The 114919-nt window shown below is 40.9% G+C and overlaps 1 protein-coding gene across 1 annotated transcript; it reads left to right on the forward strand.

The window, feature by feature from the left end:
* The first annotated feature begins 24198 nt into the window (after positions 1-24198).
* Sp4 (Sp4 transcription factor) lies at positions 24199-94709 on the forward strand. Its single transcript, XM_004652823.3, has 5 exons — positions 24199-24315; positions 24814-26365; positions 66416-66644; positions 71516-71715; positions 87912-94709. Exons 1-5 carry the CDS (start codon positions 24244-24246, stop codon positions 88157-88159), a joined length of 2301 nt encoding a protein of 766 aa, XP_004652880.2. The 5' UTR covers positions 24199-24243; the 3' UTR covers positions 88160-94709.
* The last annotated feature ends 20210 nt before the right edge of the window (positions 94710-114919 follow it).

A 114919-nucleotide genomic window follows, 5' to 3' on the forward strand; every position in this document is an offset into this window, starting at 1 on the left:
ACAGAGAGAGAATGGGCGTGCCAGGGCTTCTAGCCACTGCAAACAAACTCCAGACGTGTGCGTCCCCTTGCGCATCTGGCTAATGTGGGTCCTGGGGAATCGGGCCTCGAACCGGGGTCCTTAGGCTTCACAGGCAAGCGCTTAACTACTAAGCCATCTCTCCAGCCTGAAAATGTGGTTTTTATTCATTGTAAAGACTATTGCTAAGGTGTGGGTGAGGTTTGTCCCTCATGGGTTCAAAAGTTGAAAGATTCTCATGCGATTAAGAGATTATGAACCATCAAGAGATTAGGCCTAATGGAAGATAATGATATCATTGGGGGCATTATTCTTGAAAGAAACTAATGTTAGTCTCATAGATTGAGTTCTTGAGAGAGAGGGAGTGAGTGAGAAAGAAAGATGTTATAAAAACCTGAGTCTGATCTCTGAGTCTCTCTGAAATATTTCTATAGCCATCCACCATTATGAGATACCAGAGACCAGTTAGATGGGGCTGCTTCTAAAACTGTTTAGGCCTCTAAAGCTGTGAGCTAAATAAGCTTCTTTCTTTATAAAGTAACCAGACTAGGTGTCTTTGTTACAGAAACTGAAAATAAAGCAACCCGGATGTTATTAAGCACACAGAAGAACACGCAGGTAAAGAGATAAATGGAGCAAAGACAGGGAGGGGCTTCTGAGCCTTCTTAGAGGACACCATCCTCTCAGCATGGAAAGTTCATCAGCTTCTGTTGATGAAGAATTGTTAGAGAGCTCAGTTTCCATCCTCGTGCCCCAATCTCAAACTTCACCCATCTTCCAGAGGTCAATGGGAAGACAGGAGAGTTTCAATCTTAAAATCACTAGGTCTTTCTGGTGACCTGCCCCATGATGAGGCTACCTGCGGACCTCACATTAAATTTTCTGATTATAATAAAATCAGGAATTATCAAAGAGGTTCATGATGAATTACACACACACACACACACACACACACACACACAAATAGTCCTGTCATCCAGGAAGGGTTTTAGGAGCTCTATGATAGGCGCAGAGGAAAAAGACCAAGTACATTTCATATTATACCACAATGCTACAACATGGATGAACCTTAGAAACACTGTGTTAAGTGAAAGGAGCCAGTTACAAAACACCACATGTTACATGATCCTATTTATAAAGACATCTTATAGAGACAGAAAGTAGATTGTGTATGACTGCTAATGGGTACATAGTTTCTTCCAGCAAGATGAAGATTGTGGTGGTGGCTGTATACCTTTAAAAAAAAAAAAACTTTTAAAACTTTTAATTTACTTATTTGAGAGAAAGAGGGTGGGGGGGGGCATGCCAGGGCCTCCAGCAACTGCAAACAAACTCCAGTTGCATGTGCTCCCTTGCGTATCCGGCTTATGTGGGTCCTCGAGAATAGAACAGAGGTCCTTTGGTTTCGCAGGCAAGGGCCTTAACTGCTAAGCCAACTCTCCAGCCCCTGGCTGTACACCTTTATGAACGTACTAAGAACCATTGAATTTTAAATGTTTAGATATTTAAAAAGTTAAACTTTAAATAAATGGATTATCATATGACTTATATGCATTTGTCAAAAAAAGAGACAGAAGAAAATGAAGAAGGATTAGAGTGTATGGGACATTGGCCATTTAGAGTAACCACGGGCGTTGAGGTGACAGGAGCTGAGCAAAGGCAAGCTGTTTCTGTGGAGTGGGGAGAAAGCAACGCAAATTACATTGCATTGATGTTACGCTGACCGAGCACCGGGCTTGCAGCCTTGGAGCTGTTAGCTTTGTCCCGGGATGGGGAGTACGGGGAGAAGGACTTGCACCCAGGGGTCACCATGAGCCTTTCCGGAGCACTTTCTCTTTTCTTTGACTGTTGCCCCATGACTTCCCTCCTTCTGCCTATCTTCTGCTTCTGAGTGTCTTCCAAACGTCTGTGTATTTATGGCCCTTGTCAGCTCTCTCTCCTTTACCCCTCTATGTTCTCTCTGTATGAGTTTTCATTTGTTAGTGTTGAATATTATTATTAATATGGCTTATTGGACACATGGTCTCTTGCTATGTAGCCCAGGCTGGCTTCATCCTTGCTATGAGCCTGCCTCAGCCTTCCAAGAACTGGGATTACAAATGGGCACTGTCATTCCGGCTGCTGCATGCACTCTGACGACTCTGAAATACACGTTCCCTGGCCAGAGCTCTCCCGGGCATTTGCTGCAGGAGCCACCTGCTCACTTGGCATTTTCATCTTTCTGTGCCACACACTTTTCCAAGGAAAAATGCACAACATTGCTCCTTATCTTCCTCTACTCTCTTAGAAACTGAGATGACTCTTTGAAGGTGAACTCCATGCGGCGCACAGTAGCCTAGGGGCTTCATAGAGTCCAGTGAGGTAGAAGGGCTTATCAGAGGTGCTGCCTTGGTTTATGCTCCCAAAAGTTCATAGCCACCCCCCACCCCATGAGACAGTCTGGGGAGGAGGTGCTTAATAAGAGGACTTGATCATGAGGTTGCTTCTGCCTGAGTGGATTAAAGTCACCATGGAAGGAGTAGATTACTTAGAACAAGAGTGGCTAGCCATGAAAGTGAGTTTGGCCTCTCTTGCCTTCTTTCCTTCTGACATGGGATGATGCAAAAAGAGGCCTTCAGCTGAAACACCTTGAAACTGAGTTCCCGGCTTCCCAAAGTATGAGAACTTATATTCGTAGTTAGGGATAGCTCAGTCATCTATGCTGCCGCAGTAATGTCCACAGCAGCAGGGTGAGAGTTCCTGGAATGAGAAAGATGAGCAAGAGTTCGGCTCCAGCAGTGGGGAAAGGGCACTTCCGGAAAAGGCTTGCGACCCTGTAGTAAGTAATGCTGAGTGCAGAAATGAGGCTCTCAGAGGGAAGCGTGTAAGTGTAGAGGCAGCTTTGGTGAATAAAGTGTGGGCAGAATTGAGCAGGGTTATCCAGGTGTGGAGGCACACGCCTTTAATCCCAGCCCTTGGGAGGCAGAGGTAGGAGGATCACCAAGAGTTGGAGGCCACCCTGAGACGACATTTTTAATTCCAGGTCAGCCTGGGCTAGAGCGAGACCCTACCTCAAAAAAACAAAAAATAAAAATAAAATTTAAGGGGTTGGGGATTTAGCTCAGTGGATGAGCGCTTGCCTAGCAAGCGCAAGGCCCTGGGTTCGGTCCTCAGCACTGAAAAAAAAAAAAAAAAGACAAAAATAAAATTAAAAAATAAAATTGAGCAGGGTTGAAGCAGACCTACAAGGAATAGAACAATTTGGCTGTGGAAGGAAAGATAAAGCCAGTGGTAGAAGGGATGTTGTGTGGGACAGTGTTCACAGTTCTGTGTGTGTGTGTGTGTGTGTGTGTGTGTGTTTCTAAGATAAGACGGGGGTGAGCAAGCCTAAGTGTTGAAGGGAAGAGGCCATAATAAAGGGACAGCCTCAGAGAAGATACCTACCTAATATAAGAGAGGCTAAAAGTTGGGTGAGGAGAGAACCTTAGCCTTACTCTATGGGATGAGAAAGAAGAGAGAAGATTAATGTGGTAGACAGGGTGACAAAATTTGATGGATTTCATTTTCAAAATTGGTAAGGAGACAAGTAGGAGGGTAGATAGTTTGCAACCTGTGAAGAATGTTTGAAATGGCCATCCTGATTCTAGAAGGATTAAGTGGAATGAATTGAGATACTCAAATGAACAACCAATGAACTGGCACTTCCACAGAGTTGGGAAACAGGCAGATTAGCACCAAATACTCAATGAAGCTGTAGAGAGAGGAAACTGGAATTTTAAAATGTAGCACTGTTTTACAATCTCATTTCTAGGTTAAATCTCTCCTCAGGCGATGATGATAAGGCCTTGACTTAATAGTGGGACTATGAGGCAAATTGGGGAAAAGATATGGAGTTAATTGGAAGAGAGAGAGTCAAGGCCTTCCCCAGTAGGGGTCCACCCACTAGAGACTCGAAATTCAAGACTGAGTTTATGGGGCCATGCATTCAAACTACCCCGTTCAGTGAATGACAAGAGGAGACTAATGGTACAAAGGCAATAGCTACCTGGAGTGTTTGCTACAGCTGAATGACATGTCCCAGGAAGATGCCAAATTTATACAAAATCAAGAAGGATGGATCTGAGCCTCTATCTGCCGCTTCTTCTGTCGCCTCTTCTCCACACAGCAGTTGCACTAACTTAAAAAATATATATATTTGGGGCCGGAGAGATGGCTTAGCGGTTAAGCACTTGCCTGTGAAGCCTAAGGACCCTGGTTTGAGGCTCGATTCTCCAGGACCCACGTTAGCCAGATGCACAAGGGGGTGCACATGTCTGGAGTTCGTTTGCAGTGGCTGGAAGCCCTGGCGCGCCCATTCTCTCTCTCTCTATCTGACTCTCTCTCAAATAAATAAATAAATAAATGAACAAAAATAAAAAATATGTATATGTATATTTGTCAAAAAATATGTATTTGTCAGCATGTTATTTCTTGTGGAGATGGGGAGACAGAAACAGTGTTTTCAGGCTGGGGAGGTCCAATTCCTCGGGACCCATGTAAAGCCAGATGCACAAAGCGATCCATGCATCTAGAGTTCATTTTCAGTGAGACGAGACTCTGGTGTGCCCATTATCCTTCTTTCCCTCTGATCTATATATAATTTAAAAAAAAAAAACAGCATTTTCTGTCTACTCTCATGCTTACCACAGAACACTTCAGATGTGTGGGGCTCTCTGCTTGCCAAGCAATGTTCTGGGGGAGGGGGGAAGGCGGTCTGGGTGACCAGTAATTCAATCCAGTTCTGACCCTGTTTACTTGAGATGGTGCCAGATCTCACAGATTGAGGTAAGCCACTCATAAAACTGCTCCACGCCTCAGATGCCAATCACGGACACTCAGTTGTCAGCTAGGTTTCTAACCCACTGGCCCTAATACTTGTTGGGCTTCAACTAATGTTCCAGGATGGCTCACTGTACTCAGGACAGTGGGTTTATCATAATGGATGCTACAAAGGTTACAGAGCAGGAACTGTACGGAGGAGATAGACAAAGCAAGGGATGCTGGGAATGGGGCTGGGAGCAATGCTTTATGAAATGCCACCTGAAAAGTTACCCAGTCTTGTTGTCCAAGATGCTGTGTTTTGTTTTCTTAGTTTTGCTGTGTTTTTTGGTGCAAGGGCAGAGGCCAAATCCGGAGCATTGCACATGGTAGGCAGGCTCTCTACAGGGAAGAACCTAGAGCCTTTCTAGGTTTTAATAGCCAGTACCTACTCCCTTTTCCAGATTGGTAAATGGAGCTGACAGTTCTAACCCTCTAATCCTCTAATTAATTGCTTGGTTTTTCTGGTGGCCAGCCTCATTTTGAAGCAGGATCTTAAGTCACCTCATTAGATACACCCAAGTGTAATCAAAAGGAACTCATAAACAACAAAAGGCATTCCTGTCACTCAGGAAACTCCAAAGGTTTTAGAAGCTCTGTGAGGGAAGTTGAGGTAAAAGGCCTATATATTTCATATTCACCATACCCATCCATGCCAAATCTCCCTGGGCTTCTGACCTCCCTCTGAGTTACACCAGTGCCTGCACTCGGCCCTCATGACCTAACCAGCTCATCTACCTATGCCTTGTCACTTCACTACTTGCCCATCCTGCTCCAGCAATGACACCATGTCTAGTACTAATTTCCTGTAGCAGTTACCTTTTCATTTCTGGGACAAAACAGCCTACCAGAAGCAGCTGGTGGGAGGAAAGGATTGATTTTTGGCTTACAGTCTTGAGGGCACTTTCCATCACACTATGACAGCCCATGGCAAAGCAGAGGCTGGGCACTACATCTTGCCTCAGAAGCTGGAAGGTAGCAGCAAGAATGAGCTAGCTATGAAGCCGGGCATGGTGGTGCACGCCTTTAATCCCAGCACTTGGGAGGCAGAGGTAGGAGGTTTGTCGTGAGTCCGAGGCCACCCTGAGACTGCATAGTGAATTCCAGGTCAGCCTGGGCCAGAGTGAGACCCTACCTTGAAAAACTGAAAAAAAAAAAAAAGAATGAGCTAGCTAGCATTGGTAGTTGACCCATAAACATGCTCCTAGCAACATACCTCTTCCAAGAACCACTCTGCTTTCCAAATTGCCACCAGGTGGGGATTCAGTATGAGGCTTAATAACAGGCTCATGAGGCTGTAGGGTTACATTTCATAGTCAAACGACACAGTGATTAACATGCCTATGTGCCAGGATAAGCAGATGACCTAAAGCAAAAGAGACAGATGCAAAATGAAGGCAAAAATGTCAGGCTTTCATCTTGCTTTAATTATCTTGTGGATCCAAATCACTGAGAAGTCAATGCTTTTTAGCAGAAGCCATTTCTGAGTGCCTGTTATATATCCAGTGGGTGCTTTGGTGGACTGGTGGTTGTGAGCTACTGATAGGAAGCATGTGTTGAAATTGTGATTCTAAGTTTTCAAGAGGCTGAGACAAAAGAATCACTTGAGCCCAAGAATTTGAGCCCAGTCTGAGCAACATAAGGAGACAGCACCCCTCCCCCCCCCACACAGCTCATAATAAAATTTTTAAAAACGGAAGAGAAAGTTTAGCAGTATGGGACCCAGATTCAGGGAAAGTGGAAGATCAGAGGAGAGCAGACTTCCGAATCTCCAAGGATAAAGATAGAGATGGTCAATGTGATAGTTCCTGGCTTTCTATAAATGTCATCCCCAGCAGTCCATGTGGATTGATTTGGACTTCTGAAAGACTCCATTCCGCATGAGAAAGGAAAGTGGACACTAGGGTGTGAGAGGATCACAAGAAGGGTTGTTCAATGGTGGGTACTTACTTACCTAGGGCTCCTTAACTACCATGCTTTGAATATTAATGTCCTCTACAGAGTCACCTAGTGACCACTTAGTCCCCAGATCCCTGGATGGTGGCACTGTATTGGAAGTTTCTGGAAGCTTTAGGAGTAGGGGATAGCTGAAGGAAACAGATCACTGGGAGGTGCCCTTGTTCTTGGTCCAGCTCCCCCGCCCTCAACTTCCTGTCAGCCATGAGATAAGGAATCTCTTCCACTTGCTCCTGCCACCATGATGCTCTGCGTCACCAGGCCCCGAATCAGTGGAACTCAAGGCTCGGGACTGGAACCTCTGAAACCATGTGTGATAGTTAGTTTCTCTTGTAAACTTTAGCAGATCAGGAATTAAGTATTAGCTATGCTTCTTGGGCGGGTCTGTGAGGATATTTCTAGAAAGGATTACCTGAGGGAGGAAAACCTCCCCACAGCCTGTCTATAAGGAGGTTCCAGGGAAAGGCAGTGCTTTTTATTTTTGCCTAGCTGGTCTTGCCACTGGCTGGGGTATGCCTCTACCCTGTTGCTTCCATCCTGCATGGGCACTGGAATCCAGCTTCATCAGCCTAACAATGCAAACTCAAGATCGGTGGCTCTCCAGAAAACCCCCAGTTCTTCAATGCCAGACCGGGACAGCTGAGGCCTTCAGCTTCATTGATCAAGCAGCTACTGGGTTCTTAGACTCTTCAGCCTGCAGACAAGCACTCTTGGACTTCCCTACCTGTGTCATGTAAGCCAATCTAAGAAACCCCTTTATTATAACACATATTCATTCCATCAATTCTTTTCTACAGAATCCTGACTAATATATAACATAGCCCAAATTAATCTTCTCTTTAAGTGCTTATGTCAGATATTTTGTCTCAGCAACGAAACAGTATGCATTGGCCTAAAAGTTGGGAGACAGGACCCAAGTGAATAGAGGGAGAGTGGCCAGCACCAGGGCACTTCAAATACTTCCCTTAGGAGCCATGAGGTTAGTACTGGATTAATGCGGGGCACAGTCAGCCACTGAATATACTGTCCCTTTCCCCTGGTATGTGCATGTCACACAGCTCTGTCTGAAACACCTTTCCCCTTTCTGACAGCTATTCAAATTTTCAGCATCTTTCAAAATCAGATACAAAGTCCATCTCCCTGACAGTTTTTCTTCACAACCCCAGCCTGAAGCTAATCATTTCTTGCCTTGAACTTCTAGTAATTATCAATTATAGATTGCATTTAGTCATTAATCATTTAGTGCCCTCTACATTTCTTCCATTTTTGCACCGACCTCTTCATTTTTCTGAGACGCATAACTTTTCTTGTGGTGTTGTCATGCTGTCTCCCCAACTTTCCTAGAGACTTCTGGAAGGTTCGGTCCATTTTCGGAGGACCCCATATCACCTGATGTAGCCCCTTACACAGAGAACGGGTTCAGACCATGTAAGCAGCTAATCTTCATTTAACTGTTTTTGAGAAAACACGTTTTATAAAAGTTCACTATAAAGTTAAAAACAGAGGCAGATCTTTCTAAATAAGGGATCCTAAAACAAAAAGAGGCCATTCTGTTAAGCACCAAATCATTTAAAAGTGACTTTACTCAGCATTGATGCCCCAGCTCTCACACTACTCCAAGTCTTATTGACCTATAAGTGATCTTTTAACATGACAGTACTGTAGCAATATTTCTTCCCACAACAAGCGCATTATATCCTCTCCCTTTTCTGCCATGGGACTGACATGGGTAGGACTCTTGGATCTGAATTCTCCAGCGGGGCCAGGACACCTTGGTTGTTAAGAGAACAATGGTGGAAGCTGAGCCTGAGCTCTGCCACTTGCCAGAGCGGTGAGTCTGGGAAAGTTATTTGAATTTTCTGTACCCCAGTTTTTCATCTGCAACTGGGAACCACAGAGTATTTCCCATGGATTTATTGGAGGGACCGAAACACATCACATCCTGTGACATTCGTTAGGTCAGCATCTGTAGCCTGGTGAAGCCCTCATTTCTTGCTAGGTGTTATTCAGGTGTGACTAGACATTTTAGCTAGTCTCATGCCTCTTTCCACCTTCCTTCCGTCGCTAAGGTACACAGAGGAGGAGGTGAACCTAGACTGCTTGGATCTCTGCCTCAGGAGACAGACCAAAGCCCAAACTCTGCCACTTAGCTTGTGTGTTATTCTAGGCAAGCCACTCAGGCCTCTTTGGTGTGTTATAAAAGATCAGGGAGTAAACATCTGTGAAAGTGCTCTGTAAACAGCATGCTTGCTTTACCCTGAGCAAGAAACTGTGGTTGAGAACAGGAAGCAAGTTTAATTAGTTCCGGTTTGAAAACTCTCACCCTTTAGATAGAATGCACTTGAGAAAAAGGGTAACTCTTTGTCTATTTTGCTTGGATAAGCTTGCTTATCTCATGAGAGCCATATATATATATATGTGTGTGTGTGTGTGTGTTGTGTGTGTGTATATATATATATATATATATATATATACACATACACACACACATATATATAGATATATATATATAATTTATAATATATTTATAATAATATTTATTATATATATAATTTGTTGATGTTTGGTTGTTTTGTTTTTCAACACTATGTACGCCACGGGAAGTCTTTCTAAGCCAGTGATCTGCTCCCTTCTCCCATCTGTAAATCTGCTTGGTCTGTTAAACAAGTAGTTGCATTCACCAAAGTCATACACAGCTTTCATGACTTCAAATCTGCTGCCCAGCTGACACAAAGGAGCTCTGTGGGGAATGGTAATGCGATTAGGATGGTGAGGCTGGAGGAAGAGGAACACCCAATCCAGGGTGCCTCCCTGGCAGCTTCCTAACCGTTGTCAGAGGCTGGCTAAGGTGGGCTCTGGACTCGAATCCCAGCTGTGCCCCACATTTTCTGGGTGACCTTGCAAATGACCAAACTTCTGAGTGTCTTTGATTACACATGTATAAAATACTTGCTTTACTGGGTTACTGGGGGATGAAATGAGTTAATACATATAAAGGACTTACAGCATAATAAGTAGTAAATGAGTGTTTTGTTGCAGGGGACTGTGGAGGTTCAATGCTGCTTGACTTCCCTGCTTAAGGCCTCTTTGTACACTAAGAGTCCTCAGCAAGGAAATGCCCCTGCCCAGGGGTCGTGCATCAGACTAATAGTGAGAAGTAGACAGGAAGAGAAGAAGTCTGGAGAGAAGAGGAAAGAGAGAAAGGGGAAAGAAGACAGGGACAAAGGGAATGAGGTAAAGAAGAAAAAAGGGAGGGAGAAAACGATATTGGGGGAGGGAGGTAGGGAGATTGAATTGAACCTCTCTCTGGGATAGGGGCCAGCCTCTGGCCCCACCTTTCCTTTTCTATGTCTTTAGATGGAAACATGGTGGTCAGAGGGAGATGGCTGAGAAACCACAGGAGTTTGATCTTAAGGCTGCACATAAGCAGCTGGGAATGCCTGTACTCTCAGTCCTACAGGGGAGCAGAGACCCGAAATCAACGAATTTTGCAATAATAATAATAATAATAACAACAACAATAACAGCAATTACCCTGGCAAGCTCGTGGATTGGTAAGAGACTCCGGATCAAATAACAATGGGCAGAAGAGCACTGGATCAGGACACCTGAAGTTCTGCTCGGTCCACTGCAGGCAAGTGCATGGGCTGTGCACGGGGGCATACACGTGTATATACTACGTGCACATAGACACACACACAGGCCAAAATAAGGAAGGAAAACAAGAAAAAGGAACTGCATCCCAAGAGGCCGTCAGAGGGAACTTCAGAATCGCACAGTGGCAGGGAAAGCCTTGCTTATTGTATTCTAGTTCAGCCTTGGCTATGAAATCTGGCTATGCACGGAATTGCTCAGGGATGTTGCTGACACCCATGGGTGGGCCTGGAATTCTGCCTTTCTAACCGTTGCTTCTGGATGTGGACCTCACCTAGCTGCAAGGCAACTAGCGAATGATGAATGATGACTTCTTAGATGTGTGTGATGTGCAAGGGGTTCCTGCTACCCCGGTTGATAATGTGGCCCCATCTGTGTACGTATGAAACTGGTCACCTGCTTCTTTGAAGGGAAATGACCGCAAAGACCCTAGTTTCTGATCCTGACTCCAAACACTGCACGTGCAAACAAGGAACCCAGAGGAAAGATGCTTCCCTTGGCCAGCCAGGTCTGTGGGCAATTGTTCCAGTCTGTTCACATGTAGCACCGAATGAAGTGAGCCTGATGTGACTATTACAGCCTGGTGACATTCAAATACTGCTTGGCTTATGTCTTAATTGAAGGATGAGGAACAATGTCGTCTATTATCTTCATGATGTCAGGTTATATCTTCGAATGGCACTCTGTAAAGCCCTTTTCTTATGACTACCAAGAACTTATTCAAGTTACCTATAATTAATTGATTATATAACTCCTCCTTATCCGTGCTTTACACACATAGTTTTATTTCCCTTCCCTCCAACATGTGTCAGACAGAGCTTATCAACTCGCTTTACAGCTGAAGGAACTGAGACCCTTTAACTGGAAAATAAGTGGTTTGTCCAGACTTACCCAACTATGCAAAGATTAAGGCAGGACAGGAACCTAGGTGGGTCTACCTTTATTTCCCCTCTCTTTCCACTACTCTCATGCTATCTCCTAGATTATAGGAATCTTATCTTAAAACAAGTACAGATCACATAGTCATGTGGTACTCAGGACTCCCTTGGTGAGAATTTAGTACTAAGATAATGAATATTACATTTTTTATTTTTGTTTTTCCAAAGTAGAATCTTACTTTAGCCCAGGCTGACCTAGAATTTATTATGTTGTCTCTCAGGCTAGCCACGAACTTACAGCAATCCTCCTACCTTAGCTTCCCAAGTGCTAGGATTGAAGGCATGTGCAACCATACCTGTCAAGATTACTTTTTGTTTTAATTTTTTTTTAATTTTTATTTATTTATTTGAGAGCAGCAGACAGAGAGAGAAAGAAGCAGACAGAGAGAGAGAATGGGCATTCCAGGGCTTCCAGCCACTGCAAACAAACTCCAGATGCATATGACACCTTGTGCTTCTGTCTTATGTGGGTCCTAGGGAATCGAGCCTTGAACAGAGGTCCTTAGGCTTCACAGGCAAGTGCTTTAACTGCTCAGCCATCTTTCCAGCCCAAGATTACATTTTGAAAACCACTCATAAGCCCTAGCATCTGATTTTTTTAATTAATAATTTGTGTTTTTCATGTTTTTGTTTTATAAGAGCAGACATCCTCTCTTATGTAATTTTCATTGCTTTAAATCCTGAGTGGTATAGCATCACATGGATTGTGTGTCTAGTGGGCATAGCAGGAAAATTGCTTGAGAATCTGGCAAGAACCATGCTACTGTTCCTATGGTGCTTGGGCTACCTTTCTCCAGATCAGTAGTCCCTATGCTTTTTTGGCTTAGCACACAAAGCACGTTTCTTGCCCAAGTAGAATTTGCTTTAATCTTGGCATAAACTCCTTCAGCTTTAAGAACATTATAAGCTCTCTTTGGCTCCAGAGAAGTTACTCATAGCCGGTAAAACATGGACTTACACCATAGGCTTCCAGAAATAATTGCCTTTAGACAGCTCTATTCCCAGCAGACCAAGACACCTGTTTTCAGGGTGGCAGGAGCCGAGCCCCATTAGCTTCTTAGCCCTAGATCTCTTCCTTCCCATCCTCCCTGCCATGCAGAGAAATCACTGGCAGGCACAGTCTTCTTGTTCTTAACAACTGCTCCCCAACTTTAACAAGTTGAGCCTCCACAAAAATCTCAATCTGCTCCTGGTATTAGACCCATAAAACATTCCCAAGGCACATTTCAGTCTATGTTGAATGCCTCCAGCGAAGGGGAACTCACCACTCCAGACGTTTGTTTCTCAATGTTCTAATTCTCCACAAGTTCTATATTTGTAACTTTATTTGTTTATCCTTTGGCCATCATCTCCCCTACTGAGAAGTTCTTTTTATACAGTACCAAATATATCTTGTGACAATATCCATTTAGTTCTCTGAAACTACATAAAGAAACCTTAATCCCTTCCTGTTGAGTAGGCCTGAAAGTGTTTGAAGCCTTTCCCATATCCTCCATGCTCTAACTCATCCTTCTGGTGTTGCCATCCTGGTCCATCTTTTCTCCCAATTGTTGACATTTTTTAAAGGCATTCCAGGTCTGGCTTGATTGACATGGAGCAAAGCCATCTCACTGCTACACTTGCTCATGAGAGACTTGTCACTTGTCCCCATGGAAATGCATCCTTGCTGTGTTTGATGCACGCTTGCAGCCCAGTCATGTTGAGCCTTCATTTGTTTTTGTCCCCAGTCCTCCTAGTCCTGAGAAATACCTTCAACTTTCATCTGGTGGTGGTGTTCCCGTCCACATGATATTCCAGGATTTGAGTAAGCATTTAGAAGACTTACCAAGAACACTATGTGGCATCTTCTTGACCCAGGCTCTGGGAAGACAGTTCCTTGCAGAAAACATCCATACCTGTTGAGAGACATTACCTCCTCCATGTTCATCCAGACTTTTCTTTCCAGGAAGAACTCTGGGGACAGCGTTCACTGAGGAGGCTAATGATGAGTTTTCTTCAAGGATTTCTCTCAACACTTTAGCCTTTTCCCCCCACCCTTACTTTCATTATTCCCCCTGTCTTATTTAGACCCACATCATCTTCCCTAGAGATACAGGCACTTGATGACACCCAGGCCCAGGCATCCTCCACACTGAGTGAGCCTGACATGCTCAGGGGGCAGGCCACTGAGGAGGAAAGCAAATAGCCCACATCTGCAGGTCTCTCCCTTGCTGCTCTTGCACTGTACCCCAGCACTTGCTGCCCTTCTCCTTTTCTTCCTCATTAACTTAAAGACCTCCTCATAGCTCTCTAGTGCAGCCCCCGCCTTTTTTGAGGTAAGGTCTCACTTCAGCCCAGGCCAACCTAGAATTCACTATGTAGTCTTTGGCTGGCCTTGAATTCATGGCAATCTTCCTACCTCTGCCCTTTCTTTTTGTTGGACTCATTCTTCAGCCTTTTAGGTGGAGAAATTAGCAAACTTCAAATTTCAGATTCTGTTGGTGAGGACAGATGTTTTCCCCATTGTTAAATTCTAATTGTATTGCTTTCTATAAGCATTGCAGTGAAATCTTTAACAAATGAAATTCATATATACCCTGAAACCCAGAAAAGCTACTCTTGACCCCACAAGCCATTATTTGCTCATAGAAGCCTACTTTGGATGCTCACTATATTTTAGAAGTAAGAGAATAGGAAAATTAAGACTTAATTATCATAAAAGATAATCTAATCACTGAGTCAGAAGGAAGAACTCCAAATTAATTACAAGGTGCCTACTATGGAGAGTAACTCATTTAATCTGCCTAATAATTTTATATGTTAGGAATCATTATGAAATTTTTACATACAGAAGAGGAAACTCAGAGAGGTTGAATAACTTGCTGGGTCATTGAGATGGAGCCCTGCTTGTCTTTTCCAAAGCTATTTGAGGCATATCCTGCTCAACCTCACTCACCTTGGAGGCTGAGGCCAAGTGACATGAGCTCTATGACTGAAAATTTTCCACAAATCTGCATTTTCACAGCCCCACAAGAGCTTGGGTAGGCGTGAAGAGTAGTGGGGTTACAAGCCAGCAAAGAGCTTGAGAAGTTTAATATGAGTGCAGCTTACTGTGGTGTTGCAGTCCGGTTTGCATTGCTGGTAGAACTCACCCAACCAAGAGCAGCTTCTGGGAAAAAGAGATTTATTTTGGCTTACAGGCTCGAGGGGAAGCTCCACGATGGCAGGGAAAAACGATGGCATGAGCAGAGGGTGGACATCACCCCCTGGCCAACATAAGGTGGGACACAGCAACAGGAGGGTGTGCAAAACACTGGCATGGGGAAACTGGCTATAAAGCCCATAAGCCTGCCCCCAACAATACACTCCCTCCAGTAGGCATTAATTCCCAAATATCCATCAGCTGGGGAGCTAGCATTCAGAAGACCTAAGTTTATGGGGGACACCTGAATCAAACCACCACATGTGGGCTGGGGATGCAGCTCAGTGGAGGTGTTTGCTTAGCACTCATGACATCAAACAATATACATGTATATTTGTACCTTATGCCTACATTTTGAATTCACTTTTGTATGAACTGTTTGTTCCCTGGATCCATGTCTGGCTTGGATTCTTAGCCAAGGTCTAAGTACCATTACAGAACAGAGCGCCCTCCACAGGTAACTGCTCTTAGTCTTAGCAGGGAGAACTGAAACTCAAATCTTTGGCATTGGCGGAAAGGCTTAGATAATCTAGTTTCAATTTGATTTATGTAGTTATACCAAGGGTATCAGTGTGAAGTTTGCCAATGTCTAAGAGAGTCCTTGACACAGTTTGGAACAATAAATGCACAGAATATTGGGTTTTAACTTAACATGCACTCATTAAGGTCAAAAGTTTTCCCTCAAGTTTTCAAGTTCAGTTTTCATTGTGTGCGTGCGCGCACGTGCGTGTGTGTTTGTGTGTGTGTGTGTGTGTGTGTTTTAAGACAAGGTCTTGCTATGTAGCCCAGGCTGCTTAGAACACTATTAATTCTTCTTCTCCTTTTTTTTGTTTTTTTTTTTTTTTTTAATTTCCCAGGATAGGGTCTCACTCTAGCTCAGGTTGACCCGGAATTCACTATGTAATCTCAGGGTGGCCTTGAACTCATGGTGATCCTCCTCCCTCTGCCTCCCGAGTGCTGGGACTAAAGGCGTGCACCACCACGTCCTGCCAGAACTCTTAATTCTTTTGCTTAGTCACCTGCAATTTTCAAATCTTAATGGTCAATTTTTTAGTTTATACATATTTGAATAGAATAAAATTACGTGATTTTTGACTAATATTAATCCCAAACATAAATGTTTTCTAAAATATCCCAACACATGAAATCAATAAGTTTCATTTAAACACATTTATAAATGTAATATAATTAATTCTTCCAGAAATTTTTAAAGGCCTGAAATGACAAATTCACAGCCACAGCATTGAAATACATTACCTACCAATCTTTGGAGCTAGTAAAAGCTTTGATTTCTCTGAAAAATTGGCATCCCTCCCCACTTTTGATAATGACAATACAAACATTCACATTTCTCTATTTGCTCTGGCTGCTAGGAAGCTTGGAGGCAAAATTAAAGTTCAGATAAAACATATGTCGACACCATTGAAGGTTGTATATTTACTTTATTTTCTTTTACATTGGACCTGATTTTGTATCTCAAATCATATATTACTGACTAATGACTCAGGTCTCTTATTACTCAGGCCCTTGTGAGAAAAATAATGGTATCAAAAATAAAATAAGGAAAGAGTACCAGAAGGTTGTTGCTGCTAGCTGCTCTTCGGATAGCTGAGAGAATCCATAAACATCATTTAAAGACTCAACGCCCGCCCGCAGCTGCACTGGAAAATAACTGGTTATAACACTGGGGTGTTAATATTGCTCCCCCTGGGACGCTCTCCAGCCCTTCCTTTGGGTACATTTCAAAACCTATGTTTTCATTCATGCCATTCCAAATAGCTTCTGAATTTAACTTTTTTTTCTTTTTTATACATTTTATTTGACTTTTCTTTTCAATTTTAGGGTACATGTCTGTAATCCAAGCACTTCAGAAGCTGAGGCAGGTAAATTACCAGTTTGAGGCCAGCCTAAACTGCATTGCCATTCTCTATTTAAAAAAAAAAATCATATTTATTTTCCTAGAGTAAGGTAAATTTATTCGTTAGTATCACATACTGAAACTAGAAATTTTGCTGACTCAATAAATATGTATTGCGTATTTATCATGGGCCAGACCTTCTAATCATTTAGTTATGTTTATTATGTATATGAGGGGTGGAGGAATTATTTATACTCCTGCCACAGGAGAGAAACTAATGCTATCCAAATAGTACAAAATTACCCTGTCCCTATGAGTGTAAACATATGCTAGTGAACACAACTTAATATTATTTAGTATATTTTAATAATATTTGAGTATTCAGTAATAGTATTTGAGTATTTAGGTTTTCATTAGCCTTTGAAGAAAATGATTCACATTATGCAGAATATGTAGCAAAAGAAATAAATGGAGAAAATGATATAATAGTTAAAAAAGAAATGATCCTTCCTTTCTTCCTTTCTTTTTGCTGCTGGTTGCTGATGACATAACCCACCACCTCCCGGGTTCTGAGCTTTGAGTTACACCCCAGGCAGGTATCTAAAAATGAGCATTTAGTAAACACTACTTTAGGAATTCATCTCAGTTAATTCTTTCTACAACTGGATGCAATAGTGATATTATTGCCTTTACAATTAGACATGGAGGAATGAGGCTCAGAGAGGTGAGAGCTACACTCTAGCCTTCACCTCTAGTAACGGTTAGCCAAAAAGTAAATCCAAGTGGTTTGCTCTCAGTGTGCTTAACAAAATCCCTTGATGGAGCCCACTGTCAATAAAATAGGTTAAACTGAGCATATGGAATTGCCATGTTTGGAAAATTACCATTGTAAATGTGCACTGTTGTATTTTGTTCTTTTTAAAAAATATATTTTTTTCTTTATTTGCAAGCAGAGAAAGATAGAGAAGAGAAACACAGAGAATGGGTATGCCAGGGCCTCCAGCCACTGCAAACACACTGCAGACACATGTGCCACTTTGTGTACCTGCCTTTGTGTAGGTACTGGGGAAGTGAACACAGGTTGCCAGCCTTCACAGACAAGTGCCTTAAGTGCTGAGCCATCTCTCCAGCCCTGTGTTTTGTTTTTGAGACAGGACCTCTCTTTGTGGTGCAGGCTAGCCTTGAATTTTTGATCTTCCTGCCTCAGGTTCTCAAGTACTGGGATTGCAGCTGTGTAACAGGAAGCCTAGCTTGGAGTATATGTTTGGATCACCAACTTTACACATAGACTTAAGAAAATGAATTTTCCTACTTTTATCCTTTACACTGATTAATCATCTTTTGCTTTGTTTGGTACAAAACAAATGTGTGTGTGTGTGTGTGTGTGTGTGTGTGTGTGTGTGTGTGTGTGTTGGATTCACGTGTCCATGCAGTGGGGTGCACTTTTCTGAGGTGGTCAGAGTCTTGCTTGAGCTTGAGTCTCTTACTGATCTTGGAGCTTGATGGTTTTTCATTATCCCTGGTGATTCTGTGGTATCGGCTCACCCATAGCACTGGGGTTTACAGACATGGATGGCCATGCCCAGCTGTTTCTGTGGGTCCTGGGAAACAAACTTCAATGGTTTCTCAGACCCCCATGCTTCCACAGGAAGTGTTCTTAACCACTGAGCCATCTCTCCAGCCCTTTGTATTTGTTTTTTGAGACAGGATCTTGCAATGTAGCCCTGGCTTGGAACTCACTATGTAGACCAGACCGGCCTCAAACTTGTGGGTGATATTTCTTCCTTTACCTAAGAAAACCATGAGGGAAAGGGTTTGAAGTTACACATCAGCATGCCAGGAAAGGGCTGAGAGCGCATGAGCAACCTCAGTGTCATCACTTCCGGCTGGAAAAACACAAACTGAGTGTTATCTGCAATTGCTGACGGTGTCAGTCATATATGATAATACCTACAAACATCATTATAACTCTTAAACAGCCCACACAGACACAGCGACCTTTTATCTATTTCTTATGTGTGTTCTAGATTACACTTAAATTTTCTCTGCTTCCTGAAGACAGTCATTGGTTAAGAAATGTCCTTTTAAGCCCTGCCAAGGCTTTATTATGTCACAACGTATGCACTCTTCAGTGTGCTAATGAAGTGGTTAGTGACATTCTCATTCAGGACCCTCCTTTGAGGCAAAGGATGTTAAACTTGGACCTTTCTCTCGTTTGCGACTTCTCCATGCCTTTGTGCCATCCGTTTCCAAAGATAAAATGAAGGTGTTCGCGAGTCATTTTAGGAAGTGCCAAACATTCCAAAAAGGTCCTGTTCTCTCATTCATGTCACATCTGGGCACAAGTTCCTTCTCCCAAAATGTTCAAGACTTCTGGAGCTGCCTCCATCCCAATGGTCCTGCTTATTTGGTAAAATGTTTGTCTTGGAAAGCCATGGGTGTGATCCCCAGCAAAAACCAAGGTGTTGGCTGGACATGGTGGCGCACACCTTTAATCTCAGCACTCAAGAGGCAGAGGTAGGAGGATCACTGGGAATTCAAGGCCACCCTGAGGCTACATAGTGAATTCCAGGTCCACCTGGGCTAGAGTGAAACCCTACCTCAAAAAATCAACCCCCCCCCAAAAAAAAACCACCCAAGGCGTAGGCAGGAAGATCAGAAGTTCAAGATCATCTTTGACTATATAGTGAGTTAGAAACCAGCCTGGACAAAAATGAAACTATGTCTCAGAGAGAGAGAGAGAGAGAGATAAAGAAAAAGAAACATGAGTTTTGTGTTACAAAGAGGGAGGATTGTGGGTAAGGCAAAGCAATAGCACACTGTTTTTCATGGGCTCCTGCTAGAAATTTTAAAAGGCCAAGTGGGGAAGGAGTGAGGGGTACCATGTGCAAGCAGGCAAATTTCTCCCTGATATTCTGGTTTCAGTCAAAGAGAGTTGGTTGCTGTTCATCTGATACACAGTGATTTGACTAAAGGTTGTATTCCAGATAAACAACTGGTCTCTTATTTGCCCCCAATATTGTTTTGTAAGCCTCTGGAGCACTCTGCCCAATGCTTCAGAATAATGCCCAGCAGGGAACCCTGGACAGCCGCGGGAGCATCCTGACAGGGTCTCGTTGAGTGGCCAGTGCTCAGTGTGAGCAAACACGTACAATACAGATGTGATTTCCTGTGTGCACATGTACTAGGTCAGTATATACAATACATTCCTGTGAGTCATAATGAAAAACAGTTTGCCTACTGTTCTATGGGTAGTATGAATGTGGGAAGAAACCTTTTAGACTAACTGTTCCATCAGAGAGGAAAAAAGAGATCATCCTGGTGGGTCTGAGGCTGGGGAGTTTTTTATATTTACACTGTGAAAGAAAACAAAGAATACTCATGACTCTTGTTAAGACCAGAGTCTTTTCACTTAACCAAGTCTTATCACAAGACATAAGGCTTGGCTGGAGAGATGGCTCAGAGGTTAAAGGCGCTGGCTTCCCAAGCCTGACAACCCACTTCAATTCCCCTATACCATGTGAAGCCAAATGCACAAAGTGGCACATGCGTCTGGAGTTCATTTGCAGCAGCAAGAGGACCTGGTGTGTCCATACCCACACATACATTCTCTCTCTCAAATAAATACATAAAAGTATATTTTTTTTTAGGGCTAAAGAGTTGGCTTAGCAGTTCATTCACTTGCCTGTGAACCCCAAGGGCCAAGGTTTGGTTCCCCAGGACCCATGTAAGCCAGATGCACAAGGTACACAAGGATCTGGAGTTTATTTGCAATGGCTGGAAGCCCTGGTGCACCCATTCTCTCTCTCTCTCATAAATAAATAAATATATTTAAAATATTTTTTAAAAGACATAAGATTTTATTCAAGAAGAGACTGTGGAGAGGTATGTAGACCCTTGCACGGGTCTTGTGCAGTAAGAGATGCAGTTCAACAGTGACTAGAATAAGGTCAAGTAGTGTCTGTAGTCAAGGAGCAGTGAGGTCAGTGGATAGAAAATCCCTGAGAGGAAACATCCAGGGGAGCTGGGGATGCTGGCTAATCAGGCTCGGCAGGATAAGTTATCTGAAAGGCGCAGTAGGGAACTTGGTCCAATATCAAGGGTTGTCAGATATCAAGGGTAGGGGATAGTTGCTAAACTGACCCAGCAGGTTTCTTACTAAGACTGGACTAAGAAAGCAAAGTTACCAGATTCAACATAGAGCCCCAAGGTCAGTGCAAGGGCAGAAAGAAGACTTACGGAGACAAGACTCAAATTGGCCGAAGATTTTTTTTTTTTCCTATGGTAGGGCTGGTTTTACATCAACAGGAGTGGCAAAAATTTCTTGTTAAGGGTTTCATGTTTTTGTTGTTGTTTGTTTTGGTTGTGGTTGTCTTGGGTCTCACTCAGGCCCAGGCTGGCCTTGAACTCACAGTAGTCCTCCTACCTCAGCCTCCTGAGTGCTGGGATTAAAGGTGTGCAGCACTGTATGTTTCAAAGAGGTATTAAGTAAACCAAAGTATAGCTGGGGCTCATCAGAAGGCAGTGTGGGAGTGTGCTCTTGGAAATCTCTTTTCCCGCTCAACCTGTATGGATAACATGATGGTGTTCCTAAGAAGTCATGCATTTGTCAGTCTCTGTCTCAGGCACAGTTAGCGTTTCAATGCGTTCAGGCTGCTGCAACAAAATCCCACAGCTTAGGAACAGCACAATTGCATTTCTTTAGTCCAGTCAGGTCCTGGTGAGGGTTTTGGGGTTTCATACCCTAAATACACCCAGGTGATGGGTGTATTTCACATGAGGAAAACAGCAAAAGGGAGCAAGCTCTTTCCTGACTCTTGTCAGACCACTCACCTTATGCATACGAGCATCACACTCATGACCTTATCTGATCCTGGGTGATCTCCCAAAGACCTTGCCTCCTGGTGTCATTACTCTGGGAGATACAGCTATAATATTTGAACTGAGGTGGGAGAAGGGAGGAGAGATTCCCAGAACAGCCGCTGAAAACTAGCTTTTGGCCCACCACAAAACAAGGCTTGCAACTACATTTCGTGGATGTTAGCATTCCGCTTATCTATCCTGTACAGAATGTTGAGGACATCTTGTAAATCCATTCTGAATGATCTTCAGTTCACTCAGTGATATCTCTTCTCTGAAGCAGGTTCCTTAAAAATCACAACTCATGGCTGAAAGCGTCTTCATTATGGTAAAGTGGGGGGGGGGTCTCGAGGCTAGGACAGTGTACCTGCAAATACAAGGACGTCTGAGCTTTCTGAACTGTGCACAGGTCTGGTGAGAGAAGCAGGTTATTTAAAGATCTTAAGCTCATTTTATAAAATAGACAATACTGTAATTCTTGATTTGCCTTGCCTTGCCACAAGGCCTTGTCACTCGCCCATGCTATCATCACTCAACAAGCAAGTGCAGCATCTGGAACCTCCTCCCCTTGCAACATGTTTGACCCCAGGCCGGAGACAAAAATACTCAAAGCTGTGGAGCTCAGGTCAAAGAAAGTGAACAGCTTTAATCCCGAGTGTGCAAGGTCACCTCCCCTCCCCATCCCCGGCCAGTCTTTGCATTAGGGGTTCACTTCCACCTTGGGTACACTTAAGCAGGCGCTGGTAGAGTACGTAGCATCATGTGTCTTTGGACAGAAGCTGGGGGCAGACTGTTCAAGTGCATTAGATAACATGCTTTGTGCATTTAGGGCTGATCCACGTGAAGCCGGCCTTTCCTTCTCCCGGATCATCTGGAGAGACCTTACGGGAACCAAAGTCCGCCAACTGCGCGGGCTCCCGTAGGCACACTGCGGGGCCCCAGACAGCGGGGTCATTGCTGGGCATCAGCAACCGAGCAAGGACGACCCGTGAAAAATGGAAGATCCAGCTCGGTGGCAACACAGGCCTCACCCTGCAAGCCGGGGCCTGAGCAAAGAAGGTGAGCAAAAAAAAAAAGAAAGAAAGAAAGAAAGAAAAAAAAAAAGAAAGAAATAAGGACAGGCCAAGGGGCTGCTTCCAGAAGCCAAGCTCATTCAAACCCCGAGGACAAGCAAACCCCGCCTCCCCACGCCGCCGCCCGCTCAATCGCCGAGCGCTCCGGGTGTGAGCTCGGCCCGCGGGGAGCGGCTTGCAAGGCGAGGAGGCGGCCGCAGAGGTGGTTTGGGCAGCCCCGCGCGGCCGATAGGCCCGAGCAAACAACACCCATTCCCCCTCCTCCTAACTCAGTTCAACTCCCACTCGGCCGCGGCCACGCCCTGCCACCGCCCCCTCGGGCAGCTAGCTTTCTGCTCCGCAGCTCGGGCCTGGCCGGGCTGGGGGCGGGGGAAAGGGTGGGGGGAGGGAGGGAGGGGGAAGGAGGAGGGCTGGAGGAAGGCGGTGCCTAGCTGGGCCCTACGAGGTCGCCGGAAACTACAACACCCGACAGCCTCTGCGGCGCGCACCCGCCCTCTTTCTCCCACCACTCAGCGCGCGCGTCGGCGAGGGCATAGCCAATAGGAGCCGAGCCAAGGAAAAAGGGCGCCCGGGTCCGGATGCGCCTCAGGAAAAGCCATGCTCGTGGCGCCGGCGGGGCAGCGGGGCCGTCCGGCCGGCGAGCAGTGCGGGCTTGTCCCCACACCCTCTCCGCCCGGCTTGCTTTAAAGAGTAGCCCCAGTTTTTATTTTTATTTTTTCCGTGCGTGGCCACTGGGAGGGAGGCACGCTGGAGCGTGGTTTTGGGTGGAGGGCGCTGGGCGATGAGTAGGGGGCGGGATATCCTGAGACAACAAGTTTGGCTGTATGGAAGGCCTAGCGGCGGCAGCGCGCCGGAGCTAGAGCGCGGCGACGAAGAGCGCCGCGGGAGCCCGGGGACGAGAAGCTAAGCGGCGCCGAGGATCACCCCGGGAAAAGGGGGTGGAGAGGGGGCGGCCCCAGCGCCCCGGCCCCCCGGCAGGTCGGCGGCCAATCCGCTGGGGGAAGGGGTGGAGAGTCGGCGGCTCCGGCGGAGACAGGCCGAGGGGGGTGGGGAGTCGGCCGGGCTCGCGCCGCCCTGGCCCCGCCCCTCCCCCGGGCCCCGCGCCCCGCGCCGCGCGCCGCCGCTGTCAATCAAGGGCGAGTCAGCCGGGCTCGGGCGGAGAGAGGAGCTGCTACGCCACAGCCCAGCGGCGGCCATTCGCGGAAAAAGAGGCAGAGCCTGTGCCAGCTACAGCCTCCTCCGAGCCACCGCGGGCGGGCGGCGGGCGGGCTGGCGGGCGGGCGGGACCGGCCTCTCCTCCCGCCTCGCCCCCACCCCCACCCCCACCCACCTCTATCCCTGTGTCTGTGTCTGAGGGTTTGTCCTGTTAATGCGGGATGAGCGGTACGTATTCTCCACCCCCCTCGGTCTCCTTCGCCGCCTCCCTCCCTCCCTCCTTCCCTCCCTCCCTCCTTCCCCAGACCCTGCTCGGTTCCCCCTCCCCCGGGGCCGCCGAGATGCTTTAAGGGGAGGAGGAGAGGGAGGGAGGGAATCAGGGGGAGGGAAAGGAGGCTTGTGTTTTGTCTTAATGTCTGAGCGAGAACAGCCTCCTTCTGGGTGTTGCTCTTGGAGCCGATGGGTCGGGTTTCAAACCACGTTTTGTGAGATTTCGCCCTCCTCCCTTCCCTCCTCCTCCCCCACCCCCCTGCCGGTGTGCATGGATCCCGGGTTTATGGAGATTAATGTTCAGGGGGTGAGGGTGGGGGACAAGAAGGCAGAAACGAATAATAATAATCCTAATAACCTGTTGTCGTGTGTGTTGGGGGGGTTGTTGCAGACCAGAAGAAGGAGGAGGAGGAGGAGGCGGCGGCGGTGGCGGCGGCGGCGGCGATGGCTACAGAAGGAGGGAAAACCTCTGAGCCAGAGAATAACAATAAAAAAACCAAAACCTCAGGCTCCCAGGTAAAAGCAAATATTAAAAAAAAAAAAAATTCAACACGAAACCTTAGGGGAGAGAGACTTATGCCCTTTAAATGCCCACAAGTAAAGAACAGAATCAAAATATTTATCCACTCAAAGCATCTAAGAGTGAGGAACTTAAATTGTAAATTCCTGAAAATTTCACATATTTAAGGGTGTAACGTTTTTTAAAATTACATCAGGAACTCAAAGTGCAAGAAAATGGTGTATAGTTTCCCAAGGGTGTGTTGAGTTTAGGAGAATAACACTTTAAGCAAGTTTTGTTAGAAATTCTCCTTTTTAAAAACTTTGTATTACAGGACCTGCCTGCTTCCTTACTCATATAGCTTCTACCTGCTTTTGTTCAATTTTTATTTCTGCTGCTTATTAAGTTCTGATACGTAAAGCTGTCAAAATAAATAACCCCCTCCCAGCTACTATCTTCCACTAAATCCACCCACTTTTTTCCCCCCCTCTCCTTTACCCTCCCATTTTGGGTAGGACTCTCAGCCCTCTCCTCTGGCTTTACTGGCAGCTACTTGCAGCAAGATAGGGACTCCTGGTGAAAATCAAGCAACTGGACAGCAGCAGATTATCATAGATCCAAGCCAAGGACTGGTGCAGCTTCAGAATCAACCACAGCAGCTAGAACTGGTAACGACGCAGCTTGCTGGAAATGCTTGGCAGCTTGTTGCCTCCACTCCTCCTGCTTCGAAGGAAAATAACGTTTCTCAACCAGCTTCTAGTTCATCCAGTTCTTCCAGCAGTAATAACGGGAGTTCATCTCCTACAAAAACGAAATCAGGTAATTCTGCCACCCCTGGTCAATTTCAAGTCATCCAAGTCCAGAATCCTGGTGGTAGTGTACAGTACCAAGTGATTCCACAGCTCCAGACAGTGGAAGGTCAGCAAATTCAAATCAACCCGAGTAGCTCATCTCTCCAGGATTTGCAGGGTCAAATTCAGCTCATTTCTGCAGGTAATAATCAAGCTATACTCACAGCTGCTAATAGGACAGCTTCTGGGAACATTCTTGCTCAAAACCTGGCAAATCAGACAGTTCCAGTCCAAATTAGACCCGGTGTTTCCATACCACTGCAATTACAGACCCTCCCTGGTACTCAGGCTCAAGTTGTAACAACTCTACCAATTAACATTGGAGGAGTAACTTTAGCTTTGCCAGTGATAAACAATGTGACTGCTGGAGGAGGGACTGGACAAGTTGCCCAGCCTACCACTACTACCGATAGTGGGACTTCCAATGGGAATCAGTTGGTTTCCACACCCACCACCACCACTGCTTCTGCCAGTACTATGCCGGAATCTCCCTCCTCCTCCACTACCTGCACAACCACGGCTTCAACGTCTCTGACAAGCAGTGACACCTTAGTGAGCTCAGCAGACACGGGCCAGTATGCAAGCACATCAGCCAGTAGTTCCGAGCGCACCGTTGAAGAGTCACAAACACCTGCTGCTACTGAGTCTGAAGCCCAGAGCTCCAGTCAGCTTCAGCCTAATGGGATACAGAACGCACAGGATCAATCCAATTCTCTTCAGCAAGTGCAAATTGTAGGCCAGCCCATTTTACAGCAGATCCAGATCCAACAGCCTCAGCAGCAGATTATTCAGGCTATCCCACCCCAGTCGTTCCAGCTGCAGTCAGGGCAGACGATTCAGACTATCCAGCAGCAGCCTCTGCAGAATGTTCAGCTTCAAGCCGTCAATCCGACTCAGGTGCTTATCAGGGCTCCAACTTTAACACCTTCAGGGCAAATCAGTTGGCAAACTGTCCAGGTTCAGAATATTCAGAGTCTTTCAAATTTGCAAGTTCAGAATGCTGGGTTATCCCAACAATTAACCATCACCCCAGTGTCTTCAAGTGGTGGCACAACCCTTGCTCAGATTGCTCCTGTGGCTGTTGCTGGTGCCCCGATAACTCTGAATACTGCCCAGCTTGCTTCAGTGCCTAACCTTCAGACAGTGAGTGTTGCCAACCTGGGTGCTGCAGGAGTTCAAGTGCAGGGAGTTCCAGTAACAATCACTAGTGTTGCAGGTAAGTCACGACATTCATTCTCTCTTAAAACAGCTGCTGACGTTGACTGGTTCTTACACATTTCATGTGCGTCTCTGAAATAGATAAGTAATCACAAGGTGTCAAGACTGAACTGGAATATTATACCAACAACCATAACTGTAGTAATCAGTGTGACCAGATCACAGCTGTTGTTTTTATTGTCCGATGTGGTAAATTTTTAAATAACACAAAAAATTCTTTCTTAGACTCAAATTTTCCAATTAGAGCCATAATTCTGTGTCATTTAGAGATCATATGTGAGTACAGTAGAACTCTTATGAAAGAACACTAATCACAGTGATGGTGTTTCTTCTTGAGGGAAAGTAGGTTTAAATTGACTTAGTTTATAGTTGTGAGTCTTTTAATTCTGTGTAATAAGGCTTCTATTAGGTTGGAAGTTACTTCTTTCTTTCTTTTTTTTTTTTTTTTTTGGTTTTCTGAGGTAGGGTCTCTAGCTCAGGCTGACCTGGAATTCACTATGTTGTCTCAGGGTGGCCTCGAACTCACTGTAATTCTCCTACCTCTGCCTCCTCAGGGCTGGGATTAAAGGTATGTGCCACCATGCCTGGCCTTTTATTTTTATTCATTTTATTTATTTTTTGATTCTCTTGGTGGGGTCTCACTGTAGCCCAGGCTGACCTGGAACTCACTATGTAGTCTCAGGGTGGCCTCAAACTCACAGGGATCCTTCCTCTGCCTCCCGAGTGCTGGGATTAAAGTCATGTGCCACCATGCCCAGCAGAAGTTATTTCTTATGCTTTATCATCTTGTCTCCCTCCCCCCCCTTTTTTTTTTTTGCTATCACGTTTATTTCAAACTAGCTACCGCATAATAGAAATTTAATATGCAAATTGTTTCATTACCTATTATGTCTACTTTTTGCTATATTCAGGATCCTTTACTTGCAGAATTTTAAGTAAATCTTGTTATTTATACATGGTTAGTGTGAGGTTGGTGGAAAGCAATTAAAAATGTAGACAGTTAAATGTCACTAATTTGAACTAATTGTGCTCAGGTTATTTTTAAACCAATTATAACAGCAGTCGTTATTTCTTAGGTATATAATTAGGACATCTAAAATACTTGAAAATCTAGTCCTATTAAGTAGTTTACTTTTGGGGGGGGGACTAGTCTTATTGTACCAATACCTTTTGTTTTTGAGTAATTAATACTTGTCATTGATCCTGATTTATTGAAAACCTAGTTGTGATTTTTGTGCCTTTGATATTTTCAAACCTTTTTAAATAAAAGTTTCGAGTTTGATAGTCTACTTTTGAATGACTTCTTTTAAACAAAGTCCAGAAAAATGATGCTAGGGTTCTTTTACAGTTACTACCTAAAGTAAATGTATGCATGTAAAACTGGAATTCACCAGATAAAGCTTACTAATAGGAAGAACCTAGATTACATTTATCTAGATACCTATCACCTCTAGATCAGAACTGTTCAATAGAATTTTGTGTGATGTTTGAAATGCTGACTTCTGGTTTATCTACTTAGCTAGGTACCAGTTACATATGGCTAGCAGTAGTTAAAATATGGCTGGCATGCCAGGCATGGTGGCATACTCCTTTAATCCCAGCACTTGGGAGGCAGAGGTAGGAGGATTGCTGTGAGTTCAAGGACACCCTGAGACTGCATAGTGAAGTCCAGGTCAGCCTGAGCTAGAGTAAGACTCTACCTCGGAAAACCAAAAAAAAAAAAAAAAAGGCTGTCAAAACTGAATTATAAATTTTAAGTAGCCACATGTGGTTAGTGGCTCCCATCTCAGCAGCACAGTAATCTAGTCATGTTTAGAGTGGGATTCTTTTCACCTAAAACTATTACAGGACACTTACGTAAGTGAATCTCTGGCTTACAGTCCCCATCTTGCTTTGCTCCCACTCTCTTTCTGAGCATTAATGTCAATTTGAGTATTTCAGGAAAATGTTTTTGGTAGTTTGAGTCATAGTTGTTGCATTGTCAACTTACATTTCATCTTGCCTGTTAAGTATTAGTGAATTGTGGTTAATTAAGAACATTGAGTAACTCATAATTTAAGTTAGAAATTATTCTCTTTAATATCTTAGAGTCCTGAGGTTTCCCTTTAGCGATTGTTTGGGTAGACCTATGTGCTGAGCACTTGATTCAGATTCACTTGAATGGTGTTTTATACATACACGTGACCCAGTTTTTAGGGTATACATTGAGGGTGAAAATTAATGGTCAAGGAATTTGCCTTTCAAATTTTCTAGGTGACTCTAAGACAGTATAAAGTTTGGGAATCAAGGGACTAGTGAGCAGTGGACAGGAATGTGGAAGGTGTATGCTGAGCCAGTTGATAAATATGCCCCATAGACTACTTTGCTGAAAAAATACACCTTTTTAGTTTTTATTTCATGAACATATATTGAGATGGCTACTGTGTGATCAGCACTCATAGTAGATGTAGTTATTCCTTTATTTTCATGGGTGAATTAAAAATATTTTTATTTACTAGAGAGATTGAGAGATAAAATATTGACACATCAGGGCCTCCTGCTACTGAAGATAAACTCAAAATTCATACTTTGTGTATCTGGCTTTACATGGGTACTGGGAAATTGAACCCAGGCCATCAGGCTTTGCAGCAAATGCCTTGAATTGCTGAGCCATCTCTATAGCCCTCATGGGTGACGTTTTTTGTTGTTGGTTTTTGAGGCAGGGCCTCACTCCAGTCCAGGGTGCCCTAGAACTCACTCTGTAGCCCAGGCTGGCCATGAACTCACAGTGATCCTCCTACCTCTCTTACTGAGTACTGGTATTAAAAGTGTGAACCACCAGGATCCGCTCTTCATAGGTACATTTTTTACTTATATTTTAAGTGGTTTAGGAGCTGCGCAAGGAAAGTTGTGTAAGGAAAGTTCAACTTTATACACTTAGGGTTTTTTTTCTTATATACTCAGATTTTAAATGTCATTGATGTAGAGCTAATGTTTTAATAAACCAACTCAACCATTTTAAAAAAGATAACCATGTTATAGGGACTAAAAATGTTCCCTGATTTCTACAAATTAAGTGCCATTAATTTAGGACCAGCTGTTTGCAGATTTTATCCTACTGCCTTAATGTTTCAGATGCTAGTGCTTTGTGAAGCCACAAAACATGGTGGAGAAAAGAGCAGTTTGTAATTGTGATTAGTGCCCCAGAATGGTTACAACAAAACTAATGAAATTGTGCTGCTACCATTAATTTCTCTTGGTTTTCTATTGTAAAGACAGTAAGAGTAGATACTAAATAGTTTGTTTACATAATACTTACATTTTTGTTTTAATTTTTACTTAATTGTGTGTGTATATATGGACCTGTCAAGGTCTCTTATTACTACAAATCAATTCTCATCTAGCTTTACATGGGTGGCAGGGGAATTAAATTTGGTTTAAAGTTGTAAGCAGGCACTACTAACTGCTGAGCCATTTCCCCAGTCCCTAACATATCCCTTTTATAAATAAGCCCTAAAAGTTTAGATTCATTATTTTGTATCTCCATTCATTTTTAAGTACTCCACGTGTCTTTCTTCCAGGACAATAGTGTTGTTTAACGTATGGAAAAATATTTACTGTTAATATTCACAAGTTGTTAAAATACTTTTTTTTGACTGATGCATAGTTATTGTCCATATTTTACGGGCTACAGTGTAACATTTCAGTACATGCTTACAACATTTAATGATCATATCAGGGTAGTAGGGTGGTCTATCACCTCAGGCTCTTATTATTTCTTGGGTGTTGGGAACATTGAAAATTTCTACTAGTAGGCCAGGCGTGGTGGCCTATACCTTCAATTTCAGCACTTGGGGGGCTGAGATAGGAATATTGCTGTGAGTTTGAGGGTAGCCTGAGGTAGATAAATAGAATGAGATCCTACCTGAAAAAAAGATTCTACTAGCTATTGAAATAGTTCATTATTGTTCACCATAGTTACCCTGCTTTGCTATAGAACGTTAGATGTTCCTCCTATGCAGTAAATGTACCGATGAACCAACCATTTTTCTCTATTCCTCCTTTCCCCCATTCTTCTCTGATTCTTGTAACCTTAGTTCTCTACTTTTGTGAGATAACTTTTTAGTGTACATATATATATATAAATGAGAAGTTCATGGCAAACATTCTCAAAAGTTTGGGAAAAAACTCTCAAATACTTCTGACAGAATCTTGGTTAGCTCAAGGACAAGCCTTAGAAGTCTCCACCATCTACCTTGCTTTTACCTTTTTAGGAGGTAAGGGAAGTCTGAATGATATGGACAGAAAAATTCACAAAAAAATCAAACCAACGTTTATGCAAGGCCAATAGAGTGAAACCATTTCTTGGAGCTGGGTAGCTTCTCACTTAATTATGGATTGATATCCTGTGTCCTTGGTAATGTCTTCAACAACATGTGATTCTTTGCTCTGGCTTCATCCACAATTCTGGTCTCCAGGCTCAGCATGTAATTAACTGGCGATGAATGTATATGCCCGCTGCATGCTTTTTATTTGTTTTCTTGTTGAGAAGAGTTCTACTTCAGCTGAGAGAGAAGGAACTTGAGTAAAAAATGACCATTTAAAGATCCTCCTTTATTTTAACTAAGTGAAAAGAGTCTTGTTTTTCTAGTGTCCTCTAGTCTCCAGAGATCCTGAAGTGAATTTCATGAATTACATCTCTTAAAAATGTTGAGCTTGTAGTCCCCAATAGTATCCAAATTTGTAATTATCTTGGAGTGAACAGCACTTTGGCTTATCATGCTATAGTCCTTTTGCTTGATTAGTGGAAATTTCTGTCAGTTCCATTAGAAATTATGCTGGTCTTCCTACAAAGGAAATTCAGATTTAATATAAGGTACTACTGACCCTTGATGAACTTGAGTCTCTTACCCAATTTCTTAATTTTTGTAGGAAATTGAAGTGTGAAACTTGGTGATACAGGAATGAAAGGCCAGTTCTTAATTACTGGTAAAAATGGGGGCCAGAGAACATAATTGAAGTTTGTACTTAATTTAAAATCCTAATTTAATCTAGTAGAATCAACCTCTTAACATCTAGTTGTTTAAGTTACTAAGAATGAAAATTGGTTTGAGGTTTAATACAAGTATGATTTTTATTTGCAATATGTATTGTGTTGATTTGGATTTCCCTAGTATATATCTTAAATTCACATGTTGTAGTTACCTTTGTGTTGCTGGGACAAAACACCTGACCAAAAGCTGCTAATGGGAGGAAAGGGTTTATTTTTTGCTTAAGTCTCCATGGGAAGCCTCATAGTGGCAAGAAAATTATGGTAAAGCAGAGGCTGGACGTCACTTCTTGCCATAGCAGCTGACAGAAAATAGCAAGACTGACTTGAGCTCTGGCATGAGAGAGTCAGGGAGACAACACCCAAAAGCCCATTCCCAGCCACATAGAAGGCTCCTCCTCTCAAACTGCCACTAGCTGGGGAGCAGGCATTCAAAACATGTAAGTCTGTGGGAGACATCTGATTGAAACCACCAAACATCTGTCTGTCTGTCTATACGCACACTCTCTCTTATATTCATGTTTGGTTATTTTCAGATAATAACTGGAGTTACTAAAGTAACTCACTTCGTTTCTTAGCCCTTTCTAGAAAAAAAGAAGCAGAAGCAAGAAAGGTTGAATAACCTGTATTTTTGTGGCAGAGTTTTGACTTCCATTCCATTATATTTTTGCCTAGCAAGTGAGAATCAAAGTAGGAGAGTACCTCACTTGTCTCCTCACAGAGACCTCACAGAGAGTACCTCATTTGTCTCCTATCTCACTGGGTCGTTAGTCCTGGAATATTAAATACAGTACTGATGGAAAACACAAATCCTAGGTCTGTTGCCAATGGTAGAACCTAATTAGTATTTTTCTCTGCTTGAAAGACCCAAGTGCAGCTGGGTGTGGCAGCTCATGCCTGTAATCCTGGTACTGTGCTCTGAGGCAGGAGTGACATGAGTTCCAGACCAGCCTGATGAGCTCGAGAGAGGCTGTATCTCAAATAAGATAAAATTACTAGAAATTACTAATAATATTAGCAAGTACTGTATATAGATAAATCCTTAGGCCCTAGTGGCGTATACTTTCTGAAACAGTAGCAAGATAGCTAGAAATGTTTTGTTTTGTTTTCTTCTGTTTTGAAATAGGGCTGTGTAGCCCTGTCTGGCCTGTAACTCACCAGGTAGCCTGACTGATGACCTTTCCCTGCCACTGCCTCCTGAGGGCTGGGAGACAGGTATGTAAATCACACCAAGATTTTTTTTTTTTCTAATTTTTTATTTATTTGCAAGGAGACTGGGTGGGGGGAGGAGACTATGAGACTGAGAATAGGTATGCCAGGGTCTCATACCATTGCAAAGAACTCCAGACACAGTGCCACTTTGTGTATCTGGCTTTGGTGGGTACTGGGGAATAGAACCCAGTTCCTCTAAGCTTTCTGAGCAGGCACCTTTAGTGGCTAAGCCATCTCCAGCCAATTTAAGTGAAGCTTGTGGAGAAAGCAAATAAGCACTTACTGTTTACCTAATGTGTGTGAGATGCTAGGCATGTGCTCACAATATCCCATTAAACTACATAGTATCATTATGAGGCTGTAGTGTATCTATTTTAGTGATAGCCTTATTGAACTTGAATTTCTGTAGGAATATTTGCCTGCTAGTAAGTGGGAGAGCCATGATTTAATGTCATCTCTGATTCTGTACTATCATTCATGCTATGTAAGATACTGCAAGGCCACAGGCACACTATTTTTATCCCTATCTTCCTTTCTCCTGCTTTCTTATTTTTGTAGACAAGGTCTCACTGTGAAGCTCTGGCTGTCCTAGAACGTTCTGTATAGCTGAGGCTGGCCTCAGACTCAATCATCAAACTTCACTCCACCTCCCAAGTGTTAGGATTACAGTTAACTTTTTGTCTAATATACATTCTTAAATCCTTATACGAATAGGTACTTTATTTATTTATTTGAGAGAGAGAGGGAGAAAGTGGCAGAGAGAGAGAGAGAATGGGCGCACAAGGCCTTCCAGCCACTGCAGACGAACTCCAGGTTTGTGTGCCCCTTGTGCATCTGGCTAACGGGTCCTGGGGAATCGAGCCTCGAATCAGGGTTCTTAGGCTTCACAGGCAAGTCCTTAACTGCTAAGCCATCTTTCCAGCCCAAGAATAGGTGAGTTTTGAAAATTAAAATATTAACTGTTCTGTTAAGGTCTCTTCTATCTCTAGTAAGTTGTGGCCCTCAGACAACAAAGTTTTAAAAAAAAAAATTAAAGAAAGGAAAAAATGGTGCATTAACACCTCCATGTTAAATTCAGATTTTAAAATACTATGTGTGGAAGATAAGAGGGTGATAGAGTTAAAATGAAAACAAGGGCTGGGGAAATGGATTATAAGGGTTAAAGGTGCTTGCTTATAAAGCCTTCCAGCCCAGGTTTGAGTACCCAGGTAAAACCAGATGCCCAAAGGGGCACATGTGTCTGGAGTTAGCTTGCAGCAGCATGAGACCTTGGCAAACCCATAATTCTGTCTCTTGTAAACAAATAAAAATATTTTTGGAAAAAAGTAACAATGAAAACAAAATGCCACTTGACACCTTAAGAATATGTCTGGAGAGATGGCTTAGTGGTTAAGCACTTGCCTGTGAAGCCTAAGGACCCCAGTTCGAGGCTCAACTCCCCAGGACCCACATTAGCCAGATGCACAAGGGGGTGCAAGCATCTGGAGTTTGTTTGCAGTGGCTGGAAGCCCTGGCGCACCCATTCTCTCTGTCTACCTGCCTGTTTCTGTATCTCTCTCTCTCTCTCAAATAAATAAAAATAAAATATTAAAAAAAAGAATATGTCTGGAAAGTAGTAACTCATAATTAAGTTGAATATTTATTTATTTGAGAGCAAGGCAGAGAGAGAATGGCTGTGCCAGGGACTCTAGCCATTGCAAATAAACTCCAGATGCATGTGCTAACACATACATCTGGCTTATAGGTACTGGGGAATCAAACCTAGATCCTTTGGCTTTGCTGGCAAGTGCCTTAACCACTAAACCATTTCTCCAGCCCTGAGTTGGATTTTTAAAAATACTTTAAACAACTTGTAGGGCTTTAAATCAAAGCAAGGGAGACATTCATTGACCAAAATCATGGAATATGAAGAAGGGACAGAGAAAAGGAGAACTTCTCTATTCTGCTTCTGTTAACCAACAGATCAAGTATGATTCTAGTTGAAAGCACTATGCTGTAACTCACTCTGAGATACTGGCTCCAAGTAAATAGGAAGGTAAAGCACATTCAGGCATGTGTTTGGAAATCAGGATAATAGATAATTGAAATCCTAAGGTCATACTTTGTTTCAGGCCAGTATCAGTAACTTTTGTTATGTAGTATGCAGACTGAGATAGCTTGGTGGTAAAGTGCTTGCCATGCAAACATGAAGACCTTAGTTTGGGTCCCCAGCACTCATTTAAAAACCAGATATGACATCACATACCTGTAATCCAGGTACATATGGGATAGTAGGGCCCGTGGGGTTTTCTGACTCGCTGGCAAAGTTAAGTCTTGAACTGAAGATCCAATGAGAGACCCTACCTCAAAAAATAAGGTAGAGAGCAATAGAGGAAGATACTGGACGTTGCCCTCTGACACGTGTGACACACACAAATGCCTACAGTTAAACACATATGTCTCCACACACATAAGAGCATGCATATACACAGATACACAAAACAATATGCAGTATGGGAAACTAGAGAACATTGGTTATGTGCATGAGTGGGGTGTTACCTGCTGGAGTGTGGGCATCTTATCAGTGGATACACCCCTGGAGAAAATGAATCTCACCAAAAAAAAAAATCAGAAAGTGAATCTCTCTCCCAAGGCAACCTGTAACTGCCAATGCTAAGCTTGTCAGGGAGGGATGGGGCTCATGGGTCCCACCTCCACCCATGATGGTATGTTGACTAGACCAATCTTGTGTAGATCTTAGGTAACTGCAGTTTCAGTGAGTACAATGGTGAAGTCATGTTCAAAACAGCATCCTGTAGCACTCTTCTTCATTTTCTGGCTGTTACATTCTTTCTGTCTTTTCCCCCCACAGTGTTCCCTGAGCCTTGGAGGGTGGGGGGACTGACATAGATGTTACATTTAGGGATGAGCACTCAATAGTTACTTAGTCTCAGCATTTTGATCAGGTATAGTTCTCTGTTAATTGCCACCAGCTACAGGAAAAAAAAAAAAAACTTTCTCTGACGAACATTGGATACAGACTAATTTGTTGGGCACAAGCAAATATTTACAAAGCAATTTGATGAGTTCATTTAGTAAAACAATCTAGTAGGATCCATGACTACCACCTCTATGGGCTTTTGACCAAGTATACAGAATTCCTTCCTAACAACCATACCACTATTGCCGCAGTGAATACAGCTTTCTTGGCAAGCTAGTTGTATAGCAAATGGAGTCCACAAAAATTTAGGGTAATACTGTAAGTTTTCGAAACATTCTAAACTTAAGTGAAATGAGCTTGATAACTACCTTTAACAAAGTCCTTGAATAAATTATCAAGTGGTTGGTCCCTGGGCTTTTAAAGAAGAATTCAGGGATATAGCTAAACACTAAGTGCTTGCTTATGTACAAGGACTTAAGTTTGACCCAAGCACCACAGGAAACTAGTTAAAAATCTCAGTAATCAGGAGGCAGAGGTAGGGGGAGCATTGTGAGTTCAAGACCAGCCTGAGACTACATAGTGCATTCCAGGTGAGCCTGGGCCAGAGAGGGAGAGAGAGAGCTCCTACCTAAAAAAAAAAAAAATCAATAACAAGAAAGACTAAATATGTTCTGTGATCTTTGAGAGCCACTCTGGGCTTACTGGGAAACTAGGCTCATGTCTTCCTTCTTTAAGGTTCCCTGATGAGTATACCAAAGACATTATGTCACTACAGTGTATCTTTTTGCTTTATTTATTTGCATGCTTGTTTTGAGACTGGGTCTCCTGTAGCACAGGCTTGGAACTTGTTATGTAGTAGAGGCTGGCTTGGAACTTTCTGATCCTCCTGTTCACATCTTGTAAGTGCTGGCATTGTAGGTGTCTACCACTACATCCAGACATGTTCCATATTTCTAGTCATAACTTCTGAAAGGCTCATAGCTGGGCCCAGAATTGAATGAATTGATTTGTCTACCTCAGTAGCAGTCTCGGTGTTTTTGCATGGGATTCTATCCCATGCCCTGGGTATAACCTTTACTTTTTTAAAAGTATTTTATCTATTTGTTTATTTGAGGGAGTGGCAGGCAGTAAAATGGACGTGCCAGGGTCTCTAGCCTGCAAACGAACTCCAGTTGCATGTGCATCTGGCTTATGTGGGTAATAGGGAATCGAACCTGGGTCCTTAGGTTTCTCAGGCAAGTGCTTTCTGCTAAGCCATCCCTCCAGTCCACGTTTATTTTTTTTAATTTTTTGTTTATTTTTGACTGACAGAGGAGGAGGAAGAGGAGGAGAGAGAGAGAGAATGGGTACGCCAGGGCTTCCAGCCACTGCAAACGAACTCCAGATGCATGCACCTCCTTGTGCATCTGGCTAACGTGGGTCCTGGGGAATCGAGCCTTGAACCGGGGTCCTTAGGCTTCACAGGCAAGCACTTAACCCCTAAGCCATCTCTCCAGCCCCCACCTTTATTTTTAACATAGAAACACCAGGTTGAAGTGATGGCTTTATTTACTAAATTTACAAATGAGTAAATGAGTAAAGGCTGAGAGATGGTACCAAATAGGAAATGGAATTGTAATTCAGAATGCTCTTAATAGGCTAGAATGCTAGGAGGATAAATATAATATATAACTTAAAGTAGGAGAAGTGATGTACCTACTGACTTGGTAGCAGGACTTGTGAAATAAAAGCTCACTCTGGGGCTGGAGAGATGGCTTAGCGGTTAAGCGCTTGCCTGTGAAGCTTAAGGACCCCTGTTCGAGGCTCGGTTCCCCAGGTCCCACATTAGCCAGATGCACAAGGGGGCACACACGTCTGGAGTTTGTTTGCAGTGGCTGGAAGCCCTGGCGCGCCCATTCTCTCTCTCTCCCTCTATCTGTCCTTCTCTCTGTGTCTGTCGCTCTCAATAAATAAATAAATAAATAAATAAAAAGCTCACTCTGCTCTGTCAGGCTGCTTCTTCAGTCCTGTGCTTAGTTCTGGGTGGCACACTTTAATAGTGTTGCAAACTGGGAAATATAGTAAGGAGTCCTGTGATGAAGACTGGAAAATATTTTATACTAGCCGTAATCAGTGAAGATTTTTTCTTGTCAAGTGAACACATGAAAAAGTGTGATGATTGCTGTGTTCAGTGTTTTAAAAATGGAAATAATTCTATTATGTCTGACCCCAGGAAGCCACATACATTTTTACAGATGTGGTGGGAGGGAGGGAGATAAGAACTGTAGAGTAACAGAATGATTTAGAAGTGATCCCCTATCAGTTAAGGCTGGAGGTCCATCTGTGAGAGATACTAAAAATTGTGGAAGAATTGCTTTATACTTTTTATAGAAAGTTTGATTAGACGGTCATTAATTTTAAGGCATAGGGAATAAATATTTGAAAATCTGGTAATATACACTTTGGTTTAGCAAGTCAGAGTGCTATATAAATCTTAATTAAACATTTTATGATAGAGGCAATATAACTAAGGTAAATTTTATGATGCAATGAATACTTTAATTCATAAGGTAATATATTTCTGGTTTCCATTATTTTTAGATTTTGGTTTTATTTTTCTATTATTCCTTATTTTGATGAATAATAACACTATTGTTGTTAAGGTACTTCATGTCATAGCTCCTTAATTACAGTTATGTTTCTGATACTATCACTTTCGTATGAATAATGTGATTATGTTTCCTTGAGTGAATTAGAGAATGGTTGGAAGATTTAGGATACTAAAATAAGTCTGTAAAGCACTCACAGCTTTAAATTTGTTCATTTGCCCTGTGTGGGACAATGTGTGGGGATTTTCATTTTTCTTTTTAAATTTATTTATTTGAGAGAGAGAGAGAGAGAATATGAATGAGCATGCCAGGGCCTCCAGCCACTGCAACTGAACTCCAGAGCATAAGATCCCTTGTGCATCTGCCTTATGTGGGTCCCGGAGAACTGAACCAGGATCCTTTGACTTTGCAGACAACTGCCTTAACCGCTAGGCCATCTCTCCAGCCTGATTTTCATTTTTTTTTATTGTTTGGAGCTCAAAGTACCTAGAACAGAGCAATGAAAACAAAACAAACAAAAAAAGTGAGCACTTGGAGAGTGCTTGGTGGGCGAGCATGAGGACCTGCGTTTGATCCCCAGCTCCCATCTAAGAAGCTGGGCATGGCCTGTAACCCAGGCCATGAGGGAAACATCACATACGGGAGGGTCACTGGGCTCCATGGTCAGCCAGTCCAACTTCAAAACAGAATTCAAAGTTCCGCAAGAGACTTTGTTTCAGGGAAATAAGGTGGACACTTTATGTCTTCCTCTGAGTTGTGCATGGGAACACACACATCTATACACGTACATGCATAGACTATACATACTATGTACTACATAAACACACTGACAAAAGAATGTCTGGAACCTAAGAGAACCTTTTAAATAAGGGTTGGGATGGGTCAGAGAAAGCTTCTTTCTTGCAGCTGGTGGCAGTTAATAGAGACTCATACCTGATCAAATGCTGAGAATCAGTGACTATTGAGTGCTTATCCCAAAATGCAAATATATGAAGGTTACTCCCTCCCCCCCCCCCATGGTAGTAAACTTAGTGAAGTCAGAAATACCTGTGATTGATGGGCAGAGATGTAGTTCAAGTAGTAGGTTTATTACTGAAGACACAGGTACTGGGAAACTTCATAGAGCACAGGACTGAGAATTAAAACTTGTATTTTACTTGGACACTAACCTTCATTAACTCTTCCATTAGCTGTTAATGGGCAGCTTTATAATGGAACTTGTCACATAGTGACATCATTCCTCTTTACCTCATGGGGTTATTAAATCAGATAATATGTATAGAGAGGCTTTGAATATTTAGGAAAACTATATATGGAAAGTGGTCACTTGGTAAAATTTCTATATAACAACTGGCTAGTAGGATGTGGAAGAGTTAAGTGGGAGAGTGTTATTTTAGGTGTGAATATTATCAAGAATTATATATCAGAAATAATGTGTAAAAGAGAAATATCTGAACGCTTCAGGGAAGAGCTGCTAAGATTCGGGAGCCAATCTATAAGAGGAATAGAAGCAGTGTATTTTCCTGTAGTAAGAACAAATGTCTGTGCTCAGCCTTGGTTAGGTTCTGAAGATCCTTACCGAAGAATGCTTATGTTAGGGCAGTGAGGCTTAGTACATGAAAGATTTAGATGGCATCTGCAGTTACTTAGGAGTTTCTATTTAAGTACTCGGTTTTAAGGCATAAAAAGCAATGGAAGCAGTGAGATGATGTATTGTCATATACAGGTAAGGCATTCTGTGGTAGAGATGGGATTTGAAACAGGTCTCAAAGATTGGCAAAGTGGGTATTTGTGCCTTTGAGTGTGGAAGTGAAGAGAGATGATGTCATAAGTCAAGCTACTGAACTTGGAATGAGCTTATGGGGACCAAAGATCTGTGAAGCCACATGGGAAGTTTGTAGCTAGCATAAGAGAAACGGTCTCTTGTGTGTGCTCCATAGAGGCCTGGTTATGGCAGAGTAGCTTAGGGGATTCTCAGTGATCAGCCTCTCTCTCTCCCATACCGTGCTTCACAAGGAGTTGTATGGAAATTTGTGATTTAAATGTTATTTATCAGTTTTTCTCCAGAAAAAATGTGGAGCTGACATGGTAGTGCACTCCTGGGGTAGGATTGCAGTTAGTCCAGCCTGGACTGTATCTCAAATCAAAAAGAAAATGTGGAAGAGCAATCAGGAGTTCAGTTGAAAAGCTACTGTTGGGAGTAGCCTAGTCATGAAGTTACAGTGGCTGCAGCAGTGAAGTAGCAGAGGTCACTAGCTGTGAAGCTGTGACGTGAAAGAAGTGGCAAGGAAGTATGTAAAACAGCCGCTGTTCTTTTCCACCACCATGTGTCTAGCATGGTGATAGGCTCCGAGAAACTAAAGATGAGTGAGATGTATTTTTGATGCTCACAGAGTATATGATCTGTTGCAGGAGACACTGTTTCCTGCCTTATAAGGCATGTTTTTACATCTTAGCATCTTGGAAATTGAAATACCTTAATAGTCCAAGGCATTGCATAGTTTAGTTAGCAGATTTTTTTCTTAGGAGCACTTCATCTTAAACTGAATGGAATATGATATAGTTAATGAGAATACCAGTATTTGGCTTATGAAAGCCATAAGTGAGGGTTATAGAACCTGTAGAAAGAGGAACTCATCCTGCTTGTACGATTACAGGTATGTTTTCATGGAGGGAGTCGTCATAACTACTGAGCTGGAACTTATAGGATGACTAAAAGTTTGCCAGGTCAGAAGGAGGAAGAATATCATTTCAAGTTGTGTTGGACTATGCATGTACTTTGGTAATTCAATTAGTAGATCTTTAAGCATTATAAAGTTTGGACTTGGATCAAGGAGTAATAATATATTTAGAGTGGAATTGTAAACCTCATGTAGGTTGGTACTGTTTCTTTTTTATTTTATTTTTATTTATCTATTTGAGAGTGATAGACAGACACAGAGAGAAAGAGGCAGATAGAGCATGGGCATTCCAGGGCCTCCAGCCACTGCACATGAACTCCAGATGCATGTGCCACCTTGTGCATCTAGGTTGCATAGGTTCTGGCAAATCAGGCCTCGAACTGGGGTCCTTGTGCTTCACAGGCAAGCACTTAACTGCTAATCCATCTCTCCAGCCCGGTTGGTGCTCTTTCTTACACATAGTAAAAGAAATATATAACACAATTTTCATGTATTTTGATAGATGATTGGAGGTGAGAAAAGTGAGGGAGTTTTAGGAGAAATGACAAGTATTGATTTTGCCCCTCTGAAGTTATATAGGTGCCTCATAATGTGCCTAAAGAGGTTTAGTACAGATCTGTACTAATGAGTCCAGTCACCACAGCTTTTTGTTCACAGAAGCGGAGCTGATTTTGCACAGGAGTATAGGAGCCAGATAATGATCTGTGCTGTGGTAAGTGGCTTACCTGTGCCTGGTGTGGGGCTGGGGAAGGGTGGGGAACCTTTGTTCTACACCAAGGAATCGAAGCAGAGGGAAGAAGAAAAGTGTAGATGAGTAGAATGCCATGTAGTAACTGGATTTATTTAGGAGAATACTTAAAAGTGGCCTTTAAATTTTTTAGGGTTTCCAGGATTTTTTTTTTCTTTCCTTTTTTTGCAAGAGAGAGAGAGAGGAGAGAAAGTATATGAATGGGTGCACCAGAGCCTGTAGCTAGTACAGAGAAACTCCAGATGCATGTGCCACTATGTCCATCTGGCTTTATGTGGGTACTGGGTAATCACACCTGGGTTGGTAGACTTTGCAAGCAAGTACCTTAACTGCTGAGCCATCTTTCCAACCCTGGTTTCTAAGAGTTTTAAATCTACATTTGAGCCAATTTATGTTTATGGAAGCTAAATTTAATTATTTGTGAGTTTGGTTTAATGAAGTTAAAGCATTCTATGTTTTTATTTCCAGAATTTTCCTCCTCTGTCCTCACTGTTAGAATGTTGTTACCTATCTTGACTTTAATGATAGGGAGGTAAGTAGTAACCCTTGAGAGGTTTTTATAAACCATTTGGTGCACTTCCCATTCATGGGCTACATCCCTGAATTCCATCAGCAGATATGCAGCATCTATATTGTCCAGCTTGTTATGTTCCTTATTGAGTGGGATATCCTGGAACTGAGCTATGTCCCACTGCAGAAAGAAAGCATTCAGTTTTCTTTCATGATAAAGCAAGTAGTAACAAGATACTTCTTTAACCCTTAAGTTTAATATTTTGGCTGACATTTATTCCGTGCTTATAGCGAGGCAGATAATGAATGTATGCAGCACTTCATATAGTATATTTGATCGTTATTACACAGTGTAAGGTAAACATGTTTGCTAAAAGTGCAAAAGAGATAAATGACTTCCTCAAAGCTACACAGTAAATGATAGAGCCAGAATCTAAACCTTTCCACCGTTACAACCTACTGTCTTTTACTGTGTACTTCTAGGTGCTACAGTGCCTGTTTCCTGTGATCATTTATGGAATTAATTCATGTTTGTCTCTTCATGTGTCAGACACTTTGTTTAACTGCACATATGTGAACTTATTTTCACAGTTTCCTTAAAGAATGTGGTGGTGGTGGCTTTAATTTATAGAAGAGAAACCAAAGCTATCAGAGGATAATTTACTTGGCCAGTAAGTTAAGTAGCTAAAGGAAGTAATGTTCCTTGTAAGTCTGGTCTAGTGAACAGGCCTATTGTCTGCCTTGTAACAACTAAGCAGCATTATTTTAAATGCATTATTGTAATTACAGTCCTTCCATACATTCAGTAAGGCATGGATTTCTGTCTTTACCTGAAGGCTCTATTCTTTGATGCCCTTTGAGGATATGGAGTGCATATGCCACAGAGGAAATTGAATACACAACAGTTGGCATCATTTTTGCATCCTGTTTTGAGTGGGAGTTTAAAACTAGTAAGAATATTTCCATGATTTTATTTATGTAGGTATATTTTTTATTTGTTTGGTTTTGTTTTTTGAAGTAGGGTCTCACTCTATCCCAGGCTGACTTGAAGTTCATATGTAGTCTCAGGGTGGCCTCGAACTCACAGTGATCCTCCTACCTCTGCCTGGGATTAAAGGTGTGCGCCACCATGCCTGGTGTGTGCGTATATTTTGAGTGGAATTTTTAATATATTTTTTCTATTTATTTATTTTCTTTATTTGACAGAGAGAGATGGAGATAGAGAGAATGGGTACACCAGGGCCTTTAGGCACTGTAAACAAACTCCAGAAGCTTGCTCCACCTTGTGCATCTCACTTACGTGGGTCCTGGGGAATCAAACCTAGGTTCTTTGGCTTTGTAGGCAAGTGCCTTAACCACCAAGCCATCCCCTCAGCCCCTTTCAATATATTTTAGATTTACTTATTTGCATACAGAAAGGGAGGGAGGGAGAGAAAGAATTGGGTGTATCAGGGCCTCTAGCTGCTACAAACAAACTCCAGATGCATGCCCCACTTTGTGCATCTCGCTTTACATGGGTACTGGGGAATCAAACTCAGGTGGTTAGGCTTTGCAGGCCCTTTGAGTGGATTTTTAAAGACAAAGACTAAAAGTAGAAGTTTTATATTTCATTTTTAAAAAATTTATTTTATTTTTATTTGAAAGAGAGGGAGAGAGAAAGAGGCAGATAGAAGGGGCTGCGAAATGGGCACGCCAGGGCCTTCAGCCACTGCAAACAAATTCCAGACACATGCACCACTTTGTCCACTTGGCTTGTATGGGTCCTAGGGAATGGAACTTGGGTTCTTTGGCTTCATAGGCAAATGCCTTAGCCACTAAGCCATCTCTCCAGCCCATATTTTGTTTATATTATGTTTTATGACTTTTATATTTCATGACTCACTTCTTGTTAAATGACATTCAATTTTTTTTAAAGACAGGAATTTATGTTCATTTTTTGAAGGAAATAACATTAAGATTTTGCTCCTATGAATGGTCATCAAAAAAATACATAAAAGTAAAAGAAAGCTAAATGGGAAGAGGAAGGGGATCAAAAGAAGTAGAACAGGAGAGAGTAATGGGGGTGTGCATATGATTTAATGACATTGTAAATATAATTGTATTTATTAAAAGATACAAATATAATTAAGCCCAGTATGTATAATTATTACATGCTAAATCATGAAGAAAGAAAAAGCAACTTAAGGAAATTCAGTGGCTCCAGAATTGTAGTTTCAAGGTCACCTCGAACTCACAGTGATCTTCCTACCTCTGCCTCCCGAGTGCTGGGATTAAAGGCGTGCACCACCACGCCTGACTCTTTTTCAGGTTGTCTTATATGTAATTTTTTCGTTTTTAGGTAGAGTTTTACTATACCCCACACTGACCTGGAATTCACTGTGTAGTCTCAGGGTGGCCTCAAACTCATAGTGATCCTACCTCTGACTCACTAGTGCTGGGATTAAAGGCGTGCGCCACCATGCCTAGCTTGTGTGTCATTTTTTTTTAATATGTCATCTCAAAATGGATGGTACTGGGACTTCATCATAACACCTGATATATTTTAAAAAACAAAATATATTTAGTATTGGCACAGTATATTAGACAATATTTTTGATGTTCGAGAAATAAAATGTGCCTGCTCTGTACACACGGGATTATACTTGTTTCTATGTAAGTTTAGCCTATTGGTATGATGTTTGTTTTGTTTTGTTTGCAGTGTTGGGAATCAAACCCAAGGCCTCATGCACGTAGGCAAGCAATCTACCACAGAGTTATATCCCCAGTCTGGTTGTTAGCTATTTTATACACTTGCACACGTGCAGTGATGGGAATCAAACTTAGGGTCTTGCCTGGCATGTGCTCTATCATTAAGCTAATAATACCTAGCCTCACCCCCACGGTTTCTGATAGATGAGAAAATTAGGGCTAAGAAATACAAATAATTTGCCCAGTATTACAGAATTAATGGGGAATGGGAAAAGAACATAAGTCCGGTCTGGCTTTAAACTTTTCTTGCTGCTTATTCCTAAATCCTTGAGATAGCAGAATCATAGTTTCCATGAAAGGTTCCAAAATAATTTTCTCATTCCCTTTGTAATAAACTACCAGTGATAATTGAAAACTAATTTATATTTTATAGAAACTGATATATTAGAGTACATTTATAATATAAAAAGAATAAATTTAGTTTAATGTGAATGAGGTTTTGTGTTAATGTGTGTATATGTATGGAAATATGTACACATTTATGCATGTACATTGGCTCATTAAAACATTGAGGAGAGACTTAAGGAACTTATATGATTGATCATACCCTCTTCCTTCTCCCAGCCTTAGTTTTATAATTTGGGGTATTTATTAAAATAGGTATACCTCTTCACATTCCCACCTTCACCCTAAGTCACAAAGAAAATTTGATTTGTTGAAACCCATGTCTTGCAGATAGCATATAGCTTGACTGCTTCCCTCCCTCATTCTTTTTTTGGAGGGGGCAGGGTCTCACTTTAGCCCAGGCTGACCTAGAACTAACTCCAGATTGGCCTTGAACTCCAATGTTGGTGATCCTTCTACCTCAGGCTCCTCAATGCTGGTATAAAAGGCATGTGCCCCAACTCCCAGCCTTCAGATAGCTTTCTGATTGTGCTTTTTATAGGGTGGTTTGGAAGCTGCTGTACAGTGACAACCATTTTCAAACTGAAAGATAAACGTGTTTATGCCGTAAGTAGCTTGTGATAAGCAGAAATACCTATGTTGTTTGTAAGAAGAGAGCTGCCTGCTGAGTATTAGCTTGTCTCTGCCATTAAACAATTATGTACCTTTGGTCTTGGTTTTTTGTTTTGATTTGTTTTTCCCTGTTTTTAAATTTTTATTTTTGAGACAGGGTCTCACAGCCCAGGCTGGCCTTGAATTCCTGATGCTTCTGTCTCCACTTTCCAAGTGCTGAAATTACAGTTCTGTGTGTGCCAGTACTCCTGGCCTTTTTATCTTTCACACAACAAAATACTACACATGTGTATTGCAAAATTAAATAGTGGAAGGTACATTTATTTAGTATTAAAATACTATACTTTTAAGTACAAATACATAGCAATCAAATTTAGCTTATTTATTCATTCATTTATTTATTTGTTGAGCTTAGCTTTATTTGAGCAAGCCAAGAGGAAAATTTAACAAAAATATGACTAATATTGCTAGTTTTAAAATTTATTACTTTCTGGACTTAAACTGTGAATGAAGTATGCCATTCTTTAAAAATACAAGATTTTGGTTTTGGTAAATCCTTGAAGCCACATCTAATAATGAATCTATGCTGTCCTTTAGTGGTCAGTGTTTATGTTTGAATCATTATTAAGTACTCACAGAATGTTTTAGAAGACTATTCATTTGCTAGTATCCTTACAACTACTCACGTACCCACATTTTCATGCTCAGCCTTGAGGAACAGTAAAGGTGGGGAACCAGGACCCTAACCTTCAGAGAAGCATGTAAATTACCATGTAGATATCATCTGATTCATTCCAAATGCCCTTCCCGCATTATAGACATCAGAAATGCCTGTCCCAAGACGAGTTGCCCTTTTATTTTGATTTACTTTATTTTGGATAAGGTCTTACCACATAACCCAGGCTATTTTTTTTAATTTACCATATATATATATGGCCCAGAACAGCCTCAAATTTGCAGTCCTCCTCCCTCAGCCTCCCCAGTGCAGGGATTACAGGTGTATTTGAGCATACTTGGCACTAGTGTGTGCATTCAAACCATGGGCTATGATTTAACGTTGCAGCATAGCCCTGACAGTAACTTTGCAGAGAACTCGTGTGTACAGTGATGCCTTGTAACTCTTCCAGAAGCCAGCCCCTGGTCTTCAGACCCAAAATTTCACAGTGGTCTTTGTGACCTCTTGCTCTCTGTTTTCAGTAACTGTCTTACTCTCCCTGTTTTATTGCCTCAGCACCTCATGATGTAGACTTCTAGGCAGCCCACCAAGTGGACGGTAGTTGTAAATTTGAAATGTTAGGTGGGTCTTTGTACCTCACTTTTAAAAGGAGAAACTTTTTTTTTTAATTCTAGAAAGTGACAAATATCATAGCTGATGTTCTCATTCAAGATTCTTACAAGAGTAGTGGTATTTTCAGTTGCTAGACCTTTGGGAGAGTACCATGGTAGCCTTATTACTGCTGACACACATGGGGCTTAACACTGGATTTTAGCTACTATCTTGGGAAGAAAGTACACCTTTAAATTCTGGATTCCACCAAGGTCGAAGCATATATTTAAAGAATAGCCCTCTGTGAAAACTATTTAAAAATTAAAGGGGGGTCTGGAGAGATGGCTTAGCGGTTAAGCGCTTGCCTTTGAAGCCTAAGGACCTTGGTTCGAGGCTCGGTTCCCCAGGTCCCACGTTAGCCAGATGCACAAGGGGGCGCACACGTCTGGAGTTCGTTTGCAGTGGCTGGAGGCCCTGGCGCGCCCATTCTCTCTCTCTCCCTCTATCTTTCTCTCTATGTCTGTCGCTCTCAAATAAATAAATAAAAAATGAACAAAAAAAGATTAAAAAAATAAAAATAAAAAATAAAAGGGGGCTGTGGAGATGGCTTAGTGGTTAAGGCACTTGCCTGTGAAGCCTGAGGACCCAGGTTTGATTCCCTAGTACCCATGTTAGCCAGATACACATGGTGGCTCATGCATCTGGAGTTCATTTGCAGTAGCTAGAAGTCCTGTCATGCCCATCATCCTCCCTCCCTCCCTCCCTCCCTCCCTCCCTTCCCCCCCTCTCTCCCCCCTCCTTCCCCCCTTCACTCATTCTCACTCAAAAAATAATAAATTTAAAAATTAAAGTGTTAAAAATACAAAAATTTAAAAGGCAACTTGTTTAAAGCATTTTAGTTATAATTTTAACTAACAGACAATCATATATAACATGTTTTAAAGTATTTGCACATTATGGTATGATTAAATCCTGTTAACAAATGTATTACCTCACATAATTGTTTTGTGATAAGAATACTTACACTCAGTGTGAAAAAGCAATTTTGAATCTTAAATTTGCTTGGATTTCACTTTGTAGATTAATACAGATTGTAGAAATCACTTTTGAAATATTTAATTGCCTATTGTTGCTGAGCTATAAAGTTATTTTAGAAATAATGTCTTATAAAATTTATGTGAGGTTTTAACACACTACTGTTATAAAAAATATTATTTTAAAAAACCTCTGCCTTAATATACCACTTAAAATTATTCCTAGTAAAGAATTTGTGCTTAGTTATTAAGAATTTCTTGTGTTTTTCATGGTGTTAGCCCATACTTGCCACAACTATAGTCGGGTGATTGAACAATTTTTAGTAGATGGGAATACCTAACAGCTTGTTTCTGCATAATAATGTACAGTCTTAAATTGAGAGATATTTTGGTACTAGTAAAAGTATCAGTGGAAAAGAACTAATACCTTTGGCCAATGCCCTGTTTTGTAGTAACTGTCATTTGGAATGTCTGCTGTATTTCTTGAGTCTCCATCATAAACACCTATAAAATGAGGTTTACAGCTGCCTAGGTGTGAAAATGCCACAGTACTAAAGACATATAAAGTATTACTATGTTTGCCCTTACTATTCCAAATTAATGTGTGTATAGTTGGCATTTTGCTGTCATATCCTATCACATGGTGACTTTTACATCCATAACAGTGCAGTGCCAGTGTAGAATGAGTGTTGAATAAATACATATCCATTAAAGTATTATTGTTACTTAGCTTAGTGTATGAAGCGTGTTCTTTACTTTATACATGCTGATACTTGGGCTATCTGGGGCCCAGCTGACCCTGATGGTACTCCCCCTCCTACAGTTAGCCAATTCCTAGGGACAATAAGACAGTTACCCTGGCAGTGTGGCTTCCAATTACAGATCAGTTCAGGCCCTTGCCACCTCCTTTATGAGGCTTTCATAATTTAGGCCACCTTCCCCAGTCACCCCAGGTCCAGGTAGCAGCCAGCTAGGGATAGCCCCTCTGTCCCTTTAAAACCGTTCAGGGAGCCTGCTTACCTTGCCCTCCTGTTCCTTCCTGCAGACACCACATTGAAGGTGCTTTCCCACAGCTCTTTGCCTTCTACCTCTTGACACACCTCCCCTTAGAAGCTGTAATAAACTGTTTTGTTTCTTCAAGAACAATCATTATTATTTTTATTATTATTTTTATTTATTTATTTGAGAGTGACAGAGAGAGAAAGAGAGAGAGAGAACAGGGCGCGCCAGGGCCTCCAGCCACTGCAGACAAACTCCAGATGTGTGCACCCCTTTGTGCATCTGGCTAACATGGGTCCTGGGGAATTGAGCCTTGAACCGGGGTCCTTAGGCTTCACAGGCAAGCGCTTAACCACTAAGCCATCTCTCCAGCCCACAATCATTATTTTGAACCATTGGACTATTGAATTTTTTTAAATCATTCTTAGCCAAGAAGGTTTGGTATCATAAAGAAGTAGTAGACAGCGGAGTTGGTAACATGCTCATCTTACAAGCATGAGGCTGAGTTCAGTGTCTAGGACACTTGGAAGTGCCAGGTATAGTGACACACACCTGAAATTCCAGCTCTGGGGAAGGAGAAGCAGGGGAATCCCTGGGACTTGCTGACCAGAGAGTCCAAACTAATTGGTGAGGTCCCGGCAATGAGAGACCCTTCTTGAAGGAGGCAGATGGCCTTCTTGAGGATGATGCCCGAGGATTTCCTCTGCCCTCCACGTGTATGTGCACATATACACACAAAAGAAACACTGTAGAATAGAATTGAAGTTTTATTTGAAGTAATCTGAAATGAGATTTGAGATGGTATATTTTTATATGTACATACATGTATATATGTAGTTATATATAAAAACGTTTTTAACTGGAAGATAAGAGAAATTTTGGTGGCTAAGCTACCTTACAGATTTTGTTAACTACTCTGTATCATCACTGTGACCAAACAATCTGAGCAAAACAGCTAAGGGAAGATTGGTTTTGGCTCATAGATTCAGAGGGTTCCATCTGTGGTTGCTTGGCTAATACACTTAAGTTGACATCACAGATTCAGAGGGTTGAGACTTTAGTTGTTTGGTTCATACACTTAGGTTGATATCATAGATTCAGAGGGTTAAGACTGTCATTGATAAGCCCACATGCTTAGGTTGACATCATAGTTTTAGAGAGTTTAGTCTGTGGTTGCTTGGCCCATGTACTTAGTTTGATCTCATGGGTTCAGAGTGTTCAGACAGTAGTGGTTTCACCCACACCCTTAACTTGAACAGCTTGGTGGCAGAAGTATGAGAAGGAAAGGCTGTTACCTCTTGGAGACCAAACCAGGTGTGGTTTTGAAGTGCATGCCCCTAGTTAGCTTGCTTCCTTCAGCTAGACCCAACCTCCTAAGGAACCCTGAGCCTCCCACAGTGGTGCGGCCAGCTGAGGGAGCTTGTGTTGAATAAGAGAGTTCATCAGAGACATTTCCTATCTTAACTGTAATAGAGATCATCTTTGTTTTCGCTGCCTTTCATATACAAGTGAAAGCCCATGTTGGACATGGGGTTTACCCAAATCAAACCTTCTTAGTTACTGACATACTCAGGATAACTCAGAACTAATTCCTTTAGACGTAAATATATACTTATATATTGCAAGATTTTCGTTAGGAAAAAACTTATTACAGGCAAATTTTGCTTGCTTCTCCCTTCTCAAGGGAGTATGATCTCAGAGCTCATTGTATGTGTTCCTCTCACATGGTAGTGATTTGCTAAGTCATTGTCCAATTGATACAGTAGTAGTTTCTCTGTCTTGTAAAATTAAAAGTTAATATTGCTATATAAGTTTTATTTCCATACTGTTCTTTTGTTTTATTTTTTGCCAAATTTTTTAAACTAATAACATTCTGTGTGGATATATCATGTGTTAGTACCATTTTTTTCCCTCCTTCCTGACTCTATTCCACAAGGTCCCTCCTCAGTGGAGTTGCTGGTATTCCCTATTGGGTTGTGGGTCACGTGGTGTGGAAGCAGCAGTCAGTTACTGGGTAGAGCCTCTGGGCATGATGTCCCAACCTGTGGCTCTTTACAATCTTTCTGCCCCATATTCTGCAAAATTCCTTAAGCTTTGGTGATTGTGTTTTACATCTACTTCTGTGATGAGCTCACTGGAGCCTCTGGATTTCTACTTTGGTACATGTCCTCAACATGTGTCCTTTACCCTGGTGGTGTTTGTCAGGCTCCCCATGGAAACAGCACTCTTGCTGGTCTCCCCACTTCTGTGAGGTATTTGCCTGGGCCTTGAGTTGCCAGGTGTAATTTATTTACTCGGTCTCGGTCTCGCTACCTTCTGAGAAAGAAAAACAGATTCTCCAATGGAGAGTGAAGTTAGCATAGGTAAAGTTGGATAAATACTATTAATTTAGGGAGAATTTGATGGATTAACCCCTCTTTAGCCAAAGACTAGTGGGAGCTTGACGTTGAGGAGCATAATCTTTGTCTCTATAGGATTCAGACCTGGTTTCCACCTCCAGATACGGGTTCCTTACCACCGAGCGGATCTCTAAGCCAATCAGAAAGCTAGTGGCTACTCACCAAGGCTTTGTGCTACCATTGCACTGGTGTGAACTTCTTGTCAGGCTGGTTGCTTCTGAGTAGCTTAGACCCCTGCTTGCTCACATCATTATTTGAACTTTACCCCAGTAACTCATGTAGCACTTTCCAGCACTAGACAGGTTAATTGGGGACTGGCTCTCTTCTGCATTCTAGCCAGGTTGTTCTGTGTCGGCAGCATATGGTGTCTTTAGCAGTGGGGTCTTAACCTTTTACCTCAGGTGGGTAATCAAGTGCTTTGACAGAAGCCTGTCTTGTTTCGGGGACCTCGTAGGTCTCTCCGATCAACAACTCAATGTGGGTAACACCCATTTCTGGTACTGCGAGTTACAAGTCAGAGCCAAAGTTTTTTAAGGTTAGGCTTCATCCTACACTCTCCAGGGCTCTTCTTTTCAGATGCTCTCCCTATACTCCTGTTAAGGGTTATATCTTTTATTAGTTTACCTTCAAGGAGAAAGGTTTCTGTGGTACCAGCTCATTTTGGGTTTCGTTTTATGTTTATTTTCCCCCACTTTCTATTTCCCCTTACACCCTTCCATATTTTGAGATAGGCTCTCACTGTAGCCCAGGGTGGCCTCAAACTCACCACAATCTTCCTACCTCTGCCTCTCAACTGCTGGGATTAAAGGCATGTACCACCATGCCTAGCTCAATACCGTTTTTATTTTATTTTTATGTATTTATTTCAGAGAGAGGGAGAAAAAGAGGCAGATAGATAGATAGCAAGAGGGAGGGAGAGAGAGGGAGAGAAAGAATGGGTGTGCCAGAGCCTTTAGCCTCTGCAAATTAACTCCAGATACATCCACCACATTGTGCATCTTGCTTATGTGGGTCCTGAGGAATTGAACCTGGGTCATTTGGCTTTGTAGGTAAGCACCTTAACTGCTAAGACATCTTTCTAGTCCTCAATACTGTTTTTAATAGTAGAATACAGATTTTTCTTGTCCTCAAACCAACTGTAATATATCTTGCTTTTTTATTTTTATTTTTACTTATTTTTTTGGTTTTTTGAGATAGGGTCTCACTCTAGCTCAGGCTGACCTGGAATTCACTCTGTATTCTCAGGGTGGCCTTGAACTCACTGTGATCCTCCTACTTCTGCCTCCCAAGTGCTGGGATTAAAGGCGTGCGCATCCACACATGGCATATCTTGCTTTTTTAAATAGTTTTCCTTACTTAAGCGTTGCTTTCAACATTAGGTTCACAAACTTTTACAAACACATAGCAGCCTTTAAGCTAGTTACTTGACTATAAATATCTTGTATTATTCTATAATAAATTTGTGCTATATAATTATATTGTGAATAGATAAAGGATAAATTGTAGATCGGCAAATTACTTTAAAAAATGGTTAGGAAGTTTGGTAGATTTTTATAAAAGGGTTTTGTTTATTTTTTTGCTCTTGGGGGAATGTTATAATGATTTTGTCTGCTTCTTGCTGTGGGGAAGCATTATGTTAATAAGTAAATATAAAAGATCTGGGCAGAAAAAGCTTTCTGTTCTATATTGTTGGACCTTTATATAAATAGTGCAAATAGTGGATCATGTTTGGTTTTCCACATTTTAAGGGATAAGTGAAGCGAATAGAGCCTAAAGATGTGGTTTCTGCTTACTTCTTTTAAAAAATATTTATTTCTTTATTTAAGAGAGAGTGGACATGCTGTGGTTTCTAGCCATTGCAAACAAACTCTAGATACATGTGCCACCTTGTGCATCTGGCTTATGTGGTTCCTGGGAAATCAAACCTGGATCTTTTGGCTTTGTCAGCAAGCACCTTAAATACTAAGCCATCTCTCCAACCCTAATAAGGGGACAAGGACAGAATAATATAGGGTGGGTTTTTGTTGTTGTTGTTGTTCTGTTTTAAGGAGAAGCTCAGGATACTTTTTAAGTTGATTCTGTGTCATATTTCTTGCCACTCTTCCCCTTTTGTTTCTCAGCTCTTAGACCTGGTCTCCATAAAGCACTGTGCTCCTCTTGCTGCCATTCCTGTCAGCTTTGTAGGGGAAACCATACCACTATAAATGGGAGCTAATTAAGTAATATTCTATCATAGAATTGCTAATAAATCTTTCATGCCCTGACCAGCTTGGCTTCCTCCAGCATGCATAGAATATACCTTCCATATGTTGGTACTTGGTAAATACTTCACTGAGTAACTTTATTTTAAAAAATACCACATAAGTAACTTTTCTAAAATATCAGATATTTCAAGGACTTATCTTTCTTTTGCTTTGGTAAGCATATAAAAACTTAGAAGTTCCTCTTTTAGAATGTTTTTTGAATAAAAAGAGGTTATTTTATTTATTTATTTAATTTATTTATTTATTGGTTTTTTGAGGTAGGGTCTCACTCTAGCCCAGACTGGCCTGGGATTCACTGTGGAGTCTCAGGGTGGCCTTGAGCTCACAGCGATCCTCCGACCTCTGCCTCCCAAGTGCTGGGATTAAAAGCATGCACCACCATGCCCGGCTAAAAAGCGGTTATTTTATTATTCACCTGGCAACATGAAAATCTCAGTATTCTGCATTACTATAAATTTCCTGATTTTAGTTAATGATGCATATCTACTTTAGTTTGACTGGGTTTTGTTCCTGCTAATAAAAATTACATTAAAACCTGGGGAGTTGGTTTACTGATTAAAGGCACTTGCTTCACAGGCCTGCCTACCAGAACTCCAATTCCCCACACCCATGGAAAGCCTGACAAAGTGGTGTACACATCTGGACTGCATGTACAGCAATGAGAGGCAAAGTCAGGAGAATTCCAAAACTTGTAGGCCAGCTAGTCTGGTCTTCCCAGCAAGCAAAACTGGGAAGAAGTGGCCCTGTCTCCAACAAGTTGGAAGGAGCAGACCAGCACCCCAAGATTGTCCTCTGGCCATACACACACTGTTGCACTATGCCCCCAACCTCAATATACCCAAAATGCATACACACAAAAGAATTATATTGAACAACTACATTTTTTCTTGTATTTTAGTATTACTATTTCTTTTCATATTGAAACATTAAATATTCATATGGGCCTCCAGATTTGAGATGATTTAAAAAATCTAAACAATTTTTGATTTGCTAACTAAAATAATAATAACTATTATTATTATTAATTGGTTTCTCAAGGTAGGGCCTTGCTCTAGCCCAGGCTGGCCTGGAATTCACTAGGTAGTCTCAGGATGACCTCAAATTCATGGTGATCTTCCTACCACTGCCTCCTCAGTGCTGGTATTAAAGGTACATGCCACCACACAAATCTGGTAACATCTTTTAAAAGAACTTAGTGACTCTGCAGGCTTCTTAAATAAATTAATAATAATAATTAATTAATTAAATTTTAAAATGCATTTTTAAAGCTACTTCCTGAATTTATATTGCAGGTTGAACATCCCTAATCCAAAACCTTAAATGTTCCAAAATCAGAAACTTTATTTTTATTTATTTGGAGTGGAGAGGTAGGCGGAAGATAGCTCTGAGGACTGAACCCAGAGAAATTAGAAACAAAAAAAATGTGGACATTCCATGTGAAAAATTCCATTCCTTACCTTATGACAGGTTGCTGAAAATGTTATATAGAATTGACTTCCTCAGGCTATGTGTTAAGGTACATGCAAAGCAAATGAACTTCATCTTTGGGCCTACACGGTCCCATCCCCAAAATACTTCACTGTATATTTGTACAAAATATGGAATGAAAATCACTTCAGGGCCGTAGAGATGGCTTAGCAGTTAAGGTGCTCACTTGCAAAGCCTCTTCGCCCAGGTTCAGTTCTCCAGTACTCACATTAAGCCAGACCACAAAAAATGGTGCATATGCGCACAGAAATAAACATTAAAAAGACACTTTAGATGATATATCCTCCATTTGAACTAGTTTCATATAGAAACAACACTTGCAGTGTCTCTTTTCAAATTTGATAACAAACATGCTATCTCAGTCAGCTTCATCGTGCTGGGATGCACCTCCAGAGCAGACACAGTTTATGGGAGGAACCAAGTTTATTTGAGGTTTACACATCCGGGGAAAGTTCCATAATGGCAGAAGAAGCTGGTCCACTTTCACACAGGGAGAATTACCAGCACCAGCACCTCGAGAAAGCCCACTCCAGGAACCTCATGCAGAGCTCAAGCACTCTGCATATCTTCAAGCTAGAATCCCAGATCCCTATACTTTAGGGCCGAACCCTAGGATCCACCCACAGTGACACCAAGTTACAAACTTGAATAACACTCCCAAATCTCCTGGGGGACATGCATTCAAACTATCAAAGAATGTCACAACATTTTTTTGATCCTAAACAGATCATGATCTGCTCAAACTGATAAAAGTACATTGGTTTTCCAAGAGAAAGCAGAGAAGCTTAGAACACTAATTAACCTCTCCAGTGTGATATGCAGAGAAGAGATGGGACTGATCCACGGTTGGCTGTTTTTTTATTATCATTACTGTTTTGATTTATTCATCCTCACCCATTTTCATGAATCATGGTTAAGTGTACATGTTGGGTATGTTCTTAAATTTTCTTACCCCTGAGCAGTTTTAAAGTAGCCATTTTGAAATTGTAAATCATGGTTTTTCTGAATTTTATTATGATGAAGAAATTAATAGAAAATATTTTTTAAGTTGAAATTCTTCTGTTTCAAGGAAGAAATGTAGAGGTCTTTTGTTTGGAAAGAGTAAGCTTTTATCACAGTTTCTAGTGAAGTTGATCCTTTCCCTTGACTGGATATCTCTCTAAGTTATTTAAATTAGTCTCATCTATCATGTGTACAAATGGTTCTCCTGTCCAGGTTTACTTCTGAAAATGAGATTTTTCTGAAATAGTACTTTGGATTTATCAGATAAATAAGGAAAACCTTTTCTTGGCCTGTGTTCTGACCCACTTCTATGCCAAATGTTATTTGTACTTGAGGAAAAAAATGACAGTAAAGGGGCTAGAGAAATGGCTTAGCGGTTAAGATGCTTGTCTGCATAGCCTAAGGATCCAGGTTCAGTTCCCAAATACCAACTTAAGCCAGATGCACATGGTGGAGCATGCGTATGGAGTTCCTTTGCAGTGGCTAGAGGCCCTGGTGCACCCCTTCTTTCTCTACCTGTCCCCTCTAAACAAATAAATGAATAAAATAGAATAAATATATATATAAAGTGATATTTAAATAAAGCTACTCCTAGTGGGGAGATGGTTCAGTGCCTAAGGGTGCTTAATTGTAAATATAGCTACTTTTTTCATCTCAAATATATGCTCATGGTCTTATCCTAATTGGAAGTAAAAGGAGATGATTAGAGCTGAATTGTCCACAATTGAAGATAGGTCTGATCTGTATTACATAATAGAATATGCAGGATGGTGCTTATGGCAAGAATATTCCTCCCTAAGTATTTTCAGGAAATTTTTGGACACTTCGTATGCTTATACTAGAAAGTAGAAAGCTAGTTTCCTGGTTGCTCACTTGGCTGTTTAGACATGTAGCTTACAATAGCCATCTAGGGTGTTACCACTTCATGTTAGAATAGCCTCCCTCGGCCCTAAACTGTGCAACTATTTTAAGCTGTGACCCCTAAGAATGGACAGGGCATACTATAACCTCTAACTTCTGCCAGTTCTGTATTTCCAGAGCAAGGCAGATAAGCTGTAAAATTGATAGAATTTAGGTTCTTATTGTAATGTTTTAGGAATTCTTTTACCATCCATACAAGCTGCCAGCTTTTCTTGATATATCAGATTCCATCAAAATAAATACCATTCTAAGAAGACAATAAACCCTATTATGTTTTACTCATGTATTTTTGAGCATTGTTTGTTTGGGTGAACTACCTATAGAACACAACATCTCAAGAGTCATTTGCTGATCACTGTAATAAGATTATGCTATTTTTAGATAGTAGGGTAATAATGCCTGATTCTTGGATTGCCTTGCCGATATTCTCTGCTGCTGTGTCTTCTCAGCTTTTCTTTAGTGTTCATTTTACTCTTTTATTTCTTAGTGTTTTGGTTGCTGTCTTTCTTGTTGACATCTCAAAATGCATTTCTTTTTGTAGTTATCTCATATAGTGCTGTTAATAAAATCCATACTTAAGGCTAAGTTATTTTGTTGTTGAGACAAGTTCTTGCTATGTAGCCCATTCTTGCCTCAAAAACTATTCTCCTGCATCAGCCACCTGAGGTACCGGTATTACAGGCATGCACCACCATGCCCTGACTCAAGTTGTTGAGAACATAAAAGTAGTAGTCTTTGTGTTATTTAAAAAAAAAAAAAAATGGCGGATATGATGGTGTTCACCTTTAATCCCAGCACTCTGGAGGCAGAGGTAGGAGAGATCTCTATGAGCTCAAGGCCACCCTGAGACTACATAGTGAATTCCAGGGCAGCCTGGGCTAGAGCAAGACCCTATCTTGAAAAACAAACAAACAAAACTGTTCTAATTGAGACAGAATAGTTATTAAGATGAAATAGGATGTAGGAAGTGTCTGTGTTGTCAGGTACTGAAGGTGAAACCGTGGAGAGACAGGGTAGAAATTAAAGGTTTTGTGAAGGCAAAGAGGCTGGAACTGATTCTTCAAAGAAACAGGGACTGTGATAGACATGAATAAAAAAGGAAGCCATTATGGGCTGAGGGGACAACAGATATAAAGAAGAGGAAATGGACTGGCTATGCATTTTGAAGGAAATTTTAGAAGTCTGGTTTTAGAATGACAGAGCAGGGGTAGGTGACAAATCACTGAAGAGATACATGAATGTGTATACATTTTGAGCAGGAAGGATAGAAAAGTTCATGTTTAAAGAAGTATTTTTCTTCATCATACATGGGAGAAACCAGTTTTGAGACCATAAAGTTTGCACAGACATTAGCAAAGGCAAATTTGAACTAAGTCAAAGAGTATCATTTTCTTTAATACCCTCCCCCCGCACTTTCCCCTTTGATATTCCATTCTCCATCATATTACCTCCCCATCTCAATCATTCTACTGACATACATACAATAGAAAACTTACAATTTTAAGAACAATGATTAAAGGCTTGGGCATTGACCATGAATGATGGTATCACTAAAAGAAATAACTTTGAGAAAAAGAGAAAGAGGGTGAGCCTGAACTCAGACATTTATTAAGCCTGAATTCCATTGGAAATTTTTAGTTTATATTTGGAGATAGTCTCTGAGGAGAGAACAGAATGGGGATTTTAGATTTGGAACTCCTCTTCTAGAGAGAGTGATTGAAATTATGGTTGAATGTGAAGTTGATGAAGTACACAGTTTTGAGCTGGAAGTGCTAAAAGATGAGAACTGAACTTAGGGCTGTGCCCAGTTGTTGAGGATCAGAAGAAGAAATTTGAGCCAAGAAAAGTAAGAGCTGCCAGCAAGAGAACAGGATGATGTGCCCACAGCTAAGACGATTCTTAGTGTTGCATGTTATAAAGATGAACTGGAGAGTGAGTGCTGAATAAAATACACTCAGATTATGTTTATTAGTAAATATTTTTTTGAAGATCTATTGGGTGCTAAGTGCTGTACTAGGTATAGCAATGTAAAGAAAGCATTACAGATTACATAAATTATCAATTGGTCATTGAGAGGGTAGAATTCTTATTATTATGATCTAGTGTGATAATGTACAAAATAGAAAGACCCATTTCCTATGAGAACACAAAAGTCTGGTGGATAATCGAATGAGAGAATTTGTGAAGAACCTTCCCTGGAGAAATGATACAGGATAGCTCAGATAGGATGACTAGAAATTAACCAGATTGACAGAGAAAGGGCATTCAAGGCCAAAGGACAGATTCACATAATAGCACGATGTGATCAGGGGATTAAAGATAGACTGTGTGCTAACCAAGAGAAAGTGTGCGCGGTGGACTGGCAACAAGGACGGGGAAGATCCTTCTTGTGACAACTGAAGGAGTTTAAACTGTCCTGAAAATGAGCCTTCAGTAGGCCTGAGGTAGAATAATCATGATAAAATTTATGTTGTAGATTGATTAATGTGGATAAGAAAAGGCTATACTTGTTTCAAGAAGACTGATAGAAGTAAAAATAGCTAGTAGTAAAAAGGAGCTTATGTCTTTATTTTCACTGAGCTTTGCTTCTTGCCTTACTCATATAATAGTACCTCATGTATACTTTCTAGCTTGGGAAGCATGTGATAAATGCCGAGATAAAGAGAACAGTTTTTACAAAACACTTAAAATTTATAGATAAGGATACTTACTATGGGGGGAAAAGGATTTCCAAGTTTTCTGTCATTGTTATACTGAATATCAGGTTGCATTCTTGTGTGGGTGAGATAGAGCCACAAAACTGAAAGAAAAAGCGATTCAACTCAACTAGCCATCTACCTACTCAGCAATAAATGAACCCAACCACCAGTTTACTGAAAATGACCTTTTTAATGTAATCAGAACTACTGCTCATATTTATGGTAATTACTTATTTATATCATAATGAACAACCATGACCAAAAATAAATGCATTTGTCTAGTCATGTAATTCTTATATCAGCTATAAGCTGCTAGATTCAAGTCTTTGCAAAGTGAGTAATACACATTTTTGAATAGGCTCTGACAAGCATATGACTGGAGAGATTCTATGGTTCAGTGAGAGTAAAATAATAACAACATCCTATGTGTGTTAGTCTCTTTTTGCCACTGTGATAAAATATTAGAAAACAGTTTAAGGAAGAAAGATTTGTTTTGGGCCCATGGTTTCAGATGTTACAATCCGTGTTTAGTTGGCCCCATGTTTCTGGGCCTGTGGAGAAACAGAACATCATGATATCTTTTTGTTTCCTTACAGCCAGAGAGAAGTGACAAGAAGGGACCAGGGATTAGATGTGTCCTTCAAGACATGCCCAAGTGACCTACTTGCTCCAGTCAGGCCCCACCTCCTTTCAGTATGGCTCCTCCACAGTTAAATCATTGAGGATAGCACTCTCATTATCCAATCATCCTGAGTAGTGTCACCAGATGAGGACCAAGCTTTCCTATAAGCTTTTGTGGTGAACACTTCATACTCAAATCATAGCACTAGGTTGGAAATTATGTTTATGAATTACAACTACCTATTTTCCTACAGATAAACTATCATCTGAAAGTACTAAGGAGTAACCAACAGTCTGTGTACCACTTCAGTGAATGTGAACCACATCAGTGAGTGAATTCCTGGACTATTTACAAACAGTGGGTCAAGTGCAATTTAAGAACCAATACTCAGTTACTGAATAGTCAAACACTATGCAGTGTCCACAGTCTAAACAACTTTTGGGTAAAGCAGTCCTCTCTGTGGGGTACCCTTTTGCTTCTTTTAAGAACCTTGGAACTCAGGACTCAACTGAGAATGTATTCATTTAGCATACTTAGCACATTGAAAAATTTATAAAGTACAAATCATTAATAACCATTCATATTTCCCTAAGTCCTTTCTCTAAATGAGTACGGCTATACTTTGGATCTGGAATGCCCCCGAAGGCACATGTGTTTAAGACTTGGCTTCAAGGATGACACTACTTAGAGATGGTGGAAGCTTTAAGAAGTGGGGCTTACTAGTAGGATGTTTTAACTGGGGGTAAGCCCTTGAAGAAGATGGTTGGATCCTGGTTTTTCTACCTCTTCTTGGTTTTCTTCTCTATGTCTTGCCATAAGATAAGTGGCTTTGCTCTGCCACATGTTCTTGCCAAGATGCACTGCATTCCCCCAGCCCATCAGATCCTGAAAGCAGTGGGTCTGCCCAACCAGGGACTGGACTGCACTAATGTACAAAAACTGATAGGACTGGAGAACATGGACAAATTCTAGGTATTTTGAAGTACTCTTAATGAGGACTACTGATATAATAACAATCTGTATGTTGGAATAAAAATAGTCTTTGGAGTTAGATTGACCTGGGCTCAAATCCCAGCTCATTCACATCTGTTTTGTGACACCAGGTGGTTTCCATAACTCTTACAACCTTGTTGGGTCAGTAGTAGCCCGTAGGAGTGTGAGAAGTAATGGAATGATACATGTAAAACATCCTGTAAAGTGCCTCACCATACGTGGGTGTTGTGTGGGGTAGAAGAGATGAAGGGAGTTAGGGAAGGCCATCAAGCTATCTATTTGGACAGTAAGAAAGAGCTAGATTAGGATGACCTGATTCTTAGATTGTTAGAGGAATCGAAGTGGAAAATGTTCTCTGGCAGACAGCTGTAAGAATGTGTCACATACCTCCTCAGAGAGATGTGAGTGGAAGATACCAGTTCAGGAGAGACGCTCAAGACAGTAGCTTAGGCACAACAGCAAGTGGGAAGGTGGATGAGATCGCCCCAGAGGGGAGAAGCCTGGCAAGCACGTGGGAGTGGGGCGGTCACAGGAGGAGGAGGAACTCCTGTCTCCATGAGACCTGTGAAGCACAAGAAGAGCTTTGGAAGAGTGCGATTAGCAGCCCCAGGTGCCCCGGCAGTTGGACAAGTATCTTTCTTTACCAGCAAATAAATGCTTAGTTACTTCTCTCATCATTGTTAGCATACCTAATTTGAGTTGTCTGGGTAGTAAAGAAAACCAGAATACAAAAATCTATAAGATTGTTTTATAAATTTAGATTTAAATGCCAGTTAAAAGATTTCAAAAACATGTGACAGAGAAGGAGGAGTTTTCTGGGAAGGTAGAAAGCCCCGATTGAAGGAAGGATGGAGTGACAGCAGAAATGCAACAGTGCTGTCTTCTGATGTTCATTGAGGAAATGCACTTTGGATTTGGCCATCGGGAGAAAGTCTTTAAACCAGAATTACAAATCCTGTGGTGGCATAAATTGAATGATGAGCTTTGGTCAGTTGGGAAAACACTGACAGTTAAGGGAAGTGCTGTGATCAGAACAGTACTTACGTAGTTTTCTAGTAGCATCTTGTTTTCCTGGAAAGGTGTACTTAAACTGGTAGAGGCATAGAGTAACAGGAAACTGTGTTGGAGTGATGATCTGGTAACAGAAAAGATAAATGGAAGAGCTATTATGCAGTAAAACCTAACTCCAGTCACTGGATGCAGTGAGTAAAGAAAGTAGCCTGAGCTGAGCCTGATGACATACTCTGTAATCCTAGCACACAGTAGGATCACAACCTGGTGAGACCACCTCAAAAACAAGCAAACAGGAACACAGAAGGGATGGAGGAAAGATCCTAAAAGATATTATAGTATGGCTTTGAGTGTGGGTAAATCACATTGACCAAAACAGGAACATTTAGAAGTAAGGCTTGTTTGGAAGATGAATTCACTTTTTATTTTCAAACTTTAACTCACTAAGCCTGAGTGGCTTCTATGTGTTAGGTGTACTGTTCCTGGTGCTAGAAATATAAAGGCTAGTTCCTGCTGTCATGGCACTTAGCATTCAGAAGTGGGGTAAAATAGAAAAAAACAAAACCTAGTACAAGGGCAGTGATGTAAAACACACAAGACAAAACAAGGTAATGATGTAGAGGTGTACTGAAGAGAGCCATTTCAAGTCCAGCGATCAGGAATCATATTTCCAACAAAAAGAGCTTTGAATTAAGACCAAGCAAAGGTCTAGGAACAAATGCAGCTCTGCCTAAGCTAGAAAGATGCACAGAGGCCCTAAGGCAAGGGCTTGATTTGTTTAGGGCCAGAAGACTACCTGTGGCAGAGTAAGTAAGGGGAGACCAACAAAACATGAGGGCTGAGATGGTGGCAGAACTGACCCTAGGTAGGCCATACTTGTCTTGGTGAAAACTTTGGTGGCTTATTGGGAGTGGAAATGAAAAAAAAGATCATATGTTGAATTGTAATTTGAGTTATCCATGACAGTATTTGATACTTCCTCAAGGTAGTATCCATGATACATGAACAAATAAAGAAGTCAATATTGTCAAGCTTCAGTATGTAATCTCAAGTATAATGTGTCTTGTATTATTCATTGAAATAATTTCCCAAGTTGTTCAGACCTTGAACAAATAAATGCTTATTGATGGGAGTTTGTTAAAGAAATGGCCCTGAGATCTAAAGGACCTGGGATCCTTAGCAGTCCTTTAACATAACAGAGGTCATCCCAGCCTGAAAGGAATGATAACTGTTGTGTGAAAGATACCTAAAACCGTTATCATCAGAAGTATTTCATGATTTCAGGGGATGTAAAGGATACTTGCTAACTTAAAATGACTTGGGCAGTGCTTATGTATGCAGAACTGTTCCAGAACTGCAGTTTTTGTAGTAAACAGAGACTGCGTGTGTCATAAACTAAGACTGCGTACCATGGTCATATTTAAAGAGCCCTCTATGAAATACTGTAACTTATATGGGCTTGGTGATACATTGAGGAATAATAATTATACATTACATCTGCATAAAGCCTTTATGTACAGGAAAACCAACTTGATCTCCAGAAATGTCTCTTAGGGACAGAGTTTTTAGGGAGAACAGGGTTACTGTTTCAAAGAAACAGGTTCTCCAGGTGCAGTCATAGATTCACAATTTCTAACTTTACTTGCATTGCTTTCCTTATGACAACTCAAAGATGAACAGAATTGTAAACTTTAGTAGAGGAGCTATAATACGTATCCATACTAAAGTTGTAAAAAAAAAAAAAGTACGTACTTGCATTCAGCTCATTGTATCTTCAGGTTCCACATTCTAGGGTTTAGCTAACCAGTGATGAAAATGTTCATGAAAAAAATGCATCTGCATGGAACAAATGAAAACTTAAAAATAATGTAAAGATGCAACTACTTACGTAGGAGGTGTTAGGTATTGAATGTAGCCTAGAGATGATTTCAAGTAATGGAAGGATGTTGTGTGTAGGTTATATGCAGACAGAATGCTGTTTTCGGTTAGGGATTTGAGCATCTGTAGATGTTTCAGTTTACTGTAAAGGACTTAAGTTTTGCAGCTTTTGAACTTTGGTATGGACATGGGGCTAATAAGGCCTGAAACCAGTTCCTTGTGAATACTGAAGATAGCTGGTTTGTATTTTAGTTGTGGGTACTCTAAAAAAGGTCAGGGTGCCATGTGTCCAGTAGGGGTTGAGATTATTTTGGGTGTAGGAATCAGGGTTAATTTTGTTTAGGAAGCATGTGGTATTTTGGGGGGCATTTTTTACTGCCTTCATGGTTGGATCATATTTCTAAAGCTGCACTTGTGAAACAAGGCTTTTGTTTCACACCCAGGACCCGCACTTCTTTCGGCTAGCATGTTTTTTTTCCTTGTAGCACCACCCAACTTAGTAGTAGCTGACAGTAGCTAACATGTAATGAACAGTTCTGTGCCTGGGACTGTGGTGAGCGATCTTTAAGGACAGACATCCTTACAGCAAAGCACTGAATGGAAGCACTGCCATAGATTGATTTCTGTTCCCTTGCCTGATGGGAAAATCAGTTGTAGGAAAAGAAGCATACCTATTTGTACTAAAGGATAAAATGAAGCTATGCAAACAGTTTTGGTTTTGATTATATTATATATAGTTTTTCATATTTTCCCTAGTAAAGAAGCCAACTGTGGTGTGTGCGTGTGTGTAGACACACCTTGAAAGATAAAATCCAAGGTCTAAAACAGTGAAAGCATAAAAAAGGAGTAAACAAGGTGAAAGTGTCTCAACTGTCTATTGTGATCGTGGCTATTTAATAGTCATTGGTGTTTTGCATTTAAACCACTTAGGCTGGGCATGGTGGTACCTACCTGTAATTCTGCCTCTCAGGACACTGAGGTAGACTGACTGTGAGTTTAAAGTCAGATCCGGCTACATAATGAATTCCATGCTACCTTGTGCTGCATTGTAATACCCTACTTCAAAAGAAGCAAACAGGGCTGAGGAAATGACTCAGTGGTTAAAGGTGCTAGCTTGCCAAGTTCACCAGCCCAGGTTCAATCCTTCCCAGCACCCAAGTAAAGCTGAATACAAAGTGGCATGTGCATCCAAATCCACAGATGCAAATGTTCCTGTGAAAATGAAAGGCCAAGCCAGGATAATCCCAAACTTCAAGGGCCATCTATGCTGGTGGTCATTTGCAGCAGCAAGAAACGCTGTCTCAAAGATGGTAGAAAAACCATCTTACCTTGGCACATGCATATACATACACACACACACACATATAAATACTTTTAAGGAATGAAATAAAATATTTTGTCTGTATACTTAAAAAAACAAACAAAACAAAAACCTCACTGTTAAAGGGATTTGTTTATACTACTTACAAGTGAGAAATGTAAAAACCCATTATTCTCCACTCTGGTATTTTCCTGTTATAAATGAGATGTGCTATTTACTGTGGAGATGGTAACAGTGGTTCATATTTATATTTATGCAGCAGTTTTCATCTGGGGATGAGGGTTTTCCAGTGTCTCGGGAATCCTCACAGTCTTTCAGTCAGGTGGATAAATAGCAAGTATTGTTCCCTCCATTCTCCAGGGGGAGAAACTAATACACAAAGAAAGTAAACTGATTTACATAATCCCACCTCCTAGAGAAAGGTAACCTCAGTGACTGGAAATACTATAGTTTAGGGAGGTTGGCCTACCTTTGCTTTTGTACATTGTCAGAAAAACTAATATTTTAAAGCTTTAAAATGTCCATGTTGAGGAGCAGGGGCTGGAGAGATAGCTCAGTGGTTAAATGTGTTTGCTTGTAAAATTGGACAGCCTGGGTTCAATTCCCTAGCCACTCATAGATCCAAACAAGCATTCCTTTGCAGCAGCCAAAGACCCTGCTGTACACACACACACATCATTAAAGTTCACATGGAATTATTTAATCCTTCTATTAAGATTAGAAAACATAATGCTCTTTGGTTTTCTTTCTTTCTTAGGTCAGCAGCAAGGACAAGATGGAGTGAAGGTCCAGCAAGCTACTATTGCTCCTGTAACGGTGGCTGTTGGAGGAATTGCTAACGCAACGATAGGTGCTGTTAGTCCTGACCAACTCACACAAGTGCATTTGCAGCAAGGCCAGCAGACTTCTGATCAAGAGGCGCAGCCTGGCAAGAGGCTTCGAAGAGTTGCCTGTTCATGTCCTAATTGTAGGGAAGGAGAAGGAAGGTAATCACCGTTGTCTGCTCTAGCTTGAAGGCGTAAAACGGGAATGGCATTGGCCAAGGTCTTCCGCCACCGCAGCCTCGCTGTCTTGCTCATGCACAAATTGGAGTATCATACTATCAAGGGAGTTAAGTTGATATTGTTATTCAAGGCATAGGATATGAGTGGTTTTCTATCTGGTACCTTTTGTATTTTTAAAAATTTTTAACTCCTCTTTCACTTATTAGGTAAAAACTTTGAACATCTTCATTGATCTAAAACTTATACACCTACCATTTATCCCATCAGTGTTTTTTAATATAGTCACAGTTGTACCCCTGTCAGTAAAATCACCTTAGACCAGTTGTGTCATTCTCAAAGGACATCCTGTATCGTTTACCTGTCACTTCCCCCAAACCCTCATATATAGGCAACCAGTAAGCTAATTTCTGTGTATGACTTGCCTATTCTGCACATCTAATATAAATGAAATAATGCAATAGGTGGGCTTTTGTGGTAGGCATTTTTCGTTTCGCATTCTATTTTCAAGGCTTAACCATATTGTAGCATAATCACTACTTTATTCCTTTTATGGACAATAATAGTACACTGTGTGGATATATAATATTTTGTTTTTCTCGTCATTTGTTAGCATGTGGAGATGATTTTCCTGTGGACCATTATGAGTAACACTGTTATAAATACTTTTATATGTCTCTTGTATATATGCCTAGGAATGAGATTGCTAAGCCATGTAGTAACTATGTGTTTAACTACTTAAAGAACTAGTTTCCAGAAGGGTTGTGCCAAGTTTTACTCCAGTGGTGCTTATGAGGGTTCTAGTTTATCCCTGTCATTGCCAGACCATGTCATTATCTGATGTTTTGATTACAGCCATAATATTTGGTCTTTAAGTGATATCAGTGTGATTATTATTGTTTTTCTTTTTTGAGGCACAGTCTCATTGTAGTATAGTCAGTACTCTGACATCTAGATCTCTAGTCAGTTTTCAGTTAGTTTTTATATATGATGTGAGGTGAAGTCCACCCCAAACCCATTTATTGAAGAGTGTCTTTTTTCCCAATGAATGGTTTTGGCAGCTTCATATAAAAATCAGTTGACCGGGCTGGAGAGATGGCTTAGCAGTTAAACGCTTACCTGTGAAGCCTAAGGACCCCGATTTAAGGCTCAATTCTCCAGGACCCATGTTAGCCAGATGCACAAGGGGGCACACGCATCTGGAGTTCCTTTGCAGTGGCTGGAGGCCCTGGCGCGCCCATTCTCTCTCTGTCACTCTCAAATTAACAAATAAACATGAACAAAAAAAAATTTTTTAAAAATCAGTTGACCTAGCTGGGCATGATGGCATATGCCTTTAATCCCAGCACTCAGGAGGCAGAGGTAGAAGGATTGTCATGAGTTCAAGGCCAGCCTGAGAATACGTTGTGATTTCCAGGTCAGCCTGAGCTAGAGTAAGCCTCTACCTTGAAAAACAAAATTAAAAACAAACAAAAAAATCAGTTGACCATTGAAGACTATTCTTAAAATTGTTTTGGCTATCTCACAATACTAGGAATTCTATGTGAATTTTAGCATCAGATTGTCAGTTTTTACAAATATATGAGATGGGATTCTGAGGGGATTTGCAATGAATCTGTGGGTCACTTTGAAAAATATTGCTAGCTTAATGATATTACATCTTCAGATCCAGTCAAAAGCAGTATTTTTGTATTTTAAAGTAGATTTCTGCTAATTTGTTTCATCAGTGTTTTGTGATTCTTTGAATATAAAGTTTACATGTTTTGTTAAATTTGTTCTTCTAATCTTGGTGTCATCATAAACAAAACCATTTCTTCATTTTTCATTCTGAGTGTACAGGAATCCATTGGTAGGGCTTAAATCCGTTGGTGGAGTACATACACAAAGCCCCGGGTTACGTCCTCAGCACAGCATCCACTGCGTGTGATAGCACAGACCTCATGATCCTAGCAGTTAGGTGGAGGCAGGAGAATGAGAAGTGCAAAGTCTTCCCCAGCAACATACTGAGTTCAGGGCCAGCTGTCTAGAACACAAAAGTTAGATGAAAAGTAAAAACAAAATGCATTGGCTTTTGCTTATGGATCCTATATTCTTTAATGTTGTTAAATTTTCCAGTAGTGGTTTCTGTTTCATAGCATGTTTGAATAAAAGTAGTTTTAATTGACTTCTTTTCCACTTTGGAGGAGTTCTGTTTATTTTTTTTCTTTTGTCCATTTGCCTTGTCTAGACCATCTATAGTTAGGAAACTCCCTTCTCTTCTTGTTTTGTTGATTATTTTTCTTTTGTGATCATAAAGGGTTGTTAGTTGTGACAAATGCTTACTGTATTTATTATGATATTTTTATTTCATCAATGTAGTGTGTTCCATTTAGTGGTTGTCACAAGTCAAAACGTTTTTACATACCTAGGATAAAACTGTTATGTTATATAGCTCTTTGCACATGTGCATGGATTTAGTTTGCCCTATGTTGTTTCATTACAAGTCTCCTGCCTCTGGCTTTCCACCCTAGTGCTAGGATTCTAGGAAAGTGTCATGACACCTGCTTAGTTTACTAACACTAAGGGCTTTTTTGTCTATAGTCATAAAATGGTTTGTGATTCCTCTTTCTTGTATGTCTTTGTCTGACTTTAGTGATGGTAATAGAATGAGTTTTAAGAATTGTTCCCCACAGCTTTACTTTGAACATGTTTTTGAAAAGTCTGTATTAATTCTTTTGGGTTTTTCGAGCTAGGGTTTGACTCTAGTCCAGGCTGACCTGGAATTCACTATGTAGTCTCAGGGTGGTCTTGAACTCATGGTGATCCTCCTACCTCTGCCTCCTGAGTGCTGGGATTAAAGGTATGTGCCACCATGACCGGCTTTTGTACTAATTCTTCAACATTTAAAAAAATGGAATTAATCAGTAAAGCTGTTTAATCCTGGGCTTTGCTTATAGGTAGTTTTGGCAACTCATTAATCTCTTTTTACTTAGTTAGTTCTGGGTTTTTTTTTTGTTTTGTTTTGTTTTGTTTTTTTGAGGTAGGGTCTCAGTCTAGTTCCAGGCTGTCCTAGAACTCTATCTGTAGTTCCAGGCTGGCCTCCCTCTAACTCACAGTGACCCTCCTACCTCTGCCTCCCAGTTGCTGGGATTAAAGGCGTGTGCTGCCACACCTGGCTCACTTTGTTTATTACAGACTTATTTTGATTGTTCTTTAAAGTTTTACATCTTGCATATAGAGAAATATTCTTAGTATTGATTATTAATGATTCTTTTGTAAGATTATTAATGTTGTTTGCTTTTTCCTTCATAATCCAGCTAATTTGAATCTTCTCTCATTTGTTCTTGGTTGGTTTAACTAAAGTTTTCATTTTGTTGATTTCTAGGAACCTGTGTTTGACATAACACATTCCTCCTGTTATGTTTATTTTATTTTATTTTTTTTGTTTGCTGCTTTCTGGCCAACCTGTAGGTTAGCTTGTAACTCCAGTGGATCTGTAAGTCTCCTAAGATGCCTTTTGCATCAATAAATAGTGCTTTTATTTTTTAAATTTAGGCATGAACTTTTTCAACTTTGTTGCATTTTGTGAGTTTTCTTGGAGGAGAACTGATGCTCTCCTGAGGCCTTCTTATTCTGGCAAGAATTTCTGAGTTTTGGCTCTTAAACTGGAGGATGGACAAAGGAGGGGATTTGAGTGGTCCTGCCATAGAAGCCTAGGGCTTGGTGGTGGGGTGGGGCTGGGACAACAACTGCTTGAGTTTTCTCAACTTGCCTCTGCCAACCTGGTAGCTTTAGTTTTTGAACTCTTGAATGAAGCCATCAAGGACCATGAGGACCATTGCAGTTTTCTTTGTGTCACCATCAAAGTAGGGTTCATGTCCCTGGGCTGGGCACTGGGTAGAAGGGAGTTCCCTATCTTTAACCTCACTCACCTAGAATTTAGTATCAGCAAAAGGTACCTGGAGTAGGAGAAATGATGCTTCCTGCCCTGTTGGAGAGAGAGAGAGCCCTTTGGTTGGTAAGCAGGAAGAATATGACCCTGCACCATTGTGTAATGTTCCTTTGTTATGGAGGGACAAGGAAGAAAGAAGATTAGCTTAAATCCACAGACTCACTAGATTTCCTAGATATGGTGCTTTGTTTAGTTCATTAGTCAGTAGCTCTGCTGTGAAGGGGCCATGTGCCTCTCACAACACTGCTGGAAGTGAATCTAGGCACCCTCCACTTCTAACTGGAGTAGCTATCGTTTTAGTATTTAGAGGAGAATTTTTAAGTGTCTCAAAAAGCTCCCAATAGATTTATTTATCTAAGCCAGATGTTGTATCACACACCTATAATCTATATGGTAGGGATGCTGAGCCATGAGGGTTGTAAGTTCAACAACACTTTCAGCTACATCACAGATGTAAGATAACAGAGGACTAGATAGCAAACGTAAATTCAAAATTTAACAACTTTTATTAGCATTTTTTATGTAGTACACCAACCTATTTTATTTTTTCCTGAGTTGAAATTTTTCTGAGGTTAGAGAAATGGCTTAGTGGTTAAGGCAAGCCTGCAAAGCTAACAACTTGGGTTCAGTTCTCTAGTACCTACGTACAAAGTGGTGCATGTATCTGGAGTTCTGTTGCAGTGGTAAGAGGCCCTTGTATGCCCATTCTCATATTCTCTCTTTCTGTCTTTCTTTGTCTCTCTGTTTCTTTATCCTTTCAAATAATAAATAGAATAGTAAAAAAAAATTTCTGACTTAAATTGTGGCATTGTGAATCAAACAAACTTAAGAAAGCATCTTGTAATTATATAGATTGCCTATGGTTTTTCCATAGATAGAGGTTTAGTCTGGGGAGTGTAATTAATGTTGGTTTTGTTTTCGTTAGGGGCAGTAATGAACCAGGAAAAAAGAAACAGCATATCTGTCATATTGAAGGATGTGGAAAAGTTTATGGTAAAACGTCTCACCTACGAGCACATCTTCGCTGGCATACTGGAGAAAGACCTTTTATATGCAACTGGATGTTTTGTGGCAAAAGATTCACAAGGAGTGATGAGCTTCAGAGGCATAGAAGGACCCACACAGGTTCGTTTATTTTAGGACACAACTGTGATTTTTACTTGGTTAGTGCTTAGGTGAAAGTTTTAGTGGTAGTATACATTGGAAATGTGCCAACTAAGGAGAAAGAATTCTCTTTGAAGATCAGAAGTGATCACTTTATTCTGAGACACACAGGATTCTATTTGTAATCTTGATCAGCATATTTATCTGACTTAAAGCTTGTTCCTTTTGCTTATCTTGTAGTCTTAGAATATTAAGTTCACACAGTAGTTTTCCTGTATTTAAATAGATAAAAATGAATTATAATCATATTGGTGACTTTTATGGTTTTCTTTTTTGTCTTTACACATGCAAGAAATCCACAAAAATATCAGAAATAATATAACAAATATCCACCCAGCTCTCACTCAGAATTGGTGGATGCTAGTATCTTTTCTGGGATTTTTTTTTTTAATTTTGTTTGTTTTTGTTGTAAATCAACTCATTTGTAAAGTCAGTATCAAAGACAGCAGTTACCATGAATCCATGATTGTTTCTGTATTTTAGTGCATTTTAATAACCTTATCCATGTTATTTATGAGTCTACATATAACATTGTTTTGTGTAAACTATGAAATATTGCATAAATGATATACAGTCATTTCATTACTATGATTTGAGACTTGTTCAAGTCTGTGTATGCTTGATTGCATGTATTGATCACATCTTTTAAGACATGTGCATTATCATTATTACCATTACTGGGGTATTAATCCATTTCCCAGACGATGAAGTCGTTGCTGGGTTCTTTTGCTCTCACGAACTTCTCTGCTAGGAAAGTAATGAGTGTGTATAAGCCGTTACTACATCATAGAGAATAGTGTGTGTGTTTATGCTGTTTGTCTATAATTTCTCCATCAGCCACTGATAAGTAGTCTCTATTTCATGTGTGCTTACTACTTAATAGTGTCTCAAAAGATTTTGTCCAAAATGCTTTTTATTTTTGAGATTTGCATTTTTCATGATTATCAGTGACTGTAAGCATATTGGTTATTTGAAAAGTATTGAACACTTCCATAATAATAATAATAAACCATGATAATTCCCTTCCCCCTAACTTTCCTGGTCGCAACTCTATTCTTCATCTTATCCCGTTCTCCTCTCACATTAGTCTCTCTTATTTTTTTTTAATTATTTATTTATTTGTTTGTTTGTTTGAGAGCGATAGACACAGAGAGAAAGATAGATAGAGGGAGAGAGAGAATGGGCGCGCCAGGGCTTCCAGCCTCTGCAAACGAACTCCAGACGCGTGCGCCCCCTTGTGCATCTGGCTAATGTGGGACCTGGGGAACCGAGCCTCGAACCGGGGTCCTTAGGCTTCACAGGCAAGCGCTTAACCGCTAAGCCATCTCTCCAGCCCCTCTCTTATTTTTTATTTTATTGTATCTTTTAAAGATATTTATTTGAAATAGATAGGTATGTGGGTGGGTAGGTAGTTTGGTTGGTTGGTTGGTTGGTTGGTTGGTTGGTTGGTTGGTTGGTTTGGGTGCACCAGGGCCACCATCCACTGCAAATGAAGTCCAGGTATATGTGCTTTGTTACTCTCACTTTTTTTCCTTTTTCTCTTATTTGTTTGATTTATATGTTTTTATATTGCTAGACTTTTATTAATTTTTCTATCTTTTGTAAAAATCTATCTACCCATATTGTGAGAGAGAGGCAAATTGAGAAAATGAGTGTGCCAGAGCATCCAGACACATGTGTCACCATGTGCATCTGGCTTACGTGGGTACTGAGGAGTCGAACCTGGATCCTTAGGCTTCCGCAGGCAAGCATCTGAACCATTAAGCCATCTCTACAGCCTTTACTCTATCTTTTGTCACACTTAAGTTTTATACTTGTATTTAGTTAGAATCTCTTTTTTTTATTTTTATTTTTTTATTTTTATTTTTTGGTTTTTCGAGGTAGGGTCTCACTCTAGCCCAGGCTGACCTGGAATTCATTATGGAGTCTCAGGGTGGCCTCAAACTCATGGCGATCCTCCTACCTCTGCCTCCCGAGTGCTGGGATTAAAGGTGTGTGCCACCACGCCCGGCTAGTTAGAATCTCTTTTAAAAAATACTTTCTATTTACTTGAGAGAGACAATTGGCACTCCAGGGCCACTGGCCACTGAAGGTATACTCCAGACACATGTACCACCATATGCATCTGGCTTATATGGGTTCTGGGGAATTGAACCTGAGTCCTTAGGCTTTGCAGACAAGCACCTTAACTGCTAAGTCATTTCTCCAGCCCCGGAATGTCTTTAAAAAAATTTTTTTTTCCCATACCAAGATGTTTTGAAACTTTTTGTTTTCTAATAGCTTTAAAGTTTTATTTTTGTTCGATCTTTTAAGCAACCTGGTAAGGTTGCTGTTTGATTGTGTAACATCTGGTAAAGCAGTTTTTTACTTTTTTTCTGTTCATGCTTGGGTCTTATTTATTATTTAATGTGAATAAATGAATTTGAATTAACTATGAATAGGACTTGAAGGTATATGTGGAACATAAGAGGAGTAGAGCTGGTTTTTTCCTCAGCTATATATATATCAGTTATATATATATATGTATTATTTCGTTTGGTTCTAAAGTGACACTCTGGGATAGAAACTAGCTCCATCCTATAGATGAAAATTAATGAAAATAAGTTGTATTTGGAAATGCTGGAATGAATGCTACCTAAATCTCTGTATGCCAACAGGAAGAAAGGAAGGGAGGGAGAGAGGAAGGAAAGTTGAGGGAATGAGGGACAGAGGGAGAAGATGGACCATCTGAGGACTGAAATGGATCTCAGTGGTGTGTGCTTTTCCTAGCAAGCACAAGACCCTTCACTTTACTTTGTTGCTACTTTTTCATTTGTTTGTTTGTTTATTTTGGGTTTTTCGAGGTAGGGTCTTAACTTATAGAATTAGTCTCAGATTGGCCTGGAACTCACAGTGATCTCCCACCTCAGCCTCCCAAGTGATAGGATTAAAGATGAGTGCCACCACACTTGGCTATTTATTTATTTTAATAGCATTTTTAAACACAATTTGTTTTTACTGATGCCTACTCTCTTACCATTCCCCATCTCCCCAGCTTCTTGCCCCCTGTAGTTTCCCTCCTCCTGTTTACATGTCACATGTATCCTTTTCCTGATCCCTGCCCACTCCTCAGCTCAGCTTTATATGTTCACTTTTAGTTACAGTTCTGTTCATAGGTTTTTATCCATATTTCCCCTCCTATAGATGATAGATACACAGACAGATATAGATAGTACAAGCCGAGACCTGCCCAACAGAGGGAACATGCAGTTTTGGTCTGAGTCACTTAATAAGATTCATTCCAGATCCATACATTTTATATCAATTTCATAATTTAATTTAATTTTTCTGTGCTGCTTATGTATGTGTGTCATATTTCCATTATCCATTTATCTGTTGATGGGCATCTAGGCTGATTCTAATGCTTAGAATTAGAGTAGAACATGGGTCCTTAGGCTTAGCAAGCAGGCACCTTAACTGCTAAGCCATATCTCTAGCCCAAGTTTTTCTTTTTTAAAAAAAAATAAATATTTTTATTTGTAAGCGTAGACTGGATGAATAGAAGGATGGATGGATGGGAGGGAAGGAAGAAGAGAGAAAGAGCACATGCCCACGTTTTACTGGTTTTTAGATTGAGGTTCTCAGTCCATTTGACTTGCTATTTGTACAGAGAGGCATGGATCTAGTTTTATTCATTTGTGGTGGATAATCAGGATGCCAGCACCATTTGTTGAATAAGCTGTCTTTTTCCTTTGAATTTTTTTATCTGCTTATCAAAGATTAGGTGGCAAAAGCACTGTTGATTAATTTCTAGATCCTTTGTCTATTTCACTGCCTATTTCATTATGCCTGCTATAGTCAGTACCATGCTATTTTTTATTTATTTATTTTATTTACTTTATTTTATTTTTATTTTGGGGGGGTTGAATCTGCATTTTTATTGACACTGTACATAGTCATTTTTCTTTGTTTTAAATTTTTATTAGCATTTTCCATGATTATAAAAAATCCCCTGTTAATTCCCTCCCCCCCCACACACTTTCTCCTTTGAAATTCCATTCTCTATCATATTACCTCCCCATAACAATCATTGTACTTACATATATACAATATCAACCTATTAAGTACCCTCCTCCCTTCCTTTCTCTTCCCTTTACCATGCTATTTTTATCACCATTGCCCTATAGTATAATTTGAGATACCTCCTGCTGTGTTCTTTCTCCATCGGATTGCTTTGGCTACTCATGGTCTTTTGTAGGTTCTTACGAATTCCTGTATTAATTTTTTTGAGCTCTGTGAGGAATATTATTGGAATTTTAATGGGAATTGCATTGAATCTGTAGATTATTTTTAGTAAAATTGCCATTTTTACAATGTTGACTCTGCCAATCCAGAAACATGGGTGGTCTTTTCATTGTGTGGTATCTTCTTGGATTTTACTAGGTTTATTCCTAAGTGAGTGATTGTTTTGGTAACTGTTGTGAATGGGATGCTTTCCTTGATGTCTTTCTCTTAAGTTTATTATTAGTATATATAAAAGCAACTGGCTTTTGCATATTGATTTTATTTACCTCAGGTAATTATTAACTCTAGGAGTTTGTTTGTTTGTTTTTTGTAGACTCTGTTGGGTCTTTTAAGTATAGAATCATGTCATCTGCCAACAGGGAAGCCTTCTTGCTTTCTTATTTTTATTCCTTTTATGCCTTCTTATTTTCTCTAGCTAGAACTTTCTCTATCTTCTCCTTCTTTCTCTGGCTAGAAGTTACCGTAAAAGTGGTACGAGTAGACATCTGGACATCCTTATTGCATTCCTCACTTTAGAGAAAATGGTCTGTCTTTCTCCATTTAATACAATGTTGGCTGTGGCTGTGACATATCATATAATGACCTTTATTATTTTGAGGTATGTTCTGTCTGCATATTTTTTTCCATGTTGGACTTGGTCAAATGCCTATCCTGCATCAATTGAGATGATCATGTGATTTCGGTCCTTAAGTTTGTATGGTGTGTTACATTTATTAATTTATGTATAAGAACCAGCCTTAGCTGGGCGTGGTGGCGCACGCCTTTAATCCCAGCACTCGGGAGGCAGAGGTAGGAGGATCGCCATGAGTTCGAGGCCACCCTGAGACTACAGAGTTAATTCCAGGTCAGCCTGGACCAGAGACCCTACCTTGAAAAACCAAAAAAAAAAAAAAAAAAGAAAAGAAAAGAAAAGAACTGGCCTTGCATCCATAGAATTAACCCCCACATGGTTATGATGGATTATGTTACTGTGTTCTTGGATGACTTTGCAACAGTCTTATTGAAAAATTTTGCACCTATGCCCCTCTGTTTAGAGATCTGGGTAATGCTGGCTTCAGAGAATGACTTTGGTCATGTTCCTTCTCTTTCTATATTGTTGAACACCTTGAGAAGAGTTGGAATTAAGATATATTTAATTTGATAAGATTCTATAGTGATTCTTGGTCCAGGGTTTTTCATTTGGGAGAAAAATGAATTACATCTTCAATCTCATTGCTTGTAATGGGCTTATTTAAGTTCTGATGTCATCCACTTTAGTTTGGGAGGTTATAGGTATTTATAAATTGGTCCATTTCTTCAAAACTCTCTAGCTTTTTGGACTATAAATTATCAAAGTATTCTCTAATGGTGTGTGGGATTTCATTGGCATCAGTTATAACAACCCATTTTTTGTCTCTAGTTTTGTAAACTTGGGTTTTCTCCCAACTCATTTTTAAAAAGATTTTGTTAATTTTTATTTATTTATTTATTTGAGAGCGACAGACACCCACACAGAGAGAAAGAATGCCCCCCCCAAAAAAAAGAATGGGCTCACCAGCTCCTTCAGCCACTGCAAACCAACTCCAGATGCATGCATCACCATGTGCATCTGGCTTACATGGGTAATGGGGAATCGAGCCTGGAACCGGAGTCCTTAGGCTTCACAAGCAAGCGCTTAACCAACAAGCCATCCCTCCAGCCCCATTTTTCCCATTCTTTTTGTTAGTAAGGCTAAGGGTTTACCAGTAATTTTCTCAAAAAACAAACTTATCTTATAGTTTCCGTTTCATTAATTTCTGCCCTAACTTTTATTATTTCTTGCCATCTACGGGGCTTGGGGTTGCTTTGTTGTTTCGGTTTGTTTTTTTGTTTTTGAGGTAGGATTTCACTCTAGCCCAGGCTGACCTGGAATTCACTGTGTATGCTGAGGGTGAAACCGTTAGGTGGTTTATTTGAGATCACTCTAATATCTTGCTATGGGCACTTACAGCTGTGAAGTTTCCTCTTGGGACTACTATGACCCTATCCCAGAGTATCTGGTAGGTGGTATTATCATTTTCATTTATTCATGGGAATTTTTAAATTTCTTAGATAACATTGTTCACTCAAGTGTGTTTTTCCATCTCCAAGAATTTGTGTTGCTTGTGTATCCTCGCTTTTCGTTAATTTCTACTTTCATTCCTCTTTGGGTCAGTAGAGTTTTTGTTAAGGTTTGTTTTGTTATCCATTATGTGATCAGTGTTGGAGAAAGTTCTGTGACCCACTGAGAAGAGCATGTGTTTCCTATCTGATGGATAGACTACTCTAGATTAATTATTTAGGCCCAGTTGATATAAGTTTGTTTACTAATATTTTAGTCTGGATGACCTGTCTAAATGAAAAAAGTGGGGTATTGAAGTCTCCCACTGTGATCGTGTCTAAACTTAGGTACTCTTCTATCTCCTAGAGTTTGTTTTATAGAGTTAGGATCCCTAGTATTTGGTGCATAAATATTTGCAACTGTGATATCTGCTTGATGGATTGTTCCCTTTATTAAGATGGAATGTTTCTTTTTGCGTTTTCTAATGAGTTTTGGGTTGAATTCTACTTTGTAGGCATGGCCACGCCTGCTTGTTTCTGGCTTCCATGAACTTCTCTGCTGGATAGATAGGTTTCTTGGAGTCTTGCTTTTTATTCCAGTCATTCAGTCTGTGTTCATTGGAGAGTTGAGGCCATGTACATTTAGGGCTATCATAGAAAAAGAGTATTTGTTGGGTGATGTCCTGGTTACCTGGATTGTTGACTTTCCATTTCCTTTTCTGCTGAGAGTTTGCTATTTTGTTGTGTGAGACAGAATTGAATCTTTTGTTTCATCCTTGTTTATGTGCTTCTTTCATGAAGTGGATCCTTTCTTGTGCTCTTGAAGATGGGACTATCTTTTTCCCTGTGAAAATTTGCCATTCAGCTTTTCTATACAACTGGCTTAGTTGTCATAATTAATTGTTTTTTATTTTGTCTTGAAATATCTTATTTCTCCCATAACTTTTGAAAGGTAATTTGCAGGAAATAGTTTTGGTTGGAAGTTATTTGCCTTCAGCACTTAGAATATATTGTTCCCATCTTTTCTTGCTCTTAGGGTTGCTGATGACAGGATTGAGGTTATTCTGGCATTCCTGCTGTTGTGAGCTGGTTTTTCCCTTTACTGCTTGTAGTATTGTTAACTTGCTTTGGAGTTTTGATGTTTCTGTAATGGGCCATACAAAGGGCCTTCTCTGATAAGTCTTGTTGGAGTTCCATATTCCTCTTGTGTTTTAATATCATTCATATTTAATAAGAGTTACAAAAGTACAAAGAATTATCATGTGCTTTTCTCTCCATGTTTTTCTTGGTGCCAAGTTCTTACATAACCATAGTAACTCATGAAAACTAAGAAATTAATGATGTTATAATGCTGTTAATTAAAACTGCAGATTTTGTCACCATTGTGCCTTTTCTGTTCTAGGATTAAATCTAAACACATTTATTTTGTCAGGGCTTCCTGGACTCTGTGACATTTCCTAATTCTTTCTTTTGTCTTGGATTGCCTTGACATTTTTGACAAGTACTAATCACAGATTTGGTGGTGTGTCCCTTGGTTTAGGCTTGTCTGTGTTTCTCATGTTTGTACTCAAGAGTCCTTGGGAAGAACATCACGGCTAGTACTCTTCTCCTTGTTAACCTGGGTGAATTGCTAATATTGTGAAGGGGAAGGGAATTAAGTTCTACCACCTGGACAAAGGATCATTCAAGAATTTTTGAACATATGTTAAAACAAGTACAATAATGGAAAAGGGGGAATCTTTAGGTATATTTTGACATCTATGCAAATGTAATGTCTCCTTGAAGAAAACCATGTGCCAGTCGCTTTTGCATTCCTTAGTGGATCTTGCTTTCTGGAGTTATTGCTGTGGAGTTGTAAAGGTCACATTTCACTTATCTGTCTCCATCTTTATACAGTTTATAATTGGAATTCTCATGGAAGGAAGAGAGAGAGAACTGCTTTTCCAATTGTTCCAACTGTAAAAATGACTCGTCAGTCATGTATTTACAGTAGTTTGGACTCAACATGAGCATATTTTTTCTTTGGGTTATAAAACAGTACTGTCATCATTTATTTTCTTGTCTAAATAATTCTGTCTTTGACCACTGGAACCTCTTTTCAGATCAGTTCCTATGTACTTACATGCACCTATCCTTTCAATTCCTTTCTTCTTTCCTTTCTCCCTTCTTCTTTTTCTCTGCCCTTTTCTTTCATCCTTCTTTCTTTTCTTTCTTCCTTCCTTCATTCCTCCCTTTTTTGTTTTTTGTTTGTTTGTCTGTCTGTCTGTCTGTCTGTCTGTTTGTTTGTTTGTTTGTTTTTCATGGTTGGGTTTCGCTGTAGTCCATGCTGACCTGGACTTCACTATGTAGTCTTAGGATGGCCTCACACTGACTGTGATCTCCTACCTCTGCCTCCCAAGTACTGAGATTAAAGGCGTGCTCCACCACACCCAACATTCCTTCCTTTTTGACAATGAATTTCACTTTGTAGCTCAGTCTGGCCTGGAACTCACTATGTATCCCAGGCTGACCTCAAACTCAAGATCCTCCTACCTCTACCTCGGCTTCTACCTTCCTTGTGCCATAATACTTGCCTCACCATTCAGACTCCTAACTTTAGTTAATCTGTGTTTTTTGTATTCTTTCTGGACTCTACTATGTTGGATTTCTAGATTTTTTTTAATGTATTACAGTTTTTTTGATAGCTCCTTTATCTTTTGAAAATTTCTTAAAATATTTATGTTAAATTTGTTTTCATTTCCAAGAGTGCTAGGTAGTGTTTATTATTGCATGATGGTCTCATGGTGTCAGTGTAGTCACTCACTGAAAATACATTTTTTTTTTACTGTTTCTTTATTGCATGCTGTTTTTACTTGTTGAAAATACCTATTTTTCATCTATAACTTTTTCTCATACTCACTTTTTGTCTTTATATTGACTTTTTCAATGTTGCAGACATTTCTTAAACTTCCCAGTGGCCCTTAACTTTTCATTTCAGTTGATGATAATTGATTAATATGTTTTATTGATGAATATGTTTAAGTAAAAGAGTATGAAAGTGTCAGTATGAGCTGATTGCTTTTACTTCAAGATGATTGGTTGGGACTGTGTTACCCAGAAGCTGTCTTACTACCCAAGTATAGCTGTGCACTGTGGACATTTCTTTTAATGCACATCCTGAAATATTTTGTCCTATTCATGATAGTAGAGTTAATGTATCCTGAATAGACTGTGATTTTCTGTTTTATATTCCATATTTGTGTCGTCACTTTGAGTCCCAGATATTATGTGGTTCTTTTGATATAGTGCAGAGCACATTCTCTTTGTTTGAGAATCTATTCCAGCTTGTATATATGATGTAACCATTAATTTGGTACTCCTTTCCTTATCTTTTAGGTTGAACCCTCTCCCCATTTTTGACTGTACTGTTAGGTACAGTCAACTAGGTATAAATTTATAAATTAGGTATATATATATATATATATATTAGGTATAAATGAAATATTTAGGAAGTTTCCTAAATCTCAGACAAGAGCTAAAAGAAAACCAAACCCAGATGTGTCTCTTGGTCAGTCTGCTGCAAATCAAAGCTAAAGTTAAAAATCTTGTAGAGAGCCAAAAGAAAGTATCCCATTGTGTCTATAGGTTAACAAAAAGTTAAATAGTAGGGAGGAAATTAGATGTAATTGTGCTGTCATTCTAAACCTAAAAGATTTATATATAACATTTCCTGATATTTGGCAAATAATACACTAATATAGCCAAATGATTATTGGGTATGGTAAGAATGGTATGTGAATGCACATACTTCATGTATTATCAATATAGCTTACCTTTAGGAACATTTTATTTTGTTGTGGAGATGTTTCTTGCTTATTAGACTGCTTTATTTGCTGGTCATACTCTACCAAAAAATAGGCTATCTAGGTTTGATTTCCAATAGTGTTATAAGGAGGTTACATCCTCAACCTCTTGTTCTTTGTTGCCTGCTTAAAAAAAAAAAAAAAAAAAAAAGGCAGCCCAGTGATGTTCTTTACAGCTTATATGGGCTTTTCATAATATATGGCCAAAATATACTTTTATATAAAGTAACATATATTTATAATTCTATTAGTAATTATACTGAAGAAAATGAAAAAATAGGAATGTACTCTTTTTCAAAAATATTTAAAAATTTTTTAATTTATTTATTTATTTGACAAAGAAAAAGGGGGGGGGAGAGAGGGAGGGAGGAAGGGAGGGAGGGAGAGAAAATGTGTGCACCAGGGCTTCCAGCCACTGCAAATGAACTCCAGACGCGTGCACCACCTTGTGCATCTGGCTAACGTGGGTCCTAGAAAATCAAACCTGTGTCCTTTGGCTTTGCAGGCAAATGCCTTAACCGCTAAGCCATCCCTCCAGCCCGGAATGTACTCTTACAGAATAAGGAAAACTAGATCAAATAGATAAGACCAGAAATTTTGTGGGCTGCATTAAGTTTTATCCCAGAATTTTTTACACATAGACTTCAACTATTGTTTATAATGGTCAGAACTGTTTTCTTGTGAGCTCATTATCAGCTAAAATGTACCAGGCTATCTACAGTCCATTGGTCCCATTAACTACTTTAAAACTTTGTGTTCTTGGCCATCTAAATGATGATAGTCAAAAGTAAACAGTAACTGGGCGTGGTGTCACATGCCTTTAATCCTGGCACTGGGGAGAGGATCACTGTCAGTTCGAGGTCACCCTAAGACTACATAGAGAATTCCAGGTCAAAAAGTGAGACCCTCCCTCAGAAAAAAATAAACAAACAGTAGCAGGCAATCCATAAAATCAAACTTGAATAAGTAGCACAGATAAGTTTCACATGTCTCTCCCTGCTTGTCTCCCAAGGTACTTTGTGGGTACTGCATAACAGATCCAAGCAGCAAACAGTGGAAGAACCCTCCTACATACAGCTAGAGAAGCAAGAAAGGGGTCCCTGTGCTCCCACAGCAGGATCATTTTGAAGACTTACTGTAGTAGTGATAGCAGAGGCACCATTTCTGGGCAGAGGGTTCAGGATAAAGAACCTTTGTTTTCCATGGACTAGGGGACTTGCCATTATTTTTTCTGTCATGTTCTTTAAAGTGTAGTCACAGACAAATAGTACAAGAGGCCTCACAAAAAAGATAAAAGGATATTTGTGGGCTACAAAATGTGGAGGATGAAAGGTTGCTTACTAATTCTGTGTGTCATCAAAAGAAATTCTGGGCAATCTTGAGCTAAGCATGTATAAGACAGACATAGAGTAGGCCTCAACAAGTGAACTCTCACAAACACTTAATTGTCAGTATGTGCTAGGACCCCAAAACAGCTAACAAAACTTTTGAAATGAGTTAATCTTGAAACTCACAGAAAGTGGAATAACCATTTAGTCTGAACATAAGTTGATTGGTTACTAATACAACGTATTCTAGAAGATTCCTGCTAGACTCAGAGTCTCTATAACATACCTAAAATGGCCAGCATGCAGTCCAAAATTGTTCTACATATGAACAAAGTAAAAGTACCTTCTCAAGGGAGAAAACATACTAACACATGGCAAGGTAATCCAAGTTTTGGAACTGATCAAAGATGTTCAGGCATGTATTGTAACTATAGTCCAAGAACTAGAGGCAAACATGATTTAAATGAATAGAAATGTAGAAGTTTTGAGCAGAGAAAGTGGAAAATAACTGAAAAGGTACGATATTCAAAGTAAACAATTTACCCAGTGCTCAGTAACTAAATGGAGGTGACAGGAAAGAATTGGTTCAGTGGATGATAATACTAGAAATTATGAAATCTGAAAGACAAGAAAAAGATCAGAAAATGAACTGGATCTCACAGGCCTGTGGGTTGATAATAAAAGACTTTAAATGTGTCATTGGGCTTTGAGGAAGAAAGGAGAAAGATTGATAGAGAAAAAATTAGAAGAGATATGGCTGAGATTCCCCATATTAGGTATACATTAAAGATTTAGGAAGTTTCCTAAATCTCAGACAAGAGCCGAAAGAAAAACAGACCCAGATGTGTCTCTTGGTCAGCCTGCTGCAAATCAAAGCTGAAGGTAAAAATCTTGAAGAGAAGCCAGGCGTGGTGGCTCATGCCTTTAATCCCAGCACTCGGGAGGCAGAGGTAGGAGGATCGCCATGAGTTCAAGGCCACCCTGAGACTCTATAGTGAATTCCAGGTCGGTCTGGGCCAGAGTGAGACCCTACCTCGAAAAACCAAAAAAAAAAAAATCTTGAGGAGAGCCAAAAGAAAGTGTCCCATTGTGTATATGAGTTAACAAAAAGTTGAATGATGGCAGATGTCCCCTTAGAAACTGTAGAGGTTGGGGGTAAGGTGGCATCTATCCACTCATTTGATATCCAACAAAAGTATCTCAGTATGAAAAGCAAAATGAGGCTCTTTTTATCCAGCATGGTCACACACCGTGTGATCCTAGCATTCCGGAAGTAAAGGCAGGGCACGTCTGAGTTTGAGGGCGGCCTGTGCTGCATAGTGAATTCCAGGCCAGCCTGGACTGAATACACAGTAAAACCCAATTTCAAGATAAGACTAATATTCTCACCATTGAATTTGCCCCAAAAGAAGTTTAGCAGCTGAAGATAGCACATTCATTACTTCATAATTTCTGCTTCGACCTCACAGAGCCGAGAACTGGGCTACCCTGCTTCCTGGGGCTTTGGGAGAGAATCTGCTCCCAGGCCCATTCACACTGTCAGTTATTCATTTCTTTCTTGTTGTTGAACTTAGGTCCCCATTTCTTTGCTGCCTGTCCACTGGGAAACCAGTGTTTGCTCTTGGATAGTGCCCTTATTTCTTTTCACACATGCCATGTGACCCACTCCAGTTTAGCCCCCCACACACACACACATCTAATCTGTCTCTAGCTATAGAAAGCTTTTCTTTGAATTGCTCTTGTGATTAGATTGACCCCCACCTAGATAATTCAGAATAATTTCCCTATTTAAGTTCTGTAGCCTTACTTAGTTACAGCTGCAAAGACCCTTTTACCATGTAACATCATATAACTTCCAGGGAGCGAGATCTTTGTAGGGCTTTTCTATTTATAACAGTAGCCATTATCAACAGATTTGATAATTAGGTGTTTTAATTATAAAATATCATGAATTATGAAAATACATGTATTATTAAAGTATTATATTTATAAAATATATCATATTTAATTAATGGAAACACTTTTCACCTTCTTGAAGTAAAGAACATTCATAATGTTTTAATGTTTGCTAAGGGTGGGAAGTATAGAAATGTTTTAATGTAAATGCACCTCAGTGGACTAGGGTAAGCACTGAAACGAATCATTCCCTAAATTCGAGTGTGATTGCACAATATTATTTGAATATTTGAGATTCTAGTCAGTTCTTTTATTGCTTGAAATTAGTTGAGTATCCACACCACTGGACAGGCTAGAAAGTTCATGTATTAAACATGTCACCTTTATTTCCCACTTATCTTGCCATTTTTATCACTGTGTAGCTGGGCACTAGAACTTCACTATTTGTTAATTGGGATGGATAGCTGTACGTGTTAGCAAATAACTCAAAAGAATGGATGTTCCTTAAAGCCAGAGAGTTCCAGTAGCTTTCCTATCATCAGTAACTGGCACAGATATTCTATGAATGTTTATTGAGAAATGACTGTGTTTATGAGCATTGAACATGACAGTTACTAAATATTTACTGTATGGTCACTGTGTACAGTTTAGTCTCCATCTGTGTACTTCGAGAAGGATCCCATGACCATCTGATTTCTTTGCTAAATCTTAGCTTTAGTTGCTACAAAATAACTGCAATTTCTAGTTACTGTGGGGATAGCATAAAAAGCCCAGACTATAAGTCAGGTATCTTGAGTTCTACTCTTAACATGAATAAGTTGTATGACTCACAGGTAAACTGATTTATTCATCTGTAAGGTAAAAGTATAAATAAATAAGATCTTCAGAACTTCTCCAGCCTGAAAATAAATAAATTGATATTTTTTCTTTCAAATAAAATGCAACAGTTTAAAAGACAGAGTTCACGATTGATTCTCAACCCAATTTAATTTTTCATCCTTGCCTAAATGTCAGCATTCATAATATTCAAGTCCCTTTACTTCAGAGATTTCTGCCATTATTTTGAATGCCTCTGAGAATTTTTTCTAATGCATTTTTAATCAATATTTTAAGACTGAAAGAAAAAGTCTGTAAGTTACTATAAATGTAAGCACAATAAAAGGGGAAAATACCTTATGTGAACAAACTTGAAATTATAGGCTTTCTCTTTGTAAGTCAAATGTAGTATCAGAAAATCATCAGCCAAACTGAATGTTTCTTATTATCTAGTTTGGTTATCACACTAGGAAAACATAATTTCACAAAGATAACAGTTTTAGAGATTAAAGAAAAAGCTAATAGTTATCCCTTGTAAACATCAGGATCTAACATTTAACCAAGTTTTCATGTGTTCTACCCATTATACACAAAAATAAGATGATGGGCTGGAGAAATAGCTGAGCAGTTAAAATGCTTGCTGGCACAGACAAAGGACCTAGGTTCAATTCCCCAGTGCCCACATAAAGACAGATGTACAAGGTGGCGCATATGTCTGGAGTTCGTTTGCAGTGCCTAAAGGCCCTGGCATGCACATTCTTTATCTGCCCCCTTCCAAATAAATAAATAAAACATTTTTTTAAATGAGATGAATTTTTTCTTTTCTTTTCTTTTCTTTTCTTTTCTTTTTTTTTTTTTTTTTGCTAACATTCAGTTCATTTTTATTCCAAAGCATAGGAGTACTTCGTTTAGAACTTGTGCATTTTGAAGAAAATGTACTTAAGGATCACTTTGTGTGAATGAAAATAACAGTATTCTGTGGAACTAAAAACTGTATTTAATCTGATATATATATATTCCTGCCTCTCATTTTTGCTTTGTAAAAAACTTAAGTACATTAGTAAAGTCTTACTTTAAAGTACCTCCAAAGTTTGAAACTAAACCCAAGTATCAATTTTAAAGAAGTGCAGACGTGAGGCTTGAACACTTATTTGTTAGACCTGATTGAGATTTTCAAGCTTCATTGTTTGAAATACTCTTCTTGTTTTGTGGGGGGTGGGGGTACTGGGGCCCAGAGTAGTATTTTGACTTGTTCCAGCTTATATTTTCAGTTTATATTCCCAGCTTATAACAGAGCCAAGACTCTTAAACTCAGATCTTTTATTCTCAGCCACATGGTTTTTCTTTTACAATACTGCTTGCTTATGTGTGTGTGTGTGTGTCTGCACGCGCATGTGTGTGTTTTCATGCATGTGGCAGCCAGGGGACAACTTCAAGTGTCGTTTGCAGGCTACCTACTTTTTTGAAAAGAGAGAGTGTGTCACTGACCTGGAACTCACCTAATCAGCGAGATTGGCTGTCCAGTGAACCCCAAGGATCCATCTGTCTCTGCCTCCCCAATGCTGAGGTTACAAGCATGTGCCACTATCCTTTTTTTTTCTTTTTTTTACGTAGATGCTAAGGATTGAACTCAGGCCCTTGTGCTTGCAAGGCACTTTACCCACTGAGCTCTCTCTTCAGTCTTTGATACCATTTTTTAAACCAGAAAGAGCTAGGAGATAGCTCAGTGGTAGAGGGCTTGTCTTGCATGAGCAAGGCCCTGAGTTTGATCCTTAGTGCCATAAAAACAGAAAGGAAATACTGTGTGTCTAGTCTAGTTAAACTATACCCAAAAAGCATACCATACAAAAAGTATAAGACCACAACATAAATTGTTAAAAATTCTAATTTTATTTGAATAAAATGTATACAAGTGTACCATTTTTGTCTACAGGTGAAAAGAGATTTGAATGTCCAGAATGTTCTAAAAGGTTTATGCGGAGTGATCATCTCTCCAAGCATGTCAAAACACATCAGAATAAAAAAGGAGGTGGGACAGCTCTTGCCATTGTCACCTCAGGAGAACTGGACTCATCTGTTACAGAGGTGCTCGGCTCCCCGCGAATTGTCACAGTTGCAGCCATTTCTCAAGATTCGAATCCAGCAACTCCCAATGTTTCAACAAACATGGAAGAATTCTGAAAAGTTATTTATAGCAGAGACCTTGAGTGCTGCACTTACGTTTACACACCTTTGACATCTGGAAACGGGCTGGTCAAGTGGATTACAGAGTAGGAAATCATGTTCTCATTGTTGGCTTTTTAAGTGTTCCAGGGTTTGGGTTCAACACATGAAGTGTTGAATTTTAAAGACTAGGAAAAGCAAACTGATATACTGGAAATAGAAAAGTATTTCCTCCATGCTATAAGTTGTACTTATTTGGAAATATGTCACATAAACTTTAAACCCAATCCTCCCCTCCTTTAACATCATGTTGTTAACATGCTTAAAACACAGACCTCAGTAGTTTGAAGGCTGGACCTTAATTTGACCCTTTTTTTTTTTTTCCTTTTGGAAATACTTTGTTATAAATTCATTCAGTAACAACTTACATTTCTTTTTCTGTATAGCACAGAAAACAGATAGCTAACTGATAATAGTATATTTCCTTAGCTTGATTTTTGGAATATCAATTCAAAATAGTTTTGGCCGTCTTTTCTAAATATTCAAAATTCTTCAAAAGTTAAATTAGGTTAAGTTCCAAAACAGTAATCTGGGGTACATCTCAGATCTTTATTACCACTACATTATAGTAGTGTGTATGCAGACAATCAGTGAAATCCAGTTTCTTTCTCCATTTTGGAGACATGGGAGAAACTTAGAGCTAAAGCTTAAATTTTTTGACTGAAATCTAGGAAAATGCTGGGAAAAAAAAATGTTAGAAATCATGATAGCTTCAGAAAAATAAAATGAAGCAACTTATCACACAATGTTTTGAAGTTAGGATGGATTATATTCCTAACCTATGTTGAACCATAAAATTTCATTTTAAATGTTTATATTGGAAAAAAACGTAGATTACAGATCTATGTAATTTCATATTCTGTAAATACGAGTTTTGTTGACAGTGTGCAGAATTCTTTATGCGTTGACTTGGTAGCCAAAGAAAGAATTACTATGCTTTTGCAAGGCCAGCATAAAATTATTTGAACTACATTATAATTTTTGTTTTCCTTTACTGAAAACTGGCCAATCCCATCTTATTTCTAATACAGTTAGAAAGTTAATTAGTGATGTCTTTATGTTGTTATCAGTATTTTTCCTTAAAATCTAGACGGCCTAACAAATATATAATAGATAGGATATTATGAAACAAAAAATTATTTTTGAGAAACCAGAATACTTTTCAGTCAAATAGTAACTAAAGAAAAGATATATTTCATTGTTTATGCAAAGTCTTATAGAAAAGTGTCTTATTAGGAAAGATGGCCAAAAGTTTCTTACGAAAATTTGGATTATTCTATTAGGTTAAACATTAGTAAGACACTTGATGTTTTAAAAAAAATTTACACAGAATTATAACTAATGAAGTTGACCATTTGGAAACTAAAGATTTTTACCTGCTTGGTTTATTAACATCATTTGGTTTGGGGACTATTTGAATATAGGTACATGTTTTCTTGTGCATTCTTTATTATTTCTGTAAAGTACTACTCCTGCAAATTCTCTTCCAAAATTGTGATGTTTCTTGTCATTTTGATGAAGGAGAGATACTGTAATGATCACTGTTTACACTATAAACACTTTAGGCCAGCCCTTTGTAGCGTTATATAAAACTGAAGGCCTTTTGTGCTTTCAGTTTGTATAAAAAAGCTTTGAGATTAAAAGGAAAAAATTTTTACACTGTGGTTATAAATTTCAAGTTTCTTAAAGCTTTTGTAGACTTGTAACAAAGTCTTTAAATTTTAGTTGGATTTTGTAAATTGTTTTGTATATTTTATTTAATGTATTCTTAACAACTGATGTATCTGGCTTTAAAACATCAGAATCAGTTTATTGTTTTGTTTGGTACAGAGGAGCATTTTGGTAGTGTTAATTTTAATTTTATTATATAGGAGCTGAAACATCAAATCTATATTTTATCTATCATGCTACACAATCAGTGCTATAAATTTTTTTATGCAAAGAAACTTTCCTAATGTTTTAATCATGTTTTCCTCTGAGTGATACTTTTTGTTGTTAATACCAAGTATGAACACTCTGCATCATTATCCCATGACCCAGCTTTAAAGCAAACCCATATATGTTCATCAGCAGTGGAAGTTAGTTTTTAATCAACAGTGAGGCCTATTATAAATATATCAAACTGAATCTGGATAGCTTTATAGCATATAAAATAATTTGTGTTAGCAATTACACATCTCACCACTGAAATGAGAAATATTTTGACAGTCTGTTCTGCATACCGTTCTGAGTCCACTTTCTGTCTTGGAACACCCGTAAGTTTCAGTGTCCTTTATTTGACTCAGTGGGATAGAGCTGTTAGAGTAATAGGGCACAGATGTGCAGTAGAGTCTTGTTTAATGGCATTTCACTGCTCAGTCCCTTTGCCGCCATTATGAAACTTTTCTTTCTTGTAATTATCAGTGCAAAGCTATGTATTTATCATGGTAGAACTCCAGTGTTAGACTAGTTTTTTCTTATGGTATACTTTCTTTGGTTAGGTTTGTGTATGTGTTGCTGATTACATTAGAACTTGATGTTAAATCATTATTTATCACACTCATGAGAGCAGTAATAAAAGTGTGTAATCTAGGAGAAAAAGTTAATTTGTCAAACTTAGATAAGCATGATGTTTAGGTCCTATTTTTCAATTTTATAACTGTTTTATTGCAACAATATTTGTATTTAAGTCTCCATTTTAATGCCTTGTGGTGTTTTTTATGCATGTCACTAAGTTGTCACCCCACATAAATTGATGTGCAGCATAGGGTATTAAATCTACATAATGATTTTAAAACAGAAATAGTTGATGGTAAAATGTAAATGTTTTGCAAAACTTCCTTATAAAAAGTTTCGTAGTAACATTTCACTTGTAAATTTTTTTGTAAAAAAGAAAATGGAAAAAAAAAAAAAGAATCCAGAACCAACCCTGTTTCCCATATCCTAGAATTTAGACAATTATTCTGCCAGCAAAGCCTCTGGGGCTGTAATTGACATTTTTACAGTGCTTATTTGTATAAAATTTGTTTTTTGTGGATTTGGAAATAAAATCATGTACAAGCTGTTGCCTGCAATAACAATTGCAAGTAACCTATTAAAAATTCCCTGGAGTTTAACATGTTTCATTTAATTATGTATACTAAACAGCAGCAATAAATTGTTTGAACTATCCACCTTCTTACCACAGTGAACACTGGAAGTTAAATGCCTCACGCTAGAAAACATTGGCAACCCGTCTTAATTCCTGGTAGGAAGATCTGGTCACCATTTCTGAGCTCACCACCAAAGAATACCAATTTAAACTATATGTTAATTTGTGGCCATTACTGTAAACACTTACAGAAATTAAATTATCATTTATAGATACCTTTTACTTAAATATCTTAAGCAATAAATATTAGCTAATTGTAGGAAGATCTAAAAATGAAAAACACAGTTAAAAGAATATTTAAGCTCCCAGAAACATGTAGAAACAAGGTAGGCCTCATAGATTCCAAAAAGTCTGTAAACAAAACCAGTCTTTTCTTCCTGGGAGAAAGCTCATGAAGAACCTGACTGATACGTGAGTGTATTACTGTAATGACTTTGGCAAGCACGTTTCCAAGCCCACTGGAACTGTACAGGGTAGGCGAGAACTGCAGGATGTTAGGCAAAGAGGAAAAGTAAGCTGCGTACAAGACTCTAAAAGTCTTTATTTAAATCTGTAGTAAGCAAGATCTGTGTAGTGTACCAGGACATAGCCAGTGCTGCAAAGCCCTAAGGGCCAGCATGGTCTATGCTACATCATATATACGTGCAGAATGTATGTTCATGGTAGTGACCAGACCAAGGAATACTTAAATTTATACTGTGCTGTCCAGTTCGTCAGCAGATTTTTCTACCACAAGTAAAGGTGTACATCTTGATCAGGACTGCTTCCTGGCCCCACTACTTCCTCTGTTTCAAGTTAAAGCTGTATCAGTATCCTAAAGATCAATTTAGGGTGACTGGCTCCCTTTATTCCTCTTCCCAGTGGACATTAATAAAATGTGCTTTTCAGCAAAAAAAAAAAAAAAAAAAGAAAACTACTTGAAAAAGTTACATTTGTATGCATCAGGATAATATTGCATGAAAGGGAATGATGCAATTCTAAAACAAAATACAATTTTTTTAAAAATACAATAAAAGTCTGGTTTTTGAACTAGGAATTTCAACCACAGGAATAAGATCCAATCAGAAAATTGAGTGAATCACTATCATAATTTGTTGACATAAATCCAGGGGTGTAATAAATTCAAGAGAAGCGGAAGTGGTGGTGAGAGCAACACTGTTGTAGTATTGTGTGGCTAAAGTGCTGCTTTTTCTGTTGCTTACAGTGCTAGTTTTAAAGATGACTGAAGTCACAGAAAAAATAGTGTTTGTCTTTTTATTTAAAAGTTTAATTACAGGGGTGTAGAGACTTGGTGTCGACCAGAAATGTAAAGATCCTTATGTCTCAATGATTCTGCTATGGTATTTACTGCCTGAGCAGTAATGTCCACATAATAAATCAACTTTAATTGTGTAGCAGGAGCTCAGTCACAGTCACGTATTTCCAGTTGCTGGTTAGGATAGCCCAGGGCTGCTCCTCTTTAGTTGCAGGTAGCAATGAACTGATTTATTTTTGGATACCTGAGAGTAATCGCAAGTGGAAATAGTGGAAGGAAGAGAAAGAAGAAGGAGGGAAAAAGCAATAAAGGCCTGATTGAGCAGGCGTGGTTATGCATGGAAAAAGTAGTAGCTCGTGGTCCGAGCCCTCAGACATTGCGCCTCTGGGTCACCACTTACCAGCCACAGAACACGGACTGTGATGAGTAATACTCGGGGCTGCTAAGCACATAAGCACCTGATAGATAGTAGCTTAGGGAAGTTGAAAGGGTAAATGATAAGGTAATCCAAAACAGCTTACCTAGTTCATTCAGACTGCTGCACCAAGGTAACATAAACTAAGGCTGATCAGCAATAGAAATACATTTCTCATAGTTTGGATGCTGTAAAGTCCAAGGTCAATGTTCTGGAAAATCCTATGTAAGTTCCCTGGTTCACATGCTCCCTGAACAGCACTCACAGAAGGAAAAAAAGTGATCCAGGTGTGGTAGCACACCTCGAATCGCGGTACTCAGGAGGCAAAGGTAGGAATTGCTGTGTGTCCTAGGCCAGCCTGGACTAGAGTGAAATCCAGATCAGCCTAGGCGAGAGTGAAACCACTTCGAAAACACCCCCCTCCAAAAAAAATAAATAAAGGAGTAAAGTGGTTTCTTGGGGCCATTTTTTAAACTTTTTTATTTTTATGTTTTGAAGGGCATGCGTTCCATCTTGAAAGCTACATTTGCTTGATGCAGTCACTTCTTACAGGGCCACCTCCTCATACTTCGTATTAACTGGGTATCAACATAAGAATTTTGGGAGACACTGAATATTTCCCAACAAGGCAAATGCTGACATGCTTTGAAAAGGAGCAATACATCGAAAAGTTAATACTCAAAGTCACAGAAAAGGAAAGCAATTTCAGTGGGAATTCATCATTTCAACTGTGTATTTTTCCCAAACTATCTGTGAGCTAGTGTGGAGGTATTCTCTTTTTAAAATATTTTGATTTGTGACTAGAGAGAATGGACACACAAGAAGGGCCTCTTGCCACTGCAAACGACTTTCAGCCACATGCACTTCATGCATCAGTTTGTTGGGGAGTTCTGTGGAATCAAACCTGGGCCAGCAGGCTTTGCAAGCAAACGCCTTTAACCACCTAGCCATTGCCCCAGCTCTCTGGAGGTATTGTATGTCAAAAGTATATGATGGTGGTCTTTCTGGAACACCTGGATGCACATGCCCTGCTGGAAGGCGAATGTTCATATTCTGATACATGGAGACCACATCTCCAGGCAGAAGCAAGCCTCGGGCAATATTGGGCCTGACAGCTAGAATCAGGAGGCTAAGATCAGGCAGGAGGCAGGAGGAAATAAAACTTGCACAGTTGTCCCAAACACCAGCTTATCCTAAATCATGAATCATGCCTTTCTAGGTGGTTGGCTTGTTTTAAATTGTATTTATTACCCCGATGAGATGAAGTCTAATCCTTTATTTATAGTATTATTTTTGTGACATGGAAGCTTTAGTAAAGTTATATATCTGCTAGTAAAATCGCTCCTGGCTTGTATAATTTTTATGCTGGAATTAAGTACACGAGTAATTCATTCGTGGTGCTGTGTGAATGAAGAGCAGCATAGCTTCTAAGTATTTGGTTGCCTACAAATTTGAAGACCACTTTCATGAAAAACACTTAAGGCAAACAAGCTAACAACAGCAGCAACGAAGATTCCGGTTCAATTTGCTGATACTGTAAATGGTTCCACCTTGAATATAACATTTATGTCTTTGCAGCTTTCTTTACATTAGCTTATTCTCTGTTAGGCCCACATGTGTATATATGGAATGTTTGTATATCTGTTTGATGAAGTATCATATTTCTAATTAATTTATAAGAATTAAACGTGTGAGTTATGGTTTCGTATTACAGTTGCTTCCTTGCATTCTTTAATTACATGGAATGACACTGCTCAGAAGTTATGCCCTAATTTGATGACCATGTATTAACTTATTTTAAGTTTTTATTTTAATGGCGCATATTAGGGTTTTAGTCCTGTCTCTCCCTCTCCCTCCCCCCAAAAAAATCTGAGTTGTTTGTTTGGCTTTGTTCTTCAGAATAGTGAGGATACCAGCTTGCACTAAAAGTGTATGGAAGTACGTCCACGAATTCCATGAGTAGTTGGAAGTGGTTTTCCCTTGTATCCAATTGCAAATGTAGACTTCAACTTAAATGGAAAAAAAGCACACCTACCAAATTTCTTTGGATTATTTTGCAAATGTAAGTTTTTCCATGTTTTTAGGAAAAGTGTTTCCTTGCTTATAAAAATGACATGAATATTAATTTTATTTAGACATTATGCTTATTTGACTCCAAGATCTTGGCAGTTCTCTAAAGCATTAGTAGTACTATGAAAAAATAGGCAAATAGCACCAAAGAACATATTTCAAATAAAATACTTCCCTTCTGCCTATATATTTCTTTCTAATAGCGTATTGATCAGATTTATGAATTGAACATCTATCTTACCAGGAAAATTATAAAATGCCGTCTAAATTGTATTATTCAAAATACTCCCCAAATAATTGCCATATTTTTTAAAAATCAAGTAATTATTACTATCATTGCTTTTATTGGTTCCCTGAGCTGTCGCTGGTCCTAAAATGTATACAGTGTGTGGATCCAGAGGACGCTGCTCTGCTTATCACTTCACCTTAGCCAGACTAAGAAGGATTGACTGCATTGTTCTTAAGACTCAACAGCAGTCAAAATGTAGGCAGTCACCATGTTCCCAGTTCAGTTCAGTTCCCTTGACATAAATTTAAAAAAAAAAAAAACCCACAGAAACAAAATTTCTATGGTCAAATGTTTGTCATTCCAAACTTTATGCGCAAAAATCTAATTCTTGGACTGGAGAGGTGGCTTAACGGTGAAGGTGTTCGCCTGCAAAGCCAAAGGACCTCAGTTCAATTCCCCAGAACCAACATAAACCAGATGCACAAGGGGGCGCATGCATCTGAAGTTCGTTTGCAGTGGCTGGAGGCCCTGGCATGCCCATTCTCTCTCTCTCTTTCTTTCCCTTTCTCACTCTCTCAAATAAACTTAAAAAAAAAAAAATCTAATTCGCAAGGTGGCTATTGAGGGCAGGGCTTTGAGAGGTGATTGTCCTGAGGCCCCCTTGTGAAAAGCTGTGGAGGGCTGACTCACCCAGTTCACCAGTGAGGGTCCACAGAGTGTTCATGAACCAGACATGGAGACAATGCCACAGCTAAGGACGTCCCAGAGCTATGATAAACAGGTTTTCCTTTCTGATAGGGTACAGTGAGTGAGGGAGAGACCCAACCCTACAAAATTGCAGTGACTTCTTCCCTCTTCGTTCTCTTAGATTTGTCACTCCAGGAAGCCATAGTCTGGACAGCAGCCACCCAAGTGTGCCGGCACAGTCCACCATCTAGATGATTCAGCCTCAGCTAGCAGAACTCCCAGCCAGCCCTCCCTGTCTGTGGGCAGCACCATTCCCCGGCCAGGCTCCTGCGCTGTGTAAAAAGAGAGAGAGCTGCCTGAGCAGCAGCATTCCTCGCTCTGTGCTCTCTCACTGTGGACTGAGTGCTGCCGGCTGCTTCCTGATCCTGCTGCCTTATGCCGTCCCCTGCCACGACGGACTGTAACTTCCTGACTGTAAACTGAAATAAACCCTCCCTTCAGTTGCTTGAAGGTCAGATATTTTGTCCCAGCAACCAGAAAGTAAATAACAGTGTTTGAAGCTATTGCATGTGGGAGCTTATTTGTTATGTCACAATGGATAACTAATATAACATTGATGGGAATTAGGAGGAAGAAAGTCTTCATGTTGTAGGTGGTCAGGGTTACAGTCCAAAAAAGAATATCACTAATGATAGCCAGGTGGGGTGGTGCACGCCTTTAATCCCAGCACTGGGGGAGATGGCAGTGAGTTTGAGGCCAGCCTGAGGCTACACAGTGAGTTCCAGGCCAGCTTGGACTAGAGCAAGACCCTATCTCGAAAAACCAAAAAAAAGTGTGTGTGTGTGTGTATATATGTATGTGTATATGTGTGTATATATATGTATGTATATATGTGTGTGTGTGTGTGTATGTGTGTGTGTGTGTGTGTGTGTGTGTGTGTGTATCACTAATGAAAAGTCTGGAGAACAGAATCCAGAGACTGAGTTCCAAAAAGCCCTGAATCACCATGACTCACCAAGGTGTCCCCTGACAACCACCAGTCTTTGGGCCCTTATTTTTTTTTAAGTCAAGAGCCCCCATATGCACAGGAACCAGTCAAATCCACCAAGACCCGGTGCTTAATTTTCACCCTGACAGTTTAAGAACCCATAGTCCCAGTCCCCAGGCGATGACTTGATGAGGCCCCTCCCAGCTGGGGAGCTCTCTGCTTTGCTTTCTAAAGACAAAGCTTTGCTTAGCCTGCCCTTCTGCACTGTCGACATCTGTCAGTGTGGTAAGAATACAGACTCAAAAGAGAGAGCCTTTGGCTAGGGGAGTTCTAGTGACCATTGAGTGTTCTGCACTCCCAACTCTTCAGCTAAACCCAACCAGAGCTGGGGGAAGTTCCATTGCTCTCAAAACTTGCCAGTTCTTGGGAGACCGAGGTAGGAGGATTGCTGTGAATTTAAAGCCACCCTGAGACTATTGAGTGAATTCCAGGTCAGCTTGGGCTAGAGCGAGACCCTACTTCAAAAAAAAAAGGCAACAAATTATGCAACATCATGAGTCATTAGTATTCAACCAATATCTTGTATGTCCTTAGGAACATTGACATATGGCATTTCACACTATCTCCAAGAATTTCCTCAACTGACCATATCCACTCTGCAAGTCCCACAGACGTCTGGGTGACAATAACCACCATAACCTTGGTTCCTGGTTGACCATAGATGTAAGAGAGAAATCAACTTCAAAGACACTAAGAGGCGGGAGGAGCACCAGGGAGCTGGATCCGTAGATAAAGTTCGTGCTGCACAAGTGTGCGGAGTGGGGTTTGGCTTCTCAGCACCCACAAAAATGCCAGATGGGAATGGAGGGCCACTTGTAATCCCAGCCCTAGGGGACCCGAGATGGCAAGCCAGCTAGCGAGAGACAACCGGCAAAGACAAGCTCTGGGCTCACGTGAGAGCTCATAACACAGTGAATGAACGTGCAAAGCAATTGAGGAAAATAACCCACCATCAACCTGTGGCCTCCATACGTAGGCCCTCACACACGTGCATCCACAAGCATATGAACACATGTGTGCACACCACACACAAATACATGGGCAAATAGTGCTTTTCGGTTGGATGTGAAATGCCACCTACAGACGCATGGGCATGACTACTTACTCCTCAGTTGGTGATGCTGTTTGGCAAGGTTGTGGAACCTTCGGAGGTGGGGCCTTGTTAGAGGAAGTGAGTCACTGAGGGGAGCCTTTAGATGTCATAGTCCCCACTCCACGTCCAATTCTTGCTCACTCCCTGCCTGACATGTGACGGTGGCTTCTGCTTCTTTCTACCACCCCCTTCCCACATGAGACCTTCCCTTGAAACCGTAAACCAAATTAGACATTTTTTGTTTCCACAAACTGCTTCTGGTCAGGTATTTGTTCATAGTAACAGGAAAGTAAGTGATAAGGGGAAGGAGCGCACCATAGAATTGAGGAGCTATATCTCATGTTGATTTCCTTTATAGTTGCATCACCCCTCTTCTGTAAAAGCTTCATCTTGTCCATTTCAGAACAAGACATGTGTTTATAGGGGGTGATGGTGTTGCATTCCCCCACTTCACAAGGGGAGTTAAATCTTAGGCGATGGGGGTGAGGACAGACAGACCTGTTGGTAAGAACTGAAAGACTACTTCAAGTCTTACATTTCCCTCCTGGCAGCCCTACCATTAAGGGTTATAGAAGGGAAATGCAGTCTTCTTGAAGGCAGGAAATTGCTGCCCGTACGCGTGAGAGAGTCCATCCTGGCACATGAGGACCTGTTCCTTCCTGTAGAGTTGAGAATATTCCAGTACCATGTGACATTCTATTTCCTGGACTGGTTTGTCACCAGCACATTGGAAATAGAAATATGGGGCTGGAGAGATGGCTAAATGGTTAAGGTGCTTTCCTGTGAAGCCTAGGGACCCAGGTTCAATTCCCTATACCCATGTAAGCCAGATGCTCAAGATGGTGCATATATCTGGAGTTCTTTGCAGTGGCTAGAGGCCCCGGTGTGCCCAAATTCATTCATTCTCTCCCTCTCTCTCTCTCTCTCTCTCTCTCTCTCTCTCTCTCTATCTCTCTCTCTTTCTCTTTCTCCTTGCCTCTTTAACTCCCAGATAAAATATTTTATTTTTAATTTTTATTTATTTATTTATTTGAGAGAGACAGACACAGAGAGAAAGACAGATAGAGGGAGAGAGAGAGAATGGGCGCGCCAGGGCTTCCAGCCTCTGCAAACGAACTCCAGACGCGTGCGCCCCCTTGTGCATCTGGCTAACGTGGGACCTGGGGAACCAAGCCTCGAACCAGGGTCCTTAGGCTTCACAGGCAAGCGCTTAACTGCTAAGCCATCTCTCCAGCCCTAAAATATTTTTTAAAAGAAATATAAATATGTATTTAATAAGAAAAGCAAGAATGTAAACATTGTTTACTGATTCCTAAAGAAACCTTGTCCATGCACATAGTCAGAGAACATATAAAAGAAAACAATGGGTGCATAGCCAAAGAAAATAGAAAAGAATAAAGATTTATTGAGCCAATGTACCTGCCCTCCTTTATTCCTGTTAAATAAGACATCTCTTAGGAGTGTAAGGTCTAATGACACCAGTCCCCTGCCTCCACAGTAAGAGGGATGGCAAATCCCTCTTTAATTCCCCCTGAACCTGACTTTGAGTTCTTTTTCTGGGTGTTCTCCTCATATCTGATATCTGGGAAAGGCATAGCAGACAGAAATAGAAACAATGGGGCTGGAGAGATGGCTTAGCAGTTAAAGTGCTTGCCTGCGAAGTCTAAGGACTCTTGTTCAACTCTCCAGATCCCACATACGCCAGATGCACAACGTGCTGCAAGAGCAGAAGATTGCACATGCGCACAAAGGGGCACCCGTGTCTGGAGTTTTATTGCGAGGCCCTGGCACACTAATCCAATTCTCTCACTCACTCTCTCACATAAAAAAAGGCAAATAAATAGAAATAGTGATATTTAGATGCTGAGGAGATTATTCAAAAATAATTGTGATTAAACTCCCTGTAATTGTATTTGCATTCATATTGTTTGAATCAATTATTTAACCTTCTTCCTTCCGTGGAACTGGTTTTCCTGAAGTAAAGCTGTTTTTCTGCTCTGATTGATCCCTTTTGTTCATTTAATCTCCTTTTTCAGAATTATTCTTGCCTGCTCCCTTTGGAGGCGCTCTGTCCCCTGACTAGCGTTTCACAGGTCACAGAAATTCTTCCCTGGTAAGACTGCTTTCAGGTCAGCTAACCAGGATCTGTGCTAGATGCTGCAGGCAATAAGAAGACAAAAAGAAAGCAAAGAAGAGATGGCACAGCCTCGATAGTGAACTCCTGTGAGGCAAGAGTGCAGGGTCCCGAAGGCCTTGTGCAAAGTCTCGCAAAATTAACATATGAAAAAAGCCACTTGGCAAAGAGAAAGGTTGGAACCCTTCCTGTCTGAGGCAAACTAAATCCAATCGCTGGCGCTCTACTGTGTCCCAATGTGACCCACGGCTCATTATACTGCGTTATAATACAATACCTATGGGGGGGGGACTTAAGATACTAATGAAACACATCATGCATGATGTTGCATGGAAAACTTCATGCAACACATAGACATGTGTGCAAGCAAGAAAATGCCCCCTATGCAAATGAGCCCCAAAGCCCATGATACATGACATCAAGACCCTGTCCTTTGTGCAGTGAGCCCTTTGAGCTTCAAACTGTGCTGCTCCACTTCCTCCCTTGGAAGTGTTTCCTTTCTTGATGAACTGCCTTTGCTTCTCCTCCAGTGTGTGCTTCTGCTCAATTCCTTTTTTTTCTTTTCTTTTCTCTCTCTTTTTTTTTTTTTTTTTTTTTTTTGAGGTAGGGTCTCACTCTAGCCCAGGCTGACCTGGAATTCACTATGTAGTCTCAGGGTGGCCTCGAACTCACAGCGATCCTCCTACCTCTGCCTCCCGAGTGCTGGGATTAAAGGCGTGCGCCACCACACCTGGCTTTGCTCCATTTCCTGTTCAGTGACACGAGAACCTGGAACTCCCAGTGGGCGCCAGCGATACCATCTACTTGCAAAGGGTGCTACTAAGAAAATGTAAAGCTAAACAAATAAGGATAATGGAAGGCAAACTGTGCCTCCGTGGGGCAAGAAAATGTCATTGCGAAGCTTGGGTGAGTCTTTAATTTCCTTACCTGATTGCCTTTGTCAGCCTCCGTACCCCACATTTGTCTCAACATTAAAATGTTGTCCTTTTCTACATATCTGCCAGTTTTCTATTATATTTTCCTTCTTAAAGTATTTATTTATTTATGAGAGTGAGAGAGATTGGGCGCCACAGGGCCTCTAGCCACTGCAAATGAACTCCAGACTCATGTGCTACCTTGTGCTTCTGGCTTACTGGGGATTGAACCTGGGTCCTTAGGCTTTGCAGGCAAGTGCCTTAACCACTAAGCCATCTCTCCAGCTCTGTATTTTCCATTTTTTAGCTGTGATGTTCATGTTTGTACTCTACAAAGTTGTCTGAGATTTTTTAAAAATATTTTCACTATTCTGGCAAAACCAACAATGGGAGAGAAAGAGAACTTGTTCTACTTCCATTTGGAATGATCTTGTGATGGAATTGGCCTTCCGCCTGTAACCCGCATGCACCTCACTTCACCCACAGCCCTCCTTTCCCTGTGCCCCCAGCCACACCTCCCCAGGCTGACCTCAGAGCAGCGCCCCATTACATTCACCTGCTGTTGTGTCTTGAAATCTGAAGATACTGAAGTTTCTCAATTCACATGATTTTTCTAGTTCATCCGTTTTCATCTCCTTCCAAAATCTTATGCACAGTGAAGGGGGTCATCAAGATAAATTTATTTGATGCTTGGTCACACACACAGTTTTATATTTACTTATTTGAGAGAGAGAGAGACAGAATGCATGCACCACATTGTGCATCTGGCTTATGTGGGTACTGGGGAATCGCATCTAGGTTTTTAGACTTTGCAGGCAAGTGTCTTGACCACTAAGCCATGCCTCCAGCCCCACCCAGTTTAAAATAATGTTTAAAAATCACTCACAGGAAACATGTTAGTGTGAAATGTTATTAGAGGCATCTGAGACAACATACCTCATACTTCTGGTTGACACCCACAGACACTCTTCCCTCTTCCTCACTAACAGAACCTGCTTTTGCTCGGACCATATCTTTAAGAAGATGATAGGGATGATGAGTAAGGGAGCCCACATTTTGTAGGCAGCCTGTCAGGGTTACAGACCCAAAAAGAATAATCAGACATCTATATGGCCTGACATTCCCCAAACAGAGGCTTTCTAAATCCAAAATGCAGACTCTGGGCACTAAAACAGCCCTCACTCATCCTGCCCCCCAGAATGTTGCTTGATCCATACAAAGTAACAAATCCTCCATCTATCTCATCAGCCTCAGGAGACTCACACACACTCAAAGTCATGTCCAGTCTACTCCACTTAATGCCTCATTTACATCCCCAGGGCATCAAATCACCAGCCTATCAGAAGCCCCCACTTACATTCCCCATAGCCAATCCAATCTTCTTTGCCTTGATACCTGATTTATACCCCCAAGGATATAAAAACACCTGATCCAAGTCACTAGCCAGCCGTCTCACTTCCGCTTTCTTCCTTACAGTCTGTTGCAGTCAGGTTCGCATTGCTGGTAGAAATCACCCAACCAAGAGTAGCTTGTGGGGAAAAAAAGTTTTATTTTGGCTTACAGGCTTGAGAGGGAAGCTCCATGATGGCAAGGGAAAATGATGGCATGAGCAGAGGGTGGACATCACCCCCTGGCCAACATAAGGTGGCCAAAAGGAGCAGGAGGGCGTGCCAAACACTGGCAAGGGGGAACCGTCTATAAAACCCGTAAGTCCAGCCTGGAGAGATGGCTTAGTGGTTGAGGTACTTGCCTGCAAAGCCAGAGGACCTTGCCTTGATTGCCCAGTTCCTACGTAAGCCAGATGGCACAAGGTGGCACATGCATCTAGAGTTCGTTTGCAGTGGCTGGAAGCCCTGGCGCACCTAATCTCTCCCTAAAAAAAAAAAAAAAAAAGCCTGTCCTCAACAACATTTTGCCTCCAGGAGGCTTTAATTTTCAATCACCATCAGCTGGGGAGACTAGCATTCAGCATACCTAAGCTTATGGGGGACACCTCAGTCAAAGCACACACAGTCTAACCTTTGTTCAGTCTACCCTTGGTGCTGCGTCTGCACTGTGTCATTCTTGCTGCGAGTTGCAGGACAAGAGCTGGAGAGCCACTGGCTTGAGACTTTCAGTGACTGCGGAGTGTTTGGTACCCTAAGCCAAGCCCCGTCCAAAGGTCCTGTGCTCTCAACACCAGACACAAGGAAGCCTCATTCTCCGAGAAATGCAAAAAGTTAGACTTCAGAATTGAAACTGGCCCTTAGAAGCTGCTTTTGTTAAGAAGTATTGGTCCTTCCTTGGGTCTACAAGGTTACCAAAAGGAACATGCAAGATGCTTTCCTTGTGTCTTGGCACTTTGGTTGAAGGTAAAGGATTTCCCTTAACCTTTCCACTCGAGTCGCCTTAAATTCTAGGAGGAACAAACTCTCCCAGGACAGACCTGCGCTCGCAGATGAAGACAATTATTCACAATTATTCAAGCACCGGATGAACAATTGCCAAGATGAGTCTTGATCCTGCCCATGTAAAGCAGTGTTTTGTTTTGTTTTAGTCTGGCTTGGCCTCAGAGGCTCCATTTTACAGGGAGGATTTAAAAAATCATTTTTATTTATTTGTAAGAAGTAAGAGAGAGAGAGAGAGAGAGAGAGAGAGAGAGGGTGGGGATGCCAGATTATTTTGCCGCTGCAAAAGAACTCCAGATGCATGAGATACTTTGTGTATCTGGCCTTATGTGGCTACTGAGGCTAGGCACCTGAACCAACAGACTTTGCAAGGAAGCAACTTTAGCCAATGAGCCATCTGCCTGCTGACAAGGCACACTCGACTCCATTCTGAGTGCCCATGCAGGCGGAAGACCACACTGCACCTTGGTGGGCATGTGAACACCATCTGTCCAGGTGCACCTATGCGGCACAAGCTGATAAATGATTATGAATGGTAAAAAGGGTGCCACCCTATACATTTATCAAATTGGGACATGGGTGTATTCAGTTTCTATCAGGAAAATAAGCCCAAAAACTGAGCTCACACACCAGACCAAAGAAAGGGTGCATCAAGAGAAAACCACCCAACTAGTCATCTGACCAATTCCAGCTATCGCAGTGATATGAGGCCCTCCCTTACCATATGGTGATCAGAGCCACTGATGTCAGGCACAGCTTTGTTGAGCCCTTTGTGACAGTGGGGCTCCACCATCCAACAATTGCTGTGGCAACATGGGACATGGGATTGCCATCTTTTATTTTTTAATTTTTTGTTTATTTTTATTTATTTGAGAGTGACAGACAGAGAGAGAAAGAGGCAGAGAGAGAAAGAGAGAGGATGGGCGCACCAGGGTTTCAAGCCACTGCAAATGAACTCCAGATGCGTGTGCCCCCTTGTGCATCTGATTAATGTGGGTCCTGGGGAATGGAGCCTCAAACCCGGGTCCCTGGCTTCACAGGCAAGCGCTTAACCGCTAACCCATCTCTAACTCTCCCTTCCTGGTTCGACAGGCTCTCTCCTGATTGGTCCTCACTCCTTTCACCTCATTTGCATGCACCCAGCCAATCATAGCCTGCCTGGACCTATATAAATCCGGGCACACACCCACTCTGTTCTGGGCTCACTAGATGCACTCTTACCAGGATGACATGCTCTATGTTAGGGGCCAGACTAGCCGCTTATGCTCCAACCCCCAGACCTGCTCCTATCCCTAAGACCCACCTAAGAGCCCTTAAGAATTTCTCCCGGTGGTCCTGTCTCCAACTCCTGCGGGAGCCCTCCCCACAAAAGGTGGAGAGCTGAACATCTAACCCTCAGTTGGCATCAGGCTTGGAGAATCCACAGCTGTCACCTCCACCTTTGTGCTCTTCATTGGCATCTAGTCTTGTTGCCACCAAGAGCTCACTAGTACTTATAAGTTGTCACTTCTGTGCAAATAAAGTCCTCATTTGTTAACGCTTTTCTGTGGGTCCCCTTCATACTTTATGATGGCAAGACAAGAACCCAACATAAGAGCTGGCTGTATCACCAGGGGGAGCAGCTCAGCTTGGTGCCTGTATCCTACTTGTTTGTTTGTTTTTTGGCTTTTTGAGGTAGGGTCTCGCTCTAGCCTAGGCTGACCTGGAATGCACTACAACGTCTCAGGGTGGCCTCAAACTCCTGGCGATCCTCCTACCTCTGCCTTCCGAAGTGCTGAGATTAAGTGTGTGCCACCATGCCCAGCTTCTTGCATCCTACTTGAATTGCTATCCATCCATCCATCCATCCTCTCACCCATTGGTCTGTCTGAACCTGCTGTCCATCCATCCAGACCTGGTCCTGCCTTTCACTTCCCCAGCCTCCATGGTTCAGCCTCTCACTTCTCCAACTCATAGGAGGCTCAACTCCACGGTGACTCCCACCTTCCCCACACATCTCTCCCCTGGGCATTCCTACCAGCCTTCTGCTTTCTGCCAGTTAGGCCTCTTGGGGATGCCTTGAACTCTGGTGCAGCCCCTTGAGAACTTCCACACGCTGGTGCAGTGGTTGAACCCTTCTGCTCATTTGGTCATCTACATATACGGAGTGTGTTCATTACTTTCTCCAGGCTATGAACAGGTACCTGACCAGACACAATTTGAAGAAAGAAAGGGTTTATTTCAGCTTTCATTTCCAGTGTGTGTATGGGGGGGTGGGGGTGGACAGCTTGGAAAGTAGCAGACGCAGCACATTTTAGCCAGTCTAACAGCTGAGAGTGAACAGGAGGTGGGGCTAGACCATCAAACATCAGGGCCCGCCCCCAGTGACACACTTCCTCCAGCAAGGGCCCACCTCCTACAGGATCTACAGCCTTCCCAAACAGTACCAGCAGCTGGGGATCAAGTGTTCAAACACATGACCCTATGGGAGACACTTTACAATCAAACCAGAACTTCTAGATAGATTTGTGATGTGTAATGTAATGACGTGAGATATATGGTTTCAAAAACCAAATACAGTGCTGGACATGGTGGCACATGCCTTTAATCCCAGCACTCAGGAGGCAGAAGTAGGAGGATCGCCGTGAGTTCAAGGCCACTCTGAGTCTACGTAGGGAATTCCAGGTTAGTCTGGCCTAGAGGGAGACTCTACCTCAAAAACAAAACAAAACAAAACAGAAAAGAGATACAGGGCTGGAAAGATTGCTTAGTGGTTAAGGTGCTTGCCTGTGAAGCCTAAGGACCCAAGTGTGATTCCCCAGGCCCATGTAAGCCAGATGGACAAGGTAGCACGTGCATCTGAACTTCATTTGCAGTGGCTGGAGGCCCTGTTACACCCATTCTCTCTGTGTCTTTTTCTTTCTCAATTAAATAAATAAATGTGTGTGTGTGTATGTGTGTATAAACATATAGGAATAAAGAAATGGCTTAGCAGTTAAGGCGCTTGCCTGTGAAGCCTAAAGATCCAATTCAACTCCCTAGAACTCATCTAAAGTAAGTCAGAGGGACAAGGTCACACATATGCACAAGGTGGCACATGCATCTGGAGTTCAATTGCAGTGGCTATAGGCCCTGGTGCACCAATCCTCTCTCTCATTCTCTCTCTCTCTTGCTTTCCTCTCTCTCTCATAAAACAAACAAACAAACAAAAAACAAATATTCATGCAAATAACGATACCTGCTACTCAGTAAGCTAAAATGTCATAAAGAAACCTGTTACTCTGTAAGCTTAAAAAACAACAACAAAAACAAAACAAAACAAAAAAAACAGGCTGGACAGGTGGCTTAGTGATTAAGGTACTTGCCTGTGAAACCTAAGGACCCAGGTTCAATTCCCTCAGGCCCATGTAAGCATGATGCACAAGGTGGCACATGCATCTGGAGTTTGTTTGCAGTGGCTGGAGGCCCTGGTATACCCATTCTCCCTCCCTTTCTTCTTCTCTCTCTCTTTCTCTCTATCTCTCTGCCTCTTTTTCTCAAATAAATAAAATATTTTTTTAAACTTCAAAAATTACAGTTAAATTAGAATAAAGGAACTTATGTTTGCCAGCTATCAATAGAAATTAGGTCTAGTTGGCAAATTGATGTCAAAGAAACAAATGTGGCTTGTGAGTTTATATTTATTCAAAAAATTCTGACATTGTTGAAAGCAATCAAGTGTCCATGTTTATTTTTCTTTATTTTTATTTATTTATTTGAGAGCAACAGAGAGAGAGAAAGAGGCAGAGAGAGAGAGAGAATGGGCACGCCAGGGCCTCCAGCCATTGCAAACGAACTGCAGACACGTGCGCCCCCTTGTGCATCTGGCTAACGTGGGTCCTGGAGAATCAAGCCTCGAACCAGGGTCCTTAGGCATCACAGGCAAACACTTATCTGCGAAGCCATCTCTCCAGACCTAAACCATGATAATTTCTTCCCCCACTTTCCCCTTCACATATCCTCTCTACCTCTCAATCAGTCTCTCTTATTTTGACATCATCTTCTTTTCCTCCTATTATGATGGTGTTGTGTAGGTAGTGTCAGGCACCATGAGGTCATGGATATCCAGGCCATTTTGTGTCTGGAAGAGTGCATTGTAAGCAGTCTTACCCTTCCTTTGGCTCTTAATATTCTTTCTGCCACCTCTTCCGCAATGGACCCTGAGCCTTGGAAGGTGTCATAAATATGTTTCAGTATTGAGCACTCCTCTGTCACTTTATCTCAGCATTATGGCTCCTTTTGAGTCATCCCAGAGGTCTCCGCCATCTGAAAAGAGAAGATTCTCTAACCAAAATGAGAGTAGCATTAATATATGGGTATGAACATTAAGATAAGTGCTTACCGGGTAGTTTGGTGAGCATAACATATGCATTTAGCCAGACACATTACAGCCCCAGGGCTCAAGACTTCCTCTATCATATGCTTTTCAGCATGAGGCATGTCTTCCCTCCCGTGGAGTGGGCCTCCAGTCCAATTACAGAGCAGTTGGTTTCCCCCATAACAGACGTGCCATCGTTGTACCTATTGGCTCATTTGGCCTGGCTGGCCAAACTTAAGGCTTGCAGTATCCACTGTTGTTTATCTCCACTGATGAGTTCTCTCTCTTCCATAGTTCTGCATGCAGTATAGCTTTTTCCAGCTTTTTGTTAGCCGGTCTACATGGAGGAGGTTTTTCAGCTCAGCTCCAGCAGGATTTCTCAGTGACGTTATAGCCCAAGTCTGTGGAGTCTTCAGCAATAGGGTCTTACCATCTATTCCTGGTGGGAAACCAAGAGCCTCAGCAATGGTCTGTAATGTTCTGGGGGCATCAGGGACCTCCCCGGCCAACCACTCACTAGAAGGCATCTCATCCCTGACACTGAAAATTTTGTATTAACGATCTTTGGCTTCTGGATGTGTCATTATCCAGAAAAGTAGGCTTCAATATGACTTATTTATATCCTCTTGGATTTTTTTGTTTTGTTTTGTTTTTGTTTTTCAAGGTAGGGATCTCACTCTGGTCCAGGCTGACCTGGAATTAACTCTGTAGTCTCAGGGTGGCCTTGAGCTCATGGCAATCCTCCTACCTCTGCCTCCCGAGTGCTGGGATTAAAGGCGTGCACCACCACGCCCGGCATCCTCTTGGATTTTGATTATCCTCCCTGACCCATTCTTTACTGAGCCTCTTCCCCTGACCTCACTTAGGCCTTTGCACCCCATTACTCTGTTCTTCTGTTTACATATATACAATACCATTCCCTTAAGCTCTCCCCTCCCCTCCCTCCATTATAGCTCCTTGCTGGCTTACTGGACTTCTACAATAAACTTTCTAACAATCTACACTGCCACTCCAGTATCCAAATAACAAAATTGAGGGTCACTGCCTCGGGAGGCTCTGTCACTCTCAAAACCAGTAACAAGAGCAAGAAACTCATCCTGGCCAGCTATGTGTAAGAGGAATTCTTCTGGAAGGGTTAGGAATGTTCTATTACCTTTGTTTCCTTCACTAAAAAAAATGAGCATTTGCCTTTTTTTATTTAAATATTTTCTTCAAAACATGTTAGAACTTCATTATTGTTGAAACAGTATTTAGAAGTAGGTCCTTTATGAGGTGACCAGACCATCGGGCTGTGTCCTCACATAATGGACTATTCCTGTTCTGGGCATTCCAGAGAATAGGTTCCTGATGGAAACGATGCAGCCAGCCCACGTCCCTCTTCTGGGCACGCCTGAGTGCTCTTGTGTACTTCCCCCATGTTATGATTCAGCAGGGGCCTTTGCCAGGTGCTGGCATCAAGCTCTTGGGCTTCAGTCTCTAGAACCTTGAGCCAAAAAAAAAAAAAAAAAAACTCCTCCTATTCTTTAAAAACTAACAATTTTGTAGTACTCTGTGGTAGCAGCACAAGTGGACTAACCCGTTCCCTTCTCTAGCAGTACCTTGGAACACTAAAAAGCCATGGTAGACCTGCTGAGCCACTGCGGACCACCGGGCAGGCCAAAGAACAGCAGCGTCACTCCTAAGTTACAGGGCGGTCCTGCCCATACATCCAGCCACGCTCGTGTGTGAGGCTATAAATATTCTTACTGTATGTCACTAATAGTTGGTTTTTCTGAGCTGGGTTTTCTGTTAACAGCAGTAAAAAGCAAAGAATCTTGTCTGACAGGAAGTAGACACAATGTTATTAGTTTCTGTTTCTGCTTTCTGGCCATTTGCTTTTCTTTGGGCCCACTATTCTTTTCCAGCTCTCTAGAATCATCTGTTCTTTTAAAATAGTCTATCCATCAACTTTGAACAGAGAAGTCTGACATCTGATCACTTACCCTCACAGAACAATTGTGTGGCTGGAACAAATGCATTGGAGAAAATGACAAGAATTAGCAAACAGTGGGAGATGCTTTTTTATTTTATTTTTATTACTTTATTTTATTTTTAATATTGTAAGTTATTTATTTGTAAGCAATGAGAGATACAGAGAAGAAAGACAGGGAGAGAGAGAGGAAAAAAAAAGTGGGCACACCAGGGCCTCCAGTCACTGCAAACAAACTCCAGATGCATGTGTCACTTTGTGTATCTGGCTTTACGTGGTTTCTGGGGAATTGAACCTGGGTTGTTAGACTTTGTAGGCAAGCGCCTTAACTACTGAGCCATTTCCCCAGCCCTATTATTTTTTTTTTTTGAGACTTGAAATAATGTGTACTACTTCTTCTGAGTTGGGTCCTAAAGGCTTAACTCTGCATTTTTCCTTGTGGTGTTTACCTGACTTAGAAGTGTCAGCTTCCTCAGACGGTAAGGTGTCGGGATGATAATTGTGGCATGTCTAAGAGTCACTGTGAGGATGGTGTGAAATAACTTGTAGTCATTGTCACATTTCTACTGATTTCTCCTCAGATCTCTTGGCTCACAGTCACTCTCCCACCATTGTTCTGTAAGAATTTCGAGTACTTTCAACAGCCACAGAGAGAATTCTTTCATTGCCTTAGTTTTGTGACCTTTTCTCTAACACTCATCCTGAAGTCCCCCCACCTCAGCTGCTGACCCCTGCCTGGACTTCGCCTTGACCTCTCCATTTCAAGTTACTGTGAATGTCTGCTCCATTACCTCACATCCCACCCTGGCCCTCCCTTATGACCCTCGGCTCTCTTCCCGGCAACTGCCCTCAACTTCTCAGACTTCACGTGTTTATTTATTTATTTATTATTAGAGATGGGGGGGGGGAGAAGGGACAGAGAGAGAGAGAGGGAATAAACGAGCATGTCAGGGCCTCTAGCCACTGCGAATGAGCTCCAGATACATGCATGACGATGTGCATCTGGCTTTCGTGGGACCTGGAGAATTGAACCTGGGTTCTTAGGCTTCTCAGGCAAGTGCCTTACCTGCTAAGCCATCTGTCCAGCCCTTCATGTGTTTTTGATTCCATTTGTCAAGTAACACATTGATTCCTTTGCCTTTGTACTGTTTCTTAGTCTCTCCAGATCTTTCTTTCCCTCCCTACCCAGCTTAAACTCCGTAGTGAAATATCAATACTGGCAACTCCCCTGCCTCTATCTCCCTCCATCAGCCAGTTTATTTTTTAAATTATTTTTATTTATTTAAGAGTGACAGAGAGAAAGAGGCAGATAGAGAGAGAGAGAATGGGCGCTCCAGGGCCTCCAGACACTGCAGATGAACTCCAGATGCGTGCGCCCCCTTGTGCATCTCGTTAACGTGGTCCTGGGGAATCAAGCCCAGAACCGGGATCCTTAGGGTTCACAGGCAAGCGCTTAACCACTAAGCCTTCTCTCCAGCCCCTATCAGCCAGTTTTGATAAAAGGCAGCCAGTGATGAAAATCCAGCCAACTCAGCAACAACATCTGTGCAGCTGTCAGAAGGAAAGAAAGCATCCACACTGAGGAGCATCCACTCAAGCGCAGTTTAGTGCTCCTCGGTGCACTGTGGTCCCACAGTCACGGGGAGGCTTCAGTGATGCTCTGAAAGCAGCCATATGCTTACAGCTCACGCACCTCTCCCCGCTGAACCACTCTTTCCCACCTTTTCTTTTCTTTTTGTTTTTTCGAGGTGGGGTCTCACTCTAGCTCAGGCTGACCTGGAATTCACTAGGTCACTAGGTAATCTCAGGGTGGCCTCGAACTCATGGCGATCCTCTTACCTCTGCCTCCCGAGTGCTGGGACACTTTCAGCTTCCCACTTTTTCTGACACTGAGCTCTCAGCGCTTATTTTCTCTTTGGTGTTCTTAGTTGACCATTTGGCTTCTATTTCATCAGAAAACAGTTGGAAGAGAACCTTCACGGACACCACCCTCATGTTAATCAAACTGCGAGAATCATCTCTGCCTTTCTTCCTGCTCCTATGGATGGAATCTGCATTTACAAAGGCAAATCCCCCACTTTAGGCCAGGCTGCAAGTCCTCTTCTCACCTGTGGAGGGCGCGATTTTCTTGCCTTTCTCTTTGGTACCAGCTGTAATTCCTTCCATGTTGACTCAAATTTACTTTCAAAAACCAGGAAAACATCTGTTAAAAAAAAAAACAAAAAACACCCACAAAAACCTCTTATCCACTTTCTACTTTTTTTCTTTCCTTCTTCAAGAAAGTTTCCCATTCTATCTCCAAATTTTCTTCCTTCATTCTCTTAAATTCATTTTTACCAGACTTTCATCTTTACCATTCCATTGATGAACTTCGTTTCCACGGTCATAGTGACCTTGCCCTGAGCCCAACAGTTGATTCTCAGTCTTCACCAGTTTGACTTCAGAAATATTTGGCACAGTTGGTCAATCCCTTTGTCCAGAAATCCCCCCTTTTTTTCCCCTTTCCATTTTTTTCCTACATCATTTGCTTCACCTTTTTTGACTAGCTGCTCTTGTAATGTAGGGTTTGCCCTTCATAGCGTGTCTCCGGTCTTACAACTCTCTGTGCTGATTAAACCTAATTCTTCCTTTTTTCCCAGCACAAACTGCTCTCCTGAATACATACTGGTTATCTAATAGGTATTCCAATATCTCCACTTGAACATTTGATGGACACATCACATTTCACATTTCAAAGTCAGTGTTCTGTAAATCTGTTTTTTTAAATTAATTAATTTATTAATTTATTTATTTGAGAGCGACAGACACAGAGAGAAAGACAGATAGAGGGAGAGAGAGAGAATGGGCGCGCCAGGGTTTCCAGCCTCTGCAAACAAACTCCAGACGCGTGCACCCCCTTGTGCATCTGGCTAATGTGGGACCTGGGGAACCGAGCCTCAAACCGGGGTCCTTAGGCTTCACAGGCAAGTGCTTAACCGCTAAGCCATCTCTCCAGCCCTGTAAATCTGTTTTTTATTCCCAGAACAGATTCCCTTGTCTCAGCATATTTTAAATCCAAACCCTATTCTTTAAAAAAAAAGATCACTTATTTATTTGAGAGAGAGAAAGAGGCAGCCAGAAAGAGTGAGTATGGGGTGCACCAGGGCTTTCTGCCACTGCAAATGAACTCCAGATGCATGTGACACAGTGCATCTCTCTTTACTTGGGTACTGGGGAATCGAACCAAGGCTGTCAGGTTTTGCAAGAAAGTGCCTTTAACCACTGAGTCATTTCTCCAGCTTCAAACCCCTATTCTTAGCCAAAAAAAAAAATCCACTAATCATAATTATTATAACCTGGCCTTAAGTGGAGATACATATTTTATATATCTAAACTTTCACAAGGTTGACCAGTGAGACCCAGTAATTCTCCTGTGTCCGCCCTGTGAGTACTGGGGTCCTAGGCACATGTACTTGTGCCCAGCTTTTTTTTTTTTTTTTTTTTAACGTGGGTTCTGGGGATTGCACAAAAATCCTCATGCTTTCACAGCAAATGTTCTTATCTTCTCTGCCATCTCCCCGGCTCTTTCTCTACCTTATTCTGCCTCCTATAACACAGGGCTGCTGGTGAGAAGTCTGTTGTGTTTCGTTTCCAGGAAGTTTTTGTTTATTTGTTTGTTTGTTGCTTGATAATTTCACGAAGATGTTTCAGCGGTTATTTAAAAAATTTCTCTTCGGAGTCATTCTCTCTGCTCTGCCCAGGATGCCGGCTCTGACCCTGAGTGTGTCTGCTGTTGTTCCCCAGCTTGCGGCCGTTCTCCCCTCCGTGTTTCTTCACGTTGCATCTTCTGCTCATCTTGTCTTCAGCTGCGCTTTTCTGTGAGTTTCTTGGCGTATTTTTCCATTTCCATGACATTCTTTTTTATGGTTCTAGCATACTGATAAAATTGTTTTCTGATCTTTTCTACTAAAGATTTTAACATCTCTCTATGGTTATTTAAACTTCCCATCGGAGAACCACATCTGCATCCTCAGAGTCTGGCTTTCTCGGTTGTTTTGTCTCTTGCCTCAGCCTATTCCTTCATCTCCTAGTTCTTTTCTTCCTTGTGTTTCTGTTTTACTTGTACGCTTCATGTGTTTGTTTATTTACAAACTTCTTACCCAGGACAGTACTGGGGTAAATAGGGTTTCCACCTGGAAATGGAAGAGCCTTTCTTTCCGCTAAGCCTCAAATGGGGGTGAGCTGGATGCAAAGTGGCACACACCCCTGTAATCCCAACCTGTCTGTGGCAATGGGAAGTGGGGCCAGAGAATCTGGAAGCTCCCACTGAACTCCTTTCCAACTGTCCCTCTGCTGCTTTGGCCTTTTTCTCCCCATCACCCATGATGGAATGTTGATGGGCAGTTCATGACAGTCACTACGAGATCATGAATGCAACAGGTACGGCACGTCTGACAAGCAGCGTCTTCTCAAAGGACTCCTACCACTCCATGGCTTTTCCTTTTTTCTGCTCACTCTTCTGCAATGTTCCCCAAGTCTTAGAAGTAATGATATAGGTGTCTCATTGAGTGGTGAGAACTCAACAGTCACTTACTCATTCATGGTACTTTCTTGAGTTTTAAATCTCGGTTTGATCGCTGCCAATCGCAAAAAGAAGCTTCTCTGGCTAGAGCAATATTAACCTATTGGCATAAGCATAAATATTTAGAGGGCAATTTGATGCATATGACACATCTATTTGGCCAAACAGTAGCAGCTTTCCCATTAGGGCCTCTGACCTTTCCAGCCACAGACTTTTTTGACTAGCTTTTCAGTACCAGGCATAAAGTCCTTCCTATGGAATAGACCTCAAATCCTATCCGTTATTATCCCTGTAAGTCATGTCACTCTTGAACCACTGGGGACATCTTACCTAGCCGGTCAGTTGTACAGAACGCAGGATCCACTGCTGAGTAAAACTGTTGAGGACTTTCCTCACCAGAAGACTGCATCATCTGTTCCAGCACTATGACAGCTAGCCAGCAGGAGGCGGCTTCCAATTTCCTTCCCATCTGATTTCTCAGTGTCTTTCC

Source organism: Jaculus jaculus, chromosome 16 (assembly GCF_020740685.1).
Source record: "Jaculus jaculus isolate mJacJac1 chromosome 16, mJacJac1.mat.Y.cur, whole genome shotgun sequence".
NCBI lineage: Eukaryota > Metazoa > Chordata > Mammalia > Rodentia > Dipodidae > Jaculus > Jaculus jaculus.

What these genes read in the sequence shown, in the direction of transcription:
- Sp4 (XM_004652823.3), top strand. Translation starts at nt 24,244, where the DNA reads ATGGCTACAGAAGGAGGGAAAACCTCTGAGCCAGAGAATAACAATAAA. An exon ending in AACAATCACTAGTGTTGCAG is followed by an intron (nt 26,366 to 66,415) that starts GTAAGTCACGAC and finishes TTTCTTTCTTAG; the next exon opens with GTCAGCAGCAAGGACAAGAT. An exon ending in TGTAGGGAAGGAGAAGGAAG is followed by an intron (nt 66,645 to 71,515) that starts GTAATCACCGTT and finishes TGTTTTCGTTAG; the next exon opens with GGGCAGTAATGAACCAGGAA.